The sequence below is a fragment of the Quercus robur genome, chromosome 4 (genome assembly GCF_932294415.1).
Source record: "Quercus robur chromosome 4, dhQueRobu3.1, whole genome shotgun sequence".
NCBI lineage: Eukaryota > Viridiplantae > Streptophyta > Magnoliopsida > Fagales > Fagaceae > Quercus > Quercus robur.
The window spans coordinates 27,537,723-27,681,901 of record NC_065537.1 but is presented as its reverse complement, the minus strand read 5'-3'; the positions used below and the strand labels follow the sequence as shown (position 1 = coordinate 27,681,901).

Genomic DNA, 144,179 nt, shown 5'->3' with positions numbered 1-144,179 from the left:
TGGGACTCCGGGTCTGCCTGCGTGAGGATCTCCTTGACCCACCTATAAAGGAGCCACCTTCAGTATTTTCCTCTTGACTTGTGAAGAATCGAGGATTATACTAAAGATTCTCGAGTTCAAGGTTCTTGATCCTTTCCTCTAAAGTTCTTTTGGTGGAATCGGCAGCTTCCATTCGACATACCTGAAAAGTCAGCCAAATCAAATGTTAATTCCATCATCAAGAATAGTCCAAGCCAAAGACACTCAAAAAGCATCATTGCATACCTAGCTCACCTCATTGAGCACATATTGGGAAGACTGGGTACGAGCCAACGATTGCGAGCCTCCAATCATTCGTATATTCTCCTCCATAAGGTCCACATCAACCTGAAGCACAAATCTACCAGATTAAGAGCCATTCAATAAGCCAAGAAGAAATAAGGACAAAGAACTGAGTGTACAAGAACATACTAGATTGGGCCAAAGAATGTTCGGCGTGTGCTCTGGCCTATTCAAAGGCATGGAACTATACGTTCCATCAAGATTCATCACATCATATTGCCATGCTGGAAAATGAGGATAAGTCTCCATGAAAGAACTAAAAGAGCTAACAGCGTGTAAAGGAGAGGGAATCTCTTCCTCTTCCTCTTCCTCTCCTTCAGAAGATGGAGTCCAAAAATCGAACATGCAAATGTTATCACCAGGCAGAAAATATGGAAGAGGGATATGCAAGATGAAAATTTGACTTCAGAAAGGAAAGAGAAATACCGATATGCCAGCCAAGCAACCTTGCAAATGAGTTTGAATAAATTCGAAATAAGTCCCTAATACTCCTAAAACAATGTAGCCAACACAAGCTTGAGCAATTTCTTCATCAATCAGAAGGTCAGCCAATTGGACAAAGGGATAAGGAGGAACTGGAATTGTTGTAGAAGGATACACATGCTGAACCTAAGGCAACACCCGATTACCAAGATACCAATACCTTCCATGCCCACATTCAAACAATACCTGATGGCTATTCAACTCTAAAGCCCACTCACACTCCACATACTCCTCACATCTAACCCAAGGAATCAAAGATATCTGAAAATACAAAGGAACCCAGAATGAGAAAAGACCAAGCCATAACCAAGTACCAAAGATTCAAAAAAAAAAAGTGAGGGGGGGGGGGGGGGGAAGGACTCATATTATCAGCAGTCAAATTGTCAATCACCAAGCGCCAAATTTCCAAAGAACGCCTAGAAGGTGTAGATAAACGATGTTTGGGCAACCAACGGAGAAATCTAGGAAAAATTCCAGTAACCTCCTCCAAAATTTCAAGACCAACTCCAAAGTATTCATACATCCAGACCTGAAAAAAATTCACAACACCATTACCACACATAACCAAGATAACTTTCCATTACAATCTAGCCAGAATAACTTTCCAAAACCTACACATAGCCAAAAATTTGAAATCTCACCTACCATGAAAGATTCAGCCTAGAAAGTTGAGTCATGAAATGCAAAAGGGTAGCATAAGCCATACTGCCCTAGTCAAAATTTCGGATTTGCTCAATTTTTCTCAAGCTCTACAAGTAATGTAGATTCACTATACTGCCTAAATTCGGACACAAGAAAGTCCTAATAAAAAGAAGCATGAACATGCGGGTACCCTTTGCCATAGTATCGCATTGGGAAATATTCTTACATAGCCAAGACAAAAGAACATTTTTACTCTTCATTCTAGAAGGCACTAGACCAAGAAGTTTCTTGATTTCAGTTGAAGTAAGGGAGTCATTGACACAGATTCTCTCACCACCCAACCTTAGACCAGTGATAACACAAAGTCATAAGGTGTCAACATTACCTCACCAATGCCTGGAAAATGGAAGGTACATGTAGTGTCCCGGAAGCACTCTACTAAGGCAAGAAATAACTGAAGATCCTTGTATTCATGTGTCTCTTGATTTAACTGAGCTTCAAAGAAAGTACTAAAGCTCGCATCATTGATGATATTTTTGATGTTAGGAGACAATGCTTCCCATGTGTTCTTCAATATTTGGAGACTACCTCGACTCTTGAGGCTCTACAACACAAAAGTTTCTCTCAACATTTCATGACAAACCACATGCCAAAAAAAAATTCCCAAGCCACAACTCACATGTCCAAAAATTCCATGCCAAAAAAAAAAGTTTAAATCACATGTCTAGAAAATTCTCACAACCAAAACCCACATGACTAGAAATTGTTTATAACCAAAAATAATGCACCCCCCCCCCCCCCCCCCCCCCCCCCGCCCCCAAAAAAAAAAGCCAATGCCCCACAACCAAAAAAAAAATCAATGCCCCACCAAAAATTTTACCACAATAAAAATTTTTCATATGTCCATGCACAACTACCAAATTTTTTCCATAACCATGCACAATCAAAATTCCTACATGACCAAGATAGCCAACAAAAATGTCCTACATGTCCATGCACAACAAGTAAATTCTCACATAGCTAAAATCATAACCACAAAAATTTTCTATGAACCAATATCACATACCCAACAAAATTTTTCCATAGTCAAAATTCCATGCCCACAAAAGTTTTTCCATACCCACAATTTTATCCATACACATGCTCACAAAATTTTGCCATGTTCATGAAACAAAACTTACACATGCCAACAAAATTTCCCACATGCATCATTAACATATTCGTACAAGCCCACAACAAAAAATTTTTCACAATGCCAATACTCTCAAAATCCAAGCCAAGATTCATCCAACAACATCACAATCTACCAACATTGTCAAAATTCCATAAGCCACCAACATTGTCCCAAATTACACCATGACAAAAAATACAACACTTCAAAAATTTTCCAAAGCCAACGTTACAACATGATCAATCAACAATGCCTCAAATTCCAAGAACACACAACAAAGTGACAATGGCTCACCATCAAACTTTCAATGAAGCATGAAAAAACATTTTTCCAAGCAAAGAAACCAAAGAAAAACTCACCTTGATGTCCATGTGAGAATATGAAGCATGGGTCTTAGGGTCTTGAAGGAACCCCTCCTCATCATGCCAATCAAATGTTGGATCATATTTCTTAACATGAAAAGTAAGAAAAAAGGATCCATTAGAAGAAGAAGACATTTTGATGCAATGAAAAATGGGTTTGAAAATGGGTTTTACCAAAAATGGGTGTGTGGCAAAAGTGCTCAAGAACACAAGGATCTAAAGAAATATTGAGGGAGATGGATAAATGAAGATTGAAAAGCTTAGAAAAGTGTTTTTTTTTTTTTTTTAATTTTTTTTATAGAAGAAATAGTGAGAGGAAGAAGAAAAAACAAGATGAAGATGAGGGTGAATAGTGTTAATGGTGGAAGAAAAGATGAAAGAGGAAGAAGCAAAAAAGAGAGAAGTAGGGGGCCAAAATTCAGCCCCCACATAAAAATGAGCTGAGTGGTTGAGTCAAGGATGAAAAGCCCTTGATTTCCTTCATCAAGATCAAGGTCGCAGACAGTTCCTTTGTCCAGATCAAGGTCACAGAATGTTCCTTTGTCCAGATCAAGGTCGCAAACATTTTCTTCGTCCAGATCAAGGTCGCAGACAGTTCCTTTGTCTAGATCGAGGTCACAGACATTTCCTTCATCCAGACCGAGGTCGCAGACAATTTCCTTCATCCAGATCGAGGTAGCAGACAGTTCCTTTGTCCAGATTGAGATCATAGACAATTCCTTCGTCAAGATCGAGGTTGAAAAGCCCCTTGGTCATAGACATTTCCTTCATCTAGACCGAGGTCACAAACGATTTCCTACGTCCAGATCGAGGTCGCAAACAATTCCTTTGTCTAGATCAAATTTGCAGACAGTTCCTTCGTCCAGATCGAGGTCGTAGACAGTTCCTTTGTCCAGATCAAGGTTGCAAACATTTCTTTTGTCCAGATTCATGTCCCAGATATTTCCTTCGTCTAGATTGAGCTCGCAGACATTTCCTTCATCCAGATCAAGGTCATAGACAATTTCTTTGTCTAGATTGAGGTCGCAGACATTTCCTTCATCCAGATTAAGGTCGCAAACATTTCCTCCTTCTAGATTAAGGTCGCAGACATTTCCTTTATCCAGACCGAGGTTGCAGAAAATTTCCTTCATCAAGATCAAGGTTGCGGACATTTCCTTCATCCAGATCAAGGTCGTACACGTTTCTTTGTCCAGATCCAGGTCACAGACAGTTCCTTCGTCCAAATCAAGTTCGCAGACAAGTCCAAATCGAGGTCGTAGACAGTTCCTTTGTCCAGATCAAGGTCACAGACATTTCCTTCGTCTAGATCAAGGTCGCAAACATTTCCTTCATCCAGATCAAGGTTGTAGACAATTTCCTTTGTCCAGATCAAGGTCGCAGACAGTTTCTTCGTTAAGATCTTGGTTACAGACAATTACCTATCATCAAGATCGAGGTTGAAATGCCCCTTGTTCACAGACAACTCCATTATTACGATCAAGATTGATAAGCCTCTTGGTCGCATCAATTGTCAAGAATCATTTCCAAAGTTTATCAACTATCATCTAGGTCAGGAATTTTTGTTTTTGTCAAAGGTAAGGCACTAGCTCTATGTTCTAAAGTTTTAGGTTCGAAGGCTAGGTAATCTTTGAAAATTCAACCTCGATTAAATCATGGCTGCGAAAATTAGTGTCTTTGTTTTAAATTGACATTCGCTTTCCAAGCTCTACCAATGAGGGCCATTCTGTAGACACTCGATTTTGCACCCATGATTTAATCAGGAAGAATGACTCGAGTGACCATCCATGTACCCCAAAAAATCATGATTGCATTACATTCATTCATTCATTCATTCATTGCATATCATAAAAATGATCTTGAGATTCTAACGGTCGCTATGGTATGTCCGGTTTTCAAATCGGACCTTCGGATCGAAAGATATCGCATGATCAAGTTTGCATGGTCAGCATGCATTGTGTCTAGGTAGAGTCAACCACACATGATTAATTTAAGTTAATTTTGATTGTTTAAACAATTAAAATTAATTAGATAATTTTGTGATTGATTGACAATTAGTGTTTAAAATAGGATTGCTTGCATAGGAATAAACGGGATAATTGGATAACAATAAAATATTGGATAATTTGAACTTTATCAAGATTTATTTTAGAGTATTTATCTACAAGATATTTGTTGCTGAAAAGACTTGAATTATCTAGAAAAGAGATAAAAATATTAGAATATGGATTGAAAACACGTCTAAGTGCAAGGCCCGACTGAAGAAAACCTAAAAAGGGAGTCCAAAATGCACTCGAACACGAAAGTACGTTTGGTGTCCAAAAGTACCATTCAGCACTTTTGGAGTGCCGAATGGCCGACTTTTGCGCTTTGGCCCAACCCACTTTAGGTGCCGATAAGGCACATCCTTTTTGACTTTTTCGTAGAAAGACACGTCCCAATTCGCATTCTACCCATCGTTGCTTATTTTTTAAGCATTCCAGCCTCTATAAATAGAGATTGGATCTTAAAAATTCAGCACACTCTTTTTAGCTCTGAGAGCACACTCTTTAACGCTCTAGGAGAGACACACTTTTACACTCTCAAATTTCTCATCACCTTTCTGGTATTCTCTCTTAAACTAGGGTTTTTAGGTTTCAAAGATAATTACATAAATTTCTTTGAACCCTAAAACACCCTCTCAAGAAGAAGAAGTGCTCCATGCAAGAGGTTGTTTCCGATTACCCTTTTCTTTTCTTTATGCTTCTCTTGTAGTGATGCGGCATGTTTGTATATTTTTTTTAGTTTGGTTGTCTCCAGTATCCATAACATGAATTGTTAATTTATATTGTTAAAGCATGTTCTTGATTCCTTTTATTATTGTTGTGATCTCTTTATTAATTTCAAAGATCTACAAAATAAAAACGAATTTGCATCTTCCTTAGATGTAAATCTGAATGTTTCTTAAAATAAAAACAAATCTGCATCTTCCTTTGATGCAAATTTGAATTTTTCTTAAAATAAAACAAATCGGCAGCTTCCTTAGATGCAGATATGAATTTTTCTTAAATCAAAAACTGGTCTGCATCTTCCTTAGATGCAAATCTGAATTTTTCTTAAATTAAAAACTGATTTGTATTTTCCTTAGATACAGATCTGATTTTTTTAGCAAATTTTGAAATAAAGGCAAAGATCATGAATAGTTGTATTTGTTGTGTTTGTTTTATTCGATACATGTAGCATAAATTTATTTCATGAATGAAATCCTCTTCTCAAGCAATCTTTTTTATATTTTTTGAACATATAAAACATATCTAATTTTTCTGTAATAAAAAAAAATAATTTTTTTAAGTTCTTAAAAACAAAACCGATCTTTTACAAATCAAAAACCATTTTTTCTAAGTTCTTAAAAACAGATCTGATCTTTTTCAAATTAAAAGACATTTTAATTAAATATAAACAGATCAAAATTTTTTTTTTAAAAAAAATAACAAAGAAAAGGATACATTCATAAATAAATTTGTGATTTAGTTTATTTCACATGTATAACATATCATTCATAGCATGCATAAAGGGGTATATTGGTCACAAGAGTCTAGAAGACTAGACTCTGTCTAGGCGGAATGGGTGCCTAACACCTTCCCATTCCATAACCTAGTCTCTGAATTTAGTGTCTTTGAATAGGTAGATTTAGGTCTTATCTTTACTTTATTTTGGGTAGTTTGTAACTAGGACCCAAAGCCATGTAATTTTCATTGTTTTCAAATATGTATTTTCTTTTATTCAATCAATGAAATGAAACAATTCGGCCATGAAAGTTTTATTTAGTTTTCTTATTTTTTTGTATAAAAAATAAGTGGCGACTTCACACCACTTACCCAAAAACAAAGGTGCCCTAAAATGTACCAAATCTCTTTTTTGAGAGCACCAAATGGGAATTTTCCCCAAGTCTCTCACAATGATGCTTACTTGAACATGATTGATTGAAGATGCAATGTTTGGATGATGAGCATGATTGATTGATGCAATGTATGTATGTTGCCTTTGGATAATGAGATGCTTGTTGCCATGCGATGTGTATTGCATTGATGAGAAGTGCTAAGTAACATGAGGTGTGAGGTGTGTACATATGCTTAGATGAACACTAGGTGTATGTATATGATATGATGATATGAGATAAATGTGATATGCATGACATACCTATATGAATGTTAGGACATGTATGACATGATGATATGCCTATCTAGATGCATGTTAGGACATGATGAGATGCATATGTCGATGTGAGGTGATGTTATGAGTTGATGATGTTTATGAGATGTCATAATAGATGAATGCTAGGTTGTATTCTTGATGCATGTTATGATAGATTTGGAGTGTGTGTGTTTGTGTGTATGTGTATAGATAACCGATTAAAGTATTGTTTGATGGAATTATGATGTGGAACATAATGAGTGGAGGTTGACCTATGGGTTGGGTGGGTTTAGAGGTCTAACGCCTTTTCATCCTCATACTTAAATTCTGGACATGTGCTCTAGTAAGATCAATCCCTCTAAGGGGCTTTTATATATAAGGTTTCTAAACCTCCATTTTTCACCCTTCGTCCTGGTCCACTCGATAGAGGCATACTACCACCATGACAAGCACCAAAGCTGTCACGAGTACTTGTGCCCACAGCCATCCCAATTACAACTAGCAGCATATCGGGCCAAAAATTAACATCCCTTGGAACAAAAGATGGTGGAACTGAGCATGGCAAACCAAGTTCGTGGAGCTTGTTTAAAGCCATAAAGTGCATGTTGAAGATGACAAACCTTGTTTGGTTCAATAGAGAGACCAGAAGGAGGTTGCATATAAACTTCTTCACTTAAATCCCCATTAAGGAAGGCATTTTTGACATCTACATGAAAAAGGTCTCATTTACTAACAGTAGCAACAGCTAAGAGGGCACAAACAGATGAGATACGAGCAACCGGAGCAAAGATCTCTTTATAGTCAATCCCATACTCCTGTGTAAACCTTTTTTACAACAAGACGAGCCCTATAGCACTCAATGGACCCATCAAAGCGAGTCTTGATCTGGTAGATCCACTTACAACCAACCACAGACTGTCTAGGAGGGAGAGTAACCAAATTCCAAGTATGGCTGTTAGATAATGCATCAAGTTCCTCTTTCATTGCAATCTATCATAAAGGGTTAGTGGAGGCCTCACGATAGGTGTGAGGCTCGCGTACTGTAGCAAGGGCAATGTAACAATGATAGTTAAGTAAATGTGCAAGAATGAATCTTACCTAAGTTGAGTGACTAGATGGAATGTCTTGTGGAAGATCTTCAGGTGGAGCAGGAGTAGGGGACCCAAACTTAATGTTGGGTAGCTTGTAATTAACTTGTTCATCTTCCACCTGTTCATTTAAGGGTGATCCAAGAGAAGCATAAAAAATATCTAGTAGTTAGATAGAGAAGTCCAAAGGAGGATTGAGGGCATCTTGTGATTCGCCTGGCAAGATTTCTAAAACAGAGGAGGTAGTCAGGAAAGAACAGAAGTGAGAGAGTTTAACAATGGAGCGGTGTTCCTGAAAGACAACATTTCAAGAAACATGAAACAATGACAGATAGGATCATAGCACTGATACCCCTTTTGGGTTTTGCCATAGCCAAGGAAACAACAAAGTATGGATCGAGGCTCAAATTTGTTGTTGTAGACACTCGATTTTACACTCATAATTTAATCTTGGAAGATGGCTAGAGTGACCTTTCATATACCCAAAATTTAGAGTTGCATTACATGCATTAATTCATTAATTGCATGTCATAAAAAAGATCTTGAGATTCTAACGGTTGTGACAGTATGTCTAATTCTTAAATCGAACCGTCGGACTGAAAGATATCACATGATTAAGTTTTTGCGGTCTGCATGCATTTTGTTTGGGTGGAATCAATCATACATGATTAATTTGAATTATAATGCTGTTTGTTCTCAGAAGAATCTGTTGCTCACAACCCCTATTTCCCATATGATCAGGAGTTGTTTGGACATGATGAAGATAACACTCTAGATCTTCAAGAAGATTGAGCTTATTTTCCTAGCCTGCATAAAGGCCAAATGCTACACTGTTTACTTACTAGTGAACTTTCACTATTAATTTTCACTCCTGATGTTAATGCTCTGAAAAGATGATTCTCCATGTTTCCCGTGACTTTTAGTCACACCAAGATTGCTTTTAGCAAATTATTACTTTTACTGTTAACTTTTACTGTTCACAAGTACTGTTTACCCAAAACTTTGCCTATTTAAGGGGGGATGTCCCTTAAGGGTTTTCAAGTCAAGTTTTAGTTTTGATTTCTCTTCTCTTAGAACTAGCATTCTTAGAGAGAGAACTCACCCTATTTTTACTACTACTACTACCTTGTTCATCCTTGTTCACTACAAGTATTGTAATCCTACAAACCTTGTAACTAGGACTAGTTCAAACTTTGTAATTGTTAACCTGTAACTGTTGAGATCTTGTATTCACTACTACTATAAGTGTTTATCCTACTTTCAATAACAAGTATTTTCAGTTTTATGTTCATTATTTTACTTGTAATAAAGCTGACTGTGGAAGTTTCAGAAACTTTGGTTATATATATATATATATATATATAGAATTCTATCATACACGAAATTAAATAAATGAAGTTAAAAAATAGTTTTTCAATTCATTTTAAAATTAATTAAATAATTTTTTGATTGGTTGTTAGTTTTTGTCAAAAATAAGCCTGCTTGCATGAGAATATAGTGGATAATTAGATAACAAAGAAATTGTGGATAACTAAGTCTTTTCATAATATTTATCTATTAGATAATTATTACTTTAAAGACTTGAATATCAAGGAAAAGGGATTATTTTTTAGAATACGAATTAAAAACGTGTCTAGGTGCAATTCCCAGCTAAAAAATCCTCCAAAAAAGAGTTCAAATCGAACCAAAATTGAAAAGCAAGCTTGGCACCCAAGAGGGCTTGTCGGCATTCTTGGAGTGCTGATTGGCACATGTCAAGTGTTGATTGGCACTTCCCTAGTGCCGATTGGCCTAAATGCCTAGCCCAGCCTGGGAACCTCTTGATTGAGATAAAACTTATCTTTTTCAACTTTTTAGAGATAAGGACGTGTTCCAATTCGTATTTGATCTTATTCAGCTTATTTTTCAAGCATCACAACCTCTATAAATAGAGGAAAAAGATCATAATTCAGGGCCCTTCTTTTCCTGCCTTTTCTGCTCCCCTTACGTTAAAGACGTTATGGAAGCCTTGGCTTTAAGAACTTCTTTTTTGTAAGTAAAGTATTTTAGACCTCAAAGAAATGAAAATTTCTTTGATTTCTAAAATATTCTTCCATTGAAGTAGGTATTTAGTTTCATTCTTATGTTTATTTTTCTTTTCTCTTAATTGACATGTTGAGTTGTTCATTGCATGATGTTTTATTATGTCTTGTTCATAATTTATATCTACCATGTTTGTATGCTTAGATAGAATGTTCTTTAATGTTTTAATTCTTCTTTGATTTCAAAATTTGCAATTAATCACCAAAACTCTTTTTTCTAAAAATAAAAAATAGATCTATATTTTCACTAAATACAGATCGGAAAATTTTTTTTGGGGTCAAAAATAGATCTGTATTTTCACGAAATACAGATCTAAAAAATATTTTACGTCAAAAATAGATCTATATTTTCACTAAATACAGATCTGAAAATTTTGTTGGTTACAAAATAGATTTGTATTTTCATTAAATATAGATCTGAATTTTTTTCTAGTCACAAAATAGATCTATATTTTCATCAAATACAGATTTGAAAATTTGAAAATACGGATCTGAAAATTTTTCTGAAAAAGTTTTCTTATCAAATAAAAACTGCAGATTTTGAATTTTAAAGAATGGATTCATAGTTAGGTTAAAGTTCCTTTTTTTTTTTTTTTTTTTTTAATGTCATTCCATAAATATGTGATGCGTGCATAATAGATTTGAATTATGAATATGAATCCTCTTTTAAAAAATCTCTTTTTTTTTTTTTTTATCCTTTATAAAACAGATTTGATTTTTATTAACCAAATCTCTCTCTCTCTCTCTTCTTTTTTTTTTTTTTTCCTTACAAAACAAATCTGATTTTTATAAACGAAATCTCAATATATATATTTTTTAATCCCTTACAAAATAGATCTGATTTTTGTTAACCAAATTTCATTTTTCTAAACCTTACAAAACATATTTGATTTCTCTTTAAAAAGAGGACATATTCATAAGACAAATTTGATTAAATTAATTTTGCCAAGTGTTTGTTACATGTGTTGCAACATATCATTCAACATCATACAAAAGGGTATATAATTGTCATTAGAGTCTAGAAGACCAGATTTTGACTAGGCGGAATGGGTGCCTTTTGGATAGTAGACTAGTGTTCTGTCTGTTGTTTTGGTAGATTGTAACTATGACCAAAAATTTGTAATTTTTACATAGATTGTATTAGGACCAAAGTCTTGTAAAGTTATTCTACCAAATTGTAGTTGTATAATCATTTAATGAATTTGAGGTATTTTTGGATATGTAATTGTATTTTATTTTTTCCTTTTTTTTTTGTATAAAAAATAAGTGGCGACTCCACACAATTACCCAAAAGAGAGGTGCTCTAAGTGCCTAAATCTCTTTTTGAGAGCACCCCTCAAAAAGTGTGCTCTCTCACAGTTGTGCTCATAAGGTTGAAAAAGAACGAAACATGTAGAACTGAAGGAGCGCAGGTGATGATAGTCAGGAGGCAACCTAAAGAGGCGCTCATATGGAGTTTGATTATGAATGACAGTGCTTGGAATGCGATTAATAGTATGAACAACATGAAGAGAGGTTTCACCCCAAAATGGGGTAGAAACTTTGGTAGAGAGAAGAAGAGCATGAATAGTGTCAAGAATATGATGAAGTTTTCGTTTGGTTTACCATTTTGCTGAAAGGTACTTGGACAAGTTAGGTGATGTATAGTGCCATAAGAATGCAAAAGATCTTGAAAAGTATATTGAGTATATTCAAGAGTTATTAGATTGAAAATTTTTTATACGTTTGGAAAATTGTGTTTCAAGCATTTTTGTAAAGTTATTGTAGATTGGTAGTAATTCAGAATGAGATTTCATAGGAAAAATCCAAATATAATGAGAATAATCATCCATAAAGACAACAAAATATCAATATCCACCAATACTAATAATAGGGAAAGGTCCCCAAACATCAGAATGAAATAACTCAAAAGTACCATTACAGATAGATTCACTATTATTGAAAGGCAAAATTGGCTATTTTCCTAACCAAAATTGTCTTTGGACATAGAACCTAATAGACCCCTAGAAGTTAACTACTATACCCGAGAAAAGGGTGCATGACCAAGACGAGAATGCCAAAGTGTGAGAGAATGTAAGGAAGAAACCGCAGCGGTTGTAGCAGCAATAGAAACAAGAGCAACTAGTGGAAGATGAAGGTTGTTCACTGGAAACATATGCCCAACTCTAGGACCGGTCTCAAGCTCTTGCCTCATCCTTGGATCCCGCATAGTACACCTAGAATAGTAAAAAATAAGGCGATAACCTAGTTCAGCTAATTGTCCCGTAAAACATAAATTATAAGATAGGTCAAGTACATAGAAGACCTCATGAACTGAAAGGTTGGAGGTAAAAAAAAAAAAAAAAAAAAACCTAGACTATTTCCATACATGATGGAACCATCAGCTATATGAATATTAAGATGATGTGGTGCAGGTTCAAGTTTAGAAATAAAGACGAGTGAGGTGTCATGTGATTGCAACAGGCAGAATCAAAAAGCCAAGAGTGAAACTTACTGGATAAAACTGAGAGAGTAGTGGAAAGAGATGCATTACCAGCCACAAATAGCTTGAGCTATGATGTTCTGTAGTTCAGTTGAGGAGAGATTGATATTGGATCTAGAAGACTGGGACTCATCTGAGACAGAAGACATTGGCGGACTAGACTCAATATTTGCAACAGTAGCAGTAGATTTGTTACAATGGTAACAAGTGTCAATAGTGTGGTCAGGACGCTTGCAATAGTTGTAGAACTTTTTGTTGGATTGCTTGCAATGATTGCAAGAGCTAGAGGCATCAAACCCTGATTACGAAGGTTACTCTGTGGGGGGAGAAAAGGGAATTTCGGCTAGAGGATTAAGCTTATTCTGTGTTTGAAGGGTTGCAAGATGAGCTTCTTCTCCAACTAACTCAATTATAGTAGTATCAAGAGAGGGAGGAGGACTGCGATTAAGAAGCTGACCCTGGATGGGCTCATAGGTATCATTTCATGACATCAAGAATTCATAGAGACGAAATTCATCTCGAATAGTAGCATATTGCTGAACATCCTTTGAGCATGCCCAAGTTGGATCAGAAATGTCAATTTGGTCCTAAATGAAACGAAGCTAATCACAGTAGTCATTGATAGATTACGCTGGTTCTTGCTTGAGCTGATGCAACTTAACCATTAACTGATATTTCACAGATCCGTGAGAAGTGGAGTATCTTCTAGCCAACATATCCCATGCAGATTTTGCATCATCAAAGCTGCCTAACAAATTGGAGATGGAGGAAATTGAAGTATTTCGGAGCCAAGTGAGGATCATGTGGTTGCGACTATCCTATTCAACCATACGACTAATGAAGGTAGTATCTTTTTTAGCTACCCATTGATAGGAATAGTGATTGTACCAACATAATATTGCTAGAGCATATGACCCTTAAGAAAACTCATAGCTTAAGACTAAGATAAGTAATTCTTATTTCTCTCCAATATAGCATTGATGGGGTAAGGAATAAAAATATCATTTTTATCCATTTAAAGGAAAAATATGCAAAAATAGACTACAAAAATGAAATCTATGCGAAAAACTAGGTTAAGAGCACTTGGACTGCAAAAAAGTCAATGGTCAAACTCACGGTCAAAGACAACTGGCGGTGGTCAAAGTCAACGGTCAATGGTGATGACTTTAGCAGTTGATTGATGCTAATGTGGCGGTTGACGTAAGAAGCTGACGTGGTGATGACATAAGCAGTGACTAGATGATGATGTCAGTTGGGGTTGATGTGGCTATGATGATGTCATGGATGACGTTAGCCTAGACTAGAGGACGGGGCATGATTGAAATGCAAATTCTTTAGGTGGCACATGAGGGTGCTTGAGGGCTCCGATGATTGCAAGAGTTTCACGGCTAAGTAGATTAGGGCAAGATGATCACAGTGGTACTTGCAAAAAGCTAATCAGACCAAGATTCACGGCGTAGATGATAAGGGCAGTGGTCTTTGTGGTGTGGGACTCCTCAACGACAGTGACTATAGGTCTGGTACCTAAGGACGATGACCGAAAAACGTTGGAGGTTTAACAATGAGTGGCTGCCACAGCTGCTGTGACTATGTAAGTGATGAGAGTAGAGTAACACCAAGAGAGACAAGATTGCTAAGAGAAAGGTCAAAACAGTGGCTCTGATACCATGTTAGAAATACTGAATGAATAGTATTCTACTTCTCAAGTTATAAAATATATATGAGTGCCTTTATATAGGAGGAAGAGTGTGCAGTATAAGTATGTGTGCCATATAAGTAAACAAGGTGGGCCTAAAGCCCACAACCTATTACACGTTAACAAGGGCAGTAAACCACAAAGGAGAAGAGTAAGGGTCTCATAGGGCCTCGATGACACCTTTTGAGTCTCCTTCGAAGATGACAAGATTATGATTGTGAGAAGTTGCCAGTTGGTGACCATGGCTGCTGCATATGCCTCTCCAGTGGATAAGTCAATTCAGAGGGAGGGAGAAGGCTTAAATGTGCAAATAATGGTTCTCCAGTATCACGTCTACCCACTTTAGCAATGAAAGTGGCAGTGGTTTAATAATTGCTTCAAAATTGTATTTAGTCCAGCCCGTTGGAGGAGGTGACTAATTTGCTACAGATGGATTTCAGGTAGAGAGATGTTCTAAACATGCCTTGTTTATGACTTCAAAACCTCATTGTTTTTAATTGACTTTATCAAATGACTAAGCTTTATAATCCATTTTCATTTAGTTTTGTTTTTATTCATCATTTACTACTTATTATTATTAAAACAAATTTTTCAAAAAGCTTATTTTCAAATAGCTTTATCAAGCATTCAAACTCATGCGCTACACATTCAAGAGTTACGCCTTTTTGAGCGTGTACCATATTGTAAATTTTTCAAATTAAAATTTATTTCCCTCTACTCCTGTCTGTGTGTTTATTTATAATAAAAATAAAAATAAGCATTCAAACTCACCCTATAGAACCTGTATGCAACTCGTTATTATTGGTAAATTTGTGTCATGAGTACATAGTTTGTGCAAGTTGTTGTCTAAAGCTTGTGTTAGGTGTTGGCAACCCGTATCAAAACCTTGTTTAATTGTATTTTAAATTGTAAGTTCTTAGTGTCTAGGAGTATGTTTGAAAATGATATTTGACGACATAAGAGTTTACTAAAAACTTTGCTCATGACTTGCTAAATTTGATGCCTTGATTGCAACCTCAATTGCACTAGCTGAAGACTCACTTAGGGTTCGTTTGGTTGGAGGTGGAATAGGGAGGATGGAAAACAAAGATGAGAAAACTAAAAATAAGTGTGTTTGGTTGAGAGGGGAGAGGAAGAGAAAATTAGTGGGGCCTAGCAGTTTTCTTTCTGGGCCCGCCAAAACTTAATCTCCCCAAATTAGAGAGAAAATGGAAGTGAAAGGAGGAAGGTGTGTTTTTGATAAAATTCTCCTTCCATACCAACAAGCAATTTTTTTTTTTTTTTTTTTTTTGTCTTTTTCTTCTTCACCAGTTTTGAATCCTTTTGGCTTATGCTTTTAATATATATATATATATATATATAAAAGTGAAGTGTCAATACACAATTTTTTAATTAAAACAAATGTTTATAAAATTGTGTTATTTATTTATTTATTGTTTAATAGGAACATAACTGTAAAATTATACCAACTTCATTTTTCATAGTTTTCCATCTCTCGACTTTTCCATCCTTCCAATCAAATACATATGGGAGAAAACTAAATCTCTTCTATCCTCATACTTTTCTATCTTTTTTTCATCTTCTATCCTCCCACTTTTCTACCATTCCAACCAAACGGACGCTTAAGCTCAATACTAGCCAACCAATTGAGATTTATGGCAATTGAGTTTGGATAATACGATTTACTTTAAGTGGCTGTGGCGTTACAAGTGAAGTTGTTGCAAAGTAAAATTACAACAATTAAGATATTGTTGTGGTGAAATCAGCCAAACAGATTGGTGAGTTCCTGCACCTTAAACTTAGTCAAGTAGATTGGTAGATCCATGTATAGTATCTAAGAATATTCCAACCAGATTGGAGTTGAGTTTAAATCAATAGTTTCTACTATAGGTAGGTACTTTGAGATTATGTAATATTCCTTGTATTTGTCATATCAAACTTTGTTAGGGAATTCTTTAGAAGTGGTGACTTATATATTACCCGTTGGGTTTATTTATTTATTTATTTTTTATCATGAGCATGTCACTTATGTCAATTTTTTTTTCGGCTACATTAAACTCTAAACTAGTGATGTGATTGTGCCTTAATTGAATCTTGCAACTAAATTGGATTAATTAATCAATTCGGATGATTAGCTAATTTAATTGAGGTCAAAATAAATTCAACCACTTGACTTATATATTAGTGTCCGTTTGGAAATAATTTATCTAACTTATTGCAGAAATTTTTTTGCTTAGAATATGCTAAAATATACTTGTACTTTAAATATATATATATATATATATATATATATATAAAGAGGTATTAAAAACTTATACATAACAGCTAAAAATTTAATAAATAAATTTTTTTTTTTAAGCTGGCTTACAAATTAATGCCAATTTTTTGTGTCCCTCTTTTCTTCCCATAGGATTTGAGAATATGAAGCTCACGGGGCAAGTGTTAAACGTTATTTATTTATTTTGCAGAGTACATTGAAGTAAATTCAGTTCACAGCTTGAGCAATTATTAAATTATTATTGGAGGTCGGTTATTTGTTTCCATTCGAGTAAAAAACAAGTTGAGTTTATATTGGTTTGACTTCACCTTAAATGTTGCTAGTGATAATAATAATTGAAACAAAATGCTGAAACCCAAAAGTATGTTCAAACTTCAAAGGGTCAGAATGCAAAAATACAAAAAATACTAAAACCGATTCAAAATTAAATTGTCATGGGTCTCGAACTTCATCTTATTGGTAATTTTTGGTGTCTCCAAATGAGACCTTCAGAGTTCATATTCTTCTCCTTAACTATTGAGATGTAAAATTATAAAAAAATTTGATCTCATTTTTTTATAAAGAAAATTAAAATTAAAATTGGAAGCCACTATTTGAAGAAATGCTAAATTAATCCACTGTTTGGGATAAGGGTGTCCATGGGTTGATCCGGGTTGGGTTTGTGACCAACCTGAGATCGTCCTAACAGAATTGGGTGGAGGAAGTTCTGAGTCGTTGTCGACCGGCGAGAGAGTCGGATCGAAGCAGTTGGATTTGCGTCGAAAAATGGTTGATTCGGTCGAAACCATCCATGGTGAAAAATCCAACCAAAATAGTTGATTTCAAGCGAAAATTCACTAGATCCGACGGAGATTTCATCGGATCTAGTGAGATCTCGCTAGATTCGGTGAGATTTTCACCAGATCTGGCTGAGATCTCACTAGATTCGGTGATATCTCCCCAAATCCGATACAAATCTCATAAAAATCTTAAGTATATTTGACCAAAAACTCGCCGGAAAATTCTTGTTTCATCGAATTTTGGTAAGGTTCCAGTCAAGTTGGTTGAAGCGGGTTTTAGAGGAGAGAACCCACCAACCGACTTGCCGAAGTCGGTTTCTGGGTTTTGTAACCTGCCGCCAACCCATTGGAGCTCTCGGGTCGGTCACGGGGGGTCAGTTGCAATCAGGTCCGAGTCTGGGTGGACACCCTTAGTTTGGGATCCACTTATCTTACTGAAATTGAAAACTTTTTGCTGAAAGTACTGTAAATAAATGTAAAAATTAGTTGAAATAGTATAATGAGACCTATGAATAGTACCAAAAATTACAGTAGAGCCCATAAATAAATAAAGGTGAAAAGCACATTTTAGTCCCTACATTTTTAGGCTATTCTCATTTTAGTCCATACATTTTATTTTTACCGCTTTTAATCCCTATCCTAAAAAACGCTTCTCGTTTTGGTTCCTGCCATTACATCAAAAACAGAAAAAGCTGACGTGGCAAACGGCAGAATAAATAATACTAAATTAATGTCCACGTGGCCTAAATTAATAATAAAAAATACCACGTTAGCATTTAAATTAAAAAAAAATTAATTTATTAATTTTAACTAAATAAAAAAAAATTAAAAACAGAATTAAAAACTAAAAATAATAGGAATTGGGATCTAAGTGTGTCTTGAACAAGAACAATAAGAACACAAACTCAGATCCAAAAACACAAACTCATAAATTATAAAAATAAAAAATAAAAAAAATAAAAAAGCAAATTCCATTACTTGAATCTGAGAGTGCCAAATTACAGAAATACAACCTAAAAACAAGAAACGAAATCCAGATCTAGAGGCAAGATCTACAACAACCACCACAACTAACTAAGTACACAAATCTAATCATAATCTCAAGATTCTTAACTGCCGAACCCATAGAGTGTCCATCCTTGCCTCTTCAAGGCATAGACGACTTCTGGACTCTATCCTCCTCTTGATCTGCAACAGGATCGGCGATGTCAAGGCCTTGGGTCAGTGCTGCCTCGTTTCGCGCCGCTTCCACTCCCTCATCCCTCAGGTCGACAACGTCGTCGTTTGGGTCGACTGCATTATCTCCGATGACAACTCTTCGTCTTCTTCTCTTTCCACCCCGGCTATGTCCTCCTCCTCCGACAAGTCTCGCAACCCGTTCTCGAACCTTTTTCGGTTTTTGTTTGGCGGAATCGTCAAGCCCCTTCAGCTCGTTACCCAATTCCTTAACCCTTCGATCCCCTTACGATGTGATCCCCAAGATTTTTTCTTTCAGCTCCACCATTGCTAGGTGGGTTGATATGGAGGGAGATCTTGTGTTTTGCTTTGTGGCTTTTGGATTGGATTTGGGTTCTTGGCTTCTGTTGCTGTTGTTGGGATGACATTTTTTAGAGAGAGAGAGAGAGAGAGAGAGAGGCATTGTTGGTGTTGTTACATTTGAGATCTGGTTGTTGCTTTTTTGAGTGAGTATAAGCGAAGGAAAGAAAGTGTGTGTATATGGGTGTTTTTTTTTCTTTCTTTCTTGTATCTGGAATGGTTTTGGTTTTTTTTTTTTTTAAAATAATTTCTGGGTTTGTGTTCTTGAATTTGAGTTTGTATTCTTGTTGTTCTTGTTCAAGACACACTTAAATCTCAATTCCTATTATTTTTAGTTTTTTAATTCTGTTTTTAATTTTTTTTATTTAGTTAAAATTAATAAATTAATTTTTTTTTAATTTAAATGCTGACGTGACATTTTTTATTATTAATTTGGGCCACATGGACATTAATTTAGTATTATTTATTCTAGCGTTTGCCACGTCAGCTTTTTCCGTTTCTGATGTAACGGCAGGGACCAAAACGGGAAGCATTTTTGAGGATACGGACTAAAAACGGTAAAAATAAAATGTAGGGACTAAAATGAGAATAGCCTGAAAATGTAGGGACTAAAATGTACTTTTCGTCATAAATAAATTAAAAACTTATACATAACAGGTAAAAATTTAATAAATAATTTTTTTTTTTTTAAATGCTGGCTTACAAATTAATGCCAATTTTTAGTATCCCTCTTTTCTTCTCATAGGATTTGGGAATATGAAGCTCACAGGGCAAAGTGTTAAACGTTATTTATTTATTTTGCAGAGTACATTGAAGTAAATTCAGTTCACAGCTTGAGTAATTATTAAATTATTATTGGAGGTCAGTTATTTGTTTCCATTCGAGTAAAAAACCAAGTTGAGTTTATATTGGCTTTACTTCACTTTAAATGTCGCTAGTGATAAAATAATAATGGAAACAAAATGCTGAAACCCAAAAGTATGTTCAAACTTCAAAGGGTCAGAAGGCAAAAATAAAAAAAATACTAAAACCGATTCAAAATTAAATTGTCATGGGTCTCGAACTTCATCCTATTGGTAATTTTTGGTGTCTCATTCTCCAAATGAGACATTCAAGTTCATATTCTCCTCCTTATATTGAGATATAAAATTATAAAAAAATTTGATCTCATTTTTTTATTAAAAATATTAAAATTAAAATTGGAAGCCACTATTTGAAGAAATGCTAAATTAGTTCACTACTTGGAATCTGCTTATTTTGTTAAATTGAATTTTTTTTACTGAAAATACTGTAAATATAGTTAAAATTAATTAAAATAGTACAGTGAAATTTATGAATAATACTAAAAAGTACAGTAAAGCTTATAAATAATAACAAAAATATGCTGAATAGCAAAATAAGTTGACTTTTTAATTTGAAGTTAAACGAATACTTCTCATCTATGAAGTAAAAGTTCATTTCTGAATAATTTATTATAAATCATTTAAAATTAAAATTTAGTTTAAGATTCGTTTAGAAATACATTTTATTATTTTCTTTTCTTTTCATCTACTTCTTCTTATCAAGACGAGACGACCATACAAGGCAACTCTCCGACAAAAAATGTACTAGATTTGTCGGATTTCAATCATTCATAATCAAGACCTACCTTGCCAAAACACATAAGGCCACCATCACTACTATTCAAGAAATCCGCTACAAATCCTTACAAGTTAACACAACACACAACCACTGAATTATTGTTGAACGTACTCCATCGAAAACGCCACAATATCCCATTAGCCACCAACATGCATTGAACCCCAATCAACAGCCTAGATTCCAAACCGCCTAATTACAAATTTAAAAAGATCTAAATAAGACTATGATTTAGCCTGAAGTTTAAATTTAAAGGATGTTTTTGCTTTTAAGAAATTTGTGTTGATATTTGCTAATTATACTCTAGTAGCTACTCTATTTGCTAATATTGGTGGCCCAATATTTTTCCCAAAAGAAGAAAAAAGTTGGTGGTACCTTCATTTTGATCTTTTATGGCATGCACAACCTTTTCAGCCACGAGGGCCGGCCTCAACGGCCCTGTCATCTATACCCACTTATTATATCATCAGTGTATGGAATGGAAGGGGAGGCAGAGTCGAGTGTCAACCACATGCCAACAGTAACGACATCAGGTTGAACATATGGCATGGGTTGTGATCCATTAGCACTAGATAACCTTCATTAATTGCATGGTGGGCCAAACGGTCATTGACGAGAGCTAGGAAGATGAGTAATGTTGGACATACACTATTTTTCACTTTAATTTATTTATTTATTTATATAATTAATAATTTTATATATTATGATTTGAATAACCCTGATCCTCGCATCAGGGTAGCTGAACTAATTGTTACGAGCTCACTTTTAAGGGTTTGGGAGGGAGAGCTGGTTCTCGGTTCGAATTATACAATAGGAAACTCTCGATTTATGTTCACTAACATCTTTGATGGAGCTAAACTCATAGCTATAACTCATCTAGATTTCCATCTTCCAAATTCAGGTTACCTTTCTCTACTTATTTACTTTAGTGGTAAATTTATTATCATGTGATATGAATTATCGGATTAAAATAACAATACTTTTACTTGTTATTTTATAATGCATGAAACACCATTTATTGCACCATTTTGAAATATGTTGTGGACCTACATATACTTCTATTTATTTTAATATTCACTTGGGGGGTCAATTAAAATAAGCAAAGAGAGCAGAATCTTTTAGCAGCAACGTCACGAACTTTCCACCTATGTTACGTGTAGATCCAATTACAATCCCTTGGCTTATATGCACTAGAAAATAAAAATTATTAACCCCCCACCACAAAAAAAAAAAAAAAAAAAAAAAAAAAAAAAAGAAAAAAAAAAAAAGAAACACGGTATAATGCCTTCTTTATTATTACACACATAAAATATATATTTGTCCATCTTCTTGTATTTTGCATTGCAAATTGATGGGTACCACACACATCCCATGTGCCTTAATTTCAAATCCAAAACAATCTCAGAATGTGGGCTGTACTGAATTTAGAACATTGTCTTTTCCACTTGCTTAAATTAGTGTGCTGAGACTGACACTAGTCTATAAGAAACAAATAGCAATCGATGTTTAAAGTTTAAATTTCTTGCCAAAAAATAAGTATAAAAATAAACTGAAGTTTGAACCGTCATTTGGAAACTTAGGACTTAGGAGGATGGCAATCAAATGCAATAATGGAACCGATTGATTGGCAGCCTAATATTAGCCCCAGATTTATGATGCAATATCATCGACTCACCTAGTTTGAATGAGTTGAAACAAATTGCACAAAAATGAAAAAGGTGGGCAACTCCCTTAAATATGCATAAAATGGCTCGTTAGTCTTTAAATAAACTAAGGTCTCGTTTAGTAGAGTCGTTAAACAACTATTTTTCAGTTTTTAAACAATATTACACACATTTCTACATATTTTTTCACTTATATGTATTTCAAAAAACTACAAATAACATTACTTAAATTTCTCTATCAAAATGCCCTAAAGAATTATCCTTTATAGCTCTGCCATTTTCTTCAGTGCACTTCTGTCTACATTACATTCATTAATTGCTTATTAGATTTCTTGATAGAATGGGTAAACGACGTGAAAATTTTGAGATAATGACAAATTAATTAATGTGAGTTAACACTTAAAATTTTGAAATGCCGACATAAAACCAAATATGTTTTTTGTTTTTTTCCTAGCTAGAATATGAATTGTGGATCATAACAAGTCATATATGTTTCTCCCAAAAAAAAACAAAAGAGTCATATACGGAAAAATATAATCACTGCACATAACTTGTAAGGCTTAGCTAAGATTAGATACACAAGTCTCATACATACTGCCGTTATAATTACTTCAAGCATGGACCGGTCAGTGATGAGGACCATGTAAGATTGGAATCAGAACAGAGTTTGAGCTACGTTATCAGTTTGGCCAACTTTTTAGTCCACTAGAATGGAAAGTCATTTGTAAAACTTTGCTTCGTATGTACTAGAAGTTGCATGCCTAGCTTGCATTATTATCATCAGTCCTTCTCGATACTCTTGACTTGCTCAGCAGTCCTGACATGTTCCCTTCTCAGTGGCCACCAAAACTTTGTACATTTTTAACCAAAACTTTGGAACAGAAATACATAATTATATTGAATAAAGCCATACCCACAATATTTCCAGAAAATTTTTAAAACAAAAACTAGATAACACAGTTAATGGTAAATAAATAAAAAGGGGCAATTTTATTAACAATAAAATTTGCCATGAAATTGTTGTACCCATATATAACACTATGTAAATTACATTTATATAAAATTTTTAGGTACTTTTAAAGTACGAAAAATAGTTTTTCCTCTCTTAATATTCACGGTAAAACTTATCATAAATTTAATGAGTTGATCCTAACATAAATATGAGAAAAAAGAGTGTCATTCTCAATATATTCTCTATATTTGAAAAGTGATCGAGAATTTCTCATTTACATCTCAACCCAAGCATCTCTCTCCTCTTAAATATCAAATGGAGCCGAATCTCACTCATATGCCACTACTACAATACTATAATATACCTAGGTAAACTACCTAAGTCTGTCAAAAGACAAACTCCACAGTCTCCCATCATTGTCTAAAAAACACTCTTCTCATTTCCTCATGGACCAACCACATTACACCTCTCTCATTTTCTTCATCCTTCTCTTCCTACCTTTATCACTTCAACAGCAAAACTCAAAGCTCAGTATCTCAGATCTCAATGCACTAAAAACCATCAAAGCCTCACTCACAGACATCCCTCGTTCCACATTCTTCTCCTCCTGGGACTTCACCGCACCCAATCCCTGCTCTTCATTTTCTGGCCTCACTTGCTCTCTCATTTCCTCTTCTCTCCGAGTCACCATTCTCTCACTCGGCACTGGCCTCTCCGACTCACCTGGTCTTGCTGGGTCACTCTCTTTTGCCCTCTCTCAACTCACCGAATTAACCCAACTCGTCCTCTTCCCAGGCCTAGTCACCGGTCCAATCCCATCCCAACTCGGCAAACTCACAAACCTCCGAGTCATCTCCTTAACTAACAACCGCTTAACCGGTCCCATACCCACCTCTCTCTCTTCCTTAACAAACCTCCACACCCTCGACCTGAGTTACAACCAACTCACTGGGTCAATCCCACCGGGTCTCACTGAGTTAGCCCGACTCAAAGTCCTCATTCTAGCCTCAAACTCTCTATCCGGCGAGTTACCCACCGTGTCGACCCAGCTGTTACATTTAGATTTGAAAAGAAACAGACTCAACGGGAAACTTCCGTTACTACCGTTATCCCTACGTTACTTGTCGGTTTCGGAGAATACGATGTGGGGCCCACTCAATGCCTTGGATTCACTCTCCGAGTTAGTGTACCTCGACTTAAGTATGAACAAATTCAGTGGGCCCATCCCGACCTCACTCTTCAATCCCACACTCTCTTCATTACTATTACAACGGAACAATTTATCTGGTGGGCTCCCACAAAGAGCGGACCCCACCAAATCATCATCCTACGGTGATGGTTCGATCGTGGACTTGAGTCATAACTTCTTATCTGGGGAGATATCGACGGTTCTGGTTGGGGTGGAGAGCGTGTTCTTGAATAACAACCGTCTGATTGGTACAGTGCCTAAGGAGTACACTAAGAGCTTGTACCTTGGTACCACCAAGACCTTGTACTTGCAACACAATTATCTCACAGGGATTAATTTGGAGTATAGAATGAAGTTGCCGGATACGACGTCGTTGTGCTTGCTGTATAACTGCATGGTCCCACCACCTGTTGGGGTTAGAGCGTGTCCAGCCAGTGCCGGATCACAGATCTCAAGGCCAGCGAGGCAGTGCTACAAAGTTTGATTAACTGATTGTGTTTGTTTTTATGTTAATTATGGGGTCTGGCTTTGCGTCCAGTGTTCTTGTAACATGACGAAAGCCCTACCCCGATAATTAATTATTATATATACATCTATATGTGTTAGTTAGTGTTACTAATGTATTCACATGAATTGTAAGAGAGTTGAAGGAAGGGATAGATGATAGATATACATTATTTGTTCAGTAATAAAAGAAGTATTTTTTACTCTTTGGGTTGGGACTTGGGAGTGTGAAGAATATAGTATTATTTTGTGCATTATTAAATGATGATGTCGTGAGGTGTGTGAATGAGAGAGATGGTGCCAAATGTGTGTATGTATGAATGAATAATTTGATTTTTGTCACGCGAGTAACAAGTAATGGGTGGTCCACCACACACACGAGTGTTTTGTCACAGTTTGCACGTTAAATGACCGTGACTATTGATGGTGTGGAGCAACAGTAATAATTTTGGACATTCCAATTTCTATTCTCACTGCTTCCATATATATATATATAAAGTGGACCTCATGCAAAACTAAAAGCAAGGGTACGGTTCATAAAAAATAAATAAAGGCAAGGTTTATAATTATATGGTGACTATTACATATGGTCCTCTCCAGTAGGGTTTTGGACTTATGTCATAAGCGATGATGAGGTTGTAGTTGTAGTGTTGTACATTATACACTATAAAATAAAAATGTATGGGTTCCTGCTATCAACTTTCTACTTTTTGAACACCAACTGACTAAAACCCATGCCAGTGGAGTCTTTTGGGTTAATATTGCAAAATCTTAAATTAATTTGCGTTATAGGTACTATTGAAACTTATTTGGGATTTTGAGGAGAGAGACTGAATTTCGGTATCACCATTGCCGAAATTCAACCAAAAGTAAGAGAGAGAAGATGCAAAAGGAGAAAAGAGAAAATGTTGAATTTCGGCAACGTGGATACCGAAATTCCTCTGCCCAGTTCTGCTGCCCGAACCCTGTCTCCTGTGTGCCCGAGTGTGGAGTGCTCCCAAAAAAAAAAAAAAAAAAAAGGCAATTGCGGTAATGCAATTGCCGAAATAGGGGAGAAAAAGAAATTTTTTTTTTTTTTTTTGGTAATTGTAGCCATGGCAATGGCGAAAATGAAAAAAAAAAAAAAAAAAAAAAAAAGTGGTTCCGAAATATCTGAAAGAGTAAAAAAAAGTGTAATGTTCACAATATTTTTACAAAATTTTCACAATAAATCACATGTAATTAGTTATTATTAGTTAAAAAAATTTGTGGCAAAGTAATTGTGGCAATGGGATTGCCGAAAATGTGAAAAAAAAAAAAAAAAAAAAAAAAAGAATTGTGGCAATGGGATTGCCGAAAATGTGAGGAAAAAAAAAAGGAAAGAGAATTGTGGCAATGGGATTGCCGAAAATGTGAGGAAAAGAAAAAAAAAAAAAAAAAAAAAGAATTGTGGCAATGGGATTGCCGAAAATGTGAGGGGAAAAAAAAAAAAAGAATTAGGCGAATTTTTTTTGGTAATTGTGGCAATGGTATTGCCAAAATAGATGAATTTTTTTTTTTGGGATAATTGTGGCAATGTCATTGCCAAAAATGGGGAGGGGAATAATGGAATGGAATTGTGGCAATGCAATTGCTGAAATAGGTGAAATTTTTTTTTTTAAAAAAGGTGGTTGCCAAAATCTGGGGAGGAATTTAAAAAAAAAAGTATTACGCTCACAATATTTTTATAATATTTTCACAATAAATCACAGGTAATTAATTATTATTAGTTCAAATTTGAATTTATCACTATATTACTTTTTTAATCTAACAATAACAACCTCCACTTAAAATTTGTTGTTAAAATATTGTAAAAATTGTGTGTACCTATCATTTCTTTAAAAAATAAAATGTGGAATGGATTTGTGGCAATGGCATTGCCGAAATAGGAGAAAAAAATTTGTTCCCATTGCCGAAATAGAGGAGAGAGATATAAAAAAAAGTACGCATATTATTCTTTCAATATTTTTTTGACTGAACCAGTTTGGTTTGTCATGTTCTTTTAGAAATAGATAAAGATAGATTCAAGTACACTATCTGCTACATTGAATCTTTTTTCAAAGTACACGCTGTAAAAAAAAACAAAAAAAAGTACATAGATTCTTATAGAAGAAAAAAATGACTGATGTGCACGCTGTAAACAAAAAAAACAAAGAAAGTATACAGATTCTTACAATAGAAAAGAAAAAATGATTGATGTACACACTGTAAACCAAAAAAAGCAAAGAAAGTACATAGATTCTTACAATATAGAAGAAAAAAATTATTGATGTGCACACAGTAAACTAAAAAAACAAAGAAAGTACATATATTCTTACACTACGGAAGAAAAAAAATGATTGATGTGCACGCTGTAAACAAAAAAGAAAAAGAAAGCAAAGAAAGTACATAGATTCTTACATGTACACTGTAAACAAAAAAAAGCAAAGAAAGTAAACCAAAGAAAAGAAAGATTCAATCAACCAATCACCTCAACTCCTCATGTCATCTGATTTTTATTCTCTGCAGAAAATATATTTTGCCACGCTTAAATCTCCAACGTGATTCTTTTTTGTCTTTTTATTGTTCAGTTGGTAATAAAAGATAAGGGAAGTGCGAATTAGAATTGCATCTCATCACAATTCCTCAGGTTGCAAAGTTACTCTTTTACTTTGTTTCAGTGTGCCACAACTAAAGATTGTAAGTTTTTTGTTAATGTAAGTTTTTTTTGCTTTGCTTATTAACTTATAGCCGTAGAAATTAACAGATTTATTATTATTGTATAAACATGTGCTTTGTAAATATTAAAAGCTAATACATTGTAAAATATTATGTATTGTTGTAATTGTAATTAATATTATTTGTATGCCTATGATTATGATAATTGTTGTTGTTGTTGTTGTTGTTCTTGTTCTTGTTATTCAAATTTTAGATTAATGAATTATTTTTTATGGTTATCTGATTGTGTGTGTGTGTTTTTTTTTTTTTTTTTTTTTTGCAAGTATCACTCTATAATTCTCACTCTTTTAGTTGGCATCACAATTGTGGTAAGCATCTCAATTATAGCTAATACTAATTATTGTGTGTATGATTATTTTTGCTAAAACTATTATTATTATTATTATTAAAAATTTTGCTTCATAAATCCTTTATTTGAGTTTCTTTCAATTTTATTGAAGGATATATTTGAAATGGAGCAACAACAATATCGCATCTCTAATGATGCAATGGAAGGCAATATACGTTGCAAGATCCAAATTTATTAATGTCTTAATAATATCTACAATTATTCAATTTACATGAAAATAATTTAAACATTAGCAATATAACATTGTATATTTTTTTTAAAAATTCATTTTCAGGTTTCCACCTTACGAGTGCGACCCCAATCATTTGCACCCCTCCCACAGTTAGGCGAGCGTATCACCCCATATTTGTATCAATGTAGATTATACCGTGTTACCCGCCTACCACATATAGATATTGATTGGAGTCTTATCACTTCTTTGGTAGAGTGATGACAATCTAGTACCCATACATTTCACCTACCTAATTGTGAAATGACTATAACTCTACAGGATATAGCAATCCTTACAAGATTGCCTATTGATGGCAATACAGTGTGCGGGCCAATAAATTTGATTTGGAGTACAGAATGTCGTGATTTACTTGGGGTGACACCACCTGCAACAGCATTGAATTTTGGTGGCCTTAAAATAACATGGGTAAGGGATACATTCTCAAACCTACCAGAGGTTGCCAATGCTATAACAACCCAACAGCATGCTAGGGCATACATGTTTCAGGTTTTGGCTTTACTATTTGGAAATAAGAGCCAAAGTAGATTGCATTGCTGCTTTCTCAAGCTGTTAGAGGACTTTGGTGTAGCTGGGGAATATAGCTGGGGTAGTGCTACACTTGCTTACCTTTATAAAGAGCTGTGTACTACTGCTATTAAAAAAAGCACAGAAATTGCAGGTCCTGTTTTCATATTACAATTATGGGCGTGGGAGCATCTTCCATATCTGACCCCAATTCCAATAAATCCAATAAATTTAAATGGCGACAACCCATACGGTTGTAGGTATAATATTTACTTTTTATTTCTATACAATTTTGTAATCCTTGATACTTTCAAATCCTAAATATTTTATGACAATCATTAATTGTGTATAGGTGGGATACCAAGAGAACGTTTACTCACACACCAACACATGTTTTGCGTGCGTACCGTTCTAATCACGATACACATAATAATAAACAGGTAATATATCACAATGCATCAATGGTTAATTTACTAGTTATATTATTGTCTTGATTGATTATAACATAGTTATTGTAATTGGAATTGTAGGTTGTTTGGACACCATACGATAACTATATGCATCCATGGTGTCTTGCAGAAAGAAATATATGGACTACAACAGCGCCATTGCTGTGCTTCCAAATTGTAGAGTATTACCACCCAGAAAGAATCATGCAACAGTTTGAGTTGTTGCAAAGATGTCCAAGGTGGCCTACCAACAATTTGGATAAATCTGTGCATTGTGTAAAGTTGACAGGAAAGTCCACTGTCAATTGGAGAATGCAACATGACCAATACTACCAGCGTTGGAACATGCGAGCTAAACTTCTAGTTGGAGATGACCATTTTGATTCAAGTGTGGACTACGCAACATGGTACCAGCAAAATGGTCACCTATTCACAACACCAGAGGCGGCTGCCCATATGTACCAAGTTATTATTTTAGTTTTTTCAATAATACTGCACTAATATTGATAACAAGTTATTTACACATCCAAATACTGCACTAATATTGATAACAAATTATTATTTTCACTTTTTCAATAATACTGCACTAATAAATGTTATTTTCCTTTTTTTACGGCAGCAAACTGAGGTCAATAATATGTTAAATTTAGCTGTTGCAATCCAACAGAGGAATGATCTCACAGCACAACAAGTCCTTCCACCAATAGTAGAGGGCCTTACCCGACTGAAGTTGTCAATGGAAGCAAATATTTCCTCCGTCCCTACTGAAAGGGTGACAACCTTCGGGCGACGACAAAGGCGCCAAGGAAGACAGCCGTAAACCTATACTGAAACCCACTCGTCCACCTCTGCACAACATGGACAATGCGGAAATAATGATGCCGGACCATCCACCTCTACACAACACAATATGTACAGCTCTACCCAAGCTGGGCCATCAACATTTGCTGGTAATGAGCCAACCACCTTCAGTGAGTATAATCCAATTAATGTGAACGAGTATTGCATGAATTTATATCAACAGATTGGATCATCCACTTCCATAGGACAAGGATTTGAGGGTTTGTTTAGCTATGACCATTATCCCCAACCTAATTCAACACCTCCCTCTTATCACCCATCGCCACCTCCATCTTATGCTGGGCAATACAATTATGGCTAAGATAGCCAGTACAACTATGATTATGCTGGGCAATACATGGGCATGTGCTCCAAACTCCGAGGAAGAGGCTTCCGTAACAGACTCTGAGGAAGATGCCTCAAATGAGGACAGTGGGGAAGATGCAGAAGATAGCCAAGATATGGAGGTGTCTTTAGATAATGAAGATGACGACTGTGGTAATTATCAAATAGAGGTTGATATTAGAACACAGCCGAGGCGCATGGGGAGAAGTCCTGTGCAAGCACGAAGGTACCCACAACGAGAAAATAGGCATCCTCCATGTTGTGGAACACAACAAAAATTGAATGTACCCCAACGTCGCAATCACTAAACAATGTAAAATGATTGTTTATTAAAAATATATTAAAGTATTATCATTATTTATGCATCATTGTAGCAAAAAAATTATGCCTAGATAGTATACATAGCACATTAAACTACTAACCGTAAGACCTTTGTAAAAACAAGAAATGTGTACTTATTTTTTCGCATTTGAAATTAGTGCCCAATTAATCTAATCATACATCTATTTACTATAATTGTCCATTCCTAATCCGACATAGAATCTATATGTGTAGCCACAATTGTAGGCGCATAATAGGTGGAATAAAAAAGGTGTCAAACTTCAATAAATGGGAAATCTTTTTTCCTTTGCATGATGGCTACTGTGGTGTACATTTTTATTTTCATTCTCCACAGCCTCTCTTCCAAACCCTCGTAAAAGTGTCAAAGACAAAAAAAAAGTACATAGATTCTTATTCTCCACAGCCTCTCGTACATTGATTCTTATTCTAAAGTGCACGTTGTAAACAAAAACAAAAAAAAGTACATAGATTCTTATAGAATAAAAAAAATGACTGATGTGCACACTATAAACCAAAAAAAAGCAAAGAAAGTACATAGATTCTTACAATATAGAAGAAAAAAATGATTGATGTGCATACTGTAAACAACAATAAAGTATATAGATTCTTACAATACCGAAGAAAAAAATGATTGATGTGTACACTGTAAACCCAAAAAACCAAAGAAAGTACATAAATTTTTACAATATAGAAGAAAAAAAATTGATTGATGTGCACGCTGTAAACAAAAAAAAAAAAAAAAAAAGCAAAGAAAGTACATAGATTCTTACGTGCACGCTGTGAACAAAAAAAGCAAAGAAAGTAAAAAAAAATAAAACAAAGAGTCAATCAACCAATTACTTCAACTCCTTATCTCATCTAGTTTGTGGCAATGGCATTGCCGAAATAGAGGAGAGAGATATAAAAAAAAGTACGCATATGAAAACAAGTATCCTATAAGGATAAATTCAAGTATAATGACATTGCAGAGATTCTTTTCAGTATTTGTGGCATTGCAGAGATTCTTTCAGTTTTTTTTTGTTGCCGAAATAGAGGAGAGAGAGATAAAAAAAAAGTACGCATATAAAAAAAAGTACCCTATAAGGATAAATTCAAGTACAATAGCATTGCAATGGCATTGTAGAGATTCTTTCAGTATTTTTTTGACCGAAGGAGTTTTGTTTGTCATGTTCTTTTATGGTAAAAGTACCCTATAATGTCACTGAATTTAACTGATATGAAACTTGCATCCTATTTAAACAGCACTAATGTCACTGAAATTTTCATAGTTCTTATTTTCTACTCTTTTTTCCCCTATAGATTCCATCAACCTTCTTCTCCACTCTTGTTCCCCTCATAATTTTACCAACCATTTTCAAATCATGCGTGCCATATATTCTACAAACAACTATAAGTAACAACACTTGCAAATATCTATCTGTTCGTTATCTCTTAGAAGGTGAGTTATATTTCTTAAGTAGTTACTTTTCTTTTTATAATATTCATGTTGATATGTTTTAGGGGCATAGATAAGCATGAAAATATTTTTTTTGTTAAATTATTTGTTCATGCAAATCTTGTTTCTGTATTATGTTTTTTGCAACATGAACTGATTTGTATGATATGTTTTAAATTATTTATCAATGAATTCTTGCCTAAATTTCAAATTTGACGTATATTTCCTTAAATAAATACTTAGTTTGTTAGCCTATAATATACAGTTTGTTAGCCTATAATATACACGTATGTTTAATACTATTATTATCAGTGAATATTTTTAATGGATTACCTTCTTGTATTGCATTGTAATGGTTGTGTTGTGTTAATTTATTAATACTATTATTATGTTTTAGTGTAGATGGCAGAAAAGTTGTTCATTTTTCTCATCCATTCCGGTGGAATAATTAAACATGGAGAAAATGGGGTTTATTACGAAGGGCCACCTCCTTCTATGTTTCCATTAAGCCGGGGTGTTACATTTGAAGATCTATGTGATGGAGTAGCATCCACGCTTCATATAAACAGAGAAGATTCAAAATTGACTATTTGGTATAGATTTCCATTTCAATTTCATCCACATCCTGTGACTTACCAGCAAGTTTTGGTAGCAGATGATAATGGTGTCAATGAAATATTCGATATGTTAGACCGCCAATATGGATTTGTAGGTGCAGAGTTATACGTAGGTGTAGAGCCTATAAGAAGCCATCGAGATGTTTTCCCCATTCGATATGCCAACGAAGGACCGAGTGCATCGTTTAGTTATTCACATAGCGAGCACTTCCATGATCCATATGCCACTCATATTAGTCATTATTCTCAAGATGCGGCTCATTCCCCAATCAACATTGGTGGTGCTGACTATCATGCTCCATATACCCATGTTGCAACTGAGGACCAACATGTTCCTTCTCGGCCAATGAACAACAGTGATGCTGACTATGATAATCCAACTGAGCATGTCACACAAGAGACTACTTGTTTTGAGTTTGAAGCTCAGTATGACCAAACCGCCACTCAGAGAACTGCTAATGATCCCAATGATACACATCGCATAGCTGCTACTACTGAAAATGCGGTCCATACATTATCAGAAAGGATGCAGACCATGGATAGTGATGACCAACTTGATGACGATGAGGTCCTTGATGATATTAGAGATGAACAGGAGCCTCCAAATGAAGGTAATCATGAAAGCAGTCCAACTATGACAGTCCATCAACCTTCATCACTAAGCTTTTTACAGAACACGTGGGATAATATGATTGATCCAACCCCACCATTTGAAAAGCCCACTCAGAGTATTTGGGACCCTACCCAAGAGTTTTATGTGGGCTTGCTTTTTGCCGATAAGGATGAACTACAAGCTGCTGTTAAACGCTATCACATCAAGAGGAACCAAATATTTTGTATAAGAGAGTCAGATCCAGAATGTTGGTCTGTAAGGTGCAAAATTGTTCTTGGCGTCTTCGAGCATGCTTCCAGGCTACATATGGGTTGTTTGAGGTTAGGAAATACAATGGTCCACACACATGTACAGAGTCCACTCTCAACACAAGATCACGAGCAATTAGACACCCATGTTATTGAGAAAGAGTTGAGGGATGTTGTCAAAAATGATCCAACCATAAAGATTGCTTCACTTCAACAGACTCTTTACAATAAGTACCAATACAGGCCTTCTTATTTTAAGGTGTGGGAGGCAAAAGAGAAAGCAATTGGTAGAGCGTTTGGTGATTGGGACAAATCTTACCAATTATTGCCAAAATGGTTGAAAGCTTTGACTGATTCAAACTCGGGCAGCAGGGTTATTTGGAGAACAATACCTGCTACTATGCCAGGCTGTGCGATATTCGAGAGTGTTCAGGGCTTTTGGTCCATCAATTGAAGGTTTTCAACATTGTAGGCCAGTAATTAGTATTGATGGAACTTTCCTATATGGTAAGTACAAAGGTACGTTACTGATTGCATCAACATGGGATGGTAACAACAGACTTTTTCCACTTGCCTTTGCCATTGTGGAGAAGGAAACTGATGATAGCTGGTATTGGTTTTTGCGTTGTATTCAGCTTAATGTCACTAATCGGGAAGGGTTATGTGTCATATCTGATCGTCATCTTGGTATAATGGCAGCGATACAGACTATATGTCAATCGACACGTTGGTATCATCGTTTTTGCCTTCGCCATGTGGCTAGCAATTTCAATCAACAAATTGGGAATAAAAACTTGAAGGCTATGGTAATGTGGGCAGGCATGGAGAATCAGTTACGAATGTATCAAATCACTAGGGATAGAATTACTCAATTAAGTGCAGATGGTGAGAAGTATTTAAGGGAAATTCCGGTGGAAAAGTGGACGTTAGCATACGATGGTGGACATCGTTATGGGGCAATGACCACAAACTTGTCTGAAAGCTTCAACGGAATTCTAAAGAGTGCTAGAAATCTGCCCATAACTGCATTAGTTGAACTTACATACTATCGTTGTGTCGCCTACTTTGCCGATCGGTATACTAAGGCATGTGCAGAGGTTACAGTCGGTGAACGCATTATGGCCTATGCAAAGAATAAATTTAATAAATGGGAAAAAAAGGCACCAAAGCATTCAGTTACTGTGTTCAGTCATGAAGATGGTTTGTTTGAAGTCAGAACACCAATAAACCCTAACTTTGCATATAGGGGTAATCATCGTCATGAGGTAAATTTGAGGCAGAACACTTGTAGTTGTCAAAAATGGCAGATTTATAAGATTCCGTGCTCACATGTCATTGCCGTGTGTAAATATCAAGGCATCTCTGCAATGCGATATATCGATCGTTGCTACCATTTGGAAGAACAAGTTGCTTGTTATGCACCTAGATTTCACACGGTTCCAGACAGTGTACATTGGAATGAGCCTAATTTCCCGGTCTTGTATCCTAATGTCAAGCTGCACCGTGAAAAAGGTCGACCAAGAACAACTCGGCTTCGAAATGAAACTAAAACTAACTAAAACCCATGCCAGTGGAGTCTTTTGGGTTAATATTGCAAAATCTGAAATTAATTTGCGATATAGGTACAATTGAAACTTATTTGGGATTTTGAGGAGAGAGATTGAATTTCAGTATCACCATTGCCGAAATTCAGCCAAAAGTAAGAGAGAGAAGATGCAAAAGGAGGAAAGAGAAAATGTTGAATTTCGGCAACGTGGATACCGAAATTCCTCTGCCCAGTTCTGCTGCCCGAACCCTATCTCTTGTGTGCCCGAGTGTGGAGTGCTCCGAAAAAAAAATAAATAAATAAAAAAGGCAATTGCGGTAATGCAATTGCCGAAATAGGGGAGAAAAATAATTTTTTTTTTTTTTTTGGTAATTGTGGCCATGGCAATGCCAAAAATGAAAAAAAAAAAAAAAAAAAAAAAGTGGTTCCGAAATATCTGAAAGAGTAAAAAAAAGTGTAATGTTCACAATATTTTTACAAAATTTTCACAATAAATCACATGTAATTAGTTATTATTAGTTAAAAAAATTTGTGGCAATGGGATTGCCGAAAATGTGAAAAAAAAAAGAATTGTGGCAATGGGATTGCCGAAAATGTCAGGAAAAACAAAAGGAAAGAGAATTGTGGCAATGGGATTGCCGAAAATGTCAGGAAAAGGAAAAAAAAAAAAAAAAAAAAAGAATTGTGGCAATGGGATTGCCGAAAATGTGAGGAAAAGAAAAAAAAAAAAAAAGAACTGTGGCAATGGGAGTGCCGAAAATGTGAGGAAAAGGAAAAAAAAAAAAAAAAAAAGTGGTTCCGAAATCTCTGAAAGAGTAAAAAAAAAGTGTAATGTCCACAATATTTTTACAACATTTTCACAATAAATCACATGTAATTAGTTATTATTAGTTAAAAAAATTTGTGGCAAAGTAATTGTGGCAATGGGATTGCCGAAAATGTGAAGAAAAAAAAAAAAAAAAAAAAAGGAATTGTGGCAATGGGATTCCTGAAAATGTGAGGAAAAAAAAAAAAAATTTGTGGCAATGGGATTGCCGAAAATGTAAAGAAAAAAAAATTGTGGCAATGGGATTACCGAAAATGTGAGAGAAAAAAAAAAGAATTGTGGCAATGGGATTGCTGAAAATGTGAGGGGAAAAAAAAAAAGAAGAATTAGGCGAATTTTTTTTGGTAATTGTGGCAATGGTATTGCCGAAATAGATGAAATTTTTTTTGGGATAATTGTGGCAATGTCATTGCCGAAAATGGGGAGAGGAATAATGGAATGGAATTGTGGCAATGCCATTGCTGAAATAGGTGAAATTTTTTTTAAAAAAAAAGTGGTTGCCAAAATCTGGGGAGGAATTTAAAAAAAAAGTGTTACGCTCACAATATTTTTATAATATTTTCACAATAAATCACAGGTAATTAATTATTATTAGTTCAAATTTGAATTTATCACTATATTACTTTTTTAATCTAATAATAACAACCTCCACTTAAAATTTGTTGTTAAAATATTGTAAAAATTGTGTGTACCTATCATTTCTTTAAAAAATAAAATGTGGAATGGATTTGTGGCAATGGCATTGCCGAAATAGGAGAAAAAAATTTGTTCCCATTGCCGAAATAGAGGAGAGAGATATAAAAAAAAGTACGCATATTATTCTTTCAATATTTTTTTGACTGAACCAGTTTGGTTTGTCATGTTCTTTTAGAAATAGATAAAGATAGATTCAAGTACACTATCTGCTACATTGAATCTTTTTTCAAAGTACACGCTGTAAAAAAAACAAAAAAAGGTACATAGATTCTTATAGAAGAAAAAAATGACTGATGTGCACGCTGTAAACAAAAAAAAACAAAGAAAGTATACAGATTCTTACAATAGAAAAGAAAAAATGATTGATGTGCACACTGTAAACCAGAAAAAGCAAAGAAAGTACATAGATTCTTACAATATAGAAGAAAAAAAATTATTGATGTGCACACAATAAACCAAAAAAACAAAGAAAGTACATATATTCTTACACTACGGAAGAAAAAAAATGATTGATGTGCACGCTGTAAACAAAAAAAAAGCAAAGAAAGTACATAGATTCTTACATGTACACTATAAACAAAAAAAAAGCAAAGAAAGTAAACCAAAGAAAACAAAGATTCAATCAACCAATCACCTCAACTCCTCATGTCATCTGATTTTTATTCTCTGCAGAAAATATATTTTGTCACGCCTAAATCTCCAACGTGATTCTTTTTTGTCTTTTTATTGTTCAGTTGGTAATAAAAGATAAGGGAAGTGCGAATTAGAATTGCATCTCATCACAATTCCTCAGGTTGCAAAGTTACTCTTTTACTTTGTTTCAGTGTGCCACAACTAAAGATTGTAAGTTTTTTGTTAATGTAAGTTTTTTTGCTTTGCTTATTAACTTATAGCTCTAGAAATTAACAGATTTATTATTATTGTATAAACATGTGCTTTGTAAATATTAAAAGCTAATACATTGTAAAATATTATGTATTGTTGTAATTGTAATTAATATTATTTGTATGCCTATGATTATGATAATTGTTTTTGTTGTTCTTGTTCTTGTTATTCAAATTTTAGATTAATGAATTATTTTTTACGGTTATCTGATTGTGTGTTTTTTTTTTTTTTTTTTTTTTTTTTTTGCAAGTATCACTCTATAATTCTCACTCTTTTAGTTGGCATCACAATTGTGGTAAGCATCTCAATTATAGTTAATACTAATTATTGTGTGTATGATTATTTTTGCTAAAACTATTATTATTATTATTAAAAATTTTGCTTCATAAATCCTTTATTTGAGTTTCTTTCAATTTTATTGAAGGATATATTTGAAATGGAGCAACAACAATATCACATCTCTAATGACGCAATGGAAGGCAATGTACGTTGCAAGATCCAAATTTATTAATGTCCTAATAATATCTACAATTATTCAATTTACATGAAAATAATTTAAACATTAGCAATATAACATTGTATATTTTTAAAAAAAATTCAATTTCAGGTTTCCACCTTACGAGTGCGACCCCAATCGTTTGCACCCCTCCCGCAGTTAGGCGAGCGTATCACCCCATATTTGTATCAATGTAGATTATACCGTGTTACCCGCCTACCACATATAGATATTGATTGGAGTCTTATCACTTCTTTGGTAGAGCGATGGCAATCTAGTACCCATACATTTCACCTACCTAATTGTGAAATGACTATAACTCTACAGGATATAGCAATCCTTACAAGATTGCCTATTGATGGCAATACAGTGTGCGGGCCAATAAATTTGATTTGGAGTACAGAATGTCGTGATTTACTTGGGGTGACACCACCTGCAACAGCATTGAATTTTGGTGGCCTTAAAATAAAATGGGTAAGGGATACATTCTCAAACCTACCAGAGGTTGCCAATGCTATAACAACCCAACAGCATGCTAAGGCATACATGTTTCAGGTTTTGGCTTTACTATTTGGAAATAAGAGCCAAAGTAGATTGCATTGCTGCTTTCTCAAGCTGTTAGAGGACTTTGGTGTAGCTGGGGAATATAGCTGGGGTAGTGCTACACTTGCTTACCTTTATAAAGAGCTGTGTACTACTGCTATTAAAAAAAGCACAGAGATTGCAGGTCCTGTTTTCATATTACAATTATGGGCGTGGGAGCATCTTCCATATCTGACCCCAATTCCAATAAATCCAATAAATTTAAATGGCGACGACCCATACGGTTGCAGGTATAATATTTACTTTTTCTTTCTATACAATTTTGTAATCCTTGATACTTCCAAATCCTAAATATTGTATGACAATCATTAATTGTGTATAGGTGGGATACCAAGAGAACATTTACTCACACACCAACACATGTTTTGCGTGCGTACCGTTCTAATCACGATACACATAATGATAAACAGGTAATATATCACAATGCATCAATGGTTAATTTACTAGTTATATTATTGTCTTGATTGATTATTACATAGTTATTGTAATTGGAATTGCAGGTTGTTTGGACACCATACGATAACTATATGCATCCATGGTGTCTTGTAGAAAGAAATATATGGACTACAACAGCGCCATTGCTGTGCTTCCAAATTGTAGAGTATTACCACCCAGAAAGAATCATGCAACAGTTTAGGTTGTTGCAAAGATGTCCAAGGTGGCCTACCGACAATTTGGATAAATCTGTGCATTGTGTAAAGTTGACAGGAAAGTCCACTGTCAATTGGAGAATGCAGCATGACCAATACTACCAGCGTTGGAACATGCGAGCTGAACTTCTAGTTGGAGATGACCATTTTGATTCAAGTGTGGACTACGCAACATGGTACCAGCAAAATGGTCACCTATTCACAACACCAGAGGCGGCTGCCCATATGTACCAAGTTATTATTTTAGCTTTTTCAATAATACTGCACTAATATTAATAACAAGTTATTTACACATCCAAATACTGCACTAATATTGATAACAAATTATTATTTTCGCTTTTTCAATAATACTGCACTAATAAATGTTATTTTCCTTTTTTTACGGCAGCAAACTAAGGTCAATAATATGTTAAATTTAGCTGTTGCAAACCAACAGAGGAATGATCTCACAGCACAAGTCCTTCCACCAATAGTAGAGGGCCTTATCCGACTGAAGTTGTCAATGGAAGCAAATATTTCCTTCGGGCGACGACAAAGGCGCCAAGGAAGACAGCCGCAAACCTATACTGAAACCCACTCGTCCACCTCTACACAACGTGGACAATGCGGAAATAATGATGCCGGACCATCCACCTCCGCACAACACAATATGTACAGCTCTACCCAAGCTGGGCCATCAACATTTGCTGGTAATGAGCCAACCACCTTCAGTGAGTATAATCCAATTAATGTGAACGAGTATTGCATGAATTTATATCAACAGATTGGATCATCCACTTCCATAGGACAAGGATTTGAGGGTTTGTTTAGCTATGACCATTATCCCCAACCTAATTCAACACCTCCCTTTTATCACCCATCGCCACCTCCATCTTATGCTGAGCAATACAATTATGGCCAAGATAGGTAGTACAACTATGATTTCTGCACACCACAACCTTCCCAACCACCCCCTCATGTTGGTGATTTTTACACGCCACAAAATACATGGGCATGTGCTCCAAACTCCAAGGAAGAGGCTTTTGTAATAGACTCTGAGGAAGATGCCTCAAATGAGGACAGTGGGGAAGATGCAGAAGATAGCCAAGATATGGAGGTGTCTTCAGATAATGAAGATGACGACTGTGGTAATTATCAAACAGAGGTTGATATTAGAACACAACCGAGGCGCATGGGGAAAAGTCCTGTGCAAGCACGAAGGTACCCACAACGAGAAAATAGGCATCCTCCATGTTGTGGAACACAACAAAAATTGAATGTACCCCAACGTCGCAATCACTAAACAATGTAAAATGATTGTTTATTAAAAATATATTAAAGTATTATCATTATTTATGCATCATTGTAGCAAAAAATATTATGCCTAGATAGTATACATAGCACATTATACTACTAACCGTAAGACCTTTGTGAAAACAAGAAATGTGTACTTATTTTTTCGCATTTGAAATTAGTGCCCAATTAATCTAATCATACATCTATTTACTATAATTGTCCATTCCTAATCCGACATAGAATCTATATGTGTAGCCACAATTGTAGGCGCATAATAGGTGGAATAAAAAAGGTGTCAAACTTCAATAAATGGGAAATCTTTTTTCCTTTGCATGATGGCTACTGTGGTGTACATTTTTATTTTCATTCTCCACAGCCTCTCTTCCAAACCCTCGTTAAAGTGTCAAAGACAAAAAAAAAGTACATAGATTCTTATTCTCCACAGCCTCTCGTACATTGATTCTTATTCTAAAGTGCACATTGTAAACAAAAACAAAAAAAAGTACATAGATTCTTATAGAATAAAAAAAAATGACTGATGTGCACAATATAAACCAAAAAAAAGCAAAGAAAGTACATAGATTCTTACAATATAGAAGAAAAAAATGATTGATGTGCATACTGTAAACAACAATAAAGTATATAGATTCTTACAATACCGAAGAAAAAAATGATTGATGTGTACACTGTAAACCCAAAAAAGCAAAGAAAGTACATAAATTTTTACAATATAGAAGAAAAAAAAAATTGATTGATGTGCACGCTGTAAACAAAAAAAAAAAAAAAAAAAAAAAAAAAAAAAAAAAAAAAAAAACAAAGAAAGTACATAGATTCTTACGTGCACGCTGTGAACAAAAAAAGCAAAGAAAGTAAAAAAAATAAAACAAAGAGTCAATCAACCAATCACTTCAACTCCTTATCTCATCTGGTTTGTGGCAATGGTATTGCCGAAATAGAGGAGAGAGATATAAAAAAAAGTACGCATATGAAAAAAAGTATCCTATAAGGATAGATTCAAGTACAATGACATTGCAGAGATTCTTTTCAGTATTTGTGGCATTGTAGAGATTCTTTCAGTTTTTTTTTTTTTTTTGTTGTCGAAATAGAGGAGAGAGAGATAAAAAAAAGTACGCATATAAAAAAAAGTACCCTATAAGGATAAATTCAAGTACAATAGCATTGCAATGGCATTGCAGAGATTCTTTCAGTATTTTTTTGACCGAAGGAGTTTTGTTTGTCATGTTCTTTTATGGTAAAAGTACCCTATAATGTCACTGAATTTAACTGATATGAAACTTGCATCCTATTTAAACAGCACTAATGTCACTGAAATTTTCATAGTTCTTATTTTCTACTCTTTTTCCCCTATAAATTCCATCAACCTTCTTCTCCACTCTTGTTCCCCTCATAATTTTACCAACCATTTTCAAATCATGCGTGCCATATATTCTACAAACAACTATAAGTAACAACACTTGCAAATATCTATCTGTTCGTTATCTCTTAGAAGGTGAGTTATATTTCTTAAGCAGTTACTTTTCTTTTTATAATATTCATGTTGATATGTTTTAGGGGCATAGCTAAGCATGAAAATATTTTTTTTGTTAAATTATTGGTTCATGCAAATCTTGTTTCTGTATTATGTTTTTTGCAACATGAACTGATTTGTATGATATGTTTTAAATTATTTATCAATGAATTCTTGCCTAAATTTCAAATTTGACGTATATTTCCTTAAAGAAATACTTAGTTTGTTAGCCTATAATATACACGTATGTTTAATACTATTATTATCAGTGAATATTTTTAATGGATTACCTTCTTGTATTGCATTGTAATGGTTGTGTTGTGTTAATTTATTAATACTATTATTATGTTTTAGTGTAGATGGCAGAAAAGTTGTTCATTTTTCTCATCCATTCCGGTGGAATAATTAAACATGGAGAAAATGGGGTTTATTACGAAGGGCCACCTCCTTCTATGCTTCCATTAAGCCGGGGTGTTACATTTGAAGATCTATGTGATGGAGTAGCATCCACGCTTCATATAAACAGAGAAGATTCAAAATTGACTATTTGGTATAGATTTCCATTTCAATTTCATCCACATCCTGTGACTTACCAGCAAGTTTTGGTAGCAGATGATAATGGTGTCAATGCAATATTCGATATGTTAGACCGCCAATATGGATTTGTAGGTGCAGAGTTATACGTGGGTGTAAAGCCCATAAGAAGCCATCGAGATGTTTTCCCCATTCGATATGCCAACGAAGGACCGAGTGCATCGTTTAGTTATTCACATAGCGAGCACTTCCATGATCCATATGTCACTCATATTAGTCATTATTCTCAAGATGCGGCTCATTCCCCAATCAACATTGGCGGTGCTGACTATCATGCTCCATATACCCATGTTGCAACTGAGGACCAACATGTTCCTTCTCGGCCAATGAACAACAGTGATGTTGACTATGATAATCCAACTAAGCATGTCACACAAGAGACTACTTGTTTTGAGTTTGAAGCTCAGTATGACCAAACCGCCACTTAGAGAGCTGCTAATGATCCCAATGATACACATCGCATAGCTGCTACTACTAAAAATGCGGTCCATACATTATCAGAAAGGATGCAGACCATGGATAGTGATGACCAACTTGATGACAATGAGGTCCTTGATGATATTGGAGATGAACAGGAGCCTCCAAATGAAGGTAATCATGAAAGCAGTCCAACTATGGCAGTCCATCAACCTTCATCACTAAGCTTTTCACAGAACATGTGGGATAATATGATTGATCCAACCCCACCATTTGAAAAGCCCACTCAGAGTATTTGGGACCCTACCCAAGAGTTTTATGTGGGCTTGCTTTTTACCGATAAGGATGAACTACAAGCTGCTGTTAAACGCTATCATATCAAGAGGAACCAAATATTTTGTATAAGAGAGTCAGATCCAGAATGTTGGTCTGTAAGGTGCAAAAATTGTTCTTGGCGTTTTCAAGCATGCTTCCGGGCTACATATGGGTTATTTGAGGTTAGGAAATACAATGGTCCACACACATGTACAGAGTCCACTCTCACACAAGATCACGAGCAATTAGACACCCATGTTATTGAGAAAGAGTTGAGGGATGTTGTCAAAAATTATCCAACCATAAAGATTGCTTCACTTCAACAGACTCTTTACAATAAGTACCAATACAGGCCTTCTTATTTTAAGGTGTGGGAGGCAAAAGAGAAAGCAATTGGTAGAGCGTTTGGTGATTGGGACAAATCTTACCAATTATTGCCAAAATGGTTGAAAGCTTTGACTGATTCAAACCCGGGCAGCAGGGTTATTTGGAGAACAATACCTGCTACTATGCCAGGCTGTGCGATATTCGAAAGAGTGTTCAGAGCTTTTGGTCCATCAATTGAAGGTTTTCAACATTGTAGGCCAGTAATTAGTATTGATGGAACTTTCCTATATGGTAAGTACAAAGGTACGTTACTGATTGCATCAAAGTGGAATGGTGACAACAGACTTTTTCCACTTGCCTTTGCCATTGTGGAGAAGGAAACTGATGATAGCTGGTATTGGTTTTTGCGTTGTATTCAGATTAATATCACTAATCGGGAAGGGTTATGTGTCATATCTGATCATTATCCTGGTATAATTGCAGCGATACGGACTATATGTCAATCGACACGTTGGTATCATCGTTTTTGCCTTCGCCATGTGGCTAGCAATTTCAATCAACAAATTGGGAATAAAAACTTGAAGGCTATGGTAATGTGGGCAGGCATGGAGAATCAGTTACGAAAGTATCAAATCACTAGGGATAGAATTACTCAATTAAGTGCAGATGGTGAGAAGTATTTAAGGGAAATACCGGTGGAAAAGTGGACGTTAGCATACGATGGTGGACATCGTTATGGGGCAATGACCACAAACTTGTCTGAAAGCTTCAACGGAATTCTAAAGAGTGCTAGAAATCTACCCATAACTGCATTAGTTGAACTTACATACTATCGTTGTGTCACCTACTTTGCCGATCGGTATACTAAGGCATGTGCAGAGGTTACTGCCGGTGAACGCATTACGGCCTATGCAAAGAATAAATTCAATAAATGGGAAAAAAAGGCACCAAAGCATTCAGTTACTGTGTTCAGTCATGAAGATGGTTTGTTTGAAGTCAGAACACCAATAAACCCTAACTCTGCATATAGGGGTAATCATCGTCATGAGGTAAATTTGAGGCAGAACACTTGTAGTTGTCAAAAATGGCAGGTTTATTAGATTCCGTGCTCACATGTCATTGCCGTGTGTAAATATCAAGGTATCTCTGCAATGCGATATATCGACCGTTGCTACCATTTGGAAGAACAAGTTGCTTGTTATGCACCTAGATTTCGCACGGCTCCAGACAGTGTACATTGGAATGAGCCTAATTTCCCGGTCTTGTATCCTAATGTCAAGCTACGCCGTGAAAAAGGTCGACCAAGAACAACTCAACTTCGAAATGAAATGGACGAAGGGGCAGAGCATCAACCAAGGCCATTGTGCAGTCTCTGTAGGCAAGAAGGCCATAATAGAAGAACATGCCCCACTCGAACTGTGGCTGGCTCCACTAGTGGCTAAACTAAATGACCCAACATAAGTATTCAATCTATTTCAGTGGATTGGTTGGACTGTTGTTTTTTTTTTTTTTTTTTTTTTAATTATATTTTTAGGAGTTGGACCATATTGTTAGTTTGTATTATTTGAAAGAACATGGTACTAATTCCATATGCTATGATGTTACAGCGTGCACATCAGTCATTTTGTAAGAATCTATGTACTTTCTTTGCTTTTTTTGGTTTACAGTGTGCACATTAATTATTTTTTCTTTTCTATTGTAAGAATCTATATACTTTCTTTGTTTTTTTTGTTTACAGCGTGCACATCAGTCATTTTTTTCTTCTATAAGAATCTATGTACTTTTTTTTGTTTTTGTTTATAGCGTGCACTTTAGAATAAGAATCAATGTACCAGATAGTGTACTTGAATCTATCCTTATCTATTTCTAAAAGAACATGACAAACCAAACTGGTTCAGTCAAAAAAATATTGAAAGAATAATATGCGTACTTTGTTTATATCTCTCTCCTCTATTTCGGCAATGGGAACAATTTTTTTTTCTCCTATTTCGGCAATGCCATTGCCACAATTCCATTCCATTATTCCCCTCCCCATTTTCGGCAATGACATTGCCACAATTATCCCCAAAAAAATTTCATCTATTTCGGCAATACCATTGCCACAATTACCAAAAAAAATTCGCCTAATTCTTTTTTTTTTTTCCCATCACATTTTCGGCAATCCCATTGCAACAATTCTTTTTTTTTTTTTTTTTTTTCTCACATTTTTGACAATCCCATTGCCACAATTTTTTTTTTCTTACATTTTCGGCAATCCCATTGCCACAATTTTTTTTTTTTCTTTTCCTCACATTTTCGGCAATCCCATTGCCACAATTCTCTTTTTTTTTTTTTTTTTTTTTTTTTTCACATTTTCGGCAATCCCATTGCCACAATTACTTTGCCACAAAATTTTTTAACTAATAATAACTAATTACATGTGATTTATTGTGAAAATGTTGTAAAAATATTGTGGACATTACACTTTTTTTACTCTTTCAGAGATTTCGGAACCACTTTTTTTTTTTTTTCTTTTCTTTTCCTCACATTTTTGGCATTCCCATTGCCACAATTTTTTTTTTTCACATTTTCGGCAATCCCATTGCCACAATTCTCTTTTTTTTTTTTTTTTTTTTTTTTTTTCCCGCATTCCCATTGCCACAATTACTTTGCCACAAATTTTTTTAACTAATAATAACTAATTACATGTGATTTATTGTGAAAATGTTGTAAAAATATTGTGGACATTACACTTTTTTTTACTCTTTCAGAGATTTCGGAACCACCTTTTTTTTTTTTTTTCTTTTCCTCACATTTTTGGCACTCCCATTGCCACAATTCATTTTTTTTTTTTTTTTTCCTCACATTTTCGGCAATCCCATTGCTACAATTTTTTTTTCCTTTTCTTTTCCTCACATTTTCGGCAATCCCATTGCCACAATTTTCTTTCCTTTTTTTTTTCCCCTCACATTTTCGGCAATCCCATTGCCACAATTACTTTGCCACAAATTTTTTTAACTAATAATAACTAATTACATGTGATTTATTGTGAAAATGTTGTAAAAATATTGTGGACATTACACTTTTTTTTTACTCTTTCAGAGATTTCGGAACCACCTTCTTTTTATTTTTTATTTTTTATTTATTTATTTTTTTTTTATCTTTTCCTCACATTTTCGGCACTCCCATTGCCACAATTCTTTTTTTTTTTTCCCTCACATTTTCGGCAATCCCATTGCCACAATTCTCTTTTTTTTTTTTTTTTTTTTATTTTTTTTTCCTCACATTTTCGGCATTCCCATTACCACAATTTTTTTTTTCACATTTTCGGCAATCCCATTGCCACAATTACTTTGCCACAAATTTTTTTAACTAATAATAACTAATTACATGTGATTTATTGTAAAAATGTTGTAAAAATATTGTGAACATTACACTTTTTTTTCTCACATTTTCGACAATCCCATTGCCACAATTATTTTTTTTTTCTTACATTTTTGGCAATCCCATTGCCACAAATTTTTTTTTTTTCTTTTCCTCACATTTTCGGCAATCCCATTGCCACAATTCCCTTTTTTTTTTTTTTTTTTTTTTTTTTTTTTTTTTCACATTTTCGGCAATCCCATTGTCACAATTACTTTGCCACAAAATTTTTTAACTAATAATAACTAATTACATGTGATTTATTGTGAAAATGTTGTAAAAATATTGTGGACATTACACTTTTTTTTACTCTTTCAGAGATTTCGGAACCACCTTTTTTTTTTTCTTTTCCTCACATTTTTGGCACTCCCATTGCCACAATTCGTTTTTTTTTTTTTTTTCCTCACATTTTCGGCAATCCCATTGCTACAATTTTTTTTTCCTTTTCTTTTCCTCACATTTTCGGCAATCCCATTGCCACAATTTTCTTTCCTTTTTTTTTTCCCCTCACATTTTCGGCAATCCCATTGCCACAATTACTTTGCCACAAATTTTTTTAACTAATAATAACTAATTACATGTGATTTATTGTGAAAATGTTGTAAAAATATTGTGGACATTACACTTTTTTTTACTCTTTCAGAGATTTTGGAACCACCTTCTTTTTATTTTTTATTTTTTATTTATTTTTTTATTTTTTTATCTTTTCCTCACATTTTCGGCACTCCCATTGCCACAATTCTTTTTTTTTTTTCCTCACATTTTCGGCAATCCCATTGCCACAATTCTCTGTTTTTTTTTTTTCTTTTTTTTTTTCCTCACATTTTCAGCATTCCCATTACCACAATTTTTTTTTTCACATTTTCGGCAATCCCATTGCCACAATTACTTTGCCACAAATTTTTTTAACTAATAATAACTAATTACATGTGATTTATTGTAAAAATGTTGTAAAAATATTGTGAACATTACACTTTTTTTTACTCTTTCAGATATTTCGGAACCACTTTTTTTTTTCTTTTTCGGCATTGCCATGGCCACAATTACCAAAAAAAAAAAAAAAAAAAATTTCTTTTTCTCCTCTATTTCGGCAATTGCATTACCGCAATTGCCTTCTTTTTTTTTTTTTTTTTTTTTTTTTCGGAGCACTCCACACTCGGGCACACAGGAGACAGGGTTCGGGCAGCAGAACTGGGCAGAGGAATTTCGTTATCCACGTTGCCGAAATTCAACATTTTCTCTTTCCTCCTTTTGCATCTTCTTTCTCATACTTTTGGCTGAATTTCGGCAATGGTGATATCGAAATTCAGTCTCTCTCCTCAAAATCCCAAATAAGTTTCAATAGTACCTATAACGCAAATTAATTTCAGATTTTGCAATATTAACCCAAAAGACTCCATGCCAGTGCATAGGCTAAGTGAACCAATTCAAAGAAGGGGACCAATTAAGAACTGCATTGCTGCCATATGTACCTTCGGCTTGCATGGGAGGGTGGCGCGGGATGAGGGAGATTTTATTGCACTTCTACCTAGAAGATTGTGAGTTGTGGACAATTAGTCCGAAATACACCCGGTTGAGTGTATGGCAAGCAATGTTAACTGCTTTTCCCCAAAAGGACTTGGGCATCTTTTTGTTGTGTAGCATGACACGAGCCATCTCTTGAATGACCCTATTCTTCCGTTCCACTATTCCATTCTGTTGTGGTGTCTTGGTTGAAGAGAACTCTTAATGTGTGCATTGATCATTGCAAAAGGTAGCTGGTTTTGTGTTTTCAAATTCTTTTCCATGATCACTTCTAATTTTGGCTATCACAGTACCTTTCTTAACTTGCAATTTCTTGCATAAGTGTATCATCTTTTCAGGAGTCTTAGCTTTATCTCTCAAAAGCACAACTCAAGTATATCTAGTGAAATCATTCACAACAACTAGAATATACATCTTTCCACCTAAATTCTGAACTCTGGCAGGACCCATGAGATCAATGTGCAACAACTCTGGAGGTCTTCAAGTTTGAACTTCAGTTACAGACAGATGTTTGGACTTCACTTGTTTACCCATCTGACATGGTCCACATATGTACTTTTCTATCTTTTCAAACTTGGGCAAACCAATAACTGCATCACACTTAGAAATCTTCTCTAATTGCTTGTGACTTCCATGTCCCAACCATTGATGCCATAAGTCTACTTGATTGATCTTTGCAGTAAAACACTTGTTGCTTATACTTGGTGTTATACCATAACAGTTGTCAGCTGTCCTAACACCAACACACATGCAGTCACCTCCTCCATCAAGTATTTCACATTTATACTTGGTGAAGAGGACATTCAGTCCATTATCACAAATCTGACTGATGATGAGTATGTTAGCCTTCAGCCCATCAACATACCAGACATCTTCAAAAACTAGCAATCCTGGAATATCCACAGTTCCAATGCCTCTGATCATAGATTTGCTTCCATCTCCAAACGTGACTATCCTAATATTTCCTTTAAAGAGGGTCTTGAATAAAGCTTTATTTCCTGTCATATGCCTGGAACAACCACTATCCAAATACCAAAGACAAGAATCACGTGCCTTTAAGGCAGTTAAAGCAGTATAGCACACATAATTATCATCACATGTAATTATACCAAGATACTCAAGGAAAGACTTAACAAATGCAACAAGAGACACAAACCAAAAGTAGACAAGCTGGACTTTTAGCAATAAGAACTTCCGAGAATCCATGACAACAGGGGTCATGGATCAACTCTTAGATCAAAGGATCTAAATACTAGAGCTAACCCACTCTGATACCACTTGTACGTTTTTAGACCCCTTAAAACAAGTTGTTTAACCTAATATTAAGCCAAGTTTATTAACAAGTTCATTAATAAGATCTAGGTTAAACACTTTCAAATCATATTGTACGGCACCGAGATCCCAAGACCCATATGGGCCCTGGGCCCAGGCCCAACGGAACAACCCCATTGCCCTAAGCCCTTCTTGAAACTGCCTTAGTGTAAAAACAAGTTTTGGGCCTTGAATTCTGAGAAGTGTTCGGCATAAGCTTTCCTAAACAAGCGTATGAACCGTGTCCGGGAAAATCATGAAATGCTCGGGAAACTGCATTACTGAGCACAATCGACTAAGCTGGAACCAAGTTCCAAGGCCATAATTGTTGCATCCCACTCTCACCTAAACATCCACTTAAATCAGATAATATTGGACCTTCAATAGCACTAGCGGTGGCTGAAATCATAATCTCCCCACTAACCTTAGCTATAAATAGCAGAAGTTTGGGAAGAGGAAGGGGTTCAGAAAAATAGAGAGAAAACAGTCAAGGAAGAAGAGAGTTTGAGTGTTGCTTTGAGTCTCTCTACCGAGAATGACCCAGAGTAGGAAATCTTGAAGCCCACTACAAATAAATTGTGAGCCCAAGTGAGTTAAAGCCCAATAGTCTCATCTCTGGTTCGCACAATTGGCGCCCATCGTGGGGCTCTCCTACGAAGTTGTGGTTCAACTGAGACTCAAACAAGGGAAATGTCCGAGGAGCGTTCAGGAGGGCGTGCGCCGAGCAGTTCCATAGGATCTTCTCGGGGATCGACGTGGAGGGAGAGAAGGCAGAAATGGCGGGAGGATAGGGAGCACCCCAGAGGAGAGGAAAGGTCCGGATTGGGAGAAGGGTTGGATCAGACCCACCGAACGATTTCGGGTGTCTCGGCGCATAGGCAGTATGATGATAGAGACCGAGAACTGGAGTGGTTGCGCAGACTGGTAATGGATCTAGAGCTGGAAGCAAGGGGTCGACGCCAAGAAAGGAATCGCAACCCCCGGCAAAGGAGAAATCGGGGCGAGGAGGGCTCTAGTCGATCTGGTACGCAACGATTCCAAAACCGATCACGCTCTCAAGAGTCACACCGGCACTCCCGAGAGACACGTCATCACTGGGACCGTTCACGGTCGCATGGATATGATGACCGAGGGTCAGAATCACCGGAGGAACGGCAGCCCCACAATGCTGCCATGGACGCCATGAGCCGAGCCTTACGAATGGCTACCCGGTCGCCGTTCTCCGACGAGATTGAACGGGCCCCTATGCCGAGTAGATTTACACGACTGCCATTCAATTCCTACGAGGGGAAGACAGACCCCGTGGAGCATGTCAGTCATTACATCCATATGATGTCCTTGCATGCACACAATGATGCGTTGATGTGTAAGGTATTCCCCTCCAGTCTTGGCTCAACAGCCCTGAGATGGTTCAACGGGTTACGAAAAGGCTCCATTCGTAGCTTCGTCGAGTTGATTCAAGAGTTCGGCAGTAGATTCGTGACATGAAACCGAGTGCAACAGCCGGTAGACGCGCTACTTTCCGTAAAGATGAGGGTCGGAGAAACCCTTCGGAGTTATGCCAGCCGATACTAGGAACTCTACAACGAGATTGGTGGAGGAAATGAGAAAATTGCGGCAAGCACCTTCAGGATGGGGCTTCCCGAAGACTCTGAATTACGGGAGTCATTGACGAAAAGACCTCCCGAGGATATGAGGCAGCTTATGAGACGCATAGAGGAGTACAAACACCTAGAGGATGATCGGCTGCAGAGCAGGGGGAAAGCTCCGTTACTCGGTAGATCTCGGCAAGGCGTTGTGCCGACAAGACCCAAAAAAGACTTCAGAATGCAGGAACCAGAGGTGCAAATTGAAGGAGTTAATGTGGTGTTCAAAGAGCCCGTGCACAAAATCTTAGATCAGATCAAGAACGAGTCATTCTTCAGGTGGCCAAACAAAATGGGGGCCAACCCATCCCGGAGGAACCAAAACCTATACTGCACATACCACAGAGACAAAGGACACACCACCGAGTAGTGTCGGGTACTAAAAGATCACCTTGGGCAGCTAGTAAAGGCAGGGTACCTGAAAGAGTTTGTAGTAGACTCCACTGACCGAGAAGCCAACCAGGGCGTCCAACAGAAAAGGAACCCCCTCCCGCCACCATTGGGGGTGATCGAAGTCATCCACGCTGCACCAAGAGGAACGGCAGCAGCAAAAAGGGTATTGACAGTGGCTTGCACGGAAAGAGATTCAGCCGAGAAGAAAAAGAGAGTTGAATGGCTGACCATCTCGTTCGGAGAAGACGATTTGGAAGGGATGGTCCAACCTCATGACGATGCATTGGTGGTGACGGCTCGGATAGGCAGATTCCTGGTGAAGAGGGTGATGATCGACCAAGGCAGCGGGACTGACGTCACGTACCCGGACCTGTTCGAAGGGCTCGGATTGAAGACCCAGGATTTGGCGAAGTATGACACGCCGCTGGTCTCCTTTGACGGGAGAGTCGTAATTCCTGAGGAACAAATCTCTCTCCCAGTGGACATGGAAGGCAAGGGAGTTATAGTTACCTTCATAGTAGTCCGGTTATTCTCACCGTATACCACAATCCTGGGGAGGCCGTGGATTCACGTAATGAAGGCTGTTCCATCTACCCTCCATGTGAAAGTAAAATTTCCCACTGAATTTGGAGCTGCCGAGGTGAAGGGGAACCAACAAGTGGCGAGGCAGTGTCTTGTCGCCGCGGTCAGGTGGAAAGTGAACAGCTCGGTCAAGCTGAACAGACCGAGAAAGAAACTTCATAGCAATTACAGAAGCCCCGAGGGGAAACCGGGGTGGACGTGGCCGAGGAGGTATTGAAGGTTGGAATTTTTCCAGATACTGACAGGTATTTCCAGATAGGTATAATCATGAATGACCGGGAAAAGGTAGAGATGTTGTTGTTTCTTTTGCAGAACGTAGACGTTTTTTCCTGGAACCCATATGAAGTGCCCGACGTAGATCCCGAGTTCATTGTCCACAAACTCAACGTGGACCCATCATTTCCCCCGAAAAAGTAGTAACCGAGAAGAGCGTCAAAGGAACATGTCGACGCAGTAAACCTGGAGGTCCAGCGGTTGAAGGAAGCCGGAGTGATAAGAGAAATATTCTTCCCGAGATGGCTAGCAAATACAGTTGTAGTGAAGAAGAAGAACGGTAAATGGAGAGTTTGCGTGGACTTCACAGACTTGAACAGGGCGTGTCCCAAGGACCCGTTCCCAATGCCCAAGATTGACCAACTAGTAGACGCCACGTATGGGCACCCGAGGATAAGCTTCCTGGATGCTTTCCAGGGTTACCACCAGATTGCCTTGGCGCCCGAGGATCGAGAAAAGACAGTATTTATCTCCCCGAGTGCAAACTATCACTACGAGGTCATGCCGGTTGGATTGAAGAATGCCGGAGCCACGTACCAGCGAATGATGACGAGAATGTTTCGAGAAAAAATTGGATGCACGGTTGAAGTATATATTGACGACATGGTGGTAAAAAGCAGAAAAGAGTCACAGCACACGGAAGACCTCCGGGGAGTATTCGAGATACTACGAAGGCATAAATTGCGCCTGAATGCCGAGAAGTGCACTTTCAGTGTGGGGGCTGGCAAGTTCCTGGGTTATCTGATCTCTACTTGGGGAATAGAGGCTAACCCCGACCAAATAGAGGCCATGAACCGTCCCAGACCACCAAGCAATCCCAAGGAAGTGCAAGTGCTTACCGAGATGTTAGCCGCCCTAAACCGATTCATCTCCAAGTTCGCCGATCGCTGCCAGTCGTTTTATCAACTTCTGAAGAAATGGAAGGGGTTTCATTGGGACGAGGGATGTGATGAGGCTTTTCGAGAGCTAAAAGAATACTTGGCAAGGGTGCCAAGGTTGACGGCCCCGGAGCCTGGGGAGGATTTGTTTATGTACCTCTCAGTCACCGACCATGCCGTAAGTTCTGTGTTACTAAGGGATCAAGGAGTACAGATGCCAGTGTATTACATAAGCAAAACCTTGGTAGATGCCGAGACGAGGTACCTGCCCCTGGAGAAGTTGGTTTTAGCCCTGGTACATGCCACTAGGAAGTTGCCACATTACTTCCAGGCTCATATGGTGTTCGTCCTCACCGAGTATCCATTACAGTCACTGTTAAAGAGATCAGACTTCACGGGCCGAATTGCCAAATGGGGGACTCAGTTGGGATCGTTTGACATAAGGTACCGACCGAGAAGCTCGGTGAAGGGACAGGTTCTTGCAGATTTCATCGTAGAATTCACACCCAAGAACGACGGCAAGGTAGTCTGTAATGCAGAAATTCGTCTGTTGAAGGTATTTGTGGACGGTGCTTCAAATGCTATGGGGGTCGGGGCTGGTATTGTCATAATCACCCCGGAGGGCATACCATTGGAACATTCCTTTAGATTGGGATTCAAAGCCTCAAACAACGAAGCCGAGTATGAGGCCCTACTGGCCGGTTTGAGGGCCATATTGCATCTAGGTGCAAAAGATGTTGAGATTTATTCAGACTCTCGGCTGGTTGTTTATCAAATCATAGGAGACTTCGAGGCTCGGGACTCTCGAATGAAAGCTTATCTAAGTGCGGCCAAGCAGATTATCGGTCAATTTGGAACGGTAAAGGTGTCCCAGGTAGGTCGGTCACAAAACAAACACGCCGACTCACTTGCCACGTTAGCTTCATCGGCTACCGAGGATACGCCATGGCTAGTCACAATAGAGCTTATAAGGGAGCCAAGCATCAGTGTGAAGAGTGTTCACGACCAAGCCAGAGTGGAGGTTGCCAAGGTAGCGGTGGCCAAGCCGTGCTGGATGAACCCGATCATAGATTTCCTTGCCGAGGATAAAGTTCCGAATGATGAAGACGAGGCCAAAAAGATTCATCGGGTAGCTCCCCAGTACTGGTTGTCGTCGGATCACAAACTGTACCAAAGGTCCTTCGCAGGCCCTTACCTTTTATGCTTACATCCCGAGAAAGTAAGCGAGCTTCTGACCGAGCTACATGAAGGAGTGTGTGGTGGCCATGTTGGGGGACGATCTTTAGCGCACAGAGCGATGACCTAGGGGTTTTGGTGGCCACAGATGCAGAAGGATGCCGCCGAATATGTTCGGAGGTGCGAACAGTGTCAAAAGCACGCCCCTTTGATCCATCAGCCAGCAGGTCGTCTGAACCTCGTCAGTAGCCCGTGGCCGTTCGCACAATGGGGGCTTGACATCCTCGAACCATTCCCCCGAGCAACAGGAAATCGCTGTTTTGTATTAGTGGCTATAGATTACTTCACAAAATGGGCGGAAGCCGAGGCCTTGGCAAACATCCCAGATACTAACGTGAAAAAGCTTGTATGGAAAAACATAGTCACAAGGTTTGGGGTGCCAAATTCGCTAGTAACAGACAATGGGCTACAGTTTGATAGCAAAGCTTTTCGGACCTTCTGCAGTGAACTCGGCATCAGGAACAAGTATTCAACCCCGGCTTATCCACAAAGCAACGGCCAAGCTGAGGCAGTGAACAAGACTATTTTGAACGGGCTCAAGAGAAGGTTGGACGGGGCAAAAGGAAGATGGGTAGAAGAGCTACCCAATGTATTATGGGCTTACCGTACGACCCCCAGAAGATCCACGGGCGAGACCCCTTTCTCTTTGACATACGGGGCGGAGGCTGTGATACCAACCGAGGTGAGCTTATGTAGTGCACGGGTCGCGGGGTTTGACCCCGCCCAGAACGCCGACCTGATGATAGAGCGTTTGGACTGGCTAGAAGAATGCAGGGAGGCCGCAACCGTACGACTCGCTGAGTATCAGCAGAAACTAGCCCAAAGATACAACTGAGATGTAAAGGGGAGGAAATTCAGTGTCGGAGAATTGGTACCAAGAAAGGTCATGGGAAACATGCGAGACATAGCTGCGGGGAAGCTTGCTCAAACCTAGGAAGGACCGTACAGAGTTACCGCCATCGTTGGTGCTAGGGCCTACTACTTGGAAGACCTTGACGAGAGGCCGCTTCCCCGGCCGTGGAATGCCAACAACTTAAAGAAGTTCTACGTGTGACCATCTGTGTAAGCCAAAACTTGTATTTTGCTAAAATCAAGATTATGATAAAGTTGCTTGTATATACTGTTTTTGATTCCATAATTGTACACCAAGAGAATTGCAAATAAAAAACTCTAAGGACAGAAACCTGGCCTTCGGCTCGATTAAAATCGCCGAGCAGGTGGAAACCTTATCATTAATATCTCTAAGGACAGAAACCTGGCCCTTGGATCGATTAAAATCGCCGAGCAGGTGGAAACCTTATCATTAAAAACTCTAAGGACAGAAACCTGGCCCTCAGCTCGATTAAAATCGCCGAGCAGGTGGAAACCTTATCATTAATATCTCTAAGGATAGAAACCTTGCCCTCGGATCGATTAAAATCGTCGAGCAGGTGGAAATCTTATCATTAAAATCTCTAAGGACAGAAACCTGGCCCTCGGCTCGATTAAAATCGCCGAGCAGGTGGAAGCCTTATCATTAATATCTCTAAGAACAGAAACCTGGCCCTCGGATCGATTAAAATCGCCGAGCAGGTGGAAACCTTATCATTAAAATCTCTAAGGACAGAAACCTGGCCCTCGGCTCGATTAAAATCGCCAAGCTGGTGGAAACCTTATCATTAATATCTCTAAGGATAGAAACCTTGCCCTCGGATCGATTAAAATCGCCGAGCAGGTGGAAATCTTATTTTTAAAATCTCTAAGGACAGAAACCTGGACCTCGGCTCGATTAAAATCGCCGAGCAGGTGGAAGCCTTATCATTAATATCTCTAAGAACAGAAACCTGGCCCTCGGATCGATTAAAATTGCTGAGCAGGTGGAAACCTTATCATTAAAATCTCTAAGGACAGAAACCTGGCCCTCGGCTCGATTAAAATCGCCAAGCAGGTGGAAACCTTATCATTAATATCTCTAAGGATAGAAACCTGGCCCTCGGATCGATTAAAATCTTCGAGCAGGTGGAAACCTTATCATTAAAAACTCTAAGGACAGAAACTTGGTCCTCGGCTCGATTAAAATTGCCGAGCAAGTGGAAACCTTATCATTAATATCTCTAAAGACAGAAACCTGGCCCTCGGATCGATTAAAATCGCCGAGCAGGTGGAAACCTTATCATTAAAATCTCTAAGGACAGAAACCTAGCGCTCGGCTCGATTAAAATCGCCGAGCAGGTGGAAACCTTATCATTAATATCTCTAAGGACAGAAACCTAGCCCTCGGATCGATTAAAATCGCTGAGCAGGTGGAAACCTTGTCATTAAAATCTCTAAGGATAGAAACCTGGCCCTCGGTTCGATTAAAATCGCCGAGCAAGTGGAAACCTTATCATTAAAATCTCTAAGGACAGAAACCAGGCTCTCGGTTCGATTAAAATCGCCGAGCAAGTGGAAACCTTATCATTAAAATCTCTAAGGACAGAAACCTGGCCCTCGGCTCGATTAAAATTGCCGAGCAGGTGGAAACCTTATCATTAAAATCTTTAAGAACAGAAACCTGGCCCTCGGCTCGACTAAAAACGCCGAGCAGGTGGAAACCTTATCACTAAAAACACTAAGGACAGAAACCTGGCCCTCGGCTCGATTAAAATCGCCGAGCAGGTGGAAACCTTATCACTAAAAACTCTAAGGACAGAAACCTGGCCCTCGGCTCGACTAAAATCACCGAGCAGGTGGAAACCTTATCACTAAAAACACTAAAGACAGAAACATGGCCCTCGGTTAGGCTAAATTCGCCGAGCGGGTGGAAGCCTTATCGTCACAAAGGAATAAAAGGATAAAGGACAAAAACATCATCCTCGGTAGGATCAAAATCGCAGAACATACGGGAACCCTAACCCTTTATAAACGTTAAATCCATTGACACTCTCGGATTCTCCAAAGCACTGCGCAATAGGTTTTAGGGTATCATTCCATTTACGGCCAAAACACTGGCATAGTTCAAGCAAAACATACAAATAGATAGAAATTCATTCAACAAATTAAAACCAAAGTTAAAAAAGGAAGCTGTTTACCGATCAAACAAGTAAAGGAAATTGTTCGTTCACCACATCCCGGTGACATAGGCAAATAAACTATTAAGAAAACTGAAAATGCGATAAAAATAGGTGAAAGCATAAATAAAGTGAGAGGCTGCAGAAAATCAGTTGAAGGGTCGGGTCAGATTCGTCACTTCTGGCTGGTCGATTAGGTGGTAACGCGAGTCTTCGCTGAGAAGGTCCTGTACAGTCAGGATGCTGGTGGCTTCCATGTCCTCTAGCTCGGCATGAGCGTCAATTTGTTCAACCAGCTCCCTCATGCTAGCTGTTTCCTCTTTCTCAACAGCAGCCGGGGGATCTTGCACGGTAGTAACGGGGCTCGGAAAGGGAATTTGGCCGGGGTCTCTCAGGTGGGAATCTTCGGGATTTCCCAGTGCTTAGAGAGTGGCGAACCACCCGGCCTCAAAACCCAGGTTCCGTGCCTGGGCCACTACCGGCTTTACAGATTTCTCAGCAACAGCAAAGCCTTCGTTGTACCACTTCTGCTCGCAGGCCGCTAGGGCTGCCCTAAGGTCGACTAGTTCCTCGGCATTGGAAGTATTAAGGCTGATGGCTTCAGCTAGCTTGACTTCTGTTTCGTTCTGCTTAGTCAAGAGCTTCGCGCACCTCTTTTCTGCCAACGCCCTGTTTTTCTCCGCAGTAGCTGCCTTTAATTTTTCCTTCGCTATTTTGGCCGCTGACTCCCGCGCCCCCTTTTCGCGCTCGACCTCCTCGGCAAGATCCCATGCCCAGCCGGCCATTATGTGAGCCAGTTGAGCAGCCTAGCAAGCACAAAAGTTAGTAAGGAAGCAAAAGTGAATGTATGGGAAGAAATAGATAACTAAAGAATTACCGCGATAGCGTGCCACTCTAACCGGCGCCCCACAGACTCCTCAGATCCCTCCTCAAAGGCGTGAACGTCCTCGGAAAGAAGAAGACTCTCGGCCAGGGTTTGGGCAATACGGCCACCCTCGCCTTTCTCCCACATCCGCACACAGGCATTCGAAGGCAAAGGCTTGCCGTCCAATAAGAACTTGGGCTTCCACGCGGGAGCCACTTGGGAGGAGGACGCAACCCCTGTACCAACCTGGGTCTACGGCTCACGGATAACGATCCCCCCTGTTGGCTGGGGAGGAGTCTGGACGATAGCATCTCTTGGGCCTGTGGATGGTTGATCGGTGACCTTTTGTTTCTTACGGGCCTGTCCAGCTTGAGAAAAGGGTGGAGGTTGAGGCACCTGGCTCTGACCCTGAGAAGGTGGGGGTTGGTTGGGATGCCGTGCACTGGGCACGAAGCGGTCAATGGTCATGACCTTCCTTGACACCATCCTTCTGCCGGGTTGGATAACTTCAGCCGACAAGGCAGCCGCTTCAATCACTGGTTGCTAGGGCTCGGCGGGCGGATTCTTGGGCTGCTGCTGCTCTTGAACAAGGTCCTCTTGTTGGATAGCTTCGTGGGCTAACTCTCTAAGGCGCCGAGACACGCGTTCCGCGGACTCGTCTCGCAAAGGGGCTAGCTTGTCCGAGCAGGTGAAGTGCCATCCAAACTCCCTCGCCTCCCCGGTTGTAAGTTTCGGCGGCAAGAAGTTTGCGTACCGGACGTCTATGTATGACAGCAGAGGGCTATCAACTAGAAGTGCCTGCTTAAAGTTCTGCCAGGTGGAGTAAATTGGCTCTACTCCGAGGATCAGATGCGAAGCCCGGAGTTGCCCGTCCCAATGCACGTATATCTCGGAACGAAGGATAAAGTTCAAATCCTTGGCATGAACGGTTCTGATGTCCGGAACAAACACTTTGCCGTCTGCAAAAGAGCAAGTGTCATATCAGTATCTGATAATAAAGATTTACTTCAATAAAAAGAAAAGGAAAAGTGGAGGAAAACAATTAGATCAAGGGATTGGTACAAACCCACTTCACGTCGTGAAAGGGGACAAGGGACGTCCTCGACAAACCAATTGCCGCGCACCCGAACGAACTCCCCGGCGGAGTTCCTGTTCGAATCAGGTAGGCATGATATCAGCCGTACCCGATTATCTCTTGTCTTTAGGTAATAGTTGGTAGCTTTGTTCCCACAGAGACTATACATATGGTTAATGTCATGGTAATTTAACTGTAAATCAAAGATATGGTTCAACCTACTGACGCAGCTAACTACCCGGTAAAAGTTGGGGGGAAGCTGGTCGGGACATAGCCCGTAATACCTAAGTGTATCTGTCAAAAGGGGATCCATGGGGAACCTAACCCCGCCTTCTAAAATTGACATTAGAGGAAAGAAGGCTGTACCTAATCCTCGATGGAGAGCAATATCACTCTCATGGCAGTAAGCCACTTCCACATCATCGGGAATACTAAATGTGCTCCTAAAGGTGGCCAAGGCAGCCGGGGACTCTAGAAGATAAAAGTAACCCATCTATAACGCTTAATGCTATGAAAGGGAACTTGAAGAAATAAAGCGGAAGGAATAGGAAGGGGAAGAAAACTTACTTTGGGTTCTAAGGAGGAAAGGAACACTGGGCAGGTGAGTAAGCGCATAGAGAGTTGGTCGGCAGAGAGTAAGCGCGAAAAATTAGAGGTGGAGGAAAAATGAAAGAATGTTCTAAGGGAAACTATTTATAGAGTCAAAAAAGGGGGCAAAGAAGCGTTTAATCAAGCAATAAATGGGCACGATTTACGAACAGCCCTGCGAATACCAAACGTAACCGATACGCGCGCCGTTTCGGTTCACAAATCGTCAGGCAATAATGACAACTGTACCTGACGCCGCGAAACGGCACGTCTTTTGAGATGAGCATTAATGAGAAACCATAACCACGAGTCCCAGGCCATAAGATCTCCGAGGTCAAAAAGCTTGGCCAGCTCCTTGATTCTTCCCGGCAACCGGGTATGAATCAAGGGGGGGCTAATGTACGGCACTGAGATCCCAAGACCCATATGGGCCCTGGGCCCAGGCCCAACGGAACAGCCCCATTACCCTAAGCCCTTCTTGAAATTGCCTTAGTGTAAAAACAAGTTTTGGGCCTTGAATTCTGAGAAGTGTTCGGCATAAGCTTTCCTGAACAAGCGTATGAAACGTGTCCGGGAAAATCATGAAATGCTCGGGAAACTGCATTACCGAGCACAATCGACTAAGCTGGAACCAAGTTCCAAGGCCATAATTGCTGCATCCCACTCTCACCTAAACATCCACTTAAATCAGATAATATTGGACCTTCAATAGCACTAGCGGTGGCTGAAATCATAATCTCCCCACTAACCTTAGCTATAAATAGCAGAAGTTTGGGAAGAGGAAGGGGTTCAAAAAAATAGAGAGAAAACAGTCAAGGAAGAAGAGAGTTTGAATGTTGCTTTGAGTCTCTCTGCCGAGAACGACCTAGAGTAGGAAATCTTGAAACCCACTACAAATAAATTGTGAGCCCAAGTGAGTTAAAGCCCAATAGTCTCATCTCTGGTTCGCACACATATCATGTGAATAGTGTGGAAAAGTAAATAAGACAATGATATGATAATCCAGAAAAACCAAACTGGTAAAAAATCTAAAGAGGATTTAATCTAGCTATCCTCAAGGTAAAACAGATCCACTATGAAAGAATTGAAGTTTTATAATAAGACTTAGACCACTAACATCTTATTGCTACCTCGAGTAGAAAACTTACTATCACGAGTAAAAAACTTATTATCATGACCACGTGATAGTTTCAAGTCTACGGACTACTTCTTTCCTTGATCCACAGCAACCACAAGTACTCCTACTTGTGTTTTCTTTAAGCTCTTGAAACAACAATTGAAGAGATCACCAAGCTCTTGACAACAATCTTGATCTTGATAACCCTAAGTGTGTATGAAGGTAAACACCTTTAGATCTCACAAGAGATTCATACACACAACATATCAACAACATCTAAAACGTGGCTAAGATTTTTCCTTTTATACTTGAAGCAATACATAAAACCCTACACGTCATATGGGTTTGGGTTGAGTTGGAAAATTCTGCAGAAAAAACAATCTGAAAGAGTTTCGATCGATCGAGTCTAATTTTCGATCGTCAAGCCTTGCAGAAATTGAATAGTAATTTCTTGCAATTACTTGATTTCAACTTTACACATAACCACACTTTGAGCAGCCTAAATCTAAACTAAATGTTTTGATCATGGTTTGCCAACATTACATATTGAAGTTCTAATACATTTAGATCCTAAAGTCTTAGACCCTAACAAAAATCTTATTATTAGACACAATATGTCTTGTGAATAAACAAATTAATCTGAATACGTAATACATGATTTTCTCAAATACCTAAATATGTAAAAGGGATCTTCAGATGAGATCATTGATGCCAACATTCAACTAGCCTTGGCTGTCGTGAGGAAGCTTCAAGAACGAAAGGAAACTAGAGCTTGCATTGTAAGAAAGGGACTTCATTTCATATTGCATGTATATCTATGAATTGGTTAAAAAAATGTTAACATTTTGTTTCTGATTTTAGGTGTTTCCTGATAAGCCAGAAAAATGTTTTTTTGCAGCTTTTCAAAGCAGCTCTTGACTCGGTAAAGAAATAACTTATAATGAAGTTACCAGTTCTTTTGCTGTGCTGCTGTATTTTGGCAGGATCAATTGTTCTTTAGGACTTTTTTTTTTTTAATAGTTAAAAATTAGTGTTGAGTCCACCACGAAGGTGCTCGCTAGTTTTGCCTTAGCATGGGGTCGGGATATGGGTTTGGTGATCAAGAGAGTGTACCAAAAAATTATAATAAAAGAAGAAATTTGATTCACAAATAGTGATACATATATTTAAATTTTTAACATAAGAAAGTAACAAACATATAACCAAGAAAAGTAAAAATTTAATACATATTACCAATTTAGTTATAAGTTAAATATTCATTTAGGAAGTGCCTATTTTTCTTAATTTGGTTAGACTGTACAATTTATTATAAGTTTTACCTATATTTTAAATTCCCTGAAAATTTATTTAATTTTAATATATTTATTCTTTCTTGCTTCAGATTGATGGTATAACCATAGGTTCCCTAGATGACATCCCTAGTGGTCCTGTCAGCACATTCTTCAGATCTATAAGGAACACACTTGATTTTGATTTTGAAGATGACAATGAAGGTTGGTTCTGTACAATCAAATGATGTAAAGAATTCACATGGGCCCAATTATTTTGAAAGGTTTTTACTAATGGACTGCTTCTGAACCCTTTCCTACCATTAATGCTATACCATAAAAGAAAACTTGGAACTATATGCTTACATGTGTTTGTCTCTTTTGGAATATATATTAATCAATATCTGCAAAGCAACGGGGTATTCAAGAAAAAGGAAATTTTAGTTCTGAATTGAAAAGATACGATTAGCTATAATCTTCAAAACTCTTTGCTGTTATACCTTTAGCATTAGTCTTGTTTATTTAATAAGATGCAATTTGTTGTTTTAAGGTCCTATGCATCATATGTAATATTTTTATGAGGCCATGTTAATTGCATTGTTTGTACATCAAGTGTATGAATAGGTTAACTTTGCACTCTCTGGCATCTCTTACAAATGCAGGTCGTTGGCAGTTCAATGAGCCTCCATCACTGTATATATTTATTAATTGTAGCACACGAGAACTTGCAACCATTGAGAAGTATGTGGTATGGCATCTTTACTCATGGAAATTCTCTCACCGACTTTTGAATCTTTGGCATGCAAACTTGATTTCAATATCACTTTATGGATACACATAACTGGATCCTAGCATCAAGGGAAAAGGAAAAAAAAAAAAAAAAATCATAAGCGTACCTCTATCCACCTGTCCATAACATCTCTATTCATTTTGGTCTTTTACTTGATCCTTGTATTAACTATACTATCACAACTTGATTCATACTCTGTTGATTTTGTGTACATGACAGGTTCTAAATATTTTTTTTTGATAAACTTTATATCTAGTGTCATTTGTCATATTCTTTTAAAGAGTTAGATTAGTAATCAGTAATTTAACAAACAAAAAAAAAAGATTAGTAACTAGTAACTTCTGTATATGTCTTTAATCAGTTAAACGCTATACATTATTGGACATTGACAATGACACTGTAAAATGTGAAGAACTTCGAAAAAAACATAATTACACAGATACATGTTTTCATGTCAATTGAGGTGTAAACATATGTTTGAACAGGTTTACTTCTGTAACTTAAATCTGCCGACCTATTTAAGATTATTTTTAATCAGAATTTACAAGAATAAACTAAAGTTTAGTATACTCCAGTCACCTTCCCTTCTTCTCTTCTCTTTCCCCATCTTCCATTCCAAACATAGGGTAATGGATTGCATGCTGACTTTCACAGTGCTAATCTGGTGGGAGTGACACAATGATTGGGTATTTTTCACCATAACATATAGATTTAGTACACTGAATTACTATCTGCACTTTGAATGTAGTCTGACAGCATCATATTGTCACCAAAGTTTAGGAGTAATGCTTTAGTGTTAGAAATACTGGAAGATTGTATTGTATTTCATGAATAAAAGAATATACATCACTGTCTTTATATAGGAGGCATATGTGTGCAGTATAAGTAGAGTGTAGTACAAGTACAAGTGTGCTATACAAGTAACCTAATTGGGCCTAAAACCCATAACACAATACACGTTAACAGCCCCCCTCAAACTCAAGGTGGATGTGAGACCAACTTGAGGTTGTCAACCAAATCATGAGTGCGTCCCTTAGGAAGTGACTTGGTGAAGATATCTGCAAGTTGATCTTTGGAGGAGACAGAGAAAAGCTTAAGAGCACCATGGACAAGATGATAACGGATAAAATGACAATCAATCTCGATGTGTTTAGTCCGTTCATGAAAGACATCATTATGAGCAATATGAATGGCACTCTGGTTGTCACAATAAAGGGGAGTAGCAGAGGAGGTAGACACACCCAAATCCTTAAGGAGCCATCGTAGCCAAAGGAGCTCAGATGTGGTATCAGCAAGAGCACGATATTCTGCTTCAGTACTGGAGCGGGCCACAAAAGTTTGTTTCTTGCTTCGCCAAGAAATCAAAGAAGAACCAAGGAGAAAACAGTAACCTGTAGTAGACCTGCGATCAGTAGGATCTCCTGCCCAATCAGCATCAGAGAATGCACGGAGTACAAGAGGAGACTGAGCTGAGTAGAAAAGGCCATGAAAGAGGGTGCCCTTCAAGTATCGAAGAATGCGCAGAACAGCAGCATAGTGAGTTGATCGTGGAGCAGACAGATACTGGCTCACCTGATGAACAGCATAGGAGATGTCTGGGCGAGTAACTGTGAGATAAACTAGGCTGCCAACCAATCGTCTGTAAAGAGAGGGATTAGACAATGGTTTCCCCCCTGAGGGAGTCAGATGCGTATTAAGCTCAACTGGAGTGTCAACAGTCTTGCTATCAGTGAGTCCAGCTCGAGACAAGAGTTCAGAAGCATACTTAGCTTGAGTAAGATAAAGTCCATCAGTAGAATGAGTGATTTCAAGACCCAAGAAGTAGCTGAGATGTCCAAGATCTTTCATCTCAAATTGCTGACTGAGAAAATCCTTGAGTTCTTGAATGCCAATGAGGTCATCACCAGTTATGATCATATCATCCACATACAGGAGAAGTAAAATAGTGCCTTTGTCAGTGCGACGAATAAATAAGGCAGAATCATAATGACTGGCCATGTAACCCAAATGAGAGATGGTAGAGCTGAATTTGACAAACCAAGCTCGGGGAGCTTGTTTAAGGCCATAAAGTGCACGTCGAAGGTAACAAACCTTGTTTGAGTCAACAGAGAGACCAAGAGGAGGTTGCATATAAACTTCTTCATGTAAATCCCCATTAAGGAATGCATTTTTGACATCCATCTGAAAAAGATCCCATTTACGGGCAGCAGCAACAGCTAAGAGGGCACGGACAAATGAGATACGAGCAACTGGAGCAAAGGTCTCTTCATAATCAATCCCATACTCCTGTGTAAAGCCGTTTGCAACAAGACGAGCTTTGTAGTGCTCAATGGACCCATCAGAGCGAGTCTTAATCTTGTAGATCCACTTACAACCAACCACAGATTTCCCGGGAGGGAGTGTCACCAAATCCCAAGTATGGTTTTTAGATAATGCATCAAGTTCCTCTTTCATTGCAATCTGCCATAAAGGGTCAGTGGAAGCCTCACGATAGGTGTGAGGCTCATGTAATGTAGCAAGAGCAGTGTAACAATGATAGTCAAGTAAATGTGTAGGAATAGATCTTACTCGAGTTGAGTGACGAGGTGGAATGTCTTGTGCAAGATCTTCAGGCGGAGCAGGAGCAGGGGACCTAAGCTCAGGGTTGGGGTTGGGTAGCTCGTCTTCAACCTGTTCATCTTCCACCTGTTCATTAAAGGGTGAACTAGGAAAGGGATCAGTGATATCTGGTGGTTGGACAGAGAAGTCTACAAGAGAATCAGGAACAACTACAGGAGGATCAGGAGCATCTACAGAAGGAATATGTGCCTCATCTGGAAAAAGATCTAAAATAGTGGAGGAAGATAGGGAGGCACGAAAGTGAGAGAGCTCGACAAAGAGGCGATGTTCCCAAAAGACAACATTGCGAGAAATACGAAGACGATGAGAGACAGGGTCATAACACCGATACCCCTTTTGAGTTTCGCCATAGCCAAGAAAACAACAAAGCCTTGACCGAGGCTCAAGTTTGTTATGCTCATGTGGCTGAAGAAGAACGAAACAAGCAGAACCAAAGGAGCAAAGGTGGTGATAGTCTGGACATGACCCAAAAAGGCGCTCATATGGAGTTTGATTTTGGATAACCGGACTCGGAATGCGATTAATAGTATGAACAGCATGAAGAGCAGCTTCGCCCCAAAAAGGAGCAGGAACTTTGGCCGAGAGAAGAAGAGCACGAACAGTGTCAAGAATATGACGAAGTTTCCGTTCGGCTCGACCATTTTGCTGAGAGGTACCTGGACAAGTTAGTTGATGAACAGTGCCATAGGAATGCAAAACAGCTTGGAAAGCATATTGAGTATATTCAAGAGCATTATCAGATCGAAAAATTTTGATGCGTTTGGAAAACTGAGTTTCAACCATTTTTGCAAAATTAGAATATACTTGCAATAATTCAGAACGATGTTTCATATTAAAAATCCAGCTATAGCGAGAGTAATCATCAATAAAGACAACAAAATATCGAGACCCACCAATACTAGAGACAGAAGAAGGGCCCCAAACATCAGAATGAATAAGGTCAAAGATATCAGTGGATATTGATTCACTAGTATTGAAAGGCAAAACTGGTTGTTTTCCTAGTTGGCACGAAACACAATCAAAATTTTTCGTAGACACTGAACCTAACAAACCTCTAGAAGCTAATTGTTGTACCCGAGAGGAAGATGCATGACCAAGTCGAGCATGCCAAAGTGCAAGGGAAGGAATTGAAGAAGCAGTAGCAGCTGCAGCAACAGAAACTGGAGCAACAAGTGGAAGACGAAGGTTGTCCACGGGAAACATACGCCCAACTCTGGGACCAGTCCCAAGCTCCTGTCCCGTCCTCGGATCCTGCACAATACACCCAGAATAATCAAAGATAATGCGATAACCCAACTCAGCTAATTGTCCTACAGAAAATAAATTATAAGAAAGGTCAGGAACATTAAAGACTCCAGGAACCGAGAGATTGGAGGTCGCAACGGAACCTATATTATGACCAGACATTGTGGAACCATTTGCTGTACGAATATTAAGAGGGTGCGGTGCAGGTTTAAGGTCAGAAAATAAGGACGAGTGAGGTGTCATGTGATTGCAACAAGCAGAATCCATAAGCCAAGAGGTAGGAGACATACCAAATAAAGCTGAGAGAGAAGAGGAATAAGATGCATTACCAACCGTACGAATGACATTGGCGATGATATTTGTAAGGTCATCTCTGGAAATGGTGAAAGTGGATCCAGAAGACCGAGACTTTGCAGAGACGGGAGCCATAGGTTGGACACTCTCAGTGTTTGCAACAGTAGCAGCAGAGATGGAAACAGCTGATTTGTTGCGTTGATAGCAAGTCTCAATATTATGGCCAAATCGTTTGCAAAAATTGCAAAAACGTTTGTTGGATTGTCGGCGACGATTCTTGTAAGAGGAAGAAGACTTGTCCTTATTCTTCATTTTGAAGCAAAATATGCAAAAATAGACTGCAAAAATGAAATCTACGCGAAAAATTGGGTAAGGAGAACCTGGACAGAAAAAGTCAACTCTGGAAAAGTCAACGGTCAACAGCTGGTCAACGGTCAACGGCCAGCAGATGACGTCACAGGATGACGTGGCGATGACGTCAGCAGAATAGTGGATGCTGACGCAGTTAGGGCTGACGTGGCAGAGGGGATGACGTCAGCAGACCAGGTTCCAGCGCGTGGCCGCGCGTGGAGGCGCGTGGCAGATCCTAGAGGCGCGTGGCCGACGCGTGAGAGAGCGTGGCAGCGCGTGGAGGCGCGTGGAAGGCGCGTTTAGCGCGTGATCAGCGTCGCAGCAGCTACGAGCGGCGCGTGGGGGCGCGTGCGGTCTCCGATGGAGGCGAGGCTTCCACGAATGTGTAGATCGGCGCAGGACGATCTCAGTGGTACCTTCAAAAATGAAATCGGAGCAATATTCGCAGCGGTGATGCAAAGGGCAGTGGTCTGTGCAGTGTGAAACTCTTTAATGACGGCAGCTGCAGGTCCGGAACCCAAGGACGACGGCTGGATGACGTCGGAGGTTCAACGGCGAGAGGCTGCGGCGGCAGTTGTGATGCGAAAGCGTTAGTAAAGAAAGGAAGTCACACTAATGAGGACAAGACTGCTAAGAAAAGGTCAGAGCAGTGGCTCTGATACCATGTTAGAAATACTGGAAGATTGTATTGTATTTCATGAATAAAAGAATATACATCACTGCCTTTATATAGGAGGCATATGTGTGCAGTACAAGTAGAGTGTAGTACAAGTACAAGTGTGCTATACAAGTAACCTAATTGGGCCTAAAACCCATAACACAATACACGTTAACATTTAGAAATTTACATGGTGATCATAACTATTTAGACATTATTCATTTTGCAAAAGCATTTGGAGCTGCGGTTTCTGTTCCTTTCCCCTCTATTTTGATGTGCAGGAAAAATTTGCTCAATCAACTCCTACGCTTCTATTTAATCTGGAACTTAACACATTGCGGTATGATTTGTGCCTTCTTGAGCTTTAATGGTCACTTAATTCTGTTATTACTGAATTCAAGTTTCATTGTTAAATGAAAGCTGTTAACTTGGCAGTGCTGACTTGGGCCTTCTGGTATTTCCAACGAAAGATTTGCATTACCGATTCTTTCTCAATTCATTCCAGTGTTCTATATTCGAATCAGAGAGTACTCAAAAGTACCTCTTCTTTTGTCAACCTTCTATATTCATTAATTGTTTTTTAATCCAAGTTTTATGTAAACATTTGATTTTTAATTTGAAGACAGTAGCAGTAGCACCTTACATTGTGAATTACAATGGAGCTCTGTTTCGCGAATACCCTGGTATTTAAATTTTTCCCTGCGAGAATTAAAACTATGCCATTAATATTAAGTACTGTTTCAGTACTTTACATCTGCCTTCTAGGTTCCATGTCTATTTTTGTGTCAATTGGAGCTTATGTCTAACATCATCTAATGTTGAGTGAGTTCTTGATGAAAACAAAATGAAAAGAAAGCTGCGGAAAAGATGTCTATAAAAGAAATTTTTGTGAACTCAGAGTTCCTTCGACATTTTCAGTAGTTTGGGAGATGTTAGAAATACAGAATAATTGTATTGTATTTCATAAATAAAAGAATATACATCACTGCCTTTATATAGGAGGCATATGTGTGCAGTACAAGTAGAATGTAGTACAAGTACAAGTGTGCTATACAAGTAACCTAATTGGGCCTAAAGCCCATAACATAATATACATTAACAGCCCCCCTCAAACTCAAGGTGGATGTGAGACCAACTTGAGGTTGTCAACCAAATCACGAGTGCGTCCCTTAGGAAGTGACTTGGTGAAGATATCTGCAAGTTGATTTTTGGAGGAGACGGAGAAAAGCTTAAGAGTGCCATGGACAAGATGATAACGGATAAAATGACAATCAATCTCGATGTGTTTAGTCCGTTCATGAAAGACATCATTATCAGCAATATGAATGGCACTCTGGTTGTCACAATAAAGGGGAGAAGCAGAGGAGGTGGACACACTCAAATCCTTAAGGAGCCATCGTAACCAAAGGAGCTCAGATGTGGTATCAGCAAGAGCATGATACTCTGCTTCAGTATTGGAGCGGGCCACAAAAGTTTGTTTCTTACTTCGCCAAGAAATCAAAGAAGAACCAAGGAGAAAACAGTAACTTGTAGTAGACCTGCGATCAGTAGGATCTCCTGCCCAATCAGCATTAGAGAATGCACGGAGTACAAGAGGAGACTGAGCTGAGTAGAAAAGGCCATGAAAGAGGGTGCCCTTCAAGTATTGAAGAATGCGCAAAACAGCAGCATAGTGAGTTGATCGTGGAGCAGACAGATACTGGCTCACCTGATGAACAGCATAGGAGATGTCTGGACGAGTAACTGTGAGATAAACTAGGCTGCCAACCAATCGTCTGTAAAGAGAGGGATTAGACAATGGTTTCCCCCCTGAGAGAGTCAGATGCGCATTAAGCTCAACTGGAGTGTCAACAGTCTTGCTATCAGTGAGTCCAGCTCGAGACAAGAGTTCAGAAGCATACTTAGCTTGAATAAGATAAAGTCCATCAGTAGAATGAGTGATTTCAAGACCTAAGAAGTAGCTGAGATGTCCAAGATCTTTCATCTCAAATTGCTGACTGAGAAAATTCTTGAGTTCTTGAATGCCACTGAGATCATCACCAGTTATGATCATATCATCCACATACAGGAGAAGTAAAATAGTGCCTTTGTCAGTGCGACGAAGAAATAAGGCAGAATCATAATGACTGGCCATGTAACCCAAATGAGAGATGGTAGAGCTGAATTTGGCAAACCAAGCTCGTGGAGCTTGTTTAAGGCCATAAAGTGCACGTCGAAGGAAACAAACCTTGTTTGAGTCAACAGAGAGACCAGGAGGAGGTTGCATATAAACTTCTTCATGTAAATCCCCATTAAGGAATGCATTTTTGACATCCATCTGAAAAAGATCCCATTTACGGGCAGCAACAACAGCTAAGAGGGCACGGACAGATGAGATACGAGCAACCGGAGCAAAGGTCTCTTCATAATCAATCCCATACTCCTGTGTAAAACCTTTTGCAACAAGACGAGCTTTGTAGCGCTCAATGGACCCATCAGAGCGAGTCTTAATCTTGTAGATCCACTTACAACCAACCACAGATTTCCCGGGAGGGAGTGTCACCAAATCCAAAGTATGGTTTTTAGATAACGCATCAATTTCCTCTTTCATTGCAATCTGCCATAAAGGGTCAGTGGAAGCCTCACGATAGGTGTGAGGCTCATGTAATGTAGCAAGAGCAGTGTAACAATGATAGTCAAGTAAATGTGTAGGAATAGATCTTACTCGAGTTGAGTGACGAGGTGGAATGTCTTGTGCAAGATCTTCAGGCGGAACAGGAGCAGGGGACCCAAGCTCAGGGTTGGGGTTGGGTAGCTCGTCTTCAACCTGTTCATCTTCCACCTGTTCATTAAAGGGTGAACTAGGAAATGGATCAGTGATATCTGGTGGTTGGACAGAGAAGTCTACAAAAGAATCAGGAGCAACTACAGGAGGATCAGGAGCAGCTACAGAAGGATCAGGAGCAGCTACAGAAGGAATATGTGCCTCATCTGGAAAAAGATCTAAAACAGAGGAGGAAGATAGGGAGGCACGAAAGTGAGAGAGCTCGACAAAGAGGCGATGTTCCCAAAAGACAACATTGCGGGAAACACGAAGACGATGAGAGACAGGGTCATAACACCGATACCCCTTTTGAGTTTCGCCATAGCCAAGAAAATAACAAAGCCTTGACCGAGGCTCAAGTTTGTTATGCTCATGTGGCTGAAGAAGAACGAAACAAGCAGAACCAAAGGAGCGAAGGTGGTGATAGTCTGGAGATGACCCAAAAAGGCGCTCATATGGAGTTTGATTTTGGATAACCGGACTCAGAATGCGATTAATAGTATGAACAGCATGAAGAGCAGCTTCGCCCCAAAAAGGAGCAGGAACTTTGGCAGAGAGAAGAAGAGCACGAACAGTGTCAAGAATATGACGAAGTTTATGTTCGGCTCTACCATTTTGCTGAGAGGTACCTAGACAAGTTAGTTGATAAACAGTGCCATAGGAATGCAAAACAGCTTGGAAAGCATATTGAGTATATTCAAGAGCATTATCAGATCGAAAAATTTTGATGTGTTTGGAAAACTGAGTTTCAACCATTTTTGCAAAATTAGAATATACTTGCAATAATTCAGAACGATGTTTCATATTAAAAATCCAGCTATAGCGAGAGCAATCATCAACAAAGACAACAAAATATCGAGACCCACCAATACTAGAGACAGAAGAAGGGCCCCAAACATCAGAATGAATAAGGTCAAAGATATCAGTGGATATTGATTCACTAGTATTGAAAGGCAAAGCTGGTTGTTTTCCTAATTGGCACGAAACACAATCAAAATTTTTTGTAGACACTGAACCTAAGAAACCTCTAGAAGCTAATTGTTGTACCCGAGAGGAAGATGCATGACCAAGACGAGCATGCCAAAGTGCAAGGGAAGGAATTGAAGAAGCTGTAGTAGCTGCAGCAACAAAAACAGGAGCAACAAGTGGAAGACGAAGGTTGTCCACGGGAAACATACGCCCAACTCTGGGACCAGTCCCAAGCTCCTGTCCCGTCCTCGGATCCTGCACAATACACCCAGAATAATCAAAGATAATGCGATAACCCAACTCAGCTAATTGTCCAACAGAAAATAAATTATAAGAAAGGTCAGAAATATTAAAGACTCCAGGAACTGAGAGATTGGAGGTCACAACGGAACCTATATTATGACTAGACATTGTGAAACCATTTGCTGTGCAAATATTAAGAGGGTGCGGTGCAGGTTTAAGGTCAGAAAATAAGGACGAGTGAGGTGTCATGTGATTGCAACAAGCAGAATCCATAAGCCAAGAGGTAGGAGACATACCAGATAAAGCTGAGAGAGAAGAGGAATAAGATGCATTACCAACCGTACGAATGACATTGGCGATGATATTTATAAGGTCATCTCTGGAAATGGTGAAAGTGGATCCAGAAGACTGAGACTTTGCAGAGACAGGAGCCATAGGTTGGACACTCTTAGTGTTAGCAACAGTAGCAGCAGAAATGGAAACAGCTAATTTGTTGCGTTGATAGCAAGTCTCAATATTATGGCCAAAACGTTTGCAAAAATTGCAAAAACGTTTGTTGGATTGTCGGCGACGATTGTTGCAAGAGGAAGAAGACTTGTCCTTATTCTTCATTTTGAAGAAAAATATGCAAAAATAGACTGTACAAATGAAATCTACGCGAAAAACTGGGTAAGGAGAACTTGGACAGAAAAAGTCAACCCTGGAAAAGTCAACGATCAAAGTCAACGGTCAACGGCTAGTCAATGGTCAACGGTCAACAGATGACGTCACAGGATGACGTGGCGATGACATCAGCAGAACAGTGGATGCTGACGCAGCTAGGGCTGACGTGGCTGAGGGGATGACGTCAGCAGACCAGGTTCCGGCGCGTGAGAGCGCGTGGCGGCGCGGGCAAGGAAACTGCAGCGCGTGGTGGCGCGTGATCAGAGTCGCAGCAGCTTTGAGCGGCGCGTGGGGGCGCGTGCGGTCTCCGATGGCGGGGAGGCTTCCACAAATGTGTAGATCGGCGCAGAACGATCTCAGTGGTACCTTCAAAAATGAAATCGGAGCAATATTCGCAGCGGTGATGCAAGGAGCAGTGGTCTGTGCAGTGTGAAACTCCTTAACGACGGCGGCTGCAGGTCCGGAACCCAAGGACGACGGCTGGATGACGTCGGAGGTTCAACGGCGAGAGGCTGCGATGGCAATTGTGATGGCGGAAGCGTTAGTAAAAGAAAGGAAGTCACACTAATGAAGACAAGATTGCTAAGAAAATGTCAGAGCAGTGGCTCTGATACCATGTTAGAAATACAGAATAATTGTATTGTATTTCATAAATAAAAGAATATACATCACTGCCTTTATATAGGAGGCATATGTGTGCAGTACAAGTAGAATGTAGTACAAGTACAAGTGTGCTATACAAGTAACCTAATTGGGCCTAAAGTCCATAACATAATATACATTAACAGGAGAAAAATAATATTCTTGTGATGCTGATCTACTCTTGCATTTCTTGAGAACTACATTTTCACTTTGTGCAGCAGGGGTAGTACATATGTCTGATATATTAGTTTTTTATTTGATTGCTAAGAAGACTGCACCATCGTGTTGGTGTAGCATTAAGTCACATAGTTTATGTGTGAATGGTGGTGAGAAGAAAGGTTGAAGCTAAGAACAAGAACTTCATAGAATCCACTAGGAAGTACATTATTATCATATTGTTTTGCATGGCTAGTCCCAAGACAAGATAGAGGAGGGAGGTTATAGTCGGTTGTCAGTTAGTGTAATTTTTTTTTTCGTATCTTATGAATATAAATCTTAATAGATCCTATTGGTATAACAGTTAGGGCAAGGGATTCCCTAATAGTGGTTTAAAAGGATACATGTAGCTGACCTCTGTTAGTTGAGATTATGGCTTAATTAAGCTGAGTTATGATTATAAATTAGTGGATGACTTAAGAAGATCTATTCTGATTTGCTTAAATCTCTTAGTCTTGGAATCTTTGTAAATTTAATCAATTAACCTAAAAATATCAAAACCAAAATAATAAATATCCTAAAAATTGATGATCACAAGATCCATCGAGATTATCCCACGGTTCTAAATGCCCATTGCTTGGTTGGGTAAGTTGTGCTACATGGCTCCCTACACCATTGGATCACTCAACCAAACAATAATAAAGCCTTAGTCCCAAAGCTATAGGGGTTGACTATGGATCCTCAACAAACCAATTGGGGTTGACCACATATATTCTTCTCCACCATTCTATCTCCTCCAAAATCATACTCCGTCACCTCCATATTAATATGTCCTTTATTACTACTTCTAATGGTGTTATTTTAAGTTTACCTCTTATCTCTTTTTGTTCACTTGACATGAATTAAATCAGTCTTCCTCATTGGCGCATTAATTGTTCTCCTTTGTACATGACTAAACCATCTCAAGTGACTCTCTTATCTTTTTCTTGATAGGAGGCACCTAAATGGGGTTAAAAGAAAGTTACTTTGGAAAATTAAAAACAAATAGATTGTTCTTTTGTCAGCTTAATCAACACAGAAACTGCACTCTAAGACTCAATTCAATCATAGAGTCAAGGATGCAGTCTAATTCTGTAACACCAATCATCCAGCCATGTTAAGTCCCCACCATCAGCTTACTGGTGATTGTTAAGCTGCACCTGCTCATTTTTTCTGAAAAAGTCCTTTGTTTTTTTACAATCCACTTGTCCCTGATCAGCATATGGTGCTGAGCCCCTTATACTTTTTAGAATTGGTGCAGGGCCTTGGCAGGTAATGCTTAAACAAGCGGATGGTTCTTATGCCTGCATAGCTTAGAGTGATACAGGTTTCACGCTGGGTGAAGTATATATTTGTTTTAAATTTTACGCCCCAGTTCTTCTTTTGGTTGTTATAAACGTTGAATATGCTTTTGGACTAATTATTTGGTGTGCTCTAGACCAAAGAAGAACTGTTGAGAGTGCTGGGACTACAAGAGGAAGAAGGAAGCTCACTAGAATTTCTTCGCAGAGGCTACAAGGTTCCTCTCATTATCATATCTCTTCCTCTTTACATAGTTTTTCTAGTTGTGCTACGAAGCTATGGATTTAATGTATTATGATTCTGGTAGCCTATTTCTTTTCCACAGAATGACTTCAGACGTGATACCCGTTCTGCTATCCAATTCAATGTGTTACTATATTGCTCAATCTGCTATAATCCAAGTGTAGGATAGAACAAATTATAGGTAATATAGTGTAAAAACCATTCAGTCCATCCATAATGTGCAATCATTCGGTTTGCTCTGTAATACTCTACCTTCATCATCCTTCTTGTTCTTTGAAAGCTTGTCGACCTAATCACTAAATTGTTTTTGTGTTCTGATATGTGCATTGTCATGCATCTTGTTCTACACAATCATATACTCATCTGGAATTTTTTTTTTTTTTTTTTTTCATTTAGCATTGATTTTATAACAATTTCATTAGTTCTCACGTTTCTAAAACTATTTGGGAAAATAGCATCTCGAGTTTGTAACACTCGAGTTTCAGCGTGCTGGCACACAGCTGGTGTGGAGAACGAGGAATTTTCTTTGCATTTATCATTAATTTTGAAATATTTTAGTTAGTTGTCAAGTTTGCAAAACTATTTTACAAACTAGTATCTTGAGTCTTTGAAACTCAAGTTCCAATCTGAGGTGGAAGAAAAAATCCATGTGGAACTCGAGTCTTAGAGACTCGAGTTTCTTTGTTAAGAAATATCGTTCACTTAGGTTTCTTCGTTCAGGGTTTCATTTTCCTGGGTTTTTTTTTTCTTCTTCATCTTCATTTTGTTCTTCTTCTATTGGACCTCTTCTTTGTTTTGGGATCCATTTATTTGAGGCCCTTGTTGTTTGTTTTCTATCGGTTTGGGCAACGACTAGACAATCCCAGGCCGAATCATTCCACAACTTCATCGTTAATGGCCTATTTGGAAGTTTAGAGAGAGAGGAGAGTAGAGGGGAATGGTTCTCCTCCACCTTGTTTGGATGTTTTTAAAATTAGTAAGGGGGAAGAGAGTAATTAGCCATTCCCCTTATTTGGATGTTTTAAAAATTAGGATGGAGATGAGAGAAAATGATTAAAATAGACAAATTTACCCCTATTTGAAAATAGATTTACAACATTAGTCTATTATTAATTTAGAAAGGGTAAATTGGGAAATTTATCTAGTCAATAATTTATCTACTCTACTCTCCCTCCAAATCTCTCCAATTTGGGGGAATTAAAAATAAGGGGTTAGAGGTGATTGAAACCTCTCCAAACTCCTCCCCCTCCTTCTTTAAAAAACTTCCAAATAAGGTAATTGAATTACTCTCCCTCCCTCTACTCTACTCCCCCTTCTTTTTTAAACTTCCAATAGGCCATAAGGTTGGTTTGTGGGTTTGTGATGTTCTGGGTTTCTTCTTCTTTGCGTAGCTAGGTTTCTTCTTCTTTGTTCTACTGGTTTTCCTCTACTGGGTTTATCTTCTTTGTTCTGTTGGGTTTCCTTCTTCATTCTTCTTCTCCTATCTATGGAACTTGATTCTTATAGACTCGATTTCCATGTGGCTTTTTTCTTCCACATCGGATTTGAACTCGAGTCTAAAGGACTCGATTTTCGTCATTGATCTCGACCCTTTAATGCTCGAGATGCTAGTTTGTTAAAATGTTTCCAAAACATGCCAACTAAAAAAATAGTTTCTAACAATAATGCAGCATCACTATTAATTTTGTACCACAAGTCACCTGGGGGCTCCCATCTTACCTCATCCTTAGGACTAGTCTGGAACAGCTTTAGATTTGCAGTTTGGAACTCATCCAGCATGTATTGTGCCTTCTGCAAAATGGCTAAACTCGATAGTCTCGCCTTACCAAGTCTGACTTCATTACGGTTGAACCATAAACACCAAGCCACCATAACGACAAGCTCTAGCAAGTCATCCCCCTTTCTTTGCCTAAACTCCAAGTGCCATAAAAAAATCCACAAATTCTAGAAAATTGGTCCCATATACTTCAAAGGGAATACCAGAAAGCTTCCAAATCTCCTGTGCTTTTTCACAATCCCATTGTACGTGCCCGCTACTTGTAGCCCCCAAATTGCATGCCTTACAAGTAGGATTATCAATCACTTTCCAATGACATAAGTTGGCTTTTGTTGGTATGGTATTTTTACTTGCACACCATGCAAAGGACTTGACTTTGTTTGAAATGTTGAGCCTCCATATGGTTTTCTAGAACAATTTATTTGTTTGGTTGTTTGATGCTTCCCTAGAATTCCCATTATGCACCATCTCCAAGGCTAATTTGTAAGCACTACACACCGTGAAGTCCCCTTTTGGGGTAAATGCCTAAACCATTCGATCACAAGGAAGTCAAAAGCTAAGGGGAATGCTTAGAATTGTAGAGGCATCTGTTGGGGAGAAAAATTGTTGAAACATATCAGCTCTCCAAGTCTCTGTGTGTGGGTCAATGAGCAAGGAAACCTTTGCATCATGTGGCACATTGGCAGGGCTGGATGTGAGTTTGAAAGTAGATGGTTTAGTTAGCCATTTACTCCTCCAACTATGTAGTGATTTTCCATTCCCCACCTACCATTGATGCCCTTTCTAAACAATTTGCTAGGCTACCAAGATACTACGCCAAGTGAAAGAGGGATGGTTGCCTAATTCAGCCAAAAGGAAATCTCCATCAGGAAAATACCATGCCTTGAAGACTTTATGGACTAGTGAGGTAGTGTTAGTTTGCAATCTCTAGCCTTATTTTGCCAAAAGAGCAAGGTTGAAGGCTGTAAGATCACGAAAACCCAAACCACCCTCTTTCTTTGGTAGACACATCTTGTCCCAGCTCAGCAGGCCATTTTTTTTTTTCTCATTTGTTTGCCTCCACCAAAATTTACATACCATACTAGTCATCTCATCACAAAGAACATTAGGGAGTTTAAAAGACATTCATAGTATACGTTGGCATCGGTTGTGCCACAATCTTGATCAAGATCTTTTTTCCTGCATTATATAACAAATTCTCTTTCCATCCTAAAAGTTTACTATTGAAACTCTCAATTACACTTATTTTTTTCCTACTAGTGATGGAAGCCCAAGGTACTTCTCATGTTACTTAATGATCTCCGCCCCAAATTTGTGCTTGATCTCATCTTGCAAATTTTGTGGTGTGTTATGACTGAAGAAGAGAGAAGTCTTTTCTCAGTTCAACCGCTGGCCTAAAGCTTTCTTGTATTTTCCAAGATACCAATCAAGTTAGAACATTCTTCACCTGTGGCTTTACAAAAAATCAGACTGTCATCAGCAAAGAACAGGTGTGAGATTGATGGTCCTCTGGCACATGCATCAATTCCCTTTATAGTTCCAAGTTCCACTGATTTTCTTATAAGGGCTGAAAGACCTTCTGCGCCAAAAAAAAAAAAAAAAAAAAAAAAAAAAAAAAAAAAAAAAAAAAAAAAGAGATAAGGGGAGAGGGGATCCCCTTGGCATAATCCCCTAGTAGGAGTAATGACACCTCGAGGTTGGCCATTAATTTTGACTGAATAAGCAACAGAGCAAACACACTTCATCATTATGACAACCCACTGTGCAATCCCATTTGACCATATCATAAACCTTACTCATTTCTACTACATATTATTAAGAATTAATTTTCAATAAATTATTACGCCTTAAAAAAATATATATGTATTTAAAACTTTTTTGCATGATATTTAGATAGTAAACAAATATTCCTTTTGTCCCAAAGTTAACCTAAAAATTAAAGAACAGGAAATTTCTATTCAAGAATATGAAGAATCCCTGTTGAAACTTTCAACTAACTCGTGTAGAGCAGCTTTTTGATGTCACAAATTTCTTGCATTCAAATTTTGAGATACTTTTTACAAAAAAAAAAAAAAAAAAAAAACTAAACACATGCAAGTCATGGCAAAGACCAGGTGTTGGTCCTATCCTTCTAGCCATGTTTTGCAATGAGTCTCTTTACATGGTATAAAGCCTTTTATACGTAGTCCAACCTTTGCCAGGAAAGGACCATTGAGTCTAATGGGTCATCAAGAAGAAGAAGAGAGTTAATGGTCTGCCACTCAGACCATACAGAGGCCTGCACTAATCCGCCTTTCAGAAAAAAAATTTCACTCTTTGTCATCACCTAGAATAAGTTGAAGAATACTGTTTTCCAACTGGGAATGAGCAATGACCGTAGTATACAGCAAGAGCTAGCAACATCAGCTCCTTGGTTTTCAAAATCTAAAATAAACAAACTAGTTCTCTGAATCATAATTTGTGAAATCAGGTTCTGGGGGCTTCTGCAGTTTCACCAAGCCTCCAGCACTTGGGTTCCGAAGCCTATGACCACGAAGGGCATTAGCTGCAAATCGGGATGCTAAGATAGTTGCACCAAGCCTAGATGTACTATCACTTCGAGAAACTAATGCCCTTACATCATCATATTCTTTACCATAGTGTAATGCTTCCTCCTCTTCTTCTTCTTCTGCCTCTTCTTGACGATGACGTTCTGCAACTTTCCTCTTGAGATTCCGTCGCCAAGCAGCCTGGATAAAGCAGGCAGCCCAGGTCCTCCACTGCTGTGAATAGAAGCGGAAGGTGTGCTGAACTTGCCTACTATGAAGGCGCCTAAACTGACTGGCAACAAACTTTAACTCTTCTGCTTCCAAGGCAAAGGCTTCCACCTCAGTTAAAGCCTTCACTGTCCGAGTTGATGATGGTAAGTTGGAACCAGCTTTAGGGTCCAGTGCCCAAGTTAGAAGCTCCTCTCCACAGAAGTCCCCTTCTTTCAGTAGACCTCGGTTGAAAAATCCACTCCTTCCACCATCTGTAGTGACACTCTCCAGGCGCCCACGAATGATAAAGAGCATCTCATCCACCGGGTCCCCTTCCCGAACAATGTAGGTTCTCTCTGTGTATAAACTGGGCTTCAATCTCTCACAGATGGCATCAAGTAACCTCTCATCCATATTGGCAAACAAAGGAACCTGCATACACCATCATATAGAATTCAGAGTCTTTGAATAAACATCAGCAAGATAGGACACTGGCAGGATACAAGACTGATGTTAAAGTGCTATTGAGATTAAATAGCAAAGGAATTTTTTTATTTAAAAAATGAACAGAATGCTCTATAGGCTTAAGACAAATGAAAGAATGCTAGATATCCTATTGGTGATTCAAGTTATAACATAATTACTTTTATATACTTACCCTTCTCACCAAATTCAAACAAAGATGTCGTTTGATATCCCTCCTGAGATCTTTTGGTAAACTCTGGACCAAGCTCTCTTCATCTACTCCTCGTGTTTCTAACCACTTATACTGGTCATAACGTCTAACTCTTTCCCTCAGATCCTGTGGAAGTAAGCGATGATGCATCCACTGTTCAGAATCACGCCTTTTGATTCTCATCTCTTCAACACGAACTGTAAGAGACTGGAGGTATGTCTATTGCAATAACAGGATACCTTAGAGGTCAGCACTATTGTAAAATCTTTGTACTTCCTTAAAAACATAAAAATCTGCATACAAAATTTAAACTGTTCCCTCAATTATATTCATAGTTCCACTTTCCTTTAAAAAGAAAACTTTAAAATGCATATGCTTCGTCCATTTGTGCCAACAACAATTAGTTGTCAAGCATTGTTATTCTCAAAAAATAAGATATAGGAGCAATTCCAATTACTATTTTGCTTTAATTATCAGAAAAAGAATATCCAAATATGTTTCAGCACTTATATGTAATAATATTGACTAACACAAGCGTCCTTGTGTGCAACCCAAAATAATCATCTGAAGAAGTGGTTATAAATTGTAGTATTAAACTTACCTGCATATTTCCAATCAGAAGTGCAAAGAGTAGGAGCCCAGAAATTGCTATTAGAATGGAAAACAGAACCTCTCCAGGGTAGGTACTGGTTTCAAGCCCTTGACCAAGTGTACTGTAGAAATTGAAATAGCAATGTGCTTTAATAACGGAGATGTTGGGAGCTAAAAACTCAGAAATTAGCATTTTTTACTTTACTAAACTTAATAATTATGACAATGATAATTATCACATGATGCAGCAATCTACCACGTATCATTGCATATTTGAAAATTACGTAATTGTATTAACAGGTGATCATGCCTGCACTTTTTTTTTTTTTTTTTTTTTTTTCCTACAGTACAAATCCAATATAGAGATTTTGGTTATCCATAAGGGCCAATAATTTTGGCTAGCTGCATTCACTGATCTTTAAAAGAATTCCATTACTTCTGAGTCACAAACATGTTAAAATATTGGGAACAAGACTACAAGAGTAACTTAAGAAAAATTGGAAATTCCTTATGAACTATCTAGTATATATCATTTTGAAATATCCATGATCAGCACTATAAAAGGACTTACTGAGAGACAATGTCTAAAAATAATGCATACCTAATAAAGCCAAAATTGAGTTTAAATACTAACTTCTTCAATTCTAGAGAAAGTAGAATTTATCAGTGCCTTTCATAAAAATCTAAAGCCTTCTGACTTTGGCTAGCTTGTGAACCTATTAAGCTAGTGCTCGACTAGTTGGCTGACCAAGAAAATTTATCTAATGGATCTGCTCATGGACGTACCATCCTTATCATGAAGCTACCAATTAAAAAAGTATCTCAATATATATATATATATATATGTATAAATAGATGCCTAAGCCCGAAAGAAAAAGAAAAAAAAAAGTAAAAAAAGGAAAATCATTTTAAATTATTCATTTTTCTATTTTTTGATGGGTAAGTTACACATGCATATATCGCATTTGTGACAGAGCTAAGTGGCTAAATAGCATTTAGCCTATCAAGAATAGAAAAACAAGTATTGTGCACATATATCTACTAGCAAAAAGTAAGATACCTCAAATTTTGCAGGCCCCACCAGAAACAGTAGCAAAATTTAGAGACAAAAGTCCTAGATGCAACAATGCCAGATGATATAGCATTTGTGTAAATTCCATAATTGAATTGTGAATCTTCATCAACAATAGAGCAACGACTACCAAGAACACCCTTACTGATTTTTTCCCAATTACTGTAACCTTCCATATGCTTATTCCCACAGTACAAGTAGTTTATGTCACATTTTCTACTATCCTTACAGGCTTGCCGCCAGCAAGTGTCATTTCGCTCAACAGCAAATAAGTACCAAAAAGCCCCGGTTATCTGAAAATTTTCATCCAAAAGTTATTCAATGTGCAAATTGAGTTCAAGACCAAAAATTGAACTCTGAAACAATCAGAGAGAGAGATGAAAAATTCAATTCAAAACAGACTGTCAGCCATATAAAAAAGGTCATGTGCGACATAAATATCTTCAATCACTTCAAGTAATTTATTCCTCTTTTATGAAATGCCTTGGATATAGAAATTAAAATAATGGCAGATTGATCTCATAAAACTATTTTCTTCCTAAAATCCTTCCTATTTTTTTTGTTTATGTACATTATTAAACAAAGATATTAACACGATATCTGGGGCTCATCAGAATAAGAAAGGCAACATTGATCTACAATTCACTATTCTTCTATGCACCTTTTTTTCCCTTTCCAAGTTTTAGATTATTGTGTCATACTAGACACGACACTCACATCTCATGAGAGCTTCACCGAATATGTAAAAAAGAAGTATGAACACTTACATGGCTGGAAAGCATATACCAAAGCAAGTAGTATGCAGCACCAACCAAAGCACTTTCAGCAAAAACACCCGCAGTCTTTTTAAGTTCTGCATTCAAAGGAAAAAAGCGGGCAAATCTTGGAACATATTGAAACAAGACAACATGTAGTAATGCTTGTTTTGTAGCCAATACTTCTGAGCCCTTTGATCTCTGGAGGAATTTCCACACTACAATCTGCAGATAATGAGAATAAAACAAAATCAAATGACGCTTTTCTTCCTATTCCAGAACTTGTGGAACACTTCTACGTTAATGAAGAATTCAGCACTAAGGCTGCAAAATGGAACAATTATGCTGAAGGAAAACCATATTAGCATAGGACCAGTCTTCAAATAGTCATTTTACTACTATGCAAAACTGCAAATCTTATATATAATCATATAATTTCATTAAAAAAAAAAAAAAAAAAAAAAAAACTCCAAGAATCCAGAGCCAAATATGACCAGTTATGCATTCAGGATGCAAATCTTATATATCATATAATTTCAATTTTAAGGATGCAAAAAAAAAAAAAAAGAAAAAAAAGAAAAAAAAGTGCCACAAAGCTAATCATGTAGACATATATCTGTAGCATTTCAACTAAGGGTCACTTGTAGTAGAAATGATAAAAAGTTCTGATTCTTGCTAATAACATACCTAATTACCTGTAAAAGTCCAGTAAAATGTAGTATGTTGGCCTATTCCAAGTTCTTTTATTATAGATCTACTTGTCTAAGTATTCTCTCATGCAGAGCTCATCAATTTTCACTCCATGAGAAAAATGCATGGGCTGAGGCCTGTAAGTTAAATGTGAGTATTGACTGGAAAACAGATTGCTAGCATTTCCTTTCAATAAAGCAATGCATGCATTATGTGTATGTAGTTCACTGTGTGTAATTTGTCCACCCCTCTCAAAGGTGTAATTGTATGTAGTCGAATCCAATCCCTTCTCTCAAGTACACTTTTGACGGTCAGTATAACTCATCCACTTCTACTTTTCAAGTTTTTGTATTCTTTTTCTACCTAATTCATTTACTTGCAGTGATTTATTTTACCTAGTTCATTAACTTGCAGTGATACATTTAAAATCATTTTCAACACAATAGAGAGGCAAAATATTTTGTCAAGGCCAACAAAAGTAGGAGTTGCAGTTTCTTTTATAGCATAAATTGTGCAAGGAAATACTACAAAAACAAAAGAGCTGAATATTTTGTACATAATAATGGATAGTGCTATATTTATTGAAAGACAAAAAATTGGGGGGGGGGGGGGAGGGGAGGGGGAGGGGATATTGCATCATGTGAGGCAGCGCAAATCACTGTTTCAAGAAATGGTTTTAACTTATTTTTACTCTAAAATAAATGTAAGTTAGGAAAGACATTCAGTTTAATGCTCCTACTAAAATGCATAATGACTAGCTCTTCCAGTTTACATCTTCAGGTTAAACTTTCAGGAATTATGCCTTGCAATTTGTAAAAAACAATATCCAGGAGTCATCTTTACAAATATTACTAACAATTCCCTAAACCATAGGAAATCCATAAATTGTTATTCAGAAAAATTTGAAAAAGAAAAAGTCCCTTCTAAACCATACACATCTGTTTCAACACTGGTTCTGATCTCATTGGATAATTTGGTTGCTTGGTTTTCAAGAATTATTAAGAACTTAGACGGCATATATCTGTTCTATGATTTAGACAGTGAAAAATCATTGATCTGGAAGTATAAAAATCTAAAAAATTAATGTATAATGTAATTAGTAATTGTTTGCTGACAGATGTATTTTGAATCCATATGCTTTCAAACTTTCACAGTTTAAGACCTAGAACTCATAGAAAGCAACATACTCAACAATTTAAACACAAATAGAATAAAATATATTTTTATTCCATTAAATTTTATGGAAAATGATACTGCAAGATGGAATTAGGCATATTAAGAAAAGGTCCATAATTTTCTAATACAATAAAAGTAAAAGATATCATTATTGAGAGAGAAAAAGTAAAAGAAGTCATTCTAAAGACACAGAAGTCTATAGATTTAAATAGGCATGCAAGCTAGTAGAGCAAAGAAACTGAGCATGGTTTCTCAAACCTGAGGTAGAGGAAGCACAGACAGTAAATCTACAATGAAATAACGTTGTAGATATCGCTTGGCTATCTGTGTAGGATCTATCACAAGTTCACCTCGTCCAAAAACCCGAGAAGATGGTGCAATATACGCTGTGCGGAACTGAAGAGCCATACGAATAAGATAGAAACAATCAAGAATTGTCCGCAGAGTAGTTGTTGTGACTGCCAACTTTGTATCCATGCCAAGGCAATTTGATGCATGATGGAAGACAGGAAGATAGAAAAACAATGGATCAATAGAAACTGCAAGAATACAAGATATGACAAAAAGCCTATTCCATAACAAGAGGGATTTATCTTGAGGGTCAAATATTTTTTTCTCAGATACTTTAAGATCTTCTGGGAACACTGCCCAGGTGACGCCAGACCTGAGTGATCGCCCAATTGTCTTTAGTCCATCTGATCCCACTTTCATTCCATACCTAAAGGATTTTGATGAATTTTTCTTTGCAGGAACAGTAAGGTTTAGCCCCTCTAAATTAAATATGGCTCGCTTCTTTCCAACAGCACCAGAAGGCACTGACAATGTAGAATCAAGATCATCCAACCTACAGTGCCAACAACCTCAAAATCAATCACTGCTACTGCTTTTGTATATCCATATAGAGAAGAACCACTGATGAAAATCATTGCAAGTAAAATGTAAACTACTCCTATGCCTCCTTTGAACATAATGCTAAAAAAATGTGGTATCTACTATTTTAGAAGCACCTTTATACTATCTACTGAACTAGTTCATTGTGCAACTTACTATTATTTAAGGTGCTATATACTAAAGATCATTTAAAAACAATTTGTATAAAAAATTGCGATTAACAAATATATCATTGATTGTAAACTATATGTGAGTCATAGACTCATTAGCTTTATCTTTTCTAAATCAAAATGAATATTCATATTATATATAAAGCAACAGGATATATAATATCAAAAAAATGAAAAATTATGTCCATCTCTGATGCAAATTATATACAAAACGCAAAAAGAAGAAGTGAAAACTCTAAAAGTTCATTAAATCATGTCTTGTTATCCACACACTCACCCCATGAGTACCACTACATCCATCGAACACCATTGATCTCATTTCTCTATATTTAACCCCAACAACCCTTCTCCAAAGAGCATTCCATTTGGTTGTGTAGCACCACAGCCACTTTCATAATAAATCTTAACTGAAAATACCAAGCTTCAGAATAATTACTCCCCCTAATTTAATAGGGGGACAAACCATGTCCCAACTTACAAAAGGAATTTTCCTCTCTTCCTCTATACCACCCAACAGAAAATCTATTTGAATCTTCTGTAGGAAAGGGTGACATGAAGTAGGTTGGTAAACTAGAAAGGTTACTTTTACTCAAAGTAACCCTTGCTCATTTCTGAAAGTACAACTTCTTCCAGCCTGCTAACATTATTTCCATCCATTCCATTGATCAATGAACTAATCAGGGAGGCATTGTGACAAATATACAATACAATATTCAGCATCCAACATAAAGAGAATTTGCATTTCCTAAAGTCAAAAGCAACAAAACCCAGTAGCCTCATTTTAACTAAAATTGAGTTCATTGAACTGAAGTTAATTATTTTTCCTTGTTAGTCCAATTAAAAGTATCAAATAAGAACCATATATATATATATATATAGATATTATCAATCAATAATCTTTAAATTTTATAGAAGAGCAATGGGAATCATTTATAGCAAGGAACAACATATGCAGTGTACATTCTTTACCTTACAAATTTCTCCCTCTGGCCACCAATGTACCGGGACTTGTAACCGCAATCAAACATTTTGTAGAATCATCAATTACATTGACATCATATTGGAGTGTTAGAATTCTATGGTAAGCTTAAGTCAAACCACTAAATGGGATATGGAAACATCAAGTGTGATAAATCAAATTTCCTGTAATGCAAATGAACTAAGGTAAGAGACTGTCAATAAAATGATAGTACATAACAGAAATACTGTGTTCACAAAGTATCATACCTTCTGTGAGTATATATATATAATAATAAATTTCCAACATGTCAACTAGTCTGAATATCCAAAGAAAAGTAGCAGAATTGCATTGTAGACCATTAAATTTTCTACAATAAGGTTAGCATTTGAACTGACATGAAGCCCAAAAAAATAAATAATAATAATAATAAAAATAAATAAACAGTTAAAATTACTGAATTCATTAGTACCACTGTTATTGTAGTTTTCCTGTATATAATTATCAAAAGCATTGGCATTCAGATATTTTAAAATCATGGATCTTAACGACATGTATAGTTTTGTAGTGAAACCTGTCACAGATAGCCAAAGTCAAGTATACATGCTAAGAATTTTCTTAATTATGCTAATTCTCAAGGTTCTAAAGAGTTTGTGCAAGAATAGAACCCCCGGGTCAAAAAATAAAGGTACATGTAAAAAATAGAAAATAGCAAATAACACATCCTTAGAATACAAGATCTTACATTGTTATTGGCCTACATCCATTCTCCATCCAACAAGGTAATTTCATTAATTTTTCCAAAGTGACAATTGCTTGAACCTTGTCCATCATAACTCTTAACGTAGACTAGATTGTTGTATTTCTTATATAATAGTTTCTTTAGCCTTCTCCAATCAAGATTCTAAAGCATTATTTCCTATGAGGAGTTCTTATTGGTGTTAAAATATAACAACTTTTATTAGGTACCAATTGCCGCAAACTTTCCACAAATTAAAATTTATTTATTACCAAATTTACACAAGAGAGAGGTCAAGTTTTGATGCGATAGCAAATGTCTTCCACCAAAAGTGACAAATCGCAGGTTTGAGTATGGGAATTAGTCCATCCAATAAATTGGGGGTAAACTTGCCCATTGTAACATTTCCTCTACTCCACAAAAATGGGAGTTTTGTGCAATTGGTATGACCAATTTTACACGTGGCAAAATAATAGGTAAATAAGAGTCATTTATGGCAGCATAAGCTTCAACAATTAAAGTATCCAACAAAACACCAACAATGACATGCTTAACTAGTCGTTCGCCTTCGTTTTTTTTCCCCCTTCATTTAAAAAATAAATATAAACTAATAAACAGAGGTTTTCTACCTGTTTCTCAAAGAAGAAAAGAAAAAACAAACCGCATGAGGAAAAACTGGTTCATTGACCCAAACCCATTTGTTGTAAGCAATAAACTAGTGCAAAGTGAACTTTGCCAACGGTTTCAAGTTATATATCTACTCCATGAATCAGTGAAGGCATCAATTACAAGAGGAAGAATATTAGCATAAGTATTGACAAGGGGATTATTAATATTGTCACAGATGTTCATGTGGCTATGAATGAGGCACGAATTATTATTATTATTTTGGGGTTTTTCTTATGCTTAATCCTTGTAATTGATATAGAAAAAAATTCATTGGTTCTTATATGGTACTTTCTTACTGCTTCAAATGGTTGGCATAATTTATTTATGTTTATACTAACGATTAAACAATACCAAATCCTCAAATAACAATAAGATCATGTATAGCATTGCCTCAAAACCCAATCATAAAAAAGAAAAAGAAAAAAAGAGAGGTGCATTCTGAATGAAATAATAAGAAAAACTAAATCCAATAGCAAATTAAAAAACACATTTATAATATAAAAAAAAGAGAACAGAGAGCGATGAAAGGAGGAACTTACAGAGATAATCGTTAGGGTTTGAAGAGGAGATGGAGAGAGAGATTTGTTTAAGGATATTGAGGAGGGTCAGACCGTTATTACGGTTATGCAAAGGGAAAGTACTATTCGAAAAAGAGCTAATTTTTTGGTCGAAATTTCACAACTGATTTTGGGGACACGTTTGTTTTTATCTCCTTCTTCTCTATACTACTATTTATCTCTATATTACTATTTAAGGTGTTGTACTGTTTGGACTAGATTTTTTTTGTTCCAAAATACCCCTACACTCGTAAATTTAAGTAGAGATAAAATTAAAAGATAATTTGGTAAAAATACATGTCTAACTTGTACTAAAATACTGCCTACAAAATAGGAACTCTCTTCCACTCATTCACTTCTTCAAAGTAACTATACATTTATTATTATTTTTTAAATAGAAAAATAAGTTAAACAACTCACGTTATTGTTGTTTTTTTCCTTAAAAAAAACCTCATGTTCATCCAAAAAAAAATTAAATAGAAAATAAAATAAAATAAAATAATACTAATAGTTATCAAAAGAAAAAAAAGAAAAAAAATAAAAAGAAAAAGATATATAAACTTTTTTGTTTTGATAAGTAGATATAATTTTCACTCTCACTAAAACGTTGCCTACAAAATAGGAGTGTGATGAGTGTTCCACATTTTGGATGAGGTTTAAATTGCTCTTCTGATATGTGTTTGTGGGTGAAAGCTTACTCATTACCTTAAAAAAGTGGAATACTTAATACTTTTCTTTGATTACGATATTAAAGTATGCAGAACTTTGTTTTTTTTTAAAAAATATATATATATATTTGATTACAATATTACAATACATAAAACTTTGTTTTTTAAAAAATTATAATAATAACCGTGCAATAATTCTCCAGGAAGAAAATGAGAGAGAAAGAAAGGTTATTTTTTAACTCTTTTTTTATGGGTTATTTCTTAACTCTTAAATACTATTAATTTTCTTTCATACAGGAAAGACTCAAGATTGTGATTTTTTTTTTTTAATTTTATAAATTGGCACATTTTTATTGAGATTGCTGCGATTTCTTATTTATTTATTGATGGACATCATCACATGCTGCTTCGCATGAGATTTTTTTTTTTTTTTTTTTTAGTGTTCGTAGCAAAAAAAAAATATTTGTGTTTTTTTATTTTATATATATAATTTTTATTTTGAGAATCTAATTTATAAGTGGATAAAGAAATTTGAAAATTAATAGAAGAGTAACCTTATTTTTTTGGCAATATTTTAGTGGGAGTTAAGGTTGTATTTTTACCAGATTATCTTTCAGTTTTGTCTTTACTTAAACATAAGGATGTAGGGATACAGAAACCATCATAAAAATAAATAAATAAATAAATTGAAAAAGAGAGGTACATTCTAAATGAAATAATAAGAAAAAAAAATCAAATAACTAATTAAAAAACACATTTATAATATAGAAAAAGTGAACAAAGAGAGCGATGAAAGTAAGAACTAATAGAGATAATCGTTAGGGTTTTAAGAGGAGATAGAGAGAGAAATTTGTTCAAGGATATTGACGAGGGTCAGACCGTTATTACGATTATGCAAAAGGAAAGTACTATTCAAAAATGAGTTAATTTTTTCAAGGACACCTGTGTCTTTAAAAACCATCATAATTAAAAAAAAAAAAAAAAAAAAAAAAAAAAAAGAGGTACATCTTGGAATGAAATAATAAGAAAAACTTCAATCAAATAGCCAATTAAAAAGCACATTTACAATATAGAAAAATCGAACAGAGGGAGCGATGAAAGGAAGAACTTACAGAGATAATCGTTAGGGTTTGAAGAGGAGATGGAGAGAGAGATTTGTTCGAGCATATTGAGGAGGGTCAAACTGTTACTATGGACATGCAAAAGAAAAGTACTATTCAAAAATGTGTTAATTGTTTCGGTCAAAATTTCACAACTGATTTTGGGGACATGTGTGTTTTTATCTATATTACTATTTAAGGGGCTTTTCCTGTTTGAATTGGATTTTTTTTTTTTTTTTTTGGTTCCAAAATACCCCTACACCCCTAGGTTTAAATAGAGAAAAAAAATTAAAGGATGATCTGGTAAAAATACATTTCCAACTTACACTAGCAATTAAACAATACCAAATCCTAAATAACAATAAGATCATGTATAGCATTGCCTTAAAAACATCATAAAAAAAAAAGATTTAAAAAAAAAAAAAAACACAATAGAGAGGTACGTTGTGAATGAAATAGTAAGAAAAACTAAATCAAATAGCTAATTAAAAAACACATTTATAATACAAAAATAGCAAACAGAGAGAGCGATGAAATGAAGAACTTACAGAGATAATCGTTAGGGTTTGAAGAGGAGATGGAGAGAGAGATTTGTTCGAGGAAATTGAGGAGGATTAGACCATTATTACGGTTATGCAAAAGAAAAGTACTATTAAAAAATGTGTTAATTTTGGGTAAAAATTTCACAACTGATTTTGGGGACACTTGTGTCTTTATCTATATTACTATTTAAGGGATTCCCCTATTTGGACTGGATTTTTTTGGTTCCAAAATACCCCTACACCCCTAGGTTTAAGTAGAGAAAAAATTCAAGGATAATTTAGTAAAAATACATGTCTAACTTGCATTAACAATAAAAAAAATATCAAATCCTCAAATAACATTAAGATCATGTACAACATTGCCTTAAAAACCATCATAAAAAAAGAAAAAAGAAAAAAAGAAAAGAAACAAAGGGAGCTACATTTTGAATGAAATAATAAGTAAAACTAAATCAAATAGTTAATCATAAAACACATTAATAATACAAAAAATGCTAACAGAGAGAGGGATGAAAGGAAGAACTTACAAAGATAATCGTTAGGGTTTGATAAGGAGATGGAGAGAGAGATTTGTTCGAGCATATTAAGGAGGGTTAGACTGTTATTATGGATATGCAAAAGAAAAGTACTATTCGAAAATGAGTTAATTTTTTTGGTTAAAATTTCACAACTGATTTTAGGGACACATGTTACGCCCTAAACTCGTTACCTGGATTTGTAACCATGACCGGCATGCTAATATCAAGTTTAAAATTGATATTAATAAAAACCAACTTAACTTTTAAAAACTTTTACAAAAGCTTCCCTCTTTCTTTTCATTCTTGTTTCTATACTTTTTGAGATATAACTTTTCACTTGATATTCAGAGCATTTACATTGTACTCAAAGAATACCATAATCCACCAGTTACTCAAATTCTAAATTTCACATAATACATCTCTTAATGCTTGAAGGTACACAACTTTCATTAGATCCTAAAATGCACAATACTACAAAGCTAAACATCAAATGCTAATTTGGGATCTATACATTAAAACTAAAACTAGCTCATTCCAAAACTCGACTAAGGCTCCCTCTGCTCCAAAATAAATCTATTGACTGAAAAAGTAGAAGGGGTGAGCTACACAGCTCAGTAAAGGTAAGATATATGAGAATTTAATAAGGATGAATGTAAATCAATTCATTTCATTCTATGATTATTCAGATAAGAAAACATCTTTTCATGCATAGTATTTTATACTATTCATAATAATAACTTATATGTTCTTCACAGGAAAATAATTATTCTCCTTTTTCTTATCAGAATAATATTATCAAAACCTTTCGGATTTAATTTCTTTCATTTCTTACAAAGTCACCAAATATAATATTGGTTGTTTAAAATCAATATATATGTATTCTTATTACAAAATAATCATTTTAACTTAAATCAGATAATTGGTAACTTTTTAACATAAATTGTACTTTCATCAGAAGCTTTATCTTTACGGAAGACTAAAACATTTTTATCAGATTCTTTATCTTTAAAGCACAACAGAACTTCAGAAACTTTTATCTTTAAAGAACAGCTTTTCTTTCCATCATAAACTTCTTCTTTTCATGAGAGCTTTCAACTTTTCATAATGCATTTAAACAAAATAATTCTCTCATGATCAATAACATAATATAGTTGTCCATAACATATTGGTTAATCATATCTGATAAGTTTGTACTTATTTTGGAGGCTTCTAGCACCATAGTGCTAGGCATCCAACATTCCTCACAATGCTAGGTATTCATAGGATCATATCATAATACATATCTTCAACCATGGGGGTCGGTTGACTTCCTCCACAAGTTGGCCGTAACCAATAAGGGCAGGTACAACAGAGCCAGTCCCATTTAATGGCCAATCAAATAACATTTTTCATAAAACTGATGACGAGCGTGGACACTCCAAACGAGGCGGTATGCACTAATTGCTCTTGTTATTACCCAAGCAGGCTAGAAATCCAAGGACATGATTCTTAAAGTACCACTATGGGAAATGACTCCCTCCATTCTCGAAATAAGCTAGAAAAGCTATCAAACTGCTGAGATCGGGCTCTTGCATTTTTTTCATTGCAAACTTTGGTTATTGGAGCTGAACCAACCCTTAAACCAGGTGAGCCAAGCTTTGAAAATGAGGTTGAAGATGTTTGAAGGTGTTGAATGAGATGCACAAATATAAACTACCCTAGTGTAGGGATTTATGTGGCCTTGGTTCCATGAATGTGAGTTTCTGATAATCCGGGTCATTGTTGGGCTGATTACGCATTACACTGAGCACTAAAACGAGGGAATCTTTGCTCCAAAAGTGGTTCAAAACATGTCAAATAGGGGGGAAAGTGTCAGCACGTGTCTGGGTTTGTGCTTGGGGGGCTAAAAAGCCCTAGCACACTTCTCGAGGTCCGACGGCCATTGTAAGGCAGTTGGCGGCCTTTTAATGGCCGTTGCCTGGGGATTCGTATATAAAAGCTAGGTATCAGCCCAACCCTAACTCATTTGGTTCCATAATTTTTCTAGGTCTTCTCCTATCCTTTCTTCACTCAAAACACTTAGAAAACACCATTCTTCATCATTTTTTTGCACAGATCTTCATCGTTTTTTTGCTCATGGAGGTTCTTGGTGCTCATTCCTATGACACCCTTGTTAAGCTTGAGAGGGAGGAATACCATGAGAAGAAGCTCAAGAAGTGGTAGGGCTTTTCTTCTCATGGTGACTAGGCTCTCCTCTAGCAGTTTCTTGGAAATGCCACCACCCTGCTCCACATTACACTTGATTGGCACTTGCTAGAGGTCATCACTTCCTTTTGGGATCTTGCTTTAAAGTGCATTACCATTGGGGACATTGATTTGGTGCCCACTTTGGAGGAGTACGATTGCTTCCTCTCTTTTGCTACTCTTGTGAGCATTGTTCTCATTCCACTCATGCAGACACGATACCGCAAGAAGCTTGTTGATTTGATAAGCTTCAAGAGGCCCGTTGTGGAGGCGTTGACTTGGCATGGTAGCGGGGTAGGAGGAAGCATGTCCTTTGAGTTCCTACATGATCGGTTCTAATTACCAAAGTGCTTGGCTGGCTATTGAGACAATTTTATGGATTTGGAGGAGCAACAGGCATCCTATCAGCATCATGCCTTCCTAATGGCCTTCTTTGGCGTGGTGCTATTCCCTTCACCATCAGGAGCTATCAGTTTTGCTGTTCTTCCTCTGAGTGCCCTACCTCATTGTACCTCTTTCATTCCTGCTTTACTTTCTAAGACTATTAGGTCTTTTTCCTTGTGTTGGGAGACTGGTTGGGGTAGATTGGGCTGTTGCATCCATATGCTACAGTTATGGTTCTATAGTCACTTGAGCGTCATTGCTAGGGACCAACCTATGGGCTTTGTGCATAGGAATAAAGTTCGGTCTACTGTATTCCTCGATCTTCCTTTTTCTGATGATACTGATGGCTGGCTGAGATATCTGTGTAGCTTGAGCCCCACTGACTGGACTTGGAGGGTCAAGTGGGGTATTACCAGGTGGTAAAGGCAAACCTATTGTGTCAGTTTGCTCAATATTCTCTTGGTGGGCATCTGGGGGTGCACTGGGTATTTCCCCGGTATAGCCATGAGGCAGTTTGGGGGCATTCAACACATTCCTCGACTCAGTGATCTTTTTGCTATCACTTGTGAGTATGGGTTGGTGGACATTGACATAGTAGTAGTAGGGCATGCCTCGGAGTTTTGGGAGACTCGCAGATTGAGTATAGATTTCCCTCTCTATTTTGGGGACGATCAGGAGTGGTTCTCCACTGAGTTTAGGGTATGGCGAGACATGCAGGATCCTGTCTTTGTGTTTGATTTGTCATCACCGGTTTTCACTAATATGCCACTCCCGGTTGATATTTTGAGAGATTATACTTTAGAGATTGAGCTCAGAGTTGAGGGGGCCCTTGCAGACCTGAGGGAGTGCTTGAGAGAGGCTGTCAGAGATAAAGATTGCAGTAGAGAGCTAGTTGATATGCTTATAGAGGATATCAAGAAGATGAGCAGTGTACAAGTGCGTAAGCTTCCAGCTCTGAAGGTAGAGCTTGATCAAAGGGGGCCAGCCCTTCCAAGTATAGAGGCAGATTGTTAGCAATTGAAATCCCGAGTCACAAGTTTGGAGGACGAACTTGCGGCTCTTACTTGGAGATTTTTCACTTTAGATCACACTTGAATGTGGAAAGGGTTACATTAGAGGCTGGCAAGGTCGCAGCTAGCAACCGAGCTAAAGATTTAGCACTAGAGCTACTGCAAACAAAGTCTTATATTGATTCCGCTTTGGACATGGAGTACGGGAGATAGGGCAACAAGCCTAGAGCACCACAGTAAGCTTTCCGTCTCCTTCAGACTGAGCTAGTCGAGAAAGAGGAGGCCTTGAGAGTTGCTATTGTAGAGGTGGGCACCTTGCAGGCTTTGCTAGAGACTAAGAAGCAGAGCTCTACTATTGATCCCACAATGGAGAAGGAGTTGGTCCATCTTCGGCACTCGCACGACAGACTTAGAGAGGTAGCCAGAGACTTGGGCTTTAACGTAGCCGGACTGCTTCGCACCACTCATGCTCAGGATGACCTAATTCTTCACACTGGTTTTGGGAGGCTATGCCAGGCCATGTCCGATCGCCTGGGCCATGTTTGATTTACTGATATCTTTTTCTGTTTACTTTGTTGTTGCACATGAGTTAGGTAGTTAGTATTCCACCATGTACGGAAAAGTCCTTCGTAAATTACTAGGCAATTGCATAAAGCCTTCCACTTTTGTTTTGAGTTCTTAAAGCATAATCTAGTCTGTTAGGCATGCTTAGAAACTGAGAGATGGTGTAGAGAGATATTTATGATGATCATCAGAAAAGATATTTATATAAGATGAGATTTCTTATTTTGGTATCAGAATTTATGAAAGAAACAGAATGGCACAATATAGATATGTTAATGAATATGCAGGCAAATGCTTTGAAAATGCAAGATTATACAAATAAGTGATAAATGTAAAAATCTATGCATATCAATATCTTATTTTTCCAGGGATACATCCTATTCTGATGGATCTTTCCCTTTTCCCATTAAGGTACATTTCCCATTGGCATAAACCAGAACATCTTTAAGCAGACCACCGGGTCGGGGCAGTATTGTAGACAGAGAGCAATCTTGGAGGTGTCTTCATATCTTAACTTGGATGTTGGATCCCTTTAATCTTCTAATCTTGAACAGAAATTCAAGCAGGCACAACTGACTGATTTTTCTTTTAAGATGTGACCAAACCAAGATGGTTGCCGACGTACCTCCACGAGGAAGGATCAAGTCATCATGTAGTTCAACTGACTTTTTGATTGCCTTAGTTTTTTCCTAGACTGCCCTTTCAGGTTTTCAATCTAGCAGGCTCTCTCACACTCTTTCTTTTGCTCTCTTTTTGTGTAAACCGCCCTTTCAGGTTTTTAATCTACCTTTTGTATTTTCTCACACACTCTTTCTTTTGGCTTTCCTATTACGTAGACTACCCTTTCTGGTTTTCAATCTACCTTTTTACATATATTTTTTGTTTTTTTTTTTTTTGTTGTTGTTGTTGTTTTTGACATAAAAATGAGATGCACTATGAGGCTCTTCATACAAAGTACCGTATGACAGTGTAAGAGTTGGTGGGCATATTGAAGTCATGCCCATCCATGTCGGCTAGAATCAAGGCTACTCACAAAAAAACCTTCTTTACCATATATGGGCCCTCATAAGTCAGGGAAAACTTTCCCCTATGATCAGGCATAGCTTGGTCGTGCTTCTTGAAGACTAGGTTGCCTTTCTTGTTGAATGCTTGCTCAGCACGGTGTTGGAACAATTGTCCATGACACATTGCAATCATGTGCTTCTCGTCTATCATATTCAGTTGTTCATATTGGGAAAGGGCCCATTCAACTTATGACAGCTCTGTCTGAGACAATATCCAGAGAGATGGGATTTCCACCTTTGCGAGGAGGACAGCCTCCATGCCATATACTAATGAATACAGGGTTGCACCTATGGAAGTACGAACAGAAGTACGATATGCGCATAGAGCAAATGGCAAGCACTTGTGCCAATCCTTGTATGTGTCTGTCATCTTCACCAAGATCTTCTTTATGTTCTTCTTGGTGGCTTCCACTGCACTATTCATCTGAGGGCGATAGGGGACTAAATTTATGTGCTCGATCTTGAATTGTTGGTAAAGTTGTTGGATCATTTTCCCATTTAGGTTCATCCCATTATCTGTAATGAGCTCCCCTAGCATGTCGTAGTGGCAAATAATGTTGTGTTTCAAGAATCGGGCTACCACAGCTTGAGTGACGCTCTTGTACGAAGTGGCTTCCACCCACTTTGTAAAATAATAGATGGCCACTAAGATGTACTCGTGACCATTTGAAGCTTCCGAAATTATGGGTTTGATGACATCCATACCCCAGGTTGAGATGGGCCATGGCACTGCTAAAGAATGCAATGGCTAAGAAGGAGTATTCTTCCTGTCTTGATAGGCTTGGCAATGATGGCATGTCCTCACGTGTTTAATGCAATCATTCTCCATGGTGAGCCAGTAATAACTAGCTCCCTTAATCTTGTGGGCCAACAAGGGTCCACTGACATGAGCTCCAAGTATGCCCTTATGCATCTCTTCCATCAAGTGATTAGCCTCAAAGGCATCCACACATTGGAGCAAGGTAGAATCGTGGTTCCTTTTGTAAAAGACATCTCCACTCAGGAAAAATTGGCAGGCCATGCACTAGATAAACTTCTTTTCACTGTCCGTTGCATCGGGCGGGTATTCACCATTCTTGATATAAGCCTTGATATCATGGTACCATGATTTCATGTTGGCTTCGACTTCAACACTCATGCATTCTTCAATGTTTATGCAATAGGCTGGAATGCCACAGACTTCTATGCGTAGTTGCCAGGTATCATTTCCTTCTGATAACTTGACCATGCTAGCCAGGGTAGCCAAGGTGTCTGCAAGCTGGTTGTGTGCTTGGGGCAAGAAGGTGAATGTGATGTTTCGGAACTTTGAAATCAAACAGCTGGCACACTTCTGATACGAAATCAATTTGGTGTCTCGGGCTTGCCATTTTCCTTCGATTTAGGAGATGATCAATAGGGAATCTCCAAAGACACTCAAGTCATAGGCTCTAAACTCTAGGGCCACTTGTAGGCCGATTATGCATGCTTCATATTTTGTAACATTTTTGGTGCAACCGAAGTTCCGCTTGATAGAAACAAGGATTTGCTGGCCTTTGAGAGAAACTAAGACTACTCTCACTCCATTTCCAACGCCACGGTTCTACACTATCTGATTCTGGCTCTAATGCCATGACATCCTCGTTAGGGAAGAAGGATTCTAAGAGTTCTAGATCATTTAGCAACTAATCTGCTAGGTTATTAGCTATGGCCTGGCCCTTGATGGCCTTTCCTATTACAAACACAATGTCGAACTCGAAGGGCAACATTTACCAATGGGTGATCTTCCCTATAAGAGTTGGCTTTTCGAAGATGTGCTTAATGGGATCCATGCAGGAAATGAGCCATGAGGTGAAGTAGAGCATACATTGCCACAATTTGTGTCATGCCTAGGCTAAGGCGTAACACATCTTCTCAATGGCGATGTAGTTGATCTCGCAACTGGTGAACTTCTTGCTTAAGTAGTAAATCGCCCTTTCTTTCTGGTCAGGCTTAGCTGCTAGTCCTAACATGTAGCCCATGGAGGTTTCTTGTACCGCTAGATAGAGGATCAACGAATATCCCAGTGTTGGGGGAACAAGAATAGGAGGGCTCAACAAATACTGCTTGATCTTGTCAGAGTCCGTCTGGCACTCATCTATCCATTCTATCTTGGCATCTTTCTTCAAGAGCTTGAATAACGGATCACATGTGGCAGTCAATTGCGCTATGAAGCGAGCTATGTAATTGACTTTGCCTAAGAAGCTGTGAATCTATTTCACGGTTTGTGGTGTCGGCATATTCTGGATGGTTTGGACTTTAGCTAGGTCCACTTCGATTCCTCTTTAGCTGATTATAAAACCAAGTAATTTCCTTGAACTAGCTCTGAAGATCCACTTGTTAGGGTTTAGTCTCAATTTCTACTTGATAAGGCGCTTGGATAGCTTTCTCAAATCCACTAAATGATCCCTAGTAGTGCGGGATTTGGCAATCATGTCGTCCACGTAGACTTCGATTTCTTTGTGCATCATATCATGGAACAAGGTTACCATGGCTCACTAATAAGTAGCATTGGCATTCTTTAAGCCGAATTGCATGACATCATATACATAGGTTCCCTAATGTGTGGTAAATACTGTATTAGCTTTGTCCTCCTCGGCCATTTTGATATGGTTATAGCTCGAGAAACCATCCATGAAGAAGAAGAACCTATTGGTAGCGGTATTATCGACCAGGGTATCAATTTGTGGCAACGGAAAGTTATCCTTGGGGTTGGCCCGATTCAAATCCCTGTAATCAACGCACATGCGTACTTTCCCATCTTTCTTAAGCATGGGAATGATGTTGGTAACCCAATCTGAGTAGGCTATCGTGTTAAGGAAATTGGCTTTCAATTGCTTTTCTACCTCTTCTTTAATCTTCAAAATGATCTTAGATTTCATCATTCGAAGGGCTTGTTGTATTGGAGGGCATTCAGGTTTAAATGGAAATCAGTGCATGACAATCTCAGTATCTAACCTTGGCATATCTTGGTAGGACCAAGCAAAGATCTCTTTGAAGTCTTTGAGTAGCACTATGAGCTCGAGCTTAGTGTCTTTAGGAAAGTTTACCCCAATCTTGACAGGTTTCTCATTCTCACCTTTGTTGGCCAGGTTAACCAATTCTGTCTCTTCTATGTTGGGCTTGGACCCTTCGCGCTCTCTATTTAGGGCTTCCAAAATATCACGAGGCAGACTCGAAATTTCCTCTAATCCTTCAATGTCATGTTTCAATTCTATTGTCTCATTCATGTCATCAATATCCTTGTTATGGCAATAAGACAATGTACCCACTTGGGAATTAGAATAGATCCTATAGAATGGCACATATGCAAGGAAATATAAGATAATTTGCACACACATATTCATAAGAAATAAAGTAAAGAGATAAATGCAAGGATTTCTTGAATAATACACTGGATAATTTCATTAATGGATTGTAGATAGAGGGTATTAACAAAGCTCATGCCTAATAATGATAAAGAGGGGAAACAATTTTTGTTTGGAAAATGAACTGGAAAATGCAAACAAGGAATGCAGGAAACAGAAATAAACATGCAAAACAAACTAGATATGCTATTCCAACTCTTTCAGGCAATTGGAGGACCCAACCACACGATAATGGAATACTCCTTACTCAGCTGGTGCAACCACAGAGTAGGGCTTGGCGGTCCAACGACCTACTATCACACCTGGCACATAGGGCCTGATAGAAGAAGTTAGATCATCCCTTGGGAATATGATGACATTCATTGAGAATTCCTCTGGACAAAGATGGATGAGACAAGCCTGATCTAATTCTTCCTCATATGATTCCTGCGCTACTTCTGATCTGATGACCTCGGCGGGGGCCGGAAAAGTGACCCTAATGTAGGGAATAGACATCTCTTGTCCAATGCACTTCCTTTTCTTTCCCCTAGAAGCCTGAAAAAGTTCTTCATCGGAGGGTTGGTAGCCTAGACCAAAACCTCCTTTGTTGTTAGGGAGCTTAATTAAAGAAGCCTTCCCATGTCCTACAGCACCGAAGCCTTGGCCTAACTGATGGCCAAATTTGAGCACCTCCTTGGCGGCCATTAAAGTAGCGAAGGGTCATACTGACTTAAGTTCTAGAACTCTAGAAATCATGGAAACTAGCTAGAAACTGTGAAAGGTTGCCTCTGGAAAGGCATTAGCACCTATGTAGGTGACAAAAGTCTCCTTAAAGAAAGTCAAGGGTTCTTCAGCCATAATGGTGACCATCAGATCCTCGGATGGGAACTTGAGTCTTCAAAGAAGGGTAGAAGCAACTGTGCTTGTGCGGTGTGTAGCCAAGGCCTCCCTAGGAGCGTATTATAAGGGGAATCCACCTTGATGACCTGGAAATTGACCGTGAAGAACATAGGGCCAAACTCCAATAGCTAGCTTAATCTCGCCTTGCACCTCCCTGAGAGTGCCATCAAAAGCTCTAATGATCATGGTGGTAGGATAGATAAGAGAGGTATCCATATTCGAACACTCCAAAGTGGACATCAAGCAAACATTCAGGGCCAACCCATTATCAATTAGTACTCTGGCGATGATCATATCCTCACACTTTACTATAATGTGCATGGGTAAAGTGTGTTCTCTACCTTCAGGTGGTAATTCATCATCCATAAAGGAGATTTGGTTGGTGGCCAACACCGTTGAAACCATACCCTAAAAGGTGGATTCTATAGCACTTGTAGGAACACATGTCTCTTTCAAGACTTTTAAGAGAGCATTATGGCGAACCTCAGAGGATAGTAGTAACGCCAAGATGGAGATTTGAGCCGGTGACCTATTTAGCTACTGAATCACAATGTACTCTAAATTTCTAATGACTTTCAAGAACTCTTTGCTTCTTCGGTTATGACCATGTTCCTAATAGGTTCGGCGGTACCCATACCAACCTCTTTCCTTCTTTTTTCTAACTCCTAAGGAGTATAGCAGTGGCCACTCCTAGTAAACCTAGATAGACTTAAAGAAATATTGGAGCAAACCTCCTCCTTGCCGGTTCGAGTGGATATCAAGGACACATCGTATTTCTAGGGGACATGATGACTATCTTCATAAGGGAATGGCTTTAGCATGCGAATGATAACACCCTCCTAAGTTTGCAAATTTGGCACTATAGAGAACGTCTTCGGATTAATGACCACCAGACTTGGTAGCATGGCTTTAAGGGCCTTTGAGCTAGATACCCTAGAGATTCCTAAGGAAGACTTGGCAAAATAATAGGATTGAAACCTGGGATAGTGGGAACAATGGTGGTTCCTTCCTGAGCTGATGATGAGGCTAGCCCTATAACCACAAGTAAGGCAAGAACTAAAGGAGTGAATCCCTCAATGGTAGGCAGGGTTTGCCCTTTCTCTAAATTTGATGACCCTAAATCTATGTTTTTAAAACCCAATGTCCAAAGATTATGGTTCTATCAGAATCTCTAAAGGCTAAACTCTCATATATCTCTAGTGGAGTTGCTAGTCTATTGATGCTTGGCCTCAATCCTTGGCGGCGGAAAAGAAAACCACCACCACTATGGGCTTTCGTTTGACCACCTGCCGTGGAGATAGCTTGCATGCGCGTGGGGCCCGTTGAAGGCCCCTCTCAATGTGTGTGTGTATGGTTTGTGCGGAGTTTCGAGTGCTCTCTCTCTTGATGGAGGAAGGTAGGTCTACCTTTCGTTTTATGGCGGGAATCTGGGCCAAATTTTAGGTGATTAACAAAGGTGAGTGAAGTCGCCACCAATCATTGGGTTTTTCTAAGGTGTAATTGGTCACGTGTTTCTAGTTGATTTTATTACTGATCCTAGGTTAAGAAAACAGGCATTTTCCTAATCTAACGTGGATGACAAAAAATCTTAATTTTTATGTCTGGAAGTTTGGTTACGTGTGGAGAAGGTGTTAGGCACCCACAACACCTGTCCAAGGACAGTCCTTTGTTTTGGTAAAACCTTAATTTTTGGAAATTGGCAGTAAGACATGATTTTGGCATTGGGGCTTTGCATGCATGGGAGCTTTTGAAGTTTGGTTTTGAAAGGGTGTGGTCCCAATCTATGCTTTCCTAAGGCATTCAAGCAAAGTGCCAGATTACCACTACGAGAATCTGGCGAGTGGTCACCTTACTTTCATGGTCGAAATTAGGCATTGCTAGCCTTAGGTGACATGGATCTTGAAAATCACACTAGAAAGGGAAAAACAGGTATAAATATACATGCACAATGCTAGCGCATAGAGTAGGAAAGTAAATGCCTACATCCCTAAAGCATGGCCCAAAATATAAGTGCAAGAAAGTAAATAAGGGTCGCCATACTCTAGAGATGAGGACGAATGGCACAAAGCATGATATACTGAATACAAACCATCTAAGGGAGAAAGGGAGGAGGAAGGAGGGGGTTTAAAAGAGTACATAACCAAAAGGGAGAAAGCTACACCCCAAACCTGCTAACTACAGCCGCTTGGCTCAACCACGTGCTCACATCCTCGTCCTTTTTGCTTGTGCCTGGGAAACCGTGCCCTAGCTCTGTACATCCTCGCTCCATATGCGTACATGCAAAGGCAAAATCAAGAAACCAAAAAACAAGCAATGGAAGGAAAAGATGCAAAGATAATAGCAAAAGGACGCAAAGTGAATAAGCAAAATAGATATGGCAAGCACAGCATATGACAAAAGCAAGAAAGCTAACCAACAAGCAAAGGAGATAGCAAAAAAAAAAAAAAGCAAGAAAGCAAACAAATGGGGGTGTCCGCGAGGGACAAATGTAGGTTTGGATCGAATGTCTATGGCTTTATTGTGTTGAAGCATGGACGACACATTAGCAAGCAAGACTCATGCATGAACATGTAAGCAAGTGTTTAACGATGCAAAGAAAGCTAATGGGTGGCACAAACAAGCATGTCAAGTATATCATCGCACGGGGTGGAAAAGGGGAAAGGTATGTACAAAGCAATTGACATCATGGCAATGCATCCCGAATGGTTACATCCAAACAAGGCCTTATGGGCATTGGATGTAACCACACAACTACAAACCCGCTAAGGGCGTCAAGCGTGGCAAAGCCTAAAACAAGAGAGGCTAACACGAGCATAGAGCATAGAAGCAAGCAAGCATAGACATGAAAATGAGGTGATCCAAACCCTTTTATGTGGGCCAAGGTGTATGGACAGTGACAAAGACCATAGGGTCTAGGTCAGGTCCTAACCAATAGGTCAAAACACAAGAAAGAAAGGTAAAGCGACAAAAGGGCTACAATAACACATGGCAAGACAGATATAGCCTAGGTCTAAGCACACAAACATGGCATGGAACACACAAGCATATGAAAGATGGCATAAAGCAAGTAGAGCATAGATCCAAGCACATAAGCATGTGAAAACATAAATCTGGACATATAAGCATGTGAAAACCTAGATCCGAGCACGCAAGCAAGTAAAAATGTAGATATAAGCATAGGCATGGCAATGCATGTGTGAACATGTGAAAGCTAGCGCATAAACATGGTAGAACATGAATCCAAGCATATAAACATGTATGAATGCGGATCTTAACATAAAGCATGGCAAAAAGCACATGAACACATAGATCCGAGCAAAGCATAACCATAAACATGATATCAAGCATGTGAGCACATCACCGTAATCATAAACATAAATCAATAAGAGGGACAAAACCAAGGAAACATGGCATAAAACCCTAGGCATGTAGATCTAAACATAAAAGAATGTAGAAACATAGTTCTAAGCATAAAACATGGCATAAAAGCACAAAAACATGTAGATTAGGACAAATAAACATGTGAACAAGCATAAAAGAACATTGATCTAAGCTAAAAACATGCTAGAAACAATATAAAGCAAGAAACATGTCAAAGAAAGCAATAAAACATATTATTATGGTAAAAAGAGCAAGAGCATGCTAGGAAAAAGATTTAGAAGGTTAGGGGTGTGGATGATAGCTAAAAGCTACGTCCACACCCCTAAACCCCAAATCCAAGATGTAGAACCAAGGAAAGGAAGATTGGTTTAAAAAATAATACCTTGTGTTCTTGGTGGAGATGCAAAAATCAAGAAACTTTGATGTGTTTTTTGGAGTGTTTTTGGGAGGTTTCTTAGTGTTTGGAAGAGAGAAAAAAATGTAGAGGGAGGCTGGGTAGAAGGGAAATTTCAAAAAAATATCTGTCTCCCTGTCTGGGGCATGCCTAGGGCTATTTATAGCCCCGAGTGCGAAAATCGGGGCGATGGGCATTACAAGGCCTCTGGCCTCAATCCTCTTCTAATCAGGCTAATCTTGACTCCCTTGGATAGATATTGATTTTTAGTTTTTAAAAAGGTTTGGAACTAAAAAGTCAAATGGTCGGATCAAAAGTTATGGCTCCCAGAAGTTTGCGGTGCAACAATTAGTACGTCATTCCGAGTTTTGTGATATCTTGGCCGTTCTAACTCCGATTTTGATCCATGAACAGTCATTGGAATGAGAATTCGATAATCTTTACAATGGCATTGTTTTTAATCCGTTCTAGTAACCGGATCAAAATTAGGGTTTTTGGACCCAACTAAGATTGACTTCAGGTCAAACTTGGTCAAACTAAGTCAAAGTTGCAAAAAATCTCCGAGAAGCTCGGGTTTGATGTAAAACTGTGATTTTTTTTTTTTTGTGAGAGTCTAGACCATGTTTGACCTTCAGTTAAATCTAGGGCTGACTAGGGGCATTTTGGTCATTTTAGCAGAAAAAGTCCCGAAAAAGTCATTTCGGGTGCTTTGGTGCCCAAATGGGTTGTGCCACATCGTTCTAGATGTTCTCGTAGCCCCGTAGAGAGAAAATAATATTTTAGGATATTCAGGGGTTTGACACGCAAACCAAGGGCGTACAAAATACGGTATCAACATGCCCCAATCAAAATTTCAACAAGAAATGTGAAGACTAATGAAAAGAGGCCTGAGGGAGGCCAATGGCATAAGACGTGTCGCTCATCACACAAGGAATGGTAACAAAAGGTGTATCCTTTCCCAAATGTTGATATGCTCGAAATACTAGAAGAACTGCTCAAGTTGAAATTAATTGAATTGCCAAAGTGCAAACGACCCGAAAGAGATAGGAAAAGTTGATGATCCAAACTATTGTCAGTATTATCGCATCATAAGTCATCCAATCCAAAAATGCTTTGTTCTTAAAAAACTCATCATGAAGCTAGCCAAGGAAAGGAAAATCAACTTGGATTTTGATAAGGTTGCCAAGTAAAACCTTAGAACGTTTGCTTACAGATTACCTAGTTTCATGACTCCAACTACTAAGCAGGGGGCAAATACCATTCTTATCCAATTTGGTTCTCTAGAACCATTCAAGTTCAACTCTCACAAGAAGCATTTGATTATAACTCAAATGATGATAAAAGGTCAACAATGGATGAGGGTGAGAGCTGGACGATGGTTACTTGTAGGAGATGGAAGAAGAGACGAGCATTCCCTTTTTATTTGATTACCCAAGAGTCTAGAGGAGCACAAAACTAGATTTAGCCTCGGTCAAGAGGAAGGAGCGATAAAAGGCAAGAAGAACTAGGAACAAAAATGTATGACGATTCGGAACAAACCCAAAAACTTCAAAATCTCATCACATTGGAAAAATTCTTCCCCTAAAAATTCTTTCAAAATGACTCAACAGAGGTTGTTCACACAGTCTCTCATTATGAAATTCATGACGAAAAAGAGGATGTCGACCATGGTGGTCCAAATGAGACTTTGTCATTTTTGAAGGAACTCCAATCTCAGGTTGATGAAGTTGAACCCTTGCAATCCTCCACCTCACCAAAAGAAGTGCTCACCCAAGCTCTTGAAAAGCTAGAGATGTACAACCCTTATACCAACACACATCAACAAATGCAAAAATGTTACACGTGCCCTCTAGACTTAACTTTCACTGACGAGGATTTGTTGTTAGGCTTTAAGCCCTACAATCATCCACTTTATGTCTTTGGTTATGCTTATGAACAAAGATCGATCGTATTCTCATTGACGGAGGTTTAGTTGTTAATATACTACCAAAAATGACAATGAAACAACTTGGTCTTACTATGGAGGAATTATCGCATAGTCATTTGGTCATTCAAGGTTTTAACCAAGGACAATGCGCAATCAGCATGATACACTTGGAATTAATCATTGGAGAATTGACAAGCAACATTTCGTTCCATGTCATTGATGCCAAGACAACCTACAACATGTTGTTAGGACATTCATCGATCCATGGAAACGGAATAGTGCCGTCAATTTTGCATCAATGTTTCAAGTACCTTTAAAGTGAAATAAAAAAAGTCAATGCCGACTTAAAGCCTTTTACTGAGACTGAAGCTCACTTTGCTAACACAAAGTTTTATGTAGCAAATGACACTCCTAATGAAGTTCTCTCAGTTGAAATCCCGTCCATGGAAAGCAAGTAGGGTGAAAAGAAGCATGTTAGATTCATCACTGGAAAGGGTATTCCTTCCCCAAAGGAAGGTCCAGAATGTGGGAGTGATTGTTCTAGTGAATCTACAAGTAATTCAGTAAGTGTGGAAATTTCAACGCCTTCCAACAACCATCCATTCCTCCGTTATATACCATTATCACGCCGCAAGAAATGACAATCACCATTCATGCGGAATGCCTTCAATCTATAGTAGACATGGGAAGGCCTCCTACAAAGCTTACAATGGAGAATTTAGCCATATTGAAAGAAAGTCATGCCATGCCTTTAACTTCGTCCACAAATCCTTTGCCTTTGAAGCCACTAAATGGATTTGTAAGGTCTTCACAAAATCTAACAGAGCATGGTATTCTACCAAGTGAATGGACGAAAGAATGGTTCAACCCAAAGGTATATAGGCTGTTAGCCAAAGCAGGCTACGATTTCACAAAATAAGGGGACCTAGGGAAATTGATTCCAGAAGTCATCGGAGAGAAGGTGCATGGCCTTAGCAAAACACAAAGGAAAATGCGGTTTAAAGGCCATAAAATTCCTATCCTAAAGACCGGATTAGGTTATACTCCAGAACAGTTGGCTCAGATATGGATCAAGAAAAGAAGCAATGCTTCAAGTTCCCAATAAATAATAGTGGAGGTCGGTGAAAGTTCGAATCAAAGAAAAGATCACCCTTCATCACGCGTCTCGGTGTTCGATCGCATCGAGGCCTCATGGTCACAAATCACAGTGTTTGACAGATTGAATACAGCTTGTTTAATACAAAATTGAGACACTCTTGCATGTAGATCAGTCTTTGATCGATTGGGGGCAACAAAAAGGCCCATTGATAGTTGCTTTCAAAACTCAATAAACTTTAAGGTTAAAAATGAGGAGAAAGCAAATGAGATCCATAGTAGCATTCCTTCATGTATGAAACGTAACTCTACCCTAGATATTAGCCCTGAAGGATCACTCAAAGTCAAAAGGCAAATGATTGTACACACAAGTCAGTCACTCGTCCACAATGAGCAAATTGAAGAGGTATCATCCTCGTTTCATATTATAGTAGAAGAGGATAAACTGTCAGATGCCGAAACAACCAATGAAGAGGTCGATGAAGCTCCATCAACCTTGGAAGATGGAGGACAGGCTACAATTGATGAACTTAAAGAGATCAATTTAGAACTATTAAAGAACCCCAGCCAACTTTCATCAGTGCATTTCTCACTCCTAACGAAGAAGAAGGATACCTCAAGCTCCTAGTAGAATATAAAGATGTGTTTGCTTGGACTTACAAAGAAGTGCCTAGGCTCAATCCAAGTATTGCTTTACACCATTTGGCGGTAAAGAAGGGCATGCGCTCTGTCAAATAAGCCCAAAGACGCTTTTGGCAGGAGCTTATCCCTCAAATAGAAACTGAGGTCAATAAGCTAATTAAGGTGGGCTTCATTCGTGAAGTACAGTACCCGGAATGGATCGCTAACATCATTCTTGTCAAAAAGAAGAATGGACAAATCCGGGTGTGCATTGACTTCTGTGATTTGAACAATGCGTGTCCCAAGGATGATTTTCCATTACCCATCACTGAGGTCATGGTTGATGCCACTACTAGTCATGAAGCTTTGTCTTTGATGAATGGTTCTTCGAGTTACAACCGAATTTGAATGAATCCTAAGGATGAAGAGCTTACAGCTTTTCGCACTCCTAAAGGCATTGACTATTACAAAGTAATGCCTTTTGGACTAAAGAACGCTGATGCTACTTATCAGTGGGCCATGCAAAAAATCTTTGATAATATACTTCATAAATACATGGAGTGTTATGGCAATGATCTGGTGGTTAAAACAAAAGGGAAGACCATCTGGTAGATTTGCGATCCGTGCTAAATCACCTAAGAAAGTATCAGCTTAAAATGAACCCCCTTAAATGCGCTTTCGGCATAACATCTGGGAAATTCTTTGGTTTCATTATGAGGCATTGCGGTATTGAAATTAACCAGTCCAAAATTGAAGCTATCCAAAAAATGCCGAAGCCCAAGAGTTTGTGAGAACTTAGAGGCTTGTAGGGAAGACTTGCCTACATATGATGATTTATCTCGAACTTGGTTGGTCGATGCTAACCTTTCAATAGGTTACTTCGAATGGGATGAGGCTTGTAGTAATGCTTTAGCAATCATCAAAAGATACTTGCTTGACCCTCCAGTTTTAGGTGCTTCCATCCTAAGAAAGCCTCTGGTATTGTACATCGCGGCACAAGAAAAATCTCTAGGTTCTCTCATGGTGCAAGAAAATGAAGAGGGGAAAGAAAGAGCTCTTTATTATCTGAGTCAAACTCTTAATAGGGCTGAATTAAATTATTCTCTTATTGAAAATACGTGTCTTGTCTTTTCTTTATTGTAGACAAATTGAAGCACTACATGTAAGCATATACGGTCCATTTGATGGCAAAGGCGGACCCGATTAAATATGTCCTCTCTAGGCCAATGGTATTGGGTTGTATAGCTCGATGGGCAGTCCTACTATAACAATATGACCTTGCATACGTTCTGCAGAAAGCTATCAAAGGACAAAGCATTGGTAGATTTCTAAGCTAATCACCTAGTTCCATCTGATTGGGTGTTCACTAATGATTTCTTGGATGAAGTCGTGTTTTACATTGAAGTAATGCCACCACGAATGATGTTTTCCGATGAGGTTGCATGTTAAGAATGAGCGAGGGCAGGTGTAGTGTTTGTTTCTCCACAACGGCAAATACTTATATACCCGTTCTTATTAATCGAACTTTGGTCTACCAACATAGCTGAATATCAAGCATTGATTATTGGTCTACAAATGGCCATTGAGATGGGCATATCGCAACTTGAGATCTTTAGGGATTTCAAATTAATTATCAACCAAATCTTGGAATAGTATGACGTCAAGAAAGAAGACCTTATCCCTTATTGCAAATATGCAAAGAAGTTGCTAGCAAATTTTGAGGCCATCACATTGGAGCATATACCAAGGAAGGAAAATAGACAAGCTGATGCTTTAGCTAATTTGGCTACTGCCTTAGCATTATCGCAGGAAGAGACAACCAAAGTTGCTATTTCCTAAAGGTTTAACTTATGCATTTATTATGTAATTGTTTCCCAAAAAAAAAAAAAAAAAAAAATTCTATTTTTTAACTGAAATATGTTATCCATAGAGAATCAACCTAATATGTTATATCTGCACAAAAATGGATTATTTCTACACTATCTTCTTTTATATGGTAGAATCTATTAAAAATAAATAAATGGTTTATATGATAGAAACAATAATTCCCTCATTTTTTTTTTTTTTGGTCTTAATTTCTAATGTAGAAGACTCTTGAAGCCAAATTGTGAATTCATTTAGGCTATATATATATATATATATATATATATATATATATTCATATTCTTTATTATGTATATTCATAATAATTTTTGGTTCTTTTTTTTCCCCTCGATATAAATAATATAATTGAACATAAAATGAGTGCTATAGGGCAATAAGGAATATATAGAAATTATTTCAAAATAAAAATATAAAATAGCCGCATCGTGCAAGACATCGACTAGTATATTTTAATAGTCTGGGGTTTGTTGGCACTGTAAGCACAATGCATAGACTGCTCTTGGTTGGCTCAGCTGAAAAGAGTACATGCATAACTTATGTAAAGACTATAGCTTTTAATTTTTGTCATTCAATTGTAGGGCATCGACCTTGGTGCCTTTGTTTTCTTGGGATATAGGGGCTAATATATTCCTGACCAATTGACTTAGGCTGCAGTTAGCAAAAGAAAAAAAAAAATTGATGAAGAAGAAGAAAGGCTTAGCAGCTTCTTAGAACAACTACCACCCGCTCCAGGCAGTAGAAGGATAATGGTTCTGTGCCACGCTGCCATCTATATCCATTATTGACCAGCGGAGTTGAACCCAATGGGACCATCACCCTTTTTTTCTTTTCCATTTAATTTCTTCCTATTTAGAATGACAAAGTCAGGCGACCAGAAACGGGAGAGGGGAAAAGGTAGAGATGATATGGTGTTTTACTAAGCTTGTTCAAATAATTTATAGGTGGGCAAGGGTTTCTCAGCCCACTGGACTACTGCATGTTTGTTTCAAAATGATGTTTAAATGAATTAAGTTTATCTAATACTGGAATAGGAGTTATTACTGAATGTGTTTATTGCAAAAAATTTCTGAAGTCACTGACATAGAGGCAGAAGTTCCATTAGCTACAGAGGTTGCACTCCTTGAGAACCCCATATCCCTTCTCCACGATTTGGGACCAAATCCTTTTCACCTTTCCCAATCTTTCTCCACCACCACAAAATTGACCAATCTATATTATTCCAACATTGCCACTCCCCACCCATCACACCTGCCTTTCATTCTTTCATTCTCAACAGAAAACAAAAAGTCCATCGTAGAATGGAATCAATGGATAAACAATTGAAGGAGATTGACAATCTAGCGATTCAAACAGAAAGCCTCTTGTAAAGACAAGGCTCTGAAGCTACCTCTAGTACCTATACAAAATCATTCCAACACAAATATATTAAGCAAAGCGAAACCTTGTTAAGAATCAAGTTCAAAGTATCTCCACAATAAAATCTCTAAAATACAAGTAATCTTAGCAATTCCGTATAGAAAAGAACATAATAACATAATAGAAATCTCTAATGACAAAAGGTCTCCTAATATGAAAAGTTCCCAGCATTGCATAATTAACTAATAATCCAGCCTAGGCAACTCCATGAATATAAGGTTATGTCAATTCTTCCCCCAGAGCTTTAAATCTCAATCTGAAATATTAAAATAGGAAGAGGTGAGCTCAACAACTTAGTAACAAAAAACATAACACCCAACAGGACAAACCAAGCTAACAGTAAGTATTTTTCCTTCTTTTTATAACATTGAGTAAAATAAGTAAATGTGTAATAAGGATAAATAGAAGAACATTCAAATAGCGAATACATGAATACTTGCAAACAAAATAATTATCTTTCAAATGTTGAAGTCCAATTGTCAACTAGAGTGATATATATATAGAGAGAGGTATTCAAAAAATCATGGTCAAACATTTGCTACAACAAATTTCCAATCACAGGAGACCCAGCTGACCTCGGATCCAGCTATAACAAATTTTCCAATCCTACTCTGTTTCTAGCAATAATATCCAATCTAAATTTCATTAATCAGGTCAATCTTCCAATACAAATAAACCAGTCTCGAGCTAGAACTAGAAATCAAAGAGATAAAGATAACAACATACCAAAACTAATCCTAATTGAACTCAAATACTAATCACTATCTAATCGCAAATCTAATGTCTATACAAATAAAAGTCTTCAATTATCCAATTTCCTATGAGATAAATACAAAAATCTGAAAATGCAAATTCTAAAATAAGTTATGAAAACTCGACCGCGTTGAAGTATGAAAACTCTAACACATAAAACTTGATGAGTCTTCTTTGGAAGCATTGAAAATAGATAAACCTTGTATTCCACCTCATTAAAATTTTCTGGAATCACAAATTCAATTAGTGGAATTGGAACATCAACCTTTTCGACTTTATCAAACTGTAGATCTGCATGCACCATGGATGATTCTTCAAGTATAGAAGCTTCTACTTCTTTGTCAACATTAGGGTCTTGTGGTACTTGATCTCCCATCATTACCAAGATTGCATTACCAACATTGTCTTCTATGTGGGAATCTGTAATTTAATTGTGACTTGTCATTTTTGATACCCGAATTGAATCACGTTGAGTCTCCTTTTGGTTCATTTGAAGAGACAATTCTTGAACCTTTTGCATTAGATCTTCTAAATCTTGACGTATGGTAGATACTTCATGAGTGAGCTGAGCATTGTTGCACTGCCTCATACTTGTTTTTTGATCTTGTAAATTTCCATGAGAAGGTTGCTGTAGATCCTTGTGAAAATACTGTGGGAAATATTCAATAGAAAGATCTTCTTTCATTCTTTCCCAAGTAATTTGAGACCAATGGCATCTAAAGTGAAGGCTCTCATGATGATTCCAGTACTCTAAAGCTCTCCCAACAACTCTTGTTTTGGCAAACCACATCTTTGTTTGTCATTTGATAAATGCATTTGTGCAAAGAACTGTTCCACCTCAAATATCCAACATTTGAAAACCTATAAAAAAAATAGTTGGTTGGACTGCCACCATTGTGCACTAAAAGGACAAATCTCAGCAAAAAATTGATAATTGAACCTGAACATGCAGAGTGGAGGTGTCACTGGGACTGGCCACAGACTTGCTCTATCTTCCCCATCTTCAAACTAATCTAGTGGCTTTACAAGTTGGCTTCTGGGAATGATACGCTTTGGGCTGTATGTATATATTTTTAAGAAAACTCCAAGTTGTGGGACACGGATCAATGAATCAGGCCTTCTTTAATACCTCTGTACAGCCTTTGGTATGAAACCCGTGAGACTATACCAATATTTCAGGTACTTGAAGACAACTCAGTATGGGATCAGTGATTGGATTTGCAGGTTGGAGATGGAGGCTGACGGTGGGACTGACATCTTGTGGGTCTGATCTGCATGTGTGGTTGCGGGTTTTCCAAACCCGGCTTTTTTTTAGCTGATGGTAGCAGGAATTTTTGGGCCAATGGGTGACTGTTGTGGTGATCTGTGATTGGCAAGGGTTGGTCATGGGGGTTCAATTTTTTTTGAATGAATCAACCTGGCTAGAACTGGAAAATAAAGAGATAAAGATAACAACATACCAAAACTAATACTAACTGAACTCAAAAACTAATCCTTTGAGGCAGAAGAAAAATAAAAGAACAAGGAAATTAATGGATAAACCTAAGAATCAGCACCGTTAGGAATCAACGCTCAACTAATTGGAAAATATCCAATCTGAATTTCATTAATCACATCTATCTTCCAATACAAATAAACTAGTCTCTTATATAAAACTAGAACTGGAAAATAAAGAGATAAAGATAACAACATACCAAAACTAATCCTAATTGAACTCAAATACTAATCCCTATATAATCTGAAATATAATTCCTATCCAAATAGTCTACAATTATCCAATTTCCTATGAGATAAATACAAAAATCTGAAAATGCAAATTCTAAAATAAGTAATGTTTTGCATCTGCATCAATCACTATGCTAGTGTACATAATCAAAACAAAGTCTAAAGATTTCGTACATGTTCACATAAGATTGGAATGAAAAAAAAAAATTATATGGATATTTGAATATTTCTAACATCATAAATACATCCAAAATATATATTACTACGTCATACAGGGAGTTTTTTAGCAATGAAGTATAATCAACAAATTGTTTGGCCCCAGAAGCATGAACACATATCACATCAAAATAGTAATTCACAAATGACAATTTCTATTTAAATACATTCTTTAAACATAAACTGAAAAAGTCATTAGCTCAAAATACGTTTAAAAAAATCAGTGTATTACATATATCATATATGTTATTTAACTCAAAAAGCATAAGATACAGACCGATGGCAACCACTACAAAAGACCTTACTTCCTTGTCTCAAGAGCTTGAAGAAATGCCTATATGCTCCTAATTATCAATTAACATATATTGAACTCAAAATCTAACATAATAACTTAAACTTGAATTATTTTGTTCCTCGAGTCCAAACGTATTGTTCTACAAGTTTATTTATTTTCTAAGCCTCAAATGCACAATACTGACAAGGCAATTTTCACCAACTATGAAAGAATCCAGAGACCATGTATTCTGAAGTGATGGTTACAACATATCAGCCCACTTCTACCCCAAATTTATTCTAAATCCCAATTTAGGCTTCTATATGTTGACTAACTATACCCATATTCAGTGTCAATTTCCTGAATTGAGTTATAAAGAGTCCAAGTCAGTGTTGTCAGACTGTATTCTGCAATGAGTCAGTCCTAATCAAGTAAACCTCTGAGACCCTCATCGACAACAAAAACTTATGAGATTTCACAGAAATTTAATTCTTTGGGTTAACTTTCTGCACTAATTTTTTTTTTTGCTGAAATTCAGTACAAATGTCGATTTATACCAGCTTTAATCCTAACATACACAGCTAAGATTCTAAACCATAGTGAATTTGGAAGTTGTTTCTGAAAAACATTTCTTACTAGAATCAAATTGTCAACTTCCAGTGTGCGATACATGGATTTAGGAGTAGTATGCCAATGACAGATTGGGAACATAATTTTGTTTCTTCAGACTCGTTTAAAATGAGATATGTGCTTAGGAAAATCAAAGAAGATTATTTATTACTCCCTGTAATAATTACACATATTAGGCACTAAACTTTTTCAGGTAAAATTTGACAGATGACGAAGCAAAACACTCTGCATCAAACATCTATACATTTAATCCTATTTTAAATAATATCTAAATAAGCAATTGTTGGAGAACTCCTTTCAAGCATGTTTATTATAATTTATGCCAAAGGCGATTCATCATATATTATAATTTATTTATAAAAATGGGTGATTTTTTTGTTATGGTCAAATTGGTACCACTAATATGCCGAGGGCAATTTATCAAATTATAATTTTTTTTTTAAATGAAGATGAGTGGTTGTTTTGTAACAATCCAATTGGTCCCACTTTATTTATTTATTTATTTTTTTAAATAGTCCCACTTAAAAGAAATCTAACAGAAGCATTGTCGTGAATTAAATTTCATTCGAGACCTAAGCAAAATCTTTCCAATGAAACTTTTTATCTAACAAAAATAAAACTCACTCAAAAAATACACGAAATTGTAACCCAAAAGAAGATATTGGAATTCGAAGGAAGTAAGGTAAGCTGAGTTCCTATATTGTGATAAATAAAATAAAATAAAATAAATAAATAAAAATCTCAGACTACTGAAGAAAATTAAAGGGAACAATGGTGATTTATGAATAACATACCTTGACTCTATACACTTTCTAGCCCCAAAAAAAAGGGTATCATTATGAGGAAAACAATGAACTCAATTTTACAATACAAAATGATACTTTCAGGGTAGAGAGAAGGTCTTATTGCTGTGTTTTTCCCTGGGTGGCTGGTCCATGAACAGCGCCATGTGACCCGGGCTCCAAAATGCAAAACGCAAATTAATTTCTATGCAAACGCACGCTAAATATTTTTCAAGGGTTGCATGCTTTCCATTTATATAAACAAATGAAAGAGGGATCACGATTGCTATGAGGTTCTCCTTTCAAGAATAGTTGGAGAAATAAATATTGTATTGAAAATAATGCATGATAATTTTACCTAAGTGAGTGAGGAAAATTATTAGATACTTCCAGAGTATAATAAATGTTTACTCCCTCCTCTCATATGAATGGTGGGTCACACTAATTAAATTCATAGTAGGACCCACCATTTATGTGAGATGAGAGAGTACGTATTTATGGTACTCCGGGAGTACACAATAACTTCCCAGTGAGTGAATGTTATTATTACAGTTTCTTGGCACCAAAATTAAGAAAGTTCAATTGGACAAGTGGCGCAAAATTAGCCCACAATTAAAATCCAATTTGGAATCTAAATGGATTTTCAATCCTCTTTGGCTTTAAAGATATATATATATATATATATATATGAGAGAGAGAGAGAGAGAGAGAGAGAGAGAGAGAGAGAGAGAGAGAGAGAGAGAGAGAGAGAGAGAGATCTGTAAAGGTTAAATGACACCAGTGATTAACAGACAGATATATTATTATTACCCTATGGACAAGGCTGGACTCCACAATCTATCAAGTTTTGATTCAAATATGAATAACAGAAACATCATAGATATAATTCTAACAGAATTAATTTCACCACTTAATGATGTCATCAAAAGAGAATATAATTACTGGGTGACACATTGAGGTTCTCTATCAAATTCTAATGTACACAGAATAGTCTTTACCAACAAATCAAATCCAAATAAAAGTCAAATTCAAGATAGTTTTATGAATTCATATGAAAATTCAACACCACTATGTTTAGTACTCTCCACTGTCAAACCAAAAGCTGTTTATATGAAATCCAAAACGTACAATGTTGTCACTTTGGTTTTCATCAAGCTTATCTTACAAGATTGACATAGCTTCCCAAAAAGCTTAACTTGTTATCAACACCCAGTATTTTACCAATCTAAATCCTAAGCCACTATCACTTAAAATTTTAATCACTTGCAATAGATTTTTGTGGTTATTAGCCATTATTCGCTCTGAAAGGTTATTCAGATAAAGAACACAGATAAATAAAGTCAATACCTGATTGAGAATCAAGCTTAGTCATCAGTTGGATGCATCTAGCCCCCATTGTCTCTCTCTTTCTATTCAATTAACATTATATAATCCCTAGTTCCCTACACCCTAGCTTTCAAAGCTAGTCATGTTTTTTTCCTTTCTAGAATGAGCCTTCCAATAGTATAATCATTAAAATTCCCTGACGATCTTCTAATCTTTGCTAAGGCGGACAGAAACCATAATCCATAGAGAAATTTCAATAATCATGGAGTCATTCTGCTAATGGCAAAGGCATATGATTTTTAGCAAAAATGTCAATTCCTCAAAAGCCACAGAGATTTGCTTCCCTTTTAACCCCAGAAAAGCACCATTTTACTCAAATTGCTCGGCCTTCCCTTATGTCATAACAAGTCAAGGAACCACACTCTCAATGAAGTTGTGGAAAAGATTTAAAATTAAATCCAAGGATCAAAGGGACAAGTGCTATCCCAAAGAGCAGGGAATTGTCTTTTAAGGACAATGGCAGTAGCCTCACCAATTTATATTACGTCTTCTCTCTATTTTCAAAATTCTGTTAGCTCTAAAATGAATGGATTGCTTTAAGATTTTTTGTGCAGGTGGGCAGGGGACAAAAAGCATGTATACCTCAAATCTTAGGAATTCCTTGTGTAAATCTAAAGTAGTGGGAGACTTGGGGTTTTGCCGAATGGAAGATACAAACAAAGCACTAATAGCAAAGGTGAGCAACTTGGAAAAGACAAAACCATGGGTGAAAATGCCCAAATTTAAATACTTGAGAGGCGCATCCTTCAGGGTGACTAAAGTACCTCAAGGAGCTCATGGTAGTGGAAAGTAATTCTGGGAGTTAAATACCTACTACATAAAGGAGGCCAAAATTGGGAATTGACACTGGTTTTCAAATAATATAATTAGTAGACACTGTTTTCAAACTATATTTTTTACTAGCATTTCAAGTCTAAAAGACTCAATTTAGGGTCTATAAATCGAGTCTCAAAGACTCGGTTTCTATGGTCTGATCACGTCTGATTTGGCGTTTGTTCCACGTGGCGCACACATAGAAATCGAGTCTCTAAGACTCAATTTATAAACCAAAAAAATTTTAAGTCTCAAGTCTCTCATCTACAAGTCATTCCTAGAAATACCCAAAAAAAAAAATTTAAGAAATCCCAAAGAGAGCTCACCTCACCTCACCAGGTTGACGCCTGGGTTGCGCTGCCCTGCCTAGGCCACGCAGCCTAGGTCGCGCTGCCTGGGCCGCGCTGCCTGGGTCGCACTGCCTAGGCCAAGCGGCCTAGGTCGCGCTACTGAGGTCGCACGACCTGGGTCTAAGGTGAGGGGACTTCGATCTATCAAAAACGTCATCGAATCCGGTGACTTTTTCGGATGGTGTCATATTTGGAAGAAAAATATCTGAGCGATGTTTTCTCCTTCATTTTCTAGCTTTTTATTTTTTGGTTTTTTCTAGATTCTTGCTTTTTTATTTCTCTCTCTGGGCTTATAAATCGAGTGTTAAATACTTGATTTCCAAGTGATCACCACATGAAAAAAATGGCACATCAGAGATGATAAGACCATGGAAATCGAGTCTTTGAGACTTGATTTATATGCCCTAAATCAAGTCTTTTAGACTCAAGATGCTAGTAAAAAATATAGTTTGAAAACAGTGTCTACTAATTATATTATTTGGCAAACGATGTTAATTTCCAATTTTGGCCCAAAAAGGAGCATGCTTGAAAATTGGTGATGGAATTGATTGTAGAGTGTGGGAAGACCCATGGGTACCAATCCTTCCTGTCCCAAACTACAAGCAAAGCATCACCCAATCTTGTGCAGATCAACTAGGTCTTGAACTTCATCACTACAATCAATCCAGTGGAATCAAGAACTTATTTGGGCTGATTTATTAGCATCAAATATCCTCAAAATCCACTTGTCAAAAATTCAAAACCAAATAGGGTAATTTGGACCATACACACATTGGGGAATTTCACTTCTAAATTGGCTTACAGATTCAAATAATAACACCATCCTATATATACTAAACTTCTATTCTATATTGAATAGAAGAAATTATGAAGCAGTAAGATTCAAGAATAGTTGAAAATGCTAATCTAGAATTTTGCATGAAAAGCACTTCCTAGTTGATCAAAACCAAATAAAGTCAAATTCAACTTAAATGGAGAATTGTGTGTAGTGGAGATTGTGATTTTAAAGCCTATTCACAATTATCCCACATTCTAATATAAGGGCCATTTTTTGGTAATGTGACTGGAGCTTGATCTTTGCTTCAAATATATGATATTAATAATTGTAGGCTATAGCTTCACTAAAATATTTGACAAATTTCTTCAATCCATCTTGTTTGAAAGCCAACTCTATATATATACACACACACACAAATATGTGTATGTGTGTCTAATTAAAAAAAAAAAAATGGATATGCAATTTATGGCAGCATGCTATAGGGGAAAATAACAATAATAATTTTGTACATTGAAATTTGAAACCTTACCACAGAGGTGCTTCAACCACAATGTTTCTTATTTTCAGTTAATCGCAACGGGGAAACATAGAAGGTCTAGTGGAACAAGCATTTCCTCTAGCTGGTTGTGCATTTTCTTTGTTATGTGAACCCTGGTCAGGCCACGGTTTTTTACAATTAGCTTCTAAAGTTTAGGCATTGCTCTTCCTAGAATCACAACCATGTCTAATTGACTGCCATTTTCAATTTCTAACACCCTCGATTCCAAAAATGATTTAGCACTAAATTTCAGCACCTTACCATTGTAAGCATCATGTAGATGAAGCCTTTCCAAAGAAGGAAAAACCTGAAGGGCCTCAAGTGGGTTCGTTTGCAGTTTTGATCCTTTCAAAATTAGTTTTAACAAACTATTAAGTTTGCAAATCCATGCTGGAATTTCCTCCAACCTCCTTCCGAGATATAGATTTTTAAGCTGCTTAGGAAGCTTCATTACATAGCCTAAATCAAGATACTCCTCATTGCTTGCCAAGTTCACATCCAAAGAAGAAAGATGTTCCATCATCTCAATGGATGCACAAAAATCTTTTCCATCTTCTTTCTTGAGTGAATTCTCCATTGTTAGAGTGTTTCCAGAGCAGTTTATCACTTACTGAACTTGTCTTAGATAAAGGTATTTTCAATATTTCAGACCATTGGGTATATGGATAAGTGGCTCAGATCAAATCAAGTTTCCAATTGTTGGTGTTTTGATCAATAAGATCTGTCACTATGCCTATGTGTAGTCTAGAGTTACTCAGATTATGTGTTGGACTTTTGAACCAATCTTGATGTCTAATTAAAATATCATAGCATTTACCAATCCACCATCTTCCTTCTCTGAGTTTGGGATTCTATTGTTTGATGATACTCCAAAACCAGGGTTGATGGGGTTGAGGTGTCCACATCTAGGGAAGCATTTTGCCTTGAAATTTATTGCAAGGAGAGATTGTGGATTATGGCTGATCCTCCAAAACTATTTTGCAAGCATGGCTTGGTTCATTAATTTAAATTTCTTAAGTCCTAGTCCCCCCAGTCTTGGGTTGGCATATTTTGTTCTAGTTGAGCAGATGTAGTTTTCTCACTCCTTTTTCATGATCCCACCAAAAAGCTCTAATTGTAGAGTCAGTCTTGTTGCAAATGGTTTCTGGTACTTTAAAACATGAAAAGGTGTAGAGAGCGAGGGTTTGCAAGATAGAGGAAATAAGGGTTGTTCTACCAGCTTAGAGAACAATTTTGCCTTCCACCCTTGCAACTTTGAATTGGGTTTATCACCTAGAAATTGAAAATCAACCACTCGGTTACCCCTCAATTTAAAATTAAGACCAACATATTTGCTAGGATTTTTTACCAAGTTCACTTAAAATGACCTAGCAAGGGACTCCTAGTCATCTCTAGGCATGTTTAAAGAGCAAAAGAGATTAGATTTTGACAGATTGATACTTTGTCCTGATAAGGAGTAGTACCAATCTAAGATTCTCTGTATTTTTTCTAGAGAATTGTTATCTTTTCTAAAAAAAGAGTAAGGAGTCATCAGCAAACAAAAGATGAGTGAAAGCACACGCATTTCTACCGACTTTAGCCCCTTTGATCAAATTGGACCTTTCTGCTTGTAAAAGGAATATAGATAAGATATTGGTACACATGAGAAAAAGGTAGGGGGAAAGAGGATCTTGTTGTCTAAGACCTTTAGAAGGTTTGAAAGACTTTTTCAAATTGCCATTAACTAATAAAGTGTAATGGACTAAAGTTACACACTCCATGATCCATGTTATCCATTTTGGATCAAATTTCATGGCAATTAACACAGCTTTCAAGAAATTTCAATTCACCCTATCATAAACTTTGCTCATATCTATCTTTAATACACCAAAGTAGTTTTTCCTACCTTTTTTCTTCTTAAGGATATCAAGGATCTCATGAGTAATAATAATATTGTCAATGATGTTTCTTCCTTGAATGAAGGCATTCTGATAAGGGGTTATGATGCTATCCATGAAAGGATTAAGTCTACTAACTAGAAGCTTGGAAATAAATTTATAAACCGTATTACATAGACTAATATGCCTAAAATGTGTAACATCATCAAGGAAGGGATTTTTGGGGATAAGAGTAATATATGTATGATTAAGAGGTTTGAAAAGTGAACCTGAGTGAAAGAAGGCTTGGATAGTGTTGATGATGTATGTTTTGAATCCAATATTCCTTGAAGAAAAAAGCATGGATGCCATCTGGACTAGGGGCTTTATAAGGGCATAATTGGAAGACAATGTCCTCAATCTCACCACTTGTTATTGGCTTGTTAAGTTCACAGCATTGTTGAGTGGATAGTTCTAGAATATGTAGAGACTATAGTTCATGAAGAATACTATCAACACTAGTGGTATTTGAATCTTCATAGGATAACTTAAAATGGTTCTCCAGAATATTTTCAATTTCCTCAGGATTATCAGTGAGGTTCCCTTCTTAACCACTATTTGAAAATATCTAGTGTTCCTATCCCCAAGTAGAATCCATTCACTCCTTGCCTTCTAAGCCCAAAAGGTTCTTGAGTTAGTGTTTTTGAACAAACTTGTATTCCATCAAGTTGATAAGATGAACAATATGTTATGTAACCTAATGGAGGTTATGTAACCTAATGGAAGCACTTTGAAGAAGTTTTGATCATTTCACGTTTATTACTACTACGCTCCAACTATCGCCACATCATTAACCATCTCATTGTCATTTTTTTTTAACATTGACTCATTTAAAGTGAATTAAAAACTCCATTATTGAACAATCAAAATATCATCTCTCTCTAATTTTTAAGTCTTCTTCTTATTATTAATTTTTCAACATGTAAGGGACCTATTTTTATGTAATTGGTATATCCTTTGACAAAATGCACTTTACTTGTATTTGGGTAAATCTAAGTAAGTTTAAGATGATCATTACAAGTGGTTACATTGAAAACATGAAGATTACTCAAGAACTTCTCAAGAAAAGTGCAATCTGCAGGTCTTGATACCTCCTCAACAGAAGCTCAATCTGTTAAGATTCATTAAAGCTCGATCTGTTGAGATTCATTAAAGCTCGATCTGTTGAGATTCATTAAAGCTCGATCTGTTGAGATTCATTAAAGCTCGACACATGTCTCAATCTAATGAGCTTATGGGATTCAGACTATAGCCAGCAACGTTTTTATTCTAAAAGGCTATTTGTTTATAGGTTTGTATAATTCTTATTGGACTAGAAAAGCCAAAGGTTTGTGTATACCTATTTGGAATAGAAAATCTCATTGAGCTCCTATTTAAACAAGGAGGTGGAAAAAGAAAAACCCAATCCTAGAGAGCTCATAAGGTTTTCTTTTTGAAACCCTACCCTTCTCCGGCAGAAAAAAGAATTCTTGCTGCGTTTCTTGTACACCTTTGGGTTCTGTAACCAAGCAAATTCTCTCACACCACCATTGAAGATCTTGTTAGTGTTTCTATGTAAAGCTGTTGCAAATCAACTACATCAATCAAAGGATTGCTGTGGAGTTAGTCACGTACTAAGATTCATGCAAAGGAGTTAGTCACGTTCTGGGATCCGTGCATCATTGGTTAGTCACATATTGGGATTCGTGCATTGAATAGAAAGATTGCCGTTATAATACAAGTCCAATTAAGTATTGGGGTAAGAGTTCAAATGTAGGTTGATATTTTAGGATAGGTCAAAGGGTTTAGTAAGATTCTTTATACTTGTAACTGCTTGTGATTAATAATAGTGGATTCTTGGGAGTAGTGACCTTAAAATCACCCAGTGGAGTTTTGCCTCGGTGGTTTTCCCCATTCTAAACAAGTCACCGTGTCAAAATTTAATTTCCACTGCATTTAATTTAGTTGGTGATTTGTTTGTACTACCACACTATTGCATGAAATTTGATCTAATTAATTAGCTTAGGTAATTAATTAATTAATTGCAAGGGGCCAATTGATTTTAACCCAATACAACATATTATTACACTTTCTCTAACCTTTCCCCCTCTCTCTACCTTTTCATCTCTCTACTACTTTCTACCTTAATGTTAATCTTTCTCTATACATTTATCTTCCTGTATTTTGGTTGTTCTTATTCCTATCATCTTACTATAAATTTTCTATTCTCTCTTTTATTCTATACATAATTTTCCCACATAAAACTATTCTCTCTCTCAATTTGTTTCATTTTTTGGTGGGTTTTTATTTTTATTGCATCTCTACTTTTGGTTGATGAATTTTTCTATTTTTAAGAAGTCTACTTTGGGTTAATACAACTTAGTTTTGTGTTTTTAAGTTGTATTTTCTTTTTTTTCTTTTTTCATTTCGATGATGTCGTTCAACCTATATTTTACGTTGAAGGTGAGACGCAGAGTGAGAAGATAACACGAAGAAGATGATTGCTTGGTGATCCATTGAACATTTATGACTCCTAAGGAAACATAATTATTTGAAGATTAGCTTTACCACAACGTCTTCAATTCCAGTTTCACGGTGCTTAGCATGTTGTGAGAACATTATCTATTGAGAAATTGAAAAAAATCAAGTGGATGTCACTACAAAACACGTGACTTATAATCACATTTTTTTTTGCTACGTTTGTAAAAATGCGGCTACAGGCAGGCTATAGTTGCGTATTAAGTAAACAGGGCTTAAAGTGTCAGTCAATAGACGCATGTTTAAAATGCAGCTATAGAATACATCTACAGCTATGTTTTTATGTGTTTATAGTTGCATTTTTTGGTTGGGAGCTATTGCCATGTTTTAAACACGTGGCTATAGGACCTTTCTATAGCTGCATTTTAAAAATGCGGCTATAGCCAAATTCAAAAAAACAAAACAAAAAAAAAAAAACAAAACAAAACAAAAAAAAAAACAAAACAAAACAAAACAAAAGAGTTATCGCCGCGTTTTTAAAATGTAGCTAAAATATGTCTCACAAGCGGCTAAAACATGTTCTATAGGTGGGTAATGTATAACCTATAGCCGTGGTTTAAAAATGCAGCCTAAAGATAAGATCTATAGCCACGTTTATAAAACACGGCTATAGCTGTCCCTTATAGCCGCTTTTTTATAATCGTAACTAGAGTACGTCCTATAGCCGTGTTTCTAAAAACGTGGCCTTTGGTCTTGGCCTATAGCCGCATTTATAAAAAACGGGGCTATAGACCCCATCAGGCCTATAGCTGTGGGTTTTAGACTATGGTTGAAAACGCGGTTATAGACCTAAGTAACATATAGCCACGTTTTCAAGAGCTATAACTGCGTTTTAAAAATGCAAATATAGGATTTTTTTTATAGTGTGTGCAGCTGGTATATGTTGGCTACCATAAATTTTAACAAAGAGAGAGAGATAATAAGTACTCAAATTCTTGATGTCAAAATTTATTCTACCTCATAAAAAATTGTGTTTTTAGCAATAAATTTTTGAGGTAATTACATAATAACATAAATTTAAATACGTTGTATTTGGTGTTTATCTAACTATTGAAAAAAAAATTCATTCATAAGTTGAATTTTCAACCTGAAAAAAAAAATAAAAAATAGAAAACGAGTTGTTTATTAAAAAATACGTATATTAAAAAAAAGTAAAGGACAAAGTTTGGCAAAAAATTTTGTTATAGCCTAAAACTACAACTTTATTTAATATCTTTTTATTAAATGTGAAATTTGACAAATCTACTGTTAGATTACGTTTTCTTCTTATATTCTCCATGTATGCTAAATTTTTAGAAAATTGGAGCTGTTTGGTAAGGTGTTTTAAGCAACAGTTTTCAGTATTTAAACAACGTTACACGTATTTTCACATACTTTTTCATTTACACGTATTTCCAAAAAATACAAACAACATTACTAGAACAACATTACAAACGGCTCCTTGTCAATAATTATGTTATTAATCAAATATTTAAATTTTAAGTTTTTGTAATTTAAAATTATGCATAAAAAAAAAAGTGTATTGATCGAATAGTAAATAAAATCTTATTAAAATTTTATAGGTGCTTCAATAACATAAAAAATATGTAATCCATCAATTAGATTTTTAAAATATCTATATTAATTTTTTAAGTGGAAGTTATAGACTTAGGCTATTACTAAGTTTGTAACCAATCTTTGTTCAAAACTAAATATAATGAATATGCTATCGTATTGTAGGCTTTTTTAGGTTAAGATTTTCATTTAATATATACATGAATGAATTTTAATATTTTATATTGGCCTTAACTTTTAATTATTACTGTATATATGTTCAAGCGCAAGTACATATATGGTTATAAATTTTGCCCCTTAAAGTTCAATCTTGGCTTTGCTATTGTTTCCTTTCATGTAATTATCTCTGATTTGTAACTAGGAAACAAAATAACATAATCTTTGTTTTTCTTTAGTTTATAACTTGAAAGCTAGTCATGTGATTACCACTTTTTATTTTATGAGAACAATGCAATTATTATTATTATTATTATTATTATTATTTGGAGAAAAAGAACAATGTAATTATGAATACTAAATTTAATAAAGATGTAATTTTTTTTTGGGTTTCTTGATTTTTCCCATAAGTAATCAAGTCGCAATTCTATCATAAATCTGTCAATCTAAGAGGATAAACATCGTCACATGGGCCTCTATTCCCTCAAGGGGTATATATACTAGAATATTGCTAGTCCCGTCGGATCACGGTTCTTACATTAGCCTACATGTAGGATGTTAATGTGGAAGTACAAATCAAGCCTGTTATATTGATTCAGTTTATTTAAGCTTGTCATTTGGTTGAGTATATCTCTACCATTTACTTATCTCCATATCTTGATGTACTTTTGGATTTTCTAATTCTCTTTCCCTCCTTTTCTACCCGCATGATATGCAAAGCTCACATTTGAGCCCACAGGTGACAGTGAAAGCTAAAGCATATGCCTCGAGGCAAGAAGTATAGGTTACGTATACAAATTTATTTATTGTGTTCATGTTGAACTTGTGGGACTCTCTTATCATTAGTTATTAATAAAGTAAACGTGTACAATCATGAAGTACGAAATTCAATTTCATGTAAATATTGCATATGATATCATCCATTGGTGCTACTCTTGCACTCATTTCTAACTCTATATGGGAGTAATGGAAGTACTCTTTGAACAAATGAGTATTTATGATACCTTTGATTGTGAAATAAAAAGACAATAAGGGTGCCAATTTAACAGAACAGCTTATGTCTCATATAGTAAAAGTGTCCACAAATAGAAAGTTGACAGCACCGCGTAAGTCTCTTTTGGCAAAGGGCATATATAGTCGGTGACTTTTGTTATCTCATATACCTTTTATTTTTCTGCTGGTCTAGAAATATGACCATCCATACTTTTCCACTAGAGAAACCAAACCATTGCTTGAAACATACGCACCTATATTTTTCAGCTATATTATCATGTGTTAGATTTCTTCTTCACTCTCATATGTATTCCATAGGAGCTGATGTTCTCTCCAAAGAAGCCAACAATGAATTCAACACATGATAGGCAAATTTGTGTTCAAGGAGACACTGGGCTTGTTCTTACCACTGATCCAAAGCCTCGTCTCAGATGGACTGCTGAGCTTCATGAGCGATTTGTCGATGCTGTTACTCAGCTTGGAGGACCAGATAGTACTTAACCTTTTTCCACTTTGTCCACAACCATTTTCTCATGCTAACAAACAGAACTAGTAGCAGTTTATCAATATTGTTTATTTTTGATTTTCAATTTGCTTTCTCTCATCATTTTAACATTGTGCTTTATGTGTTCTTTCCCTCTTCTCTATCTGGATCTACAGAGGCCACACCAAAGACCATCATGAAAGTTATGGGTGTCAAGGGTCTCACACTTTACCACCTGAAGAGCCATCTTCAGGTACTCTATTAATATAAGTTATACATCTTTTGTTTTTATTTCTCCTCTATATGTAGTTTTCCATGTCAAGGTCTTTAATTTAGTTCATCCTCCAATTTCAATTAAATAGAAATTCAGGCTTGGGAAGCAGCCACATAAGGATCTTAATGATCAGGCAGTTAGGGATGGTGAGAACGATTTTCCTCTTTTATTTTTTGTTGTTGTAATTTTTTCCCCCTTTATTTTGTTCCAACTATTTCTTCAGGATAGACTACCAAGTAAGTTCCTATTTTTGGATAAAATTTCTTTGGCAGCTTCAGCATCAGAATTTCAGAGGGATGGTGCTGCTACATCCAGGATAATTGGTCACCACTTCAATGAGTATATGTGACTAACTTAATCTGTTCATCTTTTATCTCTGCTTGTATCCTTGGTTCTGCTATTCTTTCATTTGAATTTTAAAGTGGTTTTAATTAGTGTGAATTGATGAGACCTTGCCCATTCATTTTTTTTTTCCATTTATAAGATAACCACCCTCCATTGTTCCCATGATCTTACCTTTGTTTTCTAGATGTTTTTGTTCGTTCATGCTAGTTTCAATAACTTCCCAATGCATTGATAATTTGTATTTTAACAAAGGTAAATACTCTCTCACACTGTTGTTTACACACCCTTACACATAATAACCGCAATTGTATGCGTTGATGTACACATTCTATAATGTAAAAAGGTATGTTAACATTTAAAATGTTAAAAGTGTAAGGGTACAAAAGATAAGAAATAAGTTGTGAAAAAGAATCATTATCCGTTTTATTATACTTTAAAAGTACTTTATCTTTATATGATCTTTGTCTAAAATGGTGCTTGCTTCTACAATTTTCATTATACTTCTGATTATATGACGTTATTATCTTGACAATGAATGATGCACAAGTCTCAGTTTTAGACCTTGCAAGTTGAAGAATAGAAATCCTCAACAAATTTGGGTGCTCCATATTCTATGTTTCATCAATCAGTACTTGTTATGAGTTTGATTTTTCTTTTCTTTTTTCCTTTTTCTATATTAAATACAGATTATTTAAAAGGAAAGATAAAAATATGTGGCAAGTTTTGATGTGTAGAGCACAAAATAGGACATGATTTTTATTCTCAACTTGGATACTTCAATTAACAATTCCACGTCCCAACTTAATGGAAGTTTTGGAAAGCATTGACTTTTTAGAAAGGTTTAATTAGACTGATTAGTGGGTTTAAGTAAACCAATTAGTGGAAAAATTACTTAATCTTAAATGGATGGAACTCACACATATTTTAATTTTAAACATGTGACAATATGCATCTAAGGTCACAACAATAAAGTTGGGCCACATATATTACAATATTAATGATAACCAGGTTTTAATCCCACAATATTGGTGTTGATTATGAATTATCAAAAAACTAGTTAATTAAGATTAATCATATATATTTCTTTTTCATCATTGTATTTTATCTGAAATCATTACTTTGTTATTTGACTACTATTAATATTAATCTTTCTTTTTACTTTCTTTTTTCATTCCATCAACTTAATCAACATATTCTTTCTCAGTGTTGCATCTTTAGCCCCCTTGCACAAAAATCTCAAACTCCTATCCTTCATATTTTCATCAATAGGAATTACCTCTATCTTTTAGCAAATTTTCTCAGTTCGAATTAGGATTCTTTATATTTCTTCATTCAAATTACTAATACAAATCTAAAAGTGTATCTAACGTCACGTCATTAAAAAAAAATATTTAAATCATGTAACACTTTGTACACTCTCATTTCAAATCTCATATTTCTTTGTATTTTCACTTAACTATTTTTATATTCACATTTCAACTATATTGATTTTAGTCGACTATGGCTGAGTTTTATTTATGAATGTATTACTTCTTAACATTTATTACCATGGAGCATAACTGGACTTATGGCAATTTTATATGATACAGTGGATTTTAAATATTCTTGCAGAAACATACACCATACTGAAGCGCTTAGAACACAAATGGAAGTACGAAGGAGATTGAATGAGCAGCTAGAGGTAATACAAAACAAAAAGAAAATATTTAAAACCAACTCATTTTATAGCACAGTTTCCATTAGCTCTGAAGATCAAAGAGAATTATTCTATATTTTTAGGCCCATTACATATATGTGTTGTGGAAAAAGGTACAGAAACATCTCCAGATGAGGATTGATGCACAGGGAAAATATATGGAAACAATACTGGACAAAGCTTGCCGAACACTTGCTGGGGAAAATGTGAACAGCCAAGGTTATAAGCTTGTTGGTTATCAAGGAATTGATGAGATTGGCAATATGAGAGATTTGGGTTTCTCGTTGAACTTGCCACCAATAGAAGATTTGCACGTAAATGAAGACAACTCTCATTGTGGATTTCAGATACAAGAAACTGGAGTTGCAGTAGAACGTCTTCACTTGGAAGATGATGCTTTAAAATTAGGTGGTCAGCTTCAAATGGTTTTGACTAATGATGACAGCCCAACTATGAATTTCATGCCCAGAAGCTCACAATCACAATGTTCATACAATTCGCCACTCAATTTATGAGGGAAAAGCAACATAAAATAGTACTTTAAAGCTCTAAAGCCTCTTGCAGTACATGCATCTTGCCACTTTTATTATACCAATGTAGCTTTTTGTGTATCATATTAGTTCCTAGAGGCTATGCTTACAGCTTCCTAATTGAGAAATTTGCTAAACGGGGGACCTTTGACCATTTATTAATATATCCCATCGTTTACTAATTCATGTACACACATTTATAAGCATTCGGGTTTGGGTTTCTTTCAAGTATGCAATGAGATGATATGAAGTAGGTTAGAAATCTGCAGGTGGTGGAAATACTGTAAGTTGAAATTGGTCTTATCTTTTATGTACTTCCTTTTATTATATGATAGCTTCATTCATATTCAAAAGCCATATAGAAACATGGGAAAGATACGAATGTCATACGGCAGCCCCTGCATTTTTGTGACTGGATACTTCATCTTTTTCTCATAGATTAGTCAGATCTTAATTCTAAGTCTTGTAATCAACTGCATGACATATTAAATATAAACATAACATGAAATAATAATAAAGATATTTATTTATTATGTTAATGAAGAGATATCAGATACTGGTCACGTTTGTTATCAGGTCTATAATGTCTTTATAATAAAATTGATCGTAACTTTAATTTGTTTTTCTATTTCGGAATGCTTCCCTTCCAAAAATAAAAGAATAAAAAATACCTAGAAAGAGGTAATAATGCTGTCATAGTTCAATATCTTAGTCAATGCTCAACTGATTTAGAACCCATTCATTGCTGATCGAATGGGAAAACATTGACCATATGATTGGAGTTCAATGCCACAAAGTTAATTAAAAACCAAATCATTGGTGATCGATTGCAAAAATAATTCTATAGTCCCAACAGGTAGCCAGCCTCTTTTCGGCAGAATCAGCTCCCAAGCTAAATTATCTTATAATCAAAATGGAGGGTCCTCCATTTTCAGAGGAGGCTGCTAACCATGAATTAAGTAATTACTATAAAAGTATATCCATACATGTAAGGAGATATTGTGTAGATAACTGTAATTTTCTCCTTTTCTTTAATAAAGGCTAGTGTAAGGAAACGAATTTACAAGTATTCCTCGGCCTGTGGGTTCTCAAGTAGGACCTGTACAATGATGAGAACTTACTTTGATGAGGAAAAAAAAAAAAAAAAAAAAAAACGAATGCTTTTCTTATTCTCTCTCTGCCTACTTTAGCTAGATAACAAAATTTTGTGAAGAAAAGTTGGTGCACAGCAGATATCTTTATTGGTTGCCGAGAAGATGGATGAGACACAGGAAGGAAAGAAAGCATTTCCCGATAAAAGTGAATATATCATAAGAAATTGCATGAGAGCGGAAAAGGAAGAAGCTTCCAATCTTATGTGGGCCAAGCATGGCCCAGAGGCTACAGCAGGAAAACCTTTCATCCCCACTACTGCTTTTGTTAATCAGTGTCCATGAAGCATTAAGCTATCATAAGACAGAGGCTCGTTTTATATATATTCGACTTAGCAGCTCAATTAAAATATATAATTTCCAATAATGGGACATCTGATTCTCATTCGGTTACAAATACTAATAATTTTGAGTTTTTTTTTTTTTTTTTTAAATATTCCACCAACAAATCCAATTAAGTGCGTGTGTGAGAATCCTTTGTTTTTTATTATGATGTGTGAAAAAATTAGTTATTGGTACCCACTTAGGTTTTGACTTTGACTTTTTCGTTTTTTAGTAGATTAATTAGCTTTTTAAAGATATTTGGACTCTATCTTTGATAGTGTTCTTTCATGGTTCAAACCCTACTTAATTAGTTAAAGTAGCTACGTTGAGTCCGTTATTATGGATTGGCAAACTGTGAACAAAACGTGTCAAATGCAAGTCTTATAACTGTAGTTCAAGTCAAACTAGAAGTCAAGACTGAAATCCAAGACCAATCAAGGAAGACTGAAGTTTTTGAATTCTCGACAACTCCTTCAATTGATCGAGAATTATAATGGTTTGATCGACCAAGCTTAAATTTAAATTGATTGAGAATCATGCCAATTTTTTGTTTTGAAGCTCATTCAACTATCCAAGCTAGGGCTTTTGTGCCACTAAAGGAAGACTATAAAGGAATACTCAAAGAATGTGAGAAAATACTTTTAGAGAACTGTGCTTTTACATATAGGGTTGTTTGAAACCAATAATCCGGAAATCACGATCAAAGGAACTAAAGATCCAATGATTCTAAAGTTGTTGCCCTATTCAGAAGAACAAGAAATTTGAACCAAACCTTCAATTGGGTACTTAAAGTGACGAACTAGAGTTTCACCTGCTACAAGAGTTTACAATTAAAGAGATCGTGGATTTGGAGCTGTGTTTTGTACCATCAATAAATACTACTAGGTTGTAGATAACTAAAATAGAGTTATTCAGTTTGTAAAAACTTTATTAATTCAATTAGTGGATTCGTTTTTGCTCCTGGAATCTGTAAGTTAAGCCCTTGTAGTGGGTTTTTTTTTTTTAATTTTTTTATTCCATTGGTTCTTTCCTACGTCACCATAATGTTAATCTCTTTATTTTCTGTTATTGTATATATATTTGCACAATACTAGCGATGTGTGTTGTTCAATTTAACCTAAGTTGGATCATAATTGAACTAATTAATCACTTTGGCTTAAAGTTGATTAACATCCATATCTGGGGTTTAAACATTCTAAAAAGCCATATTATCCAATTAAATAAATACAATTATTTTAAATTAAATTAAAAAGATAAATTTATCTACATGGAATAATTGTGTTTACATACGAACATAATTAGAATTAGTCAACCAAGAAGAGTCAATCTGTCAACTAAAATTTAATTAATCTTTTTAGGGAAATTTAAGATAATTCTATGAATGCACGCCTATGGTAAGATCATGCATCACCAATCAAATTTAAGCATTAATGAAACAATGATCTGAAACCTATTTTGAACACAAACATAGACCAATTTGTTGAAATTGTAATAAGACCATTAGGAACATATGTCAATTTATAACTGATTAATCTTTTGACAAAATGCACTTTACTTGTAATTTGGTAGATCTAAGATGTGTTTAATGCTTCAAGGAACAAGCTTCCAAGTTCTAGTGTTAAAACCATGCAAATCTATCCAAGAAACAAGTAAAGAAGTGCTGGATTTTAAAACTTGACAGCTAGTATCTATTGAGGTTTAAAAAGCCGCTGAAGCCCGATACTCGGCAGCTAGCTCGATAGATACCCTATCTGTCGAGGTTTATGGAATTTAATTTTTCAGAGCTGATTTTCATCCAATCCATTGTATATGTTTGGGCTTTTTTTTCTCACAACCCTAAACATATATAAGGATTATTTTAAGGGCCGTAAAAGAGCGCACAAGAGTGAAGCAAAGTTTTGTTCATGCAAATTGTGACCAGAGATAAAATTTGTCCTAATTCATCTTTCTCTTGAAGAAGCTGCTGTGTTTGTACACCTTAGGATTTTGTGACCAAGAAGTTTCATGATCTTTATCGTGTGATGAACTGAAGAACTTTGCAACCAACATCTTTCTCAAGTTGGTGATTAAGTCGTGAACTGGGATCCGCATATCTATTGGTTAGTCATGTACTGGGAGTCGTGCATTGAAAAGGAGAGATTCTCACTACAAAACAAGTCCAATTGGGTATTGGGGTAAAGGTTCAACTGTATGTTGGTATAAGGTACTAGGATTCCTTTACTTGTAATCACTTATTGTGATAATAGTGAATTCTCGAGAGTGGTGACTTTAAAATCACCCGGTGGGGTTTTTGCCATGTAGGTTTTCTCCATTGTTAAACAAATCACCGTGTCAATTTAATTTCCGTTGCATTTAGTAAATTGGTGATTTGTTTGTACTACCACGCATTTTGCATGTTAATTGAATTAACTAATTAATTTAGCTAAATCAATTGGTTAATTTATCACAAGGGGTCAATACATTCTTGGCCTATTAAGTGGTATCAGAGTAGGCATACTCTGATTAAGATTTAATCTTTGCTGTGTGATCCATTGACCCCTATTTGTCATGGACAGAGGACAGTCTCTTATTATACCTCATTTATTTAATGAGACTAACTATGCATATTGGAAAGTACGCATGAGAGCTTTCTTGTAGTCACTAGATGAAAAGGTGTGGCAAGCTGTGGAGATAGGCTAGACTAAGCCTATGGAAGGGCCGACTGACTAGGATGATGCTAAGATCAAGGCGGCAAACTTCAACAGTAGGGCATTGAATACGTTATTCAATGTAGTCACGAATGAGGAATTCAAGAAGATTTCCTCTATTGAAACTGCTATGGAAGCATGGACCATTCTCAGACAACCTATGAAGGAACCAAGGCTGTCAAGGATTCAAAACTTCAGAGGCTTACTACGAGCTTTAAAGAGATTAAGATGGAGGAGGATGAGTCATTTGATAAGTTCCATGCCAAACTCAAGGACATAGTGAACTCAGCTTTTAATCTTATGGAAACCATTCCTAGACTGAAGATTGTTAGAAATGTGCTTAGATCTCTACTCGAGAGATTTCATGCCAAGATCACCGCAATAGAGAAATCGAAGGATATTGACAAAATTCCTTTGACAAAACTGGTTGGCAATCTGCAAACCTATGAGTTGGGGTTGACAAGGATAGGAAAATCAAGCACTAGTAAGAGCATGGCAGGCCAAGAGTAGTGACACTGATGAGTCTTCAGATGATGAAGATTCCAAGATGGAATCCTATATCACGAGGCAGTTCAAGAAGTTTATGAAAAATGTCAACGCGAAAGGATTTAACAACAACTGAATGCAATCTAGTTCTTTGTAGTTTAAGAGCCAAAACAAAGGGAAGAAAGATGCTAGGGATAGCAGTCAGCACACTATTCCCTCAGGACCTAAGTGCTTTGAGTGTCAGGGCTTCGGTCACATAAAACAATAATGCCCCACATATCTCAAGACTATTGGGAAGAGCAAGGCACTTGCTGCTACACTGAGTGACACTGTGCCTGAAGATGATTTTGATAATGAGGATGATGGAATTCTAAATACCTTCACTGCAACTGTGAATCCTACTAAAGAGATTGTTGAAGATGTGGATGAAGAAGAGGAATTGGTGGAGTCTAAGTTTGAAAAGATGGATGAGCAAGATGACATCCACATAGCCTATGCAAATTTATACAAGGTCTCGGAAAAACATGAGAAACTGTATAAGTTGGCGACCAAGAAGCTTAGTGAAGTAGAGCTTGAACGAGAAGAAATCTCCACAAATTTTAATGAAGCAAATTAGACCATTGGAGCACTGAGATTTAAGAATAATTTCTTGGCTGTGAAGACCAAGAAGCTTGGAGCAGAACTATTCCAAGTTAAGTGCAAAGCTCGATAAGATGCTCAGTCTTCAGAAATCTGCTTCCTATCGAACTGGTTTAGGGTATGATTTCTCTTCTCCTAGTATTGCTACTTCTAGTACTATTGTTTTTGTTCCTCCTGCTAATAATGTTGAAACTAAGAACAATGATCTTAAAAATGAATTAGCTAGTGAGAACGTAGACAATGGTAAATCTATCTTAGGAGTACCCCCTAAACTTGATAAAAAAGAGATTAAGAACCCTAGGGCTAAGAAGGGAAATACTCAAAAGCCTAAACAGAAAAAACAGCATTTCTGTCATCACTGTGGAGCAGCTGGACATACTCGACCTAATTGCTATAAGTGATTAGCCACTAAACAGAGCAATAACATGATCTCGTTAGAAAACCAGAATCAGCTTCCATCTTCTTTTGCTCCTCTTGGAGATCTTCTCAAAGCCCTCATGTTCCTTTTAAACTTAAACGGTTTCAATTCTTCCCTTTCACCGCCGGATCAAGGGTTTGCTAAACAGAAAGGTTCTTCCAAGATGTGGAAGGAAAAAGGCTCCAAGTGATTCTGTCACTCTTTCTCTCTCTCTCCCCTTCTTGTTTTTGTTTTTGTTTTTGCATTACTTGTGTGTTTTGCTTTCGTGTTCTAAATCAGTCTAGTTTTATGCATTACTTTGTTTAATATGTTTTTGTTTGTTTACTTTTCAGTTTTGCTTTTTTTTTTAAAATAAAAAAATAAAAAATAATAATAAAAAATTTTGAAAAATCAGAAAAATACAAAAATAGTGTGTGTTCGTGTACATTGGTACTTGTGTACCTTGGATGGAAACTTTGTATTTTTTAACTTAGATGAGCATTTCTATGCACAACTAATCAAGTGAGTTTTATGGCTCGTGTTTGTGATGAGTAAGATTAAGTAATCTCTTATACTTGACACTCATATCACTTTTTTTGACGGAAATAACTAGAAAATTCTAAGAGAAATGTATAAATAACCATCTCATCACTGTTGCTCGCCAATCATGAAATGACATTTGTATACTTCGGCATAGCAAAAGTGGAATATCAAATTCTTAACATCATTGGGTATTTCTTTTCTATCTCTTATATGCCCATGCATGGTTTGCTTAAAAAAAAAAAAAAAAAAAGAATGCAAAGAACAACAAAAAGCAAAAAGAATCAAAATACTTTATACATGATTACAAGCGTGTATTCAAAGAGATGTGGGAGTTATAGGATGTACCTCGAAGGTGATAGTCTCCATCAAACAATTATGATTATGTGTGAGTTAAAGTGATTTTCTCATATCTCAAATCATCATAACATATAGATACTAATGCAATCTTACGATGTTTGTCACACACAATACGCAATATTCTTTGCTACCTTTAATTCATGTACAGGTATAATGTGATTTGGCTATCACAAGGAATACATGTGTTAATGTATGCTCACTAAACTATCTTAACTTGTTTTTGAAATATAAAATTGGTTAGACGTGTTTAGTGTGTGTGTGTGTGTGTGTGTGTGTTTTGGATCTATGTGCTTAACATTTTTTCTTAGGTTGTGTAGCATGTTTAATTGCATTCATGTCTATGTTTTTCTCTTCTTGAAAAACTATTTTTAAGCAATCTTGACAGCTGCTGGACACCTCTTGACAGCTAGGCTATCTATCGAGACCCTTTAGTTGCTTTTTATTGCATTCTCAACAGCTTCTCAATAGCTACTTCGATCCATCAAGAAACTTTTTGGATGCTCGATAGCTACCTCGATCCATCGAGATCCTTTAGCTATGGACACCTCTCGACAGATTTTGGATAGCTCTTCGATAGATAAAACACGCGTTTTAATCCTCAATACCTTTCGACACCTCCCGATCTATCAAGAATTATGTTTTTCTATATATTGGATCCGCGCGATTTTTCTCTCATTTTTCTTCGATCTCTCTCGATAGATTCTCTCTTTTCTCACTCCAAAACTCCTCAAACTCAACCTTTTCACATTCCTCACTTGATCTTCAACCCAAATCAAGTTTTCTTCATCTAGTATGATGTTATTTCTCTCTTGTATCATGCATTTCATTCTTTTTGACCTAAGTTTTGGGTTTTTGAAAAGTTTTTGGGATTTTTCAAAATTAATGAGGTTTTTGCAAAAATTTTGGGTTGGATGTTGCTTAAATGAGTTTTAAAACATCATGCATTGCATTACATTTGCATTATAACAATGTATCATACTTTTTAGATGTGTGTGTACTTTATTGCAATGATGTGTGCTGTTAGGTTTGGATTAAGCTGAGCCTATGATGTATTTAAGTTTGCATGTCATATGTTCATGCATTTTTCATGCATACGTACCTTCAAATTCTTATATTATTATATATTTTCTTGTTGGTGCTTCTTTGATTGTCTCTCTCTCTCCCTTTCTCTCTCTTTCTTGCATTAGTCTGCTCTATGGAACCCAAACGCAAATCCACTCCATCCTAGAACCCTCTTCGTTCTAGGGCATCCACTTCTTCCTCTAACCCTACACCTTCTCATATATAGTTCCGTGATGATAAAGCCCAAAAGGACTTTTCGAAGAACTTTTGTCGACGAGGCATTCATTTGGAATGCCAAGTCAACTTATCGGATTTTTCCGATACTAACCTACCCACTATCATTCACAATAGGGGTTGGGGGTCACTTATCCCTCGGTGATCATACAAGAGTTTTACTCCAATATGCATGAAATCGACACTTCTGTACCTTATTTCTTCTCTCGCGTTTGAGATATGCGCATAGTAGTTACTCCGGATATTGTATCTGAGGTACTACATGTTCCTATGGTAGCGCATCCTGACTACCTTAGTTGTGCTTGTTTGTGGACTGTGTCCAAAGACGAACTCTCATCTCTCTTTTGTGAGACACCTTCATCTTGGGGTGACCGTCAAAACACCCCATGCTTGGGCTTTGCAAAAGGTTCGAGATTCCTAAACATGGTGATGACATTTATTCTTCATCCTTTGTCTCACTATAACTCCATTATAGAGCCTCGTGCTCCATTTTTCTGTCTCCTTTCTCGAGTCTCCTCACTTCACAGTGATGTGTGCCATAGATGCAGTTACCGTTCAACGGAGTGAGGCACAGCTCAGACCGAGGCGGCCTTGGACAAAGACGGCGACTCCTCCAGCTTCTACCGCTCCTTCGTCTTCTGCGGGTGGAGTTACACCTGAGGCCATCATGGCACAGCTTGTGCACATGGATGCTCACCTTAACACTCTCAATGATAAGTTATGTCAGGTGAACACCTGTGTTGGTCGTATCGCACGACGACAGTCTGTTATGGGTGGTTTCACTATTGCTTCTTCTCCATCTCCACCTGCTTCTGAGGATGAGAGTGACGATGGCTCCGGTAGTAATGATGCTAATGAGGATGATGGTGCTAGCTTGCCTAGTGATGATGAGATGTCTACTTAATATACTTACCCTTTGTCACTTGTGACAAAAAGGGGGAGTAGTTTTGATATGAGACTAGTCATACATAGGGGGAGGGTTAGCATAGGAGATTTTTGTGATAGGGGGAGTGTATATGAGGGATGTAGTGAGGATTTTTCTATCATTTCTTTTCTTTCTATTTTAGATACATTATCTTGTACATTGGACTTGTAACCATTTAGTAATAGCAAACATTGTACTTATCTTTAATATATATTTGATGATGTTGTTATCACATTTCACCTATCTCTCTATGTGTTGTTTCTTTTCTCTCTTTATACACATGCTTCTTATTTAATGTATGCAATCTTATATGTCTGTTTCATACTAAGATTCCTTGATAAGTTTTATTTAAAGTATTTCAGAAATACAGCTTATCAACGTCTTCTTGCCATAAACTCTTTTCTTGCAAATTTTTTCAAGAGTTTATGTTAAGATAGATTTTATTGTAATTCAACAAGTGAGTATGAGTTGAGTGATTTATGACTTCTCTCATATGTTCATTTGTTTGTTGTGGTTTTGTCATGGATTGCCAAATGGGGAGATTGTTAGGACATATGTGATTTGATGTTAGGAACATATGTCAATTTAGAATTGGCTAATCCTTCGACAAAACGCACTTTACTTGTAATTGGATAAATCTAGGATGTGTTTAATGATTCAAGGAACAAACTTTCAAGTTCTAGTATTAAAGCCATGAAAATCTGTCCAAGAAACAAGTAAAGAAGTGATGGATTTTAAAACTCGACAGCTATTATCTATCGAGGTTTAAAAAGCTGCTAAAGCCCGATGCTCGACAACTAGCTTGATAGATACCCTATCTGTCGAGGTTTATGGAATTCAATTTTTCAGAGCTGATTTTCATCCAATCCGTGTGTATATGTTTGGACTTTCTTTTCTCACAACCCTAAACATATATAAGGATTATTTTAAAGGCCGTAAAAGGGCGCACAAGTGTGAAACAAAGTTTTGTTCATGCAAATTGTGATCGAAGATAGAATTTTCCCTAGTTCATCTTTCTCTTGAAGAAACTGCTATGTTTGTACACCTTAGGGTTTTATGACCAAGGAGTTTTGTGATCTTCATCGTGTGATGAACTGAAGAACTTTGTAACCAACATCTTTCTCAAGTTGGTGATTAAGTCGCATACTGGGATCCGCACATCTATTGCCAGTCACGTACTAGGAGTCGTGCATTGAAAATGAGAGATTGTCGCTACAGAACAAGTCCAATTGGGTATTGGGATAAGGGTTCAACTGTAGGTTGGTATAAGGTACTGTGATTCCTTTACTTGTAACCGCTTGTGTTGATAATAGTGAATTCTCAGGAGTGGTGACCTTAAAATCACCCAGTGGGATTTTTGCCGTATAGGTTTTCTCCATTCGTAAACAAATCACTGTGTCAATTTAATTTCCGTTGCATTTAATTAATTGGTGATTTGTTTGTGCTACCACGCGTTTTGCATGTTAATTGAATTAACTAATTAACTTGGCTAAATCAATTGGTTAATTTATCACAAGGGGTCAATATATTCTTGGCCTATCAAAAGTAGTAGCAAAGGATTAACTCCATGAGTGGAAATTGCAGTGCTTGAAGTGCTCGTGCTTGTGCTTGAGCTTGAAGCAAAAGTTGTATTTGCAGAGGACGCCATTGTTGGCTCTAATACCGTGAAAGAAGTAACAGATTCTAGAGAGAGTTTTGAGAGAATCCAAGAATTTGATCTTTGTTTATTGTTCACACCACAATAATGATTACTAAGTTTAGATATTTATACAAGGATTAAGCTAACCACCACTGACAAACCAGCGGGAATTAAGCTAATGTAACTAACCTTTTAATGGACCAATTACATTTGTACACATGGCCACTAATCTCAACTAATTCATCCACTAACAATGTATATTAAACTACATGTAGCTTTACAGGACTTAATCTAAACTACATGTCGTTCTGGTGTGCTGTATATCAATTTGTTGTTTCTTTCTTCTGCTCTTTGCCTTCTATCTTGACATTTTATGCTACCAAAGACTTCTAGCTATGGCATTTAAATTTATAGTGCAAGGGGAAAACTATAATTTGTGGTGTGAAAGACAAGTCCATCCACCACCACTGTGGAATTAGGCGTGTGGTCAGCTTCTAGTAACATCATCCTATGAAATGGAGAACAAAATATTTGTTGTGATTGCCGAAGCACCTTATCGAGTTGGGCTTTAACTTGTTGAACGAGATTCAATGTTATCCCCCTGGAAAGGTGAGGAAAGCTTTGAACATAATTTCATTGTGGCCATGTATGTTTTGAGGTGATTAAGCGGGACTTTGTGTCATCAAACACTTCAAATTGTGGCATCTTAATTATGGAGGGTAAAGGGAAACCCATGATTAGTGGGTGAAAGGCAACCCACGAATACTTACATGGAGAAATGAGAAGCACCTAAAGGTCTGTCGGGGAGTGCCAATGGGAGGACTCTTTAATGCTTATGATAGCAAAAGAAGTATAAGACAGTACCTGCCAAGAGGCTGTATTTGAGATTTTCTATTGTAGGGGTGTACACAATGTAGAGTGGTTTGGGGGACAAAATGGCCTTATGCCCTTTTCACCCAAATTATATAGCCTTATGCCCCCCTTCCCAAACTAATTAGGGAAATGCCCCTCTTTTGTAACTCGATTTTCTCAAAATTAAGTTAAAAAAAAAAAAAAAAAAAAATTCTAAAGCCCTATAGTGACGTTTTTAAGGACCTATAGTGACATTTTGTAACTCAATCTCTATGAAATCGAGTTACAAAACGCCACTATAGGTCCTTAAAAACGTCACTATAGGTTCTTAAAAACATCACTATAGTGCTTAACTCAATTTTGAGAAAGTCGATTTTCAAAAGAGGGGCATTTTCCTAATTAGTTTGGGAATGGGGCATAAGGCTATATAATTTGGGTGAAAAGGGCATAAGGCAATTTTGTCCGCGGTTTGGGGCCTATTTTGCAACATGCAGTTTCCCCATATCACTTGCTGCATAAAACCTTAATAGCGGCGATGACCAAATCGGTTTAGAATGTTAATCCCTTCAGGGTGTTGAGGAATACAAAACACAAAATCCCATGTGAGACTCCTTGCAAGTGTACCAAGGTCTTATGCATTTCGAGGTAGTCAAGCAAGACTTTTATGCTGCTGAAGAATTCTAGCTATGGCATTTAAATTTAGAGGGCTAGGGTCAACCTATAATCTAAGTTGCGGAAGGCAGGTCCTAATTGATTTACCACCATTGTGGATTTAAGAGGTTTAGGAGGTGCATTGTTAGGTTTTTTTTTTTTTTTTTTTTTTTTTTTTTTTTTTTTTTTTTATGAATAGTGCATTGTTAGTTTTGGTAGCATTGTCATATGAAATTGAGGACAATATATTTGTTGATGTTTACGAAGGACCTCATAGAGTTGGGCTTCAACTTGTTGAGTTAGAATCAAGATGATCCCCTTAGAGTAGTGGGGAAAGCTTTGCACATAATTTCATATGAATGCCTTGGGAGATACATTAGGGCCTTGTATGTTTTGAGGCAATTGAGCATGTCTTTTGGGTCTTCAAAGACTTTGAACTATAGCATCTTAATTTTGGAAAGTAAACGACAACCCATGATCTTTGGTGCGAAGAGCAACCCACAAATACTTAACAACGAGAAAGAAGTACGTAAAGGTCCATCATGGAGTGGCAATGAGAGTAGTTTCCAATGCTTATGATAGCAAAAATTTATAAGAGAGATCTTGTTAACACAACTAGTCAAGATTGTCCATACTAGTGTACACGGTGTGGCACAGTGCAATTTTGGGCCAATTTTGCCACCAAACCGCAATGTGCAATTTCTTTAAATCCCTCACTACATCGCCCCATAATAGGGTTAGTGATTAAATTGATTAGGTGTAGTTTTAACAATGCGGTGGGGTCAGTTAAATCAATATTATATATAAATACACACATAATAGGTATAAATTTATAGGTGTGGTGGGTCAGGTTTTTTTGTGCACCCCTAGCTCATTCTTGTTGGTTGAATAGATCACTC

At 37.0% G+C, this 144,179-nt stretch overlaps 6 protein-coding genes, 1 long non-coding RNA gene and 1 pseudogene across 15 annotated transcripts; 7 read left to right on the top strand and 1 right to left on the bottom strand.

Annotated features, from left to right (window-relative positions):
* Positions 1-23,686: 23,686 nt before the first annotated feature.
* On the top strand, positions 23,687-25,242 carry LOC126721051 (probably inactive leucine-rich repeat receptor-like protein kinase IMK2). The gene has a single exon (XM_050424027.1). The coding sequence runs from the start codon at positions 23,793-23,795 to the stop codon at positions 25,017-25,019; it is 1,227 nt and encodes a 408-aa protein (XP_050279984.1). The 5' UTR covers positions 23,687-23,792; the 3' UTR covers positions 25,020-25,242.
* A 3,354-nt stretch (positions 25,243-28,596) lies between these two features.
* LOC126721670 (serine/threonine-protein phosphatase 7 long form homolog) lies at positions 28,597-30,129 on the top strand. Its single transcript, XM_050424720.1, has 4 exons — positions 28,597-29,120; positions 29,213-29,300; positions 29,391-29,774; positions 29,929-30,129. The coding sequence occupies exons 1-4, from the start codon at positions 28,597-28,599 to the stop codon at positions 30,127-30,129; spliced, it is 1,197 nt and encodes a 398-aa protein (XP_050280677.1).
* Positions 30,130-43,363: 13,234 nt separating this feature from the next.
* Positions 43,364-45,007, top strand: LOC126721669 (uncharacterized). The gene has a single exon (XM_050424719.1). It carries the CDS (start codon positions 43,364-43,366, stop codon positions 45,005-45,007), a length of 1,644 nt encoding a protein of 547 aa, XP_050280676.1.
* Positions 45,008-53,827: 8,820 nt separating this feature from the next.
* LOC126721668 (uncharacterized) lies at positions 53,828-55,222 on the top strand. Its single transcript, XM_050424718.1, has 2 exons — positions 53,828-54,679; positions 54,791-55,222. Exons 1-2 carry the CDS (start codon positions 53,828-53,830, stop codon positions 55,220-55,222), a joined length of 1,284 nt encoding a protein of 427 aa, XP_050280675.1.
* A 5,723-nt stretch (positions 55,223-60,945) lies between these two features.
* On the top strand, positions 60,946-69,742 carry LOC126721667 (protein LPA3-like; annotated as a pseudogene).
* A 5,817-nt stretch (positions 69,743-75,559) lies between these two features.
* LOC126721050 (uncharacterized) lies at positions 75,560-76,473 on the top strand. Its single transcript, XR_007653799.1, has 3 exons — positions 75,560-75,708; positions 75,828-75,910; positions 76,005-76,473. It is a non-coding gene; the product is annotated as an uncharacterized LOC126721050 (long non-coding RNA).
* Positions 76,474-79,882: 3,409 nt separating this feature from the next.
* Positions 79,883-91,934, bottom strand: LOC126721048 (putative cyclic nucleotide-gated ion channel 8). 3 transcript variants are annotated; one of them, XM_050424025.1, is made up of 8 exons: positions 91,887-91,934; positions 87,617-87,790; positions 85,845-86,430; positions 83,733-83,945; positions 82,954-83,258; positions 81,904-82,015; positions 81,285-81,521; positions 79,883-81,058 (listed from the first exon to the last, which is right to left on the bottom strand). In XM_050424025.1, the coding sequence occupies exons 2-8, from the start codon at positions 87,673-87,675 to the stop codon at positions 80,327-80,329; spliced, it is 2,244 nt and encodes a 747-aa protein (XP_050279982.1). In that variant the 5' UTR covers positions 87,676-87,790; positions 91,887-91,934; the 3' UTR covers positions 79,883-80,326. The 3 variants fall into 3 exon arrangements, with proteins under 3 accessions (XP_050279982.1, XP_050279983.1, XP_050279981.1); XM_050424026.1 differs by lacking the exon at positions 91,887-91,934 and adding an exon at positions 91,351-91,398; XM_050424024.1 differs by lacking the exon at positions 91,887-91,934 and adding an exon at positions 89,553-89,721.
* Positions 91,935-128,064: 36,130 nt separating this feature from the next.
* LOC126721047 (myb family transcription factor IPN2-like) lies at positions 128,065-131,733 on the top strand. Of its 7 annotated transcripts, none has more exons than XM_050424022.1 (6): positions 128,065-128,497; positions 128,665-128,741; positions 128,851-128,908; positions 129,035-129,101; positions 130,719-130,788; positions 130,923-131,733. In XM_050424022.1, exons 1-6 carry the CDS (start codon positions 128,329-128,331, stop codon positions 131,316-131,318), a joined length of 837 nt encoding a protein of 278 aa, XP_050279979.1. In that variant the 5' UTR covers positions 128,065-128,328; the 3' UTR covers positions 131,319-131,733. The 7 variants fall into 7 exon arrangements, with proteins under 7 accessions (XP_050279979.1, XP_050279975.1, XP_050279978.1 ...); XM_050424018.1 differs by having other exon boundaries at positions 130,887-131,733; XM_050424021.1 differs by having other exon boundaries at positions 129,035-129,107.
* Positions 131,734-144,179: the final 12,446 nt, after the last annotated feature.

Excerpts from the sequence above, each read along its gene's own strand:
- LOC126721051 (XM_050424027.1), top strand. The coding sequence starts at position 23,793 with ATGGACCAACCACATTACACCTCTCTCATTTTCTTCATCCTTCTCTTC.
- LOC126721669 (XM_050424719.1), top strand. The coding sequence starts at position 43,364 with ATGGATAGTGATGACCAACTTGATGACAATGAGGTCCTTGATGATATT.
- LOC126721048 (XM_050424025.1), bottom strand. The coding sequence starts at position 87,675 with ATGTTTGATTGCGGTTACAAGTCCCGGTACATTGGTGGCCAGAGGGAG. Across the intron at positions 82,016-82,953 it reads TGGGGCCTGCAAAATTTGAG|TACACTTGGTCAAGGGCTTG; the intron begins GTATCTTACTTT and ends CAATTTCTACAG. Across the intron at positions 81,059-81,284 it reads GTTTGAATTTGGTGAGAAGG|GTTCCTTTGTTTGCCAATAT; the intron begins GTAAGTATATAA and ends TGGTGTATGCAG.
- LOC126721668 (XM_050424718.1), top strand. The coding sequence starts at position 53,828 with ATGAACCGTCCCAGACCACCAAGCAATCCCAAGGAAGTGCAAGTGCTT. Across the intron at positions 54,680-54,790 it reads TTTATTCAGACTCTCGGCTG|GTAGGTCGGTCACAAAACAA; the intron begins GTTGTTTATCAA and ends AAGGTGTCCCAG.
- LOC126721670 (XM_050424720.1), top strand. The coding sequence starts at position 28,597 with ATGACTATAACTCTACAGGATATAGCAATCCTTACAAGATTGCCTATT. Across the intron at positions 29,121-29,212 it reads GACAACCCATACGGTTGTAG|GTGGGATACCAAGAGAACGT; the intron begins GTATAATATTTA and ends AATTGTGTATAG. Across the intron at positions 29,775-29,928 it reads CGGCTGCCCATATGTACCAA|CAAACTGAGGTCAATAATAT; the intron begins GTTATTATTTTA and ends TTTTTACGGCAG.
- LOC126721047 (XM_050424017.1), top strand. The coding sequence starts at position 128,329 with ATGTTCTCTCCAAAGAAGCCAACAATGAATTCAACACATGATAGGCAA. Across the intron at positions 128,498-128,664 it reads TCAGCTTGGAGGACCAGATA|AGGCCACACCAAAGACCATC; the intron begins GTACTTAACCTT and ends CTGGATCTACAG. Across the intron at positions 129,108-130,718 it reads CACCACTTCAATGAGTATAT|AAACATACACCATACTGAAG; the intron begins GTGACTAACTTA and ends ATATTCTTGCAG.